The 144,179-nt window shown below is 39.2% G+C and overlaps 4 protein-coding genes and 3 pseudogenes across 4 annotated transcripts; 5 read left to right on the top strand and 2 right to left on the bottom strand.

Annotated features, from left to right (window-relative positions):
- The first annotated feature begins 763 nt into the window (after positions 1 to 763).
- LOC137279263 (uncharacterized) lies at positions 764 to 20,022 on the top strand. The gene is made up of 7 exons (XM_067811773.1): positions 764 to 864; positions 15,168 to 15,249; positions 15,549 to 15,836; positions 16,337 to 16,642; positions 17,156 to 17,455; positions 18,131 to 18,157; positions 18,388 to 20,022. Exons 1-7 carry the CDS (start codon positions 829 to 831, stop codon positions 18,759 to 18,761), a joined length of 1,413 nt encoding a protein of 470 aa, XP_067667874.1. The 5' UTR covers positions 764 to 828; the 3' UTR covers positions 18,762 to 20,022.
- Positions 13,446 to 14,503, bottom strand: LOC137258251 (uncharacterized). The gene is made up of 2 exons (XM_067795858.1): positions 14,433 to 14,503; positions 13,446 to 14,256 (listed from the first exon to the last, which is right to left on the bottom strand). Exons 1-2 carry the CDS (start codon positions 14,501 to 14,503, stop codon positions 13,446 to 13,448), a joined length of 882 nt encoding a protein of 293 aa, XP_067651959.1.
- Positions 20,023 to 34,807: 14,785 nt separating the features above from the next.
- On the top strand, positions 34,808 to 39,174 carry LOC137272912 (uncharacterized; annotated as a pseudogene).
- Positions 39,175 to 44,558: 5,384 nt separating this feature from the next.
- Positions 44,559 to 49,697, top strand: LOC137272932 (uncharacterized; annotated as a pseudogene).
- Positions 49,698 to 59,230: 9,533 nt separating this feature from the next.
- LOC137272940 (uncharacterized) lies at positions 59,231 to 62,553 on the top strand (annotated as a pseudogene).
- Positions 62,554 to 80,494: 17,941 nt separating this feature from the next.
- Positions 80,495 to 82,572, bottom strand: LOC137279274 (homeobox protein BarH-like 1). Its single transcript, XM_067811784.1, has 2 exons — positions 82,288 to 82,572; positions 80,495 to 80,701 (listed from the first exon to the last, which is right to left on the bottom strand). Exons 1-2 carry the CDS (start codon positions 82,570 to 82,572, stop codon positions 80,495 to 80,497), a joined length of 492 nt encoding a protein of 163 aa, XP_067667885.1.
- A 52,597-nt stretch (positions 82,573 to 135,169) lies between these two features.
- On the top strand, positions 135,170 to 142,503 carry LOC137272951 (uncharacterized). The gene is made up of 3 exons (XM_067805380.1): positions 135,170 to 135,464; positions 138,753 to 138,887; positions 142,244 to 142,503. The coding sequence occupies exons 1-3, from the start codon at positions 135,170 to 135,172 to the stop codon at positions 142,501 to 142,503; spliced, it is 690 nt and encodes a 229-aa protein (XP_067661481.1).
- Positions 142,504 to 144,179: the final 1,676 nt, after the last annotated feature.

The following is a 144,179-nucleotide window of genomic DNA, read 5'->3' on the forward strand; positions in this document are numbered from 1 at the left end:
GCGAGTAAGCACACTTACGCTATACCAATAGCAACCCAATGTCTACCTTCCTTCATTATTGAGTCAACGTGCAGGAGAGGTTCCTGCTGGATGTAAGCCTAGTAGGAACTTGTTCCCATCAGCCAATACTGGTTGTAGAAGGCAACTGTAATTAGGCGTAAAGCTAGGAGAGTTGGCGATTGCTTGATCATAATATCAACCTCTAGTTAATATACATTTATACATAAATGTATGTAAAGATCCACCATTGTATGTAGAAACAAAATGTACATCTATCTGTGATGTTTTATGGCCGATCGTGAATTTTGATGGTGGACTTACCTAAGCATTGATGGTCTAACCTTATGACACCTACATTCACGTGAGCCCTGGATAAAGTCATATCGATCTAATGTTTACAGCTGCCTTTCCTTGGCCAATGTTTCATAATAAATATAGAGTGTCCTGTAATAAATATAAACATGTCATGTTTCAATTATTACATCGTGTATTCACTGAACACTGTAAACATTATTTCACTTGGTCTGCATCTCATCAACCGGCCCTAGCTGTATTAAACGTACATGTTTGTCTCTCTTTGAAAATGTACATACCAGCTCGTATTCAAATTCGAAAGTTTCCTCAAGATACTGACTCACGTGAATAAACCTGGATAGGTTTGTCGCTATGATGATTGTCCAAATATACAAATATAGAGTAACATAAATAACAGTTGGTGGTTTTCGCTACTTTTTCCTCAACGAAAGTTTCCGCGTTGTGGGTCAATAGTTTCAGCGGAGTGTACTGGTGAAAGGCCACACTGGACGGGCGGGTTGGTAACATACCACAATGACCAAACTCACCAAGATGACCAGCACCATTCAGGTAGGCTGGTATACATTCTGTTTCCCTCTTTACAAACGTGTGCGATTATGAAGGTCAGCGAGATTCGGTCTCGAGTGAGTGAGTTTACTTTTACGCCGCACACAGCAACATTCCAGCTATAAGGCGGCGGTCTGTAAATAATCGAGTCTGGAACACACTATACAGAGGTCAACAACACCAGCATCGATCTTCGCATTGGGAACCGATGACATGTGTCCACCAAGTCAGCGAACCTGACCACCCGATCCCGTATTGCATCCTCTTACAGTGAAGGCCTGTTCTACCCCGGATCTCCAAGGGGGTCGATTCGGTCTCGAAAATGCCTACATGCGGGTAGCTTCTTCGAGTGATTGATTTATTTTCGAATTCACCGCAAAAAGACTTGGGCTTTGGCCAATCATCTTAACATAATCCACCGGTATCTGAAGTTCAGCGACTAATGCCGATCTCAACCGGCTGTCCCATTACACTGTTCAATTATTTTGTCTGATAAATAATATAGAATATATCAATATTTTTGGCGCTAATGTATTAAATACACATTTTATTCTTAAATATCCATATCCCTAAATACATATTTAATACTTATGAATATAAATATATTAAATGATGTAGCAAAGATCATCAAAAGTTTTATGAAGGAAGCTGTTTGCTGCTAATATATTCAACGTATTATCTATGGATTAAAAGTGGTCATAATGAAACGGAATTCTGTGTTATGATTCGTCAAATATTTGACGATGTTAACATCATGAATGTGGAAAATGTCAGCTTGATAAGACGTTTCACTTAAATGTTCACTTCGTCCGGATGGAGTTCATTTTAATGGAGAAAATGTACATGTTTGTATCTGTATTTTGGCCCCTGAATGGAGTGTGAGTGAGTGAATGTGAGTGAGTGAGACTGGTTTTACGCCGCACTCAGCAATTTTCCAGCTACATGGTCGTTGGAGTGAACAGACTTCACATATTGTACCCATGTGTTGATTCGATGTAGAGTCTTCGCTGTTGAAGCTGCTGGCTCAACGGAACCCTCTTGAATGGTTGTCACTTAATTTCCTGAATCTGAGTTCCTACTGTGTTTGCTGTTTTCCTCAATAAAAACGCAATAAATTGTGAACAGGAAGAAATTAAAGTTTCCTTTTGCACGCACATCCCATGCACCATTACCAATAACAGTCGGGGGGAGGTTCAATGCTTTTGCGATAGTTGACAACTTTAAATTTGGTGTTTATGTCATGCCTAGATTTACTGAGGCTCAGCGCAACAATGCGATTGGTCATGTGGAGGCTGCGGAGTCTGCGACTGCAAAGCGACTAAATGTGTCTCAGTTTACCACAGCAAGGCTTTGGCGTCGCTAAAGGTCGACCATGTGTGGCCACGCCCGCTCACGACAGGTTTATTCGGCTTCGATATTTGCGGAACAGGTACACCACGTCATCCTCCACAACATCGGTAGTGCCAGGACTCAGAACATTTTCTGATCAGACTCTGAGGAAACGCTTACGTGAGGCTGGTATTCGTTCCGGGAAACCTTTGCGAGGACCTATGGTGTCGCCAACATCTCCCATTGCCATTACAACGGTGGAGAACTGTTATCGTCAGTGATGCGTCACGTTACATACTGCGACATCCCGACGGAAGAGCACGTGTATATCGACGTCGTAACGAACGCTAAATTGTGTACAGGAAGTGGACAGATTTGGCGATGGGAGTGTCATGCTTAGGGCTAGCATCTCAAACAGTGGCAGGACAGATTTCATTCAGGTCCAGGGCAATTTGTCAGCTCGATGTTACCGTGATGAAATTATCAGGCCTCATGTCATAAACAGCCAGAACGTCAATTTTCAGCATGATAACGCTCGGACATAATGAATATCCGGGGATTTCCTTGCATCAGAACAACGTTCAGGTTCTTGATTGGCCCTCACGATCACCGGATCTTAACCCTATTGAACATTTGTGGGACGAATTGGTGACCATCAGTCATAAATGTTATCTGATCTGTTTGTGGCCTTGAGGGAAGAGTAGCAACTCATTCCCAGGCACTTCATCCGGAATCTGGTCCAGTCTATGGAACGCCGATGACAAGCAACCATTGATGCCAATCGTGGTCACACAAGATACTGACTGCTCTGCGACCTATGACCTTGGAACACTTGTCACTTGTGACATTGGACCGTTAAAGTTCTTTCAGGTTTTCTTCATGACTGTCCTGTATTACTAAACCTTAAGTGTATAAATTGATAACGGTTTTCAGCTATGCGTTTCTTTTTTGAGTAGTATTTTACACAAGTAGACACGTTATCAGTGGATGGTATGTTGTGCCGATATGTTTTGGGCCAGATGTCACAAAGACACGATACAATAAACATGTTCCTGTACAAAATGCTTCGGTCTCTTATCAACGATGAAGCGGACAATAAACTTTTCATAAAAGGGCAAAGGTCCGTGTGCTGTAAACATTGGTTTGTTGGTTGTTGTTGAAAGTCGCACTCAGCACTATGTCAGCTGCATTGCGGCGCTCTGCAAATAATCGACTCTGTAGCAGATATTCCAGTGATCAACTGCATGAGCATTACTCGAACTAAATTTCTTTATCTTTAGCCTGGTTCATATGGAAGACAGCTGTCCTTTGCTGCTTGTGGCATCTGGGCACTGGCAGTTGTGAATCAGCTCCAAAGGGCTTGGAGCACAGCATATCGGTTATTTGTCTGTGTCTTCCAGAGCGAGGTCTGCGCTGTACTCTACCAGTTGCCCGGATCCTGTTCCTCAGTCTGTGAATGACAGAGGAACACACCTGACGACGGCGAGCAACTCTTCGTTTGGAGTCACCATCTTGTAACCATGCAATGGTCCTGCTTCTGTGGTGGGTGCTTTACGGTCTGTGCTGTGGCATGGCGAAGAAGTTGTGAGGCCACAACACTGTCTGTAGCTTCCTTGAAAGGACACATTGCCACATGCTGCATAAAATGTCTTCGACGTGTACTAGGCTGCTGTGTTTGAGCGTCTGAATCAATCATGATGGTGTTTCAGCATCCTTGTTTTTCGCCGGTTTTGGCAATGTTTCACAACGCACCACCCACTACACGACACCTTACCAACTAAACCACGTTCGATTCATTGTACCACGCTCTAACCGCTATACCACTCTCTGTCCATTTTACCATCCAGTATCTGTTATATCACACCTTATCCGGTAAAGCAAGCAGTGTTCAAAATATCAAGCTATATCCGCTATATCCCGCACTATTAATTATACCACACCCTATCTACTAAACGACTTCCTATCAGATATGATTTGCTCTACTCGCTGGTCAGTGTCCATTGTACCACGCTCTATCCTCCATTTCACATTCTATCCACTATCCACACTCTATCCATTATTCCATGTTCCATCCATTCTGCCACTTAAGTACAGTCACTACTATTCCATACGCTATGCGCTATATCAGACTCTATTAATGATATTATGCTATATCCAACATATAACACTGTTCCACTATCCCACGCTCTATTCAATATATCCCTATCTATCCCTTCTATCCAGTATGTCACACTGTCGCTCTCTACCATATACGCACTATTCACTAGTCTACACTGTATCGCGTGTATCATGCTTTATTTGCTATTCCACACTCTATCCATTATACCATGTTCTAGTCACTATTCCACCCTCTGCCAGGTATAATCTGCCCTATTCAATAATTTGCAGTCTATCCAGTGTGCCATAATCTTTCTATCCACTATTCCACCCAGTATTGCTCCTGTTCCACCATATCACGCTGTATTCCACATTCTATAGACTATTATACTACGTTCTATCCACTATATTTCTCTATCCGTCATATCAGGCTCTATACAGGAAATCACGCACTGTCTATAATATCTCGCCGTGTTCACGTTACCATGATGTATCCACGATAACACTCTTTATTTCCGTACTTTCCGACCAAGCTGGAGAGAGACTGCAGAAAGTAGCACATATGTAGCAAAAAGACACAAAAAGACCTTTGGGAACAGTTGCCTTAAAACATGTTTAACAATACTTTCATTAGCTGTTTTCACATCTCCGTATTCTCATTGTTGTGCGTACCCGTGAAGGTCTGGGGTGGAATAGGCCTTCACCAACCCATGCTTCCTATAAAAGTCGACTGCTTGTAGGAGGCGACCAACATGATCGGGTGGACAGGCTCGCTCATCTGGTTGACGCATGTCGTCAGTTCCCAACTGCGCAGGTCGATGCTCATGCTGCTGATAACTCGATTATTTACAGACCACATAGCTGGAATGTTGCTGAGTGCCGCGTAAGACTAAACTCACTCACTAACTGTGATTCACTTCCTTATACAAAGTTCAAAATCACTATCTCTGGTGTGAATATGTCCTGTAGATTTCTTCCAAGGTCTCGGATTATAATTATACCTGAATACTACATTAGTTACTCGTTTTTCATTTTCCAAGACTGATACTCAGCATACCAGGACACTTATATACACAGGTGGAGATATCACATCTCCAAACATGAATTTCTCCATCAACTTGGCGGAACCAACTGCAAACCTCATGAAAATGAATTGCACGAGGATCATGCAAATATTGTTCACATGAACAGCTGCGTTTTGGTGTACAGTTTAGTTAAGAAAGAACTCGCCAGGTTTCACTGAGTTTCATAATTTATTGAACTCATGACAATAACCTTTACAACGTTCCGATATTTTTACAATAGATCAGGTCACGTGTAAACAATAACTGTATAAACAGTATAGAATGTTTTACCAAATCTAGTTCAGAACAGTTGACTGAAGTAAGCGGCTACAGTGGGTCTAAACATTTGATGGGTAGTGCAAAAATAGGTCGTCTTTAGCACAGGAACAATGGAAACGCAGTTCTTTTTTAAAAGATGAAATAATTGTTCTAACACAGCACTGAGATAAATGTGATAATCTCTTTCAATCCAGTGACTACACCGTGGGGGATGGACAACCACAGATTTGACTGTACGCATTTATATTCTGTGGTGGATTCACAACTTGAGTGTTCATCTTCGTCCTTTGGATCATGGTATTGTAAACAGTATGCTAATCGTCACAAATGGCAAATAGCACTTGGCTTGCAGTCAGACACGATTTTCGAAAACCAAGAATTTTACGCCTCGTGGTCACTGAATGGCAAATTGCCTGTCAGATAGCACGGTTTTCAGCAAGGGAAATAATGAAATAAATCCCCCTAAAAATAAACAAACAAAAAAAACAACAACAACACAGTCACAGAGTACACGCACTGTAGTCCAAGGATGATGATACACGGCCAGAAGACTGCCAAACATCTTTAGGATGAGTAGACGAGTTTTCACGTCCTTGGTCTGACGCCATATCTCATCCATTGAATTCAGAAGCTTCGACCGGAAAAAATGTCGTCTGCAAGGTTTGTGAAGACACCTGGATGTCACGTCCTTGGTACAGATGTGCAGCTGTGAAACTTTTACTGTCCTTAAATACACATGCTCATGTGTTTTAGGTTGTCGTGTTTCATGCCTACCAAATAATATTACAGGAAGAGACCTATAATGTTAGCACTAAATTGTTCAACCTGTTCATAAGACCCTTCATTGATGGCCTAAAGGTTGAACTGTTCATAACACCGAAATAGTCATGTTTGCACTATTTATTATATGAATCGGTATTGAATTGATAATGGATTAATTTAACTTCCCGATACGTTTTACTACCTGGGAAAATATTCGTGGTCCCTGGTTTGCTGTACATGGTACCATGGTGACCATAATATCTCTGAATTCCAAAGGCTGAAGCTGAACCTTTTTCCGCCTATTGTATAGCCAGTCAGAGCAATTTTATTTTGGAAGGAAGAATCCTCAATAGATGGACACAAATCCTCAAACATATGCACTCACTCGAGCTTCCTACTGATACAGTATAAGACTTATTGCCCCTTACGACTGGTCTGAAATCTATAACTCAAACTTCGAGGCGACATTTGCCATATATGGGATGTAAACGATTGCTTCGCACATCGAAAACTGTAGCACACGGAATTGTCGGTGTTTGCCGTACTGACCTCAATCACAAATATAGTTATTGGATACTCATAAAGAGCATTCCAAGGGACATCACTCTGTGCAGTTAGCTTCAAATAAGGTTCAAGGTCGGTAGAGGGCAAGAGAGTCGATTAAATGCAACATAGCGTTAATTCATTCGAACATTTTACTTTCATCTTGTAATCGAATGCGTGTTTGTTTTTTACAATTAATGATATGGTAATTTTGCTAGGGGCTGCTCGGTATTGGCCCCGTCCGTAAGTCACATCCACTAATACCGTTGCAAGCACCGAGTTTCACAGTTACAGCAGATGGGTAAGATTTCGTACCGCTGTCGACAATATTCGGGAAAGAGCGTGAAGGATACGGTACTAAATGCTATCTGCTGCACTAGCCTTCCGACTGTCATGTCACGATATGGAGTGAGTGAGTTCAGAATTAGAGTCACATGGGCAACATTACAGCCACATCGTGACTATAACACTATGGACTGTAATAGTCAATACAGTTATTTCGTAAAATCTGTCAACAAAAGACAGTAAAACAACTAGGGGCACTACCGACAAACATTTAAAAGTAGCTTGTAAGCATCAAAACACAGTTTGTACAATATAGAGAATACCACATAAAAACTGGCCTTTTGGTCATCAGCAACAGAAGGTTGCTCACCATAGTTGGGACCGTAGCTAGATTTACATAAATTCTTCAGATGTTGGGGATTTTTGTACAATTTACCCATAGGGCAAAAGAATATTGTTATATGCCGGCAGCGCTATTGGTATTTGACTGAAACGGTGTCGCTATGTGCCTGCAACACTACTGCTTTATGCCTGAAACGCCATTGCTATGTGTCTGAAACAGTGTCTATGTGTGTCTGAAACAACGTCGCTGAAACAACTGCGGTATCTTTATTGTGAACCTCTTGCAGTTTGACTAAGTCACTGTCGCTGACTAAAACACGATATTGTGGCTGAAACAATATTCTGGGGCTCGTTGCTCTATGGTTGAAACAATGTTACATTTTGTATGAGACAATGTAACTGGATGGCTGAGACCGAAACATGATCGTGTCGTAACTGAAACAAGCGAGGCATAATGCTGTATGGTTGAAATACAGTAACTGTTGCCTTTAGGTTCAGACAATGTAGTGAGATGGCTGAGGCACTGTCATTATTTAGAGAATAACCCACGAGGTGCGAGTGATTACGGGAAATATGCCCCGAGTGAAGTTATTGTTTACTGTCCCGAACTTTAACGAATGGATTTGATCAAGCATACTCGTGTCAGAAGGTGGGTGGCTATTGTTGGATACAAGAAATCAGAAACCTGTCAATATTTTAATGTAAACTTATCAAGTAGTGGCAATTTGCAAGAGAGTAATATAACGCAGGAATAGGTCTTCAGCACTCACCCTTGCCACAAAAGGCGACTTTGCTTGTCGTAAGAGACGACTAACGGAAACCACCCGTTTATGACTCTCTCGGGAAAGGGAGGACTAGCTCGATATCGTTTCCGGCAGAAAAATTATTCGTCAAGATCTTGCGACTTCCATTTCACCATATTCAGTTTTTATCACTTACACGTGTGAGTAATTTAGTGGTGGTACTATTCTGCTTACACGCCCAATAATATAGTGGTTGTACGTTGTACGTCCACCTTCACCAGGCCATCGACCGTGATTGAAGGTATTACAAAACATGTTGATAAGTAAACAACACCATATTATTTCAAGAACAATTTCTCTAAAAAAGAACAAAAGACTAATTCATTCAAATGTGGAGTAAGGCCACGGTTTTATTCATGAAATACAAGGTAGCGAGAGTGTCGCGCAACACCTACAGCCTAGGCTAGGCCTAAACTATGTACAGACTACCGGCCTCACAGCATAGGGCAGAATGTACTGAGAGGATGAAGCTCCAATAGCCCCATCACTCCCTTGACACGCAGCAATAATGAAAACAACCTCCCAGGGTAAACCAAAAGAGTGCACAATGCATGTTAACATTATGCTAAACTGACCTGCAAGGGTATTAACAGTACTCCAATAGTACAAACGGTACTCCAATAGTACAAAACGGTACCCCAATGGTACAAACGGTACTCCAATAGTACAACAAACGGTACCCCAATGGTACATTTCCAATGCACGGTCAGCGAATTACTATGCCCAGACTGCAAGTATTACGCCGCGACGCGCATGCTGATCACAAACCTTCTGTCATGATCTTCACCGTGACTGGCTGCTACTACAGCTGAAGCATCTCAGGCCACAATATACATGTTGATCGCCAGCCCGTCCTCATGGATTCACTGACGCATGCTCCTGGCCAAGTGCAATCTGCCATGTAAACTAAGAGCCAGCAACTTGTCAAAGCATAAAGGAATTCATACACAACACATTCAAAACCTTATAACTCTAAAAAGGGGGGGGGGGGGGGGGGTATAGGGTGGGAATTAAATTGTGTGTTGCCTGAATGGACATTCAAACCATATGCATTTATCGCCCTTTCTTGAAAGGTAACAAGGGCTTGGATAACTGTGAGCCATTTTAGCCCAACACACAGAGTTACGTCCCATTGCAATAGTCGTTAATCCATACATTGGTATATACAAGGAAAATTTAAGTTCATATAATCGAACCTTACACCTGAAATTACTGAAATAAAATATTTTATCCTGTAGAGATAAAAGCAATTATTTCAAGAACAATTTCTCTAACAAAGAACAAAAGACTAATTCATTCAAATGTGGAGTAAGGCCACGGTTTTATTCATGAAATACAAGGTAGCGAGAGTGTCGCGCAACACCTACAGCCTGGGCTAGGCCTAAACTATGTACAGACTACCGGCCTTACAGCATAGGGCAGAATGTACTGAGAGGATGAAGCCCCAATGGCCCCATCACTCCCTTGACACGCAGCAATAATGAAAACAACCTCCCAGGGTAAACCAAAAGAGGCCTAATTAAAGTGCACAATGCATGTTAACATTATGCTAAACTGACCTGCAAGGGTATTAACAGTACTCCATTAGTACAAAACGGTACTTCAATAGTACAAACGGTACTCCAATAGTACAAAACGGTACCCCAATGGTACAAACGGTACTCCAATAGTACAACAAACGGTACCCCAATGGTACATTTCCAATGCACGGTCAGCGAATTACTATGCCCAGACTGCAAGTATTACGCCACGGACTGTGTCTCTAACACAGCTCCCCCAATACTTGCATGTGTACTTGTAGTTCATGAACATATGTAGTAATTCAGATAAGGGTTAGCACTTAAATAATAGAGCTATGTCCCCGTAAAATAGTTAAAAACCAAAAACAATTATGTCTGGGGAAATATCCTGTATGTGTTGCAACTTGCAACTAAAATAAACCCCAAACCCAAAATACCATTTGGGAATAACTGAAACTTGAGTAACAACCTGGTTAGATACATCTAACTCTCATCATAAAAACACTGTATTTGCTCCTGTCTTAGGAACGTCTCCAGACTCTCCTGCAGTGCATTCACAAATATAGCATTGCCCACATCTGACAAATGCACCCCATCTTTGTACAAACCGGTGTCACTTGAGGTAATTGCATGCTTAACTGTCCTGCCCCCAAAGCTCAATGCTGCTTTAATACCTGCACGATTCAGACGCCTCCTTGCATTTTCCATAGCTCTGTGACTTTCTGCACCATGCCAATAAAGTCTAGGGAAAATCTGGGACCAAATAAGAACAGTGTGTTGCAACAGATTTGCAATTTCAGCAATGTCTGATTGTACACTATTTAAAAGAGATTTGATTGGCTGCCTTCCAAGATCATTAGATCCCAGATGTATCAAGATGACACTTGGTGGTGGTCTCCTGTTCAATTCTGTCAACAAGACTGGTTTCAGCTCAGCCCATTTCATCCCCCTTTTACCAAGCCATACAACACTGAGCCCTACCATGTCCAGCCCCAGCTGATTACCTATCTTCAACCTTGAACTGTGTCTCTGAGCCCAATAAATGAAGGATGACCCAATGATCCAAACATCTGAAAGAAACTTTTCTCAGTTCAATTGTAAACAAGATAAATTTACTTAAATGTCTCATGTTATAGGTCGTGGAAAAGGTAATACAGTATTATGCAGAATTGAAATGTGAATCCTATCTATCTAACATAAGACACATAAGCACTGGAATGCCATCTCCCCCATTTCCTAATACTATCAAATGGTACCCCCATTTCTGCTGCTGTCGATGCTGCCCCTATTCTGAATGAGTGAGACGTGTAAAGAGCTTGATTCAGCCCAAGGAATGTGACACATCTGGAGACCATAGCTGAAAATTGATACCTTGTTAATGGTTGAGAATTGTAATGTTGAAATAAATAAGGGCCAACCCCAGGCCTGATTCTGAGGTAATTCTTCATGCAAGTAACTGGGCACATATTACTTCCCTGTACTTGCTTGATCCTCAAAGTAACACTTTTTCCCCTTTGATCAGTCTTTGAATATCGTAGCCTTATCAACAAGGTCGATTTATCCACTTGTACATCATTCAATCCTAGCGGTCCATCTGCATGAAGGGTATCTGTGAAAACTAACTCACCAACCCGAATTAGCCCCAAAAATGCCAAGGCATAACACGCTTTAAACAGTGTAGCTTCATACGTTGAAACACATACAACTTGCAATGCTTTCGGTAATTGGACCAAGATATTGTAGGTAATTGGGGCTCTCGTGTCAATCTTTTTGTTTAAGCGTCTACTTCCTTCCAACATCTTTTGGACAAAGAAATTGTTTGTGACATCAGGTAAACCTCTTAACTTGTGTTGGTAACTTAGAGCTGATACATGAAGGTTCAGGGTGCTTGGAGAATATTGCTTGAGCGACAATGAGGATAAGTATAATACAAGGGTATTCAGCTGTACTGGAAATCCTGCATTAATACCATGAAACTGGCAAAACTTTACAAATGAGTTATGTGCAGCTGCATAAGCTTTCTTTGTGCTTGCTGATAATGAGGCACTAACTAAACGTTGGGCTTCTACTGCACAAGCTTCCAAATTCTGTCTGGTATTGTTGTCGCTTTCTCGTCTGCATTCGGCACCAACTTTCGGAACCTGGTCAACTGAAAACGAGAAAGTGAGTCTGCTATTCCATTGCGTCTACCTTCAATGTACTGAGCTCGTACTGTAATGTTCCACTCCAGACATCGGAGCACAAGGTGACGTACAAGGGTCATAACTCTTTCACACTTTGACGTCATAGAGTTTATGATCTGCACCACTGCCTGGTTATCTGATAGAAACAGCACTTTCCTATTACTGAGGCGCTGACCCCATACCTCAATGGCAACAACAATTGGGAAATATTCAAGAAGAGTGATATTTTTGGTCAAATCGCTGTCAATCCATTCATCTGACCAGGCCTCGCTGGCCCAACTCCCTTGAAAGTATACACCGAAGCCTCGGCCTCTCCCCCTAGCACTATCTGTGAACAGCTGCAAAGTGTCACTTGACTCCCACCATTTTGAACGCAAAATTGTGTTACCATTAAATTCTGTAAGAAAAGACTGCCATGTCAACAGATCTTCTTTTATGCCTCTGGTAACCCTTATTCTGTGGTGCTTTTTTCTACCCTTCATGGAATTTATCAGTCTCCGGAGAAATGCTCTCCCTGATGCCACCGCCTTGCACAGGAAGTTTAGTGAACCAACCAGAGATTGCATCTCAAATAATCTCACTTTTGATGAATTCAAAACTGCATCAATCTTTTCTCTAGCTTTGTTTAATTTCTCTGCTGGAACCCTAATTGACTTTGCCATACTGTCAAGCTCCAGACCAAGAAAGACTAATGACGTTGTTGGATAAACCGTCTTCTCAGTCGCAATGGGTACACCTAGCTCCTCACATACATCACAAAATGCCTCTAATGATCTCTGACAACCATCTGAAACTGCAGGACCACTGAACAGAAAATCGTCCAGGTAGTGCATTGTATCTCCTGATTGCTCCCTATCCTTCACCATCCATTCAATAAAAGTCGAAAACTTTTCAAAAAGGTGACAGCTAAAACTACAGCCCATTGGGAGGCACTTGTCATAGTAGTACTTATTCTCCAGCACAAAGCCAAGTAAGTCAAAATCTTTTGGAGATACTACCATTCATCGAAAAGCACTCTTGATATCAGCTTTGGCTAACAATGTCCCTTTTCCAAATTTCTGAATAACTGAAACCGCATTGTCAAAGCATGCATAATGCACTGGTGACTGCTCAATAAAGTCATTAACACTTTCACCTTGGGGATAAGATAAATGGTGAATTACCCTGAAATCACCAGGAGTTGATTTTGGTACTAAACCTATCGGAGATACCCTAAAATTAGCTAATGGAGGAGAGGTGAAAGGACCAGCTATTTTCCCTAAATCAACTTCTTTTCTAATCTTTTCCTTTGCAATACTTATATTCTCCCTGACAGATCTTAAGTTTCGCGCTGTGAAACTCCTTCTTGGACCGCTGTAGTTTAACCGAAATCATTCTCTAAACCCTGTTACCAGCTCCTGGGCGACTTCCTGGTTGGGATAACTTTTCGCCATTTCCGCCAAAACCACTTGCTTGATTGGAGTCCATCCCAGGGTTAATTGATCTTGAGATTTGGTTTCCTCGACAATTCTGGGCTGGATGGTTGTCGTTCCCACATCTTGAACATGCATGCTTGAATCTGCATTGTCTACGAAAACAGGAAGCATAATTGAAGGAGTTGCATGTGACCTGCCTTTTATTACCTGGTCGCTGAAACTGTCTACTCAATCCTCTGTTTTGTGTGGTAGAACTCGGGTTTTGCTGCGCTAAGGGATCTTGCACATACAGTATCCATAGTTCTACATTGACGGTGCCCCATGGACTGCCTGGACACCTAGCTTGCCGTAACCTAACTTGCTCATCATATAATCTCCATCCATATCCGGGATGTCGAGTTGGTGCCATTCTAATGGTGTTCATGTACTTAAGCATGCCTTGAGTCGCCTCCGGGTGTGCGAGAATGTAAATGCTCATGTAAACAGTAAATGCTGTTGTCCACTCAAAAATGTTCTGCACCCTTTTACCTGTTGACTTTGGTTTGAGCTCGAGTTGACCTCCCATGATCACAAACACTGCTGACGTACATGCATAATCCTCCAGTTCCCTGTCTGATTTCAACAACAGAGATAGATTGACGTACTCACCTTTCCATATTTTCTCCTTGAGCGCGATTGGGAGATTCACACCTAGATCATCAACCCCACACTGAGTCAACCCGGGTACATCACCGCCAGAAGCTGACAAAATCTGAGGTGGCCATGTTTGCGTACTTAACGGGGAATTTGCTGTAAAGACAGGCTGTGAGGGTTTCGGAACAGGAATATCTGTCTGCTGTAAAGAATGCGAATTAGCATCAACTATGTGTGGATCAAATGATATGTCAATATACTCACCGCCTGTGGGCAATGCCCTACCGTGACTCCCGTTCGGTTCTGCTGGCCTCACCTCGTCCGGAACCACGCGGTCTCGGCTCGCGTCTTGTGTGTTGCCTGAATGGCGCACTCAAAAGAGGACATTCAAACCATATGCATTTATCCCCCTTTCTTGAAAGGGAACAAGGGCTTGGATAACTGTGAGCCATTTTAGCCCGACACACAGAGTTACATCCCATTGCAATAGTCGTTAATCCATGCATTGGTATATAAAAGGAAAATTTAAGTTCATATAATCGAACCTTACACCTGAAATTACTGAAATAAAATATTTTATCCTGTAGGGATAAAAGCAATTGTTAATGAAGTATGAAATAAATAAGCATCAAAATCGAAATCCTGTAGGTTATTTTGTTCTACGTAAAATCTCGAATCAGAGAGATTCCATCGCGGTCAATTCATAAAGCATCGATGAAATATCATGCATGAACGTAGTGGTGTAGAAAGTAGTTCCGGCATCCCGTGAAAATATACATTGTCAATATTACGATCGACCAATTAACGTATGGGTAAATATTGACTGAAATGGACATCTTGTAGCGGAAAGCTCAAACACTTTCTCTAGATGGGGCAGATAGTGTCGCTGTATGCCCACTGTCTCTATATAGCTGAAACACTGTCATTATATAACTGAAGCATATGTGCCTTTTGTTTGAACAGTGTCTTTGTGTAGATAAAGCAATGACAATATTTCTGCATATACCAAGTTACTCCCTCGCCCTCTATCAATGTCTGTATATTGTTCCAGGTGATCTTGAACCAGAAAATGGCGTCTTTGCAGATGGTATTGATTTACAGCATCATACTGTGGTCAGCAAAGTTTGTGACGGGTAAGAGTTGACGGTGTTACACGGAATTATAGCAACAACATGGCTGCTTGCGCCCTGTATACACTTGCTCCTCTAGTCTAAACGGTAAACAAATACGAGTATGCGTTTCATTGAGTGTGCGAAGGAACACTCCATGATATCTTAGTGATGAGTTAGTGAGTATGACATTTTCAAGGATGATACTGTTTTCAGCTGCCTGTCGACAATGCCTTAAAAATTCATTCGATGACTTTCTTGCGACTGTCTGTTACATCAGAAGAATGACAATGATTACTGACACTTGGCTACTTCTGTTGTAGTGTCGACAGATACCCCATGCCCGGCAGTTGCTCAACTTTGGGGCTCCTACAACATCTCTGCAAAGATTGTGTACGATAAGTTCGCTTGGGTACGCCCCACTGATTCTCAAAATATCGTTACGTGTAGTCCCACTTGCAGCGGCACGACAACCTATACTGCAACTGAGAAGAACACCCAGAACATAACCACCCTTACAATAGGAAATGTTCTGTCCAGAGATGCTGGAACATGGGTCATTTCCGATACAGGTACCCTCAATGTGACTGCATGTCATTTAACCGTCGCAGGTATGTATGCATGAATACATTTTGCACTAACAGGGTATGAAAACGACATGATATCTCAATATTATATCAATCGATATTCAGACCGACATCCTCGCGTGATTTTTGAAATGCTTATTCTTCAACACTCATTAATAAGGAAATTCAGTAATGAAGGTTTATTAGTGTGTTAAGTGATTTTGGTTGTATACACGTGGAAGACTGCTGTTTCGAGGGAAGTAATCACCAAACGATCTACATTCCGCCATGTTGGGAAGCTGGTAACAGACGTTACCTGCATCACCTTAGGTACAGTGAATGGCGAAAACGATGCATTCTGATTGCATCTGAGCACTCTATTCTGTTTTTCAAAACATATGAACCTCTTTGGAATGTCTCAACCCACCTAAGGTAGTCTATCTTGCCTTAACTTCATGTGACTATAGAATAACGACTAATACCTAAGGCTAAAGGAGAACTAATTATGCTGACAGAACTTTTAAGTTTCTTTTCTTTGTCAACAGGTCTTCCGAACTGTACCATCAACAGTTCTATGTTCCCCGATTCCCTTGAACCCAATTCAGAGCTGACACTGGTCGCCGGCATTCGGGGTTACTACTGCTCTAAACAGGCCAGGTTTGAACTTACTACTGGCCGTGAAGCACCAGATGTATTGTTGAAGAACAACACAGTTACTGATGTCACTGACATCGTCCTCAACACCACCTTCAACGTAACACTGAAACGACTTGGAGACGTTAAACTGGATTTTACTTGTTACAACGAAACATATCGTCTTTCTTGTCAAGGAGCGGTGAAACTTCTCAAAAGTAAGTAGGCGTATATAATGTGTAAATGTTTGAAAATATACTCAAATATGAAAAACAACCTAACTGATGTCGAAGTGTTTACACCACCATAAATCGTCAAAACAGCCTACATCCTTAATATATTAGACAAGCCCACGATGAAGACTTTACTAAATACGTACTATATACGTCCATATGTTAACACCAAAGCAAGTTCCCTTGGTAGAAAATCCCTTTCTCCCCCGGATAACGTTTACGGAAGTAATCATACATAAGTCCATCAACAATACTAAACTGATACAAAGCAGGTACATGCTACTCATGTTACAACACTTTATACATGCTTCCATGAGTTACCCGTTGTATATCTATATATATGTGTGTCAAAAGTATCATTAAATAATGTTACCATGGGGGTAGATGATGGATGGAATATGAAATAAAACTCTAACCTTTTATCTTAATACCGACTTAAATTGTCCCTGCTTGTTAAATATATGGAAAACATGTTAGGTGGTATCTAATCATCCACAGGTCCTCCTGAATGTGACACAAGCAGCTCCAGGAATGGATCCCTGTTTCCCGGTACAAGTCTGACTCTCACTGTCAACATCACCAACTACTACTGCACCGAGGAGGCTGCGTTCGACCTCATCACCGGAAACGTCGAGCAGGAGCTGGTACCGGGGCACCGCGTTGTCGGCATTAATAGCACCGTCGTCGAGAAGACCTTCAACGTCACGCGTCAACAAGACGGTGACATTAAACTCAACTTTACATGTGACGGCACGCATCGTGAACTACACTGCAGTGGCGATAAGAAGATAACTGTAGGTTAGTATGGCACACAAGGGCGGTTGTAGGAGTCTCCCTGTCAGTAACTAATGAAACGTATATGATACATCAAAAGAACATATCATTAGTTAAAGAACTGGGCTCGAGATGGTCTCCGACATAAGCCAAGCTAAACCATGACGTTGTAGGCTACCGGATCACTTGATGACCCGCTGGAATGGATGTTTTGCTGATCACAGTTCATGATGTCAATCACCAGTTTGTCCAATCAGCATGATCAGATTGAAAGGATAGCTAAAATAAAAGAAAGTGCAATTATTTTTTTGATTTTGACACAACAAACCCCTGCCATATTCCATGCATGGAACTTGATCCCATACTCCAACCCTGAAATCCCTATGGTGCACGGGTATGTTTACAACATGTTTTTGAGCCAAGCATAATCGCATTTTTCAGGGATTCAAACTGGAAATGCCACCCTTGCGTTTGGAAATATATGGGATATATTTCATTCATATAAATAACAAACAACCACACGTACAGTAACAGTCTTGACAGTTTCTTTGTCTTGCCGTGAGACAACCTGTGTTAACACCACAACTTGTGCATTAGCAGTTGTTCATGGAATAAATACATTGTAATGATCTAAACAAGTGATTTTTTGGATATGCAGAAGAAGGAGAATTTGACATTGTGTTTTGTTAATGCTTTCAGCATCTCCAACTACATCGACGTCAACAGGTGCGTGTATTTCATCGGCGTATCATCGTGTTTGCACTGCAGTTGTAAGATCTATTTATTTGCAGTTAAACGTATAACTGAAATATGTTTGTGAAAGCATACTCTGTGACCTCTTTCTTACAGCTGGTGTCGTTCAACATTAAACGTACCTCAGTTTGTTGAAATTGATTCAGGTCCTTAGAGCATTTGATGGTTGTGAGTCTAATCCTTGCCCCTTTTACTTCTTCCAGGGAGCCACACTGGATACACTTCCATCACCACCTCCACTTCCATTATCACGTCCACCAATACACCTCCAAAACCTGCATCCGTACCTGTCTACCTCATCATAGGTATAGTGGTTGCGTTGCTCGTTCTGCTCATCATCATCTTTGTCCTGGTTGTCTGTCGCAACAGAATCATACGTGTTGCTCGGAAGTACAGCATTACAAGGAAAAGGCCCAAGGTTCGGAACTTGAGGGAAAATGATAAGCCCAACAAGGGGAAACGCATGTCCCAGATCAACCCTGAGAAGAAGGCGGATTTTGTGCAAAATGTTCTTGGATCTACCGCTGATCCTGCTTCAGAAGAAAAAGGAGCATCAGCTACAGAGATGGCAATATAGGCGACGGATCTAATGCAGAGGATGCTCAATGGATATTTTGGGTTGTAAAAGAATATGCCTGTTTTGAACAGCTCATTATCAGTGAAAGTCCATGAATGTGTTTCTAAAAAATATCGGCCATTTTTAATTTGAATTTGACTTTTGTAAAACAGTAATTGAAAGAGGCACATGGTAAATTTTACAGAATGAGTGAAACTATTGGCTACCTCTGGAGCAATGAAACAGCATATAGTTAGTGTGTATCGTTTCTCAATATTTTGAAGACGTGTTCTGAGAGTATACTTTGGACACATGCTTGTCAAGAAACAGGCCTGCATTGGCGTAAACCATTATCTGTAAACAAATCCTCCGCTTGGCACTTAATTCATTTGTAATGACGCACATAGCTTTCACCCTAATAACATTGATTCCCAGAAAGTATGCATAGTGAAAAGTGTAACTGAAAGCCATTAGCAATATTATTTTAGTGTGTGCATATATGAAATATAGTAATCCAGCCCCATCAACACGTGCAATTTGCAGTACTTGTTAGAACATCCATCTCCTTCATTTTCACGCCATTTATGGTTCCTTTAAAAAGATACTTTAACGTTATATTGTAGTATGTCCCATCACCGCGTTATAATCAGTGCTATGTACAGTATAATCATGGTTATTGTGTTCATTGTTGCTTGTTTTATCAGTGAATTTATGGTATGTTCTTTTTTTGTAATCAAAGTGCAGTTGCATGTGTGTGTGTGTGTGTGTGTGTTTAAGCATTAACTTCAATTGTGTCTGGTTATTCGTGAAACGAAAATGGTATAGTGGTATGATTTTACTTTTTCATGGGATTTTATGATTAGAAACGCGCCATCACATTGTTCTTCGAATCTAACCTCAAGCATGTCTCCTTATACATCGACTTAAAGTCAGTATGTACTGAATAAACTACTATTTAATGGGTTTATAATATCGACGCACCGTGTGAACTTCGCAGATGTATATACACAATGCAGTTTTACTAGTTTACATAAGCTTAGACTTCATAGCAAGAAGCACATGACCTCAAATGATTTTTACTCTGTGTGAATTTTGATTACGCCCATCCACCCAGCTTAACCCCTCATCCACCCAGCTTAACCCCTCATGGGAGTAATGGTAAATAATGTGTGACAAAACTAATCGTAGCTTTTGTCATTAATCACCAACCATGCATGTATACTGAGGACAAATGTTTTATGTTGTTTTCGGTTCACTGTAAATAAATCGTGCTCATAACGCACCTTTCTTGCTTTTGAAATATGAAATTAGTTTGTGGAGAGGCCTATATATATGACACAGGAATTACTTTTGCATCTTGCAGGAAATGTTAGCCTATTAAACGTGTACTAAAGAAATATCTACGACAGTTAATTATTGAATAAACACACTGAAGAACACGTTATCATTACTCAGCGGTTGGCGGTGAAAGTGTGTTTTCTCTGTGTGTGCCAGTACACAGGGAGTAGCGGGGTAATTGGATATCTAGACCTGAATTTGAAGTCACATCTGCAATAATTCAGGCATATGGTGACTAAAAGCAAGTTATAATTTCATGATTATTAAAGGCAGAATATAAGCACCTGTCACGGAAGGACAGCGAAACAATTAGTTTATCGCAGATATAAATTTAAAACTAGAAAATGAATTCAAATCTTTTAACTAAACAAACACTAAAGTTTGATTTAGTGCTACTACATCGCTGGTCAATATAAACACAACCTTCTTCTTCTTCTTCTTCTTCTTCTTCTTCTCCTCCTTCTTCTTCTGTATCATGAACTAATCTTACCTGTAAAATAACAATGAATCTAACTGGTTTGTTCATTGTGACTATCGAAACAACCAACCAATCCATCTTTAAACGTTATGGTGATCGAAGCTAAAAGGAAAAAATTAATAAAAAACAATCAACTTGTAAAAGCTTATCCACAATGAAGTTAATCGCTATTATTTAGGATGTTTGTGTCAGAAAAATCATCGATATTAGCATCCCCTTTTATGCAACTATGTTGGCCGTTTTCTCCAGACACAGCGGCCGTTTTCTCTGATTTCGGAGGCCGTTCTCTCCTGCGCGATGCCCGTTTTCTCGATTTTGTTTTGGTCCGTTTTCGCTGGGGTCCGTTTTCTCCGTGTCCTGTATGGCGCCTTATCGGCGAAAATTCTTAAGCGCGTCGTTAAACCCTATTTCACCGCCCCTCAACTCACCATAAATCAATTTACACATATATGAGAATCATCATCACTGCCATTGCTAACTTTCATGAGTGTGCAAGTGTCATCTCAGCTCATTTATCATGTATCATTTATCATTTATCTCAGTATATTTATCATGCTTTTTTCACACTGAGACATGGCATTCAGCTGCGGCAGGTACTGCGATATTTCATTATATTTTGTACACTGTATAAAAACATGGCTTTCGTCTTCAATCGCTCCAAGATTACAATTTATACAGATATACCTGGTTATACATTTCTCCCGAAAGGAACAATTTTAAAATTATGTACAGACATTCTAAATTTACAAACTACTCTCAGCAGAGACTTATCATTCAGCTGCAAAATATAACATTCAGGCTCCAGAATTGCTTTCAGCTTAGAGTAGTGTGTTAAATAATTGCTAGCTACAAATAGAATCATGCCAAGTTTGTTTGTACATATCAGTCAATTAATTTTTCTCTAAACTGCCATATAAATATACCTGCATCACCAACAGTTTGTGTTATCCACACAAATGAAAAACCTGTTCTAAACAATATAGTTCTAATGTTGGACACCCAGTTACATTTTCCATTTTCATCTAATTTTTTTAGTAGTACAAAACATTGATATGGATACCGATTTACTTTCATTTGCAACAACTTAATCCAATACTTAATACATCCTACCTGAGTTAGTATGAACATATCACATTTACCAGTCTCACCAAGAATGCCTTGTTACGAGTAGATGCAAACTTTCCCACCCTTAAGTATCGTTTAAAATAAGTAGTTTGCTCTTGCTCTATTACAAGATGGCACTTACTGCCCCTAATTTAACCTGTGTATAATAAAACAGGAGCAATTTTCTCATCAAATATTTCACAGGCTGTTGTGAATGAGATATATCTGTTCTTACCAAATAAATGAAATACAAACACCATTGCTTTAGATGCCCGTGCAAGCGTTTGCCCAAGACAGCCTTGAGGAGAATATCAACCCTAAGTACTTATAACATGTAACACTTTTTAGCTGTTTATCCCCCAAAGTACCATTTCTCGTTTCTCCGTAATGTACCACCATTTCTAAATACTATTATATTTGTGTTTCTCTGTATTCACTTCTAGAATCCAGTTTTACAAAAATCATCTAATACATCCAAGTGTAAACCTTCTACTGTAAATGATAACATTGTAACATCATCTGCAAACAATAGCATCACTATGTCTTCAATATCTTGACTTATGAATATTCCACGATTGCATTTATTATACATATCAATTACAAGTTCATTTATAAAAAATGTGAAAAGCACAGGGCTTAAAACACAACCTTGGCAAACACCACATGAAGTTTCAAACTGTTTCGTGATGCCCTCTTCAGATTTTTTACAAGCTTTAATTGATGAATACATACTCTTCAATATGCCATGGCAACCTTTTGTAACTAACATATATAACAGTTTTTTCCTGTTTATGTATTTTTTTTCTAAAATCAACCAATGCCACGTAAAATCTGCCACCTTTTTTTGCAAAGATTTTTACTGCACAAAGACTGTAGTATATTAAAAATAAAATATTGTCTACCGTAGAGTAATCAGGAAGGAAACCTGCTAGAGACTCCGAAATCGAAATATTAACATCCAACCAAATTCTTATTTGTTGTTTCTAACACAGACGTAAACACTTTACCAATAACATTTAGCAACGAGATCCCTCTGTAACTATTTGGAATTGATCCGCTTCCAGATTTAAATATATGTAAATCATTCCAATATTCCACACTTCTGGAAAGTGACCTGTATCTAATATCTTATAAAACAGTAAGTGCAGGTATTTAGTAACAGTTTATAGTGTTGACTAACTTAAGAAATTTTATTGGAATACCATCTTCGCCCGGAGCCTTGTTTCGTTTCAGCATACCAGTACTATCTTTAATTTCTTTTTATCTGATTTGACCCGATAATAGTTCATCAGTAATGGCCAAGTTATCACAATGGTCATAGGAATGAGAATGTAAGAAATCAAATACAGTTTCATCAAAAACATTGTTCTCACTGCCTTGCTCAGGACAAAGTAATGATGTGAAGTACGATAACCAGATATCTGGAGAAATGCCACTTTGTATTCTCTTCCCACATATCAGGGTTTTCAAAGACTTTCAAGACGATTTACAGTCTCCATACCTTCCTGCAATGCATATACCATCCGCATTTTTCTTATCATAATAATTATTTCTAAGTAGACAACGCCTCTTAAATTCACGCTTTGCTGACAAGTATTTATTTAAATTTAACTGACACTTAAATTTACGGAAGATAGATAATGCTTTCTGCTTAGCATTTTTTAAATACGTCAGTCTTGATCAAACCGCGGCGGCTCTTCTCTTTGTTTATTTGGGCTGGTATTAAACAATGACCTAGTTGGAGAACAATGTATCAAAATATCACCCATTTTCTTAGAAGCCAGGTTTATATCGACATCTAGTAATGTAACAAAATCTTCAAATATACTTGACTCGCTGGTTTGCATGAGACAGTTATTATATTCTGTGACAAGGGCGTCAGGGAGTGTGTATCTCGGTACATGGGATAGAACAGGAGCATCTGTTCACGCAGAAACATCAGGATCTAGACCCGAAAATAGGCTGGCTAGGACGACAACAAGTGGCATATGGTCCGACTCAGTGCGCTCAGGTATTTGGAAATCTTGCAAGTAACCGAACATCTCAGTGGACAAAATACAATAGTCCACAACACTTGTACCCATGTTGGAAATGTATGTATATGAACGAGAAGCAGTTAGGTTACAACGTCCATTTGGAATGTGTATCCCACACAGTTCTCACAATTCGAGCAAGCATCTGCCATATGTATTTGTATTAGATGGTATATATTCATCTTCTGAGTTTCGAGGTTTGTCAAAATTGTCCGTGTTATATGTGTCACCAACTGGAAGGTATTCTCCGCTATCGTCAGTAATAAAGTCAGGATCTGATCCAGTTCTCGGATTTAGGCCACCGCATAAAACAAATTTACTGGAATCCCCGTAATTACGCTTAAAATGCAACTGTTACAGTTTGTTTTTCAGACGGTCAATATCATTGTCTTCAGATTTCTCATACTCAGGAGACTTTTCAGGATGAATGTGTGTGGACACAAGAAATATATTTTCATTAGTCTGGGAAAACCGGTTATTAACTACCTTCAGTATAATGATATTATCCCAGTGTGCATATACCCTTTCTAACGTATTTTCAATGCCTTTCGGACCATCACACATATGCCACCGGACGGTCTACCTCTAGCGTATTGTCGTTTTGCGTTACAGTAGTGAAGCGTAAACCCGATAAATGCTCCCTCCAGTGCAGTTGACCTTCCAGTGCATATGGTTTGATGAATACATTGAACAAAATGTTACAAAGTCAGGCCATTGTATTTTAGGCAACAAACCACACACACTCCAAGCATATATAGAAATGTTATCTGCATCATGAACACGTTTTGATTTTTGTGAGTTCACCACTGGGCCGCGGCCACTGTCCTATGTGGTAAGGGTGTGTACATCTTGGTCAGCGGGGGACCTTGCAGCTGCTGCATCACCATGCCCGCCCCTTGTCTGGTAGTTTTTTGTTGGGTTTCCAGATTCGGCGTTGACCTGTTTGACCTGTTGACTCGCTCTCATTCATCATAAATAAACACTTTCCCCTCAATTACAGGTTTGTCGTAGTTCATGAAAGAAATCTTGTTTTCTTCCCTTTCTTTCTTCATGAATGGGAAGAGACATGACCTTAATATAACCATCTCACTCTCTCAGTATAGTCGCCAGGGACTCGGTGCTCTCTATCCCCCTTTAAACAGTCCCTCGCAGATTTAAGAATGGTTGACTTCTCCTCATAGTTGGCAAATTTCACAGGCGATGAGCTCTTTCTGTTGGCATGTTCTCAGGCTGCGGTGTTTTAAGTTTGTCGTTAATAAAGGTCCTCACTCTGGATTAACTTTCATCCCAAGTTTTACCTTTTGAGTCAGACACCCCATGAAACAAAAGATTATTTTACCTGGACTGAGCCCCAGTTTTGTCCGTTTTAACTTCTAAGTACGAAATCCTTGTTTAAAGTTCACTATTTTCATCCTTCAGTGCTGATATTTTGTTTTCGTATTCGCTTGTAAACACATCGAGTTTATTGCTAAAGGAGGTAATTTGTTCCTGGATGGCTTTCAGCGTTGAGGCGCAAACGGATTTCAGTCGCTTTCAATTGTCAGACACTCTGCACTCACATTCTTAGTTGAAAGTCGTGTCTGTACCTTATCAGGCTGAGGGGTGTAACGAAGGGGTTAAGGAGGCCCTGGGTTCATTTCTATGTCGCCCAACACAATCAGCAGACAAAATGACAACAACACAATTCGCAGTCCAATCCCTATGCCGACGGTGAGCCGTATAACGGGGGCACACGCCTCCCTGTCCTGACTCGAGGACACAATGTTCCAAACTTCAGTCGAGACACCCATAGTTAAGCATAGGATGCACAAAACACTTATTACCAATCGTAACCGGTCTTATTGGCTCAAGAACTCACTTTAGAGAGGTTTGGGTCGTTTTTAGTCTGTTGATGTGAGTGACTTCAGCCCTTGACGACCACGAAGACGTATATTGACAAGTGTCTACATATTGGTGAGAGAACGTTTACAAACCAAGTAAATTTAGCAAGGAAAGAAATATATCGGTCAGTATTTTCACATATTTTTCGCTTATTTTATGTTACAGGCTGTGTCATGCAAACTCCTTTTGGTCATGATTCAAGTACATATTTAATTACTAGTAGAAAGTAGTTTTGATTTTCTAACTTGATGAAAACAAACCATAATCTCATTAATTCAAATGGACTTTAGTCCGCGACTTCACGATTTTTAAAAGTGACGGCGCCCTGTCGGAGAATGAATGGTATTTAAGTTTGTTTTCACCGACTAACAAAATCAAAATTACTTTCTACTGGTAGTAAAATATGTATTTTATTGATGGACAATAGGATTTTGCATGACATTGTTTGTAACATCACAATTTCACTCTTGAAAGCAAGGTGGAGGTCAATGTAATATTACTAGCAATATTAATGTCACTTTGACCCGCACCTAGCTCCCTGGAAGAAATCGTTACGTTACAAGTTGTGTCATGCAAAATTCTTTTGGCCACGATTCAAATACACATTTAACTACTAGTGAAAAGTAGTTTTGATTACCTATCTTGGTGAAAACAAACCATAATCTCTATAATTCTAACGGACTTTAGCCCGAGGACTTCACGATGTTCAAAAATGGCGGCGCTATTTAATGCTATTTAAGTTTGTTTTCACCGACTAACAAAATCAACATTACTTTTCACTGGTAGTAAAATGTGTATTTTTTTTATGGACATTAGGATTTTACAAGACATTGCTTATAACATAACAATTCCTCTCACTCTTGGAAGCGAGGAGGAGGTCGATATAATCTTACTTACGATAATATTGTCATTTCGACTATAACCTCGCTTCCGAGGATATTCATGCAAAATCCTTTTGGTCAGCAATGTGTAGTAAGCAGTCTTGAATTTATAAAGTTGATGAAACTTGAACTTCATCCCGGCGTGGGACGGGCGTTTTTATGCATGAACGTGTTGAAAGTGCGACACAAAGGAAGTGTTTCATACTTGCTGGATATCTCATGCTATGTAAACTATTCCAAACATATGGTTTACCAGGTAGGCACATGTGCCTAAAGTTTTGATGTAAATTCTATATGAACAAGGACGTACTTTTACAAGGCTTGCTGATTGTAATTGAATTTCATATTTTTACAGGTAAATCCAATATGATAGTGAGGTTCCCTAACAATTGTGGAGGAATATAATAAATAATCGTATTTTCTCAGTTTTGATAAATGATTTACTCTCGTTTCCATCAGTCTGGAGTGTATTGATATTAGTCATGTTCACGGTCAAACTGAAGCAGTGGCGCAGTGTTGTATACGTGTGCAGTGAAGCGTTTATGACGTGATATGTATTTTCAGCCCAAGGTCGATAGTGTCTAATTGTATTGATTGTTCAATCAAATTCGAGTATTGTACGTAGTCAAGCAGAATTATAGTTGATAAACGCACTATGCCACTGTGTCTTTCATTTGAAACCGAGCGCGTCTGATCCTGACCCACGTATTTTCTTTGAAACCCTTGTTGACAGTTACGCAACAGTTTGAAATAGTGGACGAGCTGGTGTTTAAGTTTTGCGATGGTTGAAAGGAGTGAATGAGTTTACGTTTAAGTCGCACTCAGCAATATTCCAGCTATATGCCGGCTTTCTGTAAATAATAATAAGCATGAACATCTATCTGGGCAATTGAGAACCGATGATATGTGTCAAAGTCAGCGAACCTGACCACTCGATCTCGTTATTTGCCTCTTACGACAAGCGTAGTCGCTTTTTATGGCAAGCACGGGTTGCTGAAGGCCTATTCTATCTCGGACCTTCACGGGTCTGGTTGAAGTGACAGTGGAGTAAATACTTGATCGGCTGTCGAATCTGCATCCGTCAGAATCGAAGAAGAGACACTTATCTAATTGACCTACGAATCAGTGTTGCATCTCTTGCAAATCTGTTAATTTTTTATGACCGGCGGATTTCTATCATGATTTCACGTACGTTCCTCTACCCGGTACACGACGAAAAGGTGACAGTGCTGGTCTAGCGCAACGATTTGTGTCAACGCGACCAGAATGTCGCCAAGCGTTGTCCCACGTGTAGCGGCACAACTAGGTATACTGCAACCCAGAAGAATACCCAGAACACATCCACCCTTATAAAAGGAAATGTTCACCCCAGAGATCTTAGAACATGAGCCATTTCAGATACAGGTTCTGCCAAAACGCCTGCGTGTCATTGAGTGGTCGCAGGTTTGTATGTATGAATACATATTGTGTATTTACAAGGGGTGAAAGCGACAATATCAACAGAAATGTCTTTTTTTTTGGATTTCACTGCATTATGTATCAAGTAGGTCTTGATTCTTTCAAAACAATTCAACTATCTTTCCATCCTTTGGAGATGTTTTGTTTTTCTTACTTGTGTTATATCAAATAGAACGGCTTTTCTCCCATGCAAATGTGTGTTTTTTAAAAAAAGGTTGTCTGGCATGTTGGTACACTGTAGTACTGTAAGATGTCTTGCCTGCAAGCCAGTTGGATCACAGCTGAGTTAGGCAACTACGAACGCAAATCAATACACAAAGCCTTTCAGAAAGTGACCAAATGTTACTGGTATATTTGGGATCATATTTGCTAAATAAGCAGACTTAAGGATTTAGTCTCGCCTGCGAGTAGATCTTCACATAACAGTTTTCAGTAATGGCCCATGCCACCAGTCAGATCCACTCAGCCACCACAACTTCTACAAACCAGATATACATGTAACTGAACATGAATGTTTTACATGTGAACATCAAATAGACAGTTGAAATTTTTACTTTTGTGTTAAATATGTTTAGCATCAGGTTTTCCGAAAAATTCTTTATACGTCACATGCAACGTAAAGCACAACTTTGCAGATTCTGGTACCTTTCGGTATGCACCTACCGAAACAAATCATCAAAAATGCCAATTCAACCTAGAAAGTTGAAAAAAAACGCGATGAAATAAAGGGCCCGTGAAATCGGAGTTCAAACGTTTCACTAAATTTAAAAAACTGGTTTTAACAGCTGTGCTGCTCTGCGTCCATAACGCATGCGCATGCCCAGAATATGAGGTCGTGAGCAGTAGTCTAATCTTGGTCGTGTACACGAACAAGTAAATAATCTACTCGTTACGTACAAAAACTTGTTGATTGTGGTAAGCACTTTCTATGGTTATGGGGCGGGAAAGCTACTTTCTTAATCATAAAGAGGAAAGTAGGGGTAGCTTTACCGGTCAAAGAGGAATGGGTGCATCACGGTATGTGATTACGGAGATGTAGCTTTACTGGGAATGAAGGCAATAAAACACTAAGTTACCGTATTCACCATATTTAATTTGTTCGGTTTTGCTTGCCATATACTACAAACAATGTAAATGAAATAAATGTATATACATTTAAAATGTAAGTTTACACTAAAAAGTTTCCTGTAAGCAGTTACTGCCATTTCATCATTGTAATCCTCACATCACTCCAGTTTTAACAGTTCAGATACAATCTACATATTCCATATCATCTATGTCCTGGCTCCGTAGATCTTGACTCAGGGATCTAAGACGACTGTCTATCTGCCGGTAGCGGCGTTTCCTCTGTGGAGCACTAGGGTAGGCTGTTAGTCGGGCACAGGACACTTCGCTCACTGACTGCACCCTTTGGAAAAGCCCAACGACTTAAAAAATATTGGGGTGACGCTTCCTGGCTTGCTGATTAAGTTTGTGATGTAACCCTTCTAGGTGGTTATTTGTCCTTGGTCCCTCGTTTCCGAAATGGTTCCACACCAATGGGGAAAACTGGTTACCCTCCACCCACGAAGCAGTCACATAATCCATGAATGATCGTACTTTGAGGTCATCGGGGCTGTCAGCAATACATTCTAACCAAATGTTATCTACTTTGTCAAGGGGAAGAGCAGCAGCTCGAGGTATTTCTTTTCTGCCTGACTTCTGCGACACATGACCTTGTATCCATAAAAAAAATTATGTTGTCCTCCACGCACAGTGTCAACGAACGTTACTATTACTTGTGCATTTGCCATGATGACTGAAGGTATAGCCCCATCAGATAAATATATATAATGAGAGATAGGAAATTGACAAACATGAGTAGATGTGAGTTGGAGGCGGATGTAGTTCTCATCAAAATTGTAAACATCACACACTTGGATGCTGTACTCTGTGATCCTAATAGGAAACAAACCGCATTATAAAAGAGAAAATCACAGCGGTCGTTTTTTCCATTAATCGATAATTGTCAGGGTTAACTGATCACAGTGTTTATTCAGTTAAGTACCTTTGGCGGTACAATCTTGCGTTGGAGAAAGTAGCTTTCACGGAACTACGCTAATTTAAAGTAGCACTCCCGGGCCGACACCGTCTCTGTCACAGAGAAAGCTCAGTGTCTGGTTTATTCACACCTATATGTCTGTCTGCCTGTCTGCTAAAGACAGCATGCAGTACACAGTTTCAATCATTGACCACATGCAATTTGAACATAACACCTATCAGACTATACGACATAAAGAAAATAAATTGATTTATGACTCGTGCACCCGAGTTCCGTCTCTGCCACATTATGTAATTAGGCAGGTGTGATACACATGACATGTTTTTATGTCTGTGTGTTGCAAACAAACTACATTCATATTTTTCGGATGACTGGATCTGTCGGAAACTGGTGCACACTCTTGTCAGTTTCAAGTCCTGCTTTGTACTTGGACGAATGACAGATTCCAGCCACGCAGTAGTTTACCATCTCTACTGAGATGAGTTTTGATTGGATCGAGCGCAAATTCAGAGAACATGTATTTTCAAAACCTAACATCTCTATATACATTCTTCATTGATAACAACTTCTTATAGTGTATATGATTTTGTTTGACAACAGTATATATGAATCCATACGGAAACGACGCATCAAGTACAATAAAAGAAGTTGTTATCCATAAAGATTCTTACTTTCTTGCGACTCGCCATACTTCTAAAATGCCCATCAAATAGATCATCTTTCTGTACACACAACGAACCCTCAGCGTATCAGCAAATGAATCAGCCAGTCGGAAGCCGTCGTTACATTTGAGTGCACACCCACCCGCTATGACTAGGTTCGGTCTCCCGAGGGCTTCGTTTCGTGGAAAGTAAGACCAAGTACAAAATATTGCACTTTTGAATCGCGAATGTGCGCTTATAATTTTGTTTATTTGTTTTTTTTAGAAGCAGCAATGTATATAAATGTCATGAATAAGTGATAAATGTGTTTTGATTATGTTTGATTTTTGGGTTGCATGTGACATTTTATCTGTCTGACATTAAAGCATATCAGACTAACTTCTTTGAGTAGCATTCAGAAGTTGCTGTGATAAACAACTAGGCGAGTTTTCCAACAAGTGAGGAGAGATCTGTGGATTGACGTTTCTATCTAGTTGCTTGGCTGGATAGCGGTGTTGGTTGCTGCACCGAAACTTCGCTTTTGTGGCAAATAACGAAGTAGATGCTAAAAAGTTTCATTTTATTTAGTGTCACTTGTGAAAACTGTGTATTCTCTGTATTCTCTTCTCTGTCTTCGTAATCAAATGAACCTCTCGTGAATGTCTGGACTGTAACAGTATTGATATGTACTGGTTTGATTTATTGCTAAAAACGACATGGTATCACTACTTACCTACACTACTGCCTAAATGTTCATTTCCTTTGAACGCGTTGAGAACGCAAGTGACACGCATGCGACACGGATATGCAACGGGTGGGCATCGCGTCTGAGGCCCGTACCTCAGGTCTGACGCGTACGCGCGTACCATGGTGTAACACGGGACCAAGTTTCAATTGAATTTGTGATGAAAATTCTTCAGGTTTTGAATTTGGAAATTTTATAAATTAGCATTTAGTTTTTTTCTTCCTGCATTTTGGAACCTTTAGTCTTGCTATTTCCTCAGTATGTTGTTTTCTTAAGTTTGCACTAGCTGGCTATGTGGAGGCCAATTTAGATAAGATATATACTGAGTCAAGAGAGAAACTTCACAGGGCACTATAAAAGAACAAGAGAGGTTAAGATGGTTAAACTATTATTATTTAGTTGCTTAGATTTGTGTGATGTACTCGATACTCTGACAGTGCCACAATCAGTTCCATTAGGCTACATCGCCGTTCCAAAACATGTGTATACAGAATGTCAAGTCACAAGAATAAAATTTCCAATGGAGATTGTCAGCCCACAACCAATTTCGAATGGTCTGCGAGGGTAGTCGACCTCTAAACATCTCAGCCCTGGTTTGTGTAGCCTGCAGAAATCTGTCACGTAGGTGACGTAGGATGATTTGACGGTGTTTTGCTCGTGACGTCACACGTGGACGACCCGATCTTGTGCGATCAGAAGTGGTGCCAGATCGTTGTGAACGACCTCGCAAATCATACACAATACGGCGGCTGCATCCCATTGCTCTTGCGACGTCAATAACTGATCTTCCCGCTTGCAACATGCCAACGGCACATTCACGTTGCACATTTGACAACCGTGGCATTTGAAGTGTTGTTAGAACTGCGGTTTAAAAGTGTTTTTTCAATTCTTGAGGCCAATACAAACACGTGCAAATGAAGAAAACTTCGATGCGAAGATCACGTGATCGACTGCATGTGCAAAAGAAAGGGATCCCATTTCGGATGATAAGACGTATCATCAGAGAAAAAAAACATTCATTATTTTTGAAAATTACATTTTGTGACGTTTCTTTTTCGACTTATATGTATATAACTTATATGTTATTCAATGGGCTTAAGCGTGTTTGTAGTATTAGGGTAGGTTTGTGTTTGCGTCCCGCGATCACAGGAACACGATTCTGTGATGTTAGTCCTGTACACTTTTTCGTAGTTTTTAATCTGCTTTGGATGTTGAAAAGTATTTTCTGGAATTGTTTCCCGAAAATGTCCTGTTGACGGTATATTGTTTAAGTTTCGCTGTGCATCTCATAAACTGAAAGTCCAGTTAGATAGATTCAAATGCTATGATGACCCAAATGCACTGTTATATACAAAATATCTCCCTGGTTGTACTGAAGAGGAACGTCATTTTATATTCATTTATCCTTATTATAAGACAAGCAGGGAATTGCTTTTTTCCTAAATATCATTAATAGGATCGGTCCGCTTCCACACAATGTATAATTTATTAGCATCCACCGACACAAAACTTATTACATATCTGTCATTGCATTTGAAAAGAAACTTGCCAAATTGAAATTGTTATAATGAATGATACACCGGTATGTACATTGTATGCATTTGTTTATGTACTAGCAATATGAGTTACCCGAATATGATTATCGGAATCCGTTCGTTTAAAGAAATATATCAATTATTAGCATCTATTGACACAAAGCTTGTTTAACCTCTGTCGTATTTGAAAAGAAACGCGCCATTTTGAAATCGTTGTAAATGAATGATGCACAGGCATGTCCACTGTACGCAGTTGTTAATGTACAAGTGATATGGGTACCCGAATATTATGTGTCAAACGAAAACACGTGTCAAAAAATGTGCCACAAAACTCGGTAAAGGTCACATGCAAGCTCAAAAACGATTTTGCAGATTCCGATACCTTTCGGCATGCACTAAAACAAATCATCAAAAATGCCAATTCACCCTATAAAGTTGAAGAAAATGCGATGAAAAAACCGAAATTCGGAGTTCAATCGATTCACTTATGTTTCCCCCAGGGTTCGGGGGAAAATTGGTATCAACAGCGGCGCTGTGCTGCGCTGCGTGCATACGCATGTACAGTGGATAAGTGGATGAGTTCGTGGAGTTTAAAACAATATGTATGCCCGGGATATGAGCTGTAGTCTAGTTGTGAACAAAAACAAGTAAATAATTACTCGTTACCTAAAAAAACCCACATATTGATCGTGACAAGGAGTCTCTGTTAGAGAGAGGTGTTAACAGGTGTTTATTGACACCTGCACGTCTGCCTGCCTGTCTGCTAGTGACAATATGAAATGCCCAACTTCAATCATTGACCACGTGGAATTTGAAATTAACACCTATCGGACTTACAGGTCATAAACAGAGAGCCGGCTAAGTGTATCTGCAAATAAGCCAGTCAATGAAAACATTTCGTTACACTTGAGTGCACACCCAACGACTCTGACTGGGTTCGGTCTTCCGTGTCCTTCGTCTCGAGCGTAGTAGACCAAAGTACAAAATATTACACTTTTGATTTGCGATTGTACGCTTATAATGCTGTTTATTTGGTTTTTCTTCATAATCAGCAATGCATATTATATTTCATGAATAAGTGATAATTGTGTTTTGATTATGCTTGATTTTTTGCTTGTATGTCACCTTTATTATTTCTGTCTTTGTTTTTGAACAGAAACTTGCCAATTTGATGTGGTTGTCAATGAATGACATGCTGGTACGTGCATTGTGTGCTATTGTTTATGTACTAGTAATATGGTTTACGATGCCCCAAATAAAATAAACTTGTGATTTGTCACAGTTCAGTTTATGTTTCGTTGTGTGTGGCTTTGTCTGCTTGGAATTGTATTTTCTTTGGCCAGTTTGGAATTTGGTTTTTGGGTAATATTATTTCAATCTAAAATTATCTAAAAACGGATTCAAAAGCTTTGTTTCTCTGCACCTGTTCAGTGTTGACTCTCTCCCCTAAGGCATTCAAGTAAAGCTGTATTTTTTTGTTGTTGTTCTGTTTAAAATCTCGAATCAATGCGATTCCATTGCGGTCAGTTCATCAAAGCATCGATGAAATATCATGTATGAACGTAGTGGTGTAGAAAGTTGTTCATTCATCCAACGAAAATATACAATATTACGATAGACCAATCAACGTATGGGTTATAACTGACTGAAACTAACATTTTATGGCTGAAATAGTGTTGTAAAGCTCAGACACTTTCCCTAAATGGCTCAGAAACTGCCGCTGTATGGCTTTCATGAAACACAGGGACCTTTTGGGTGAAACAGTGTTGCTGTGTGGCTCAGACACTGTCTCTATATAGCTGAAACACTGAAGCATAGGTGCCTTTTGTTTGAACAGTGTCTCTATGTAGATAAAGCAATGACAATATCCCTGCATATACCACGTTACTCCCTCGCCTTCTATATGCCTGTATATTGTTCCAGGGGATCTTGAACCAGAAAATGGCGTCTTTGCAGATGGTATTGATTTACAGCATCATACTGTGGTCAGCAAAGTTTGTGATGGGTAAGAGTTGACAGCGCGATCCCCAGTTTTACACGGAATTACAGCAACAACATGGCTACTTGCACCCTGTATACACTTGCTCCTCTAGTCTAAACGGTAAACAAATATACGTTTCAATGAGTGTGCGAAGGAACACTCCATGATATCATAGTGATGAGTTAGTGAGTATGACATTTTCAAGGGTGATGCTGTTTTCAGTTGCCCGTCAACAATGCCTTAAAAATACATTCGATGACTTTCTTGCGACTGTCTGTTACATCAGAAGAATGACAATGATTACTGACACTTGGTTACTTCTGTTGTAGTGTCGACAGATACCCCATGCCCGGCAGTTGCTCAACTTGGGGGGTCCTACAGCATCTCTGCAAAGATTGTGTACAATAATTTCGTTTGGGTACGCCCCAAGGATTCTCAAAATGTCGTCACGTGTAGTCCCACTTGCAGCGGCACGACAACCTATAGTGCAACTCAGAAGAACACACAGAACATAACTACCCTCACAATAGGAAAGGTTCGGTCCAGAGATGCTGGAAAATGGGTCATGTCCGATACAGGTTCCGGCAATGTGACTGCATGTGATTTAACCGTCGCAGGTATGTATGCATGAATACATTTTGCACTAACAGGGTATGAAAACGACAATATCAACAGAATGATATCTCAATATTATATCAATCGATATTCAGACCGACATCCTCGCGTGATTTTTAAAATGCTTATTCTTCAATACTCATTAATGAAGGTTTATTAGTGTGTTAAATACTTTTGATTGTATACACGTGGAAGACTGCTGTTTCGAGGGAAGTAATCACCAAACGATCTACATTCCGCCATGTTGGGAAGCTGGTAACAGACGTTACCTGCATCACCTTAGGTACAGTGAATGGCGAAAACGATGCATTCTGATTACATCTGAGCACTCTATTCTGTTTTTCAAAACATATGAACCTCTTGGGAATGTCTCAACCCACCTAAGGTAGTCTATCTTGCCTTCATGTGGTTATAGAATAACGACTAATACCTAAGGCTAAAAGAGAACTAATTATGCTGACAGAACTTTTAAGTTTCTTTCCTTTGTCAACAGGTCTTCCGAATTGTACCATCAACAGTTCTATGTTCCCCGATTCCCTTGAACCCAATTCAGAGCTGGCACTGGTCGCCGGCATTCGGGGTTACTACTGCTCTAAACAGGCCGGGTTTGAACTTACTACTGGCCGTGAAGCACCAGATGTATTGTTGAAGAACAACACAGTTACTGATGTCACTGACATCGTCCTCAACACCACCTTCAACGTAACACTGAAACGACTTGGAGACGTTAAACTGGATTTTACTTGTTACAACGAAACATATCGTCTTTCTTGTCAAGGAGCGGTGAAACTTCTCAAAAGTAAGTACGCATATATAACGTGTAAATGTTTGAAAATATACTCAAATATGAAAAACAACCTAACTGATGTCGAAGTGTTTACACCACCATAAATCGTCAAAACAGTCAGCATCCTTAATATACTAGATAAGCCTACGATGAAGACTTTACTAAATACCTACTATATACGTCCATATGTTAACACCAAAGCAAGTACCCTTGGTAGAAAATCCCTTTCTCCCCCGGAGAACGTTTACGGAAGTAATCATAGATAGGTCCATCAACAATACAAAACTGATATAAAGCAGGTACATGCTACTCATGTTACAACACTTTTATACATGCTTCCATGGGTTACCCGTTGTATATTCATATATATGTGTGTCAAAATTAATATTAAATAATGTTAAGTGTAAAGGATGGGTGGAATATGAAATAAAACCCCAACCTTTTATCTTAATACCGACTTAAATTGTCCCTGCATGTTCAATATATGGAAAGCATGTTAGGTGGTGTCTACTCATCCACAGTTCCTCCTGAATGTGACATAAGCAGCTCCAGGAATGGAACCCTGTTTCCCGGTACAAGTCTGACAATCAACTTTCAACATCACCAACTACTACTGCACCGAGGAGGCTGCGTTCGACCTCATCACCGGAAACGTCGAGCAGGAGCTGGTACCGAGGCACCACGTTGTCGACATTAATAGCACCGTCGTCGAGAAGACCTTCAACGTCACACGTCAACAAGACGGTGATATTAAAGTCAACTTTACATGTGACGGCACGCATCGTGAGCTACAATGCAGTGGCGATAAGAAGATAACTGTAGGTAAGTATGGTACACAAAGGCGGTTGTAGGAGTCTCCCTGTCAGTAACAAATGAAACATATATGATACATCATAAAAACATATCATTAGTTAAAGAACTGGGCTCGAGATGGTCTCCGACAAAAGCCAAGCTAAACCATGACGTTGTAGGCTACCGGATCACTTGATGACCCGCTGGAATGGATGTTTTGCTGATCACAGTTCATGATGTCAGTCACCAGTTTGTCCAATCAGCATGATCAGACTGAAAGGATAGCTATAATAAAAGAAAGTGCTATCATTTTTATTTATTTTGACACAAAAAAAGTGTCATTTTCCATGCATGGAAATTGATTTCATAGTCCAACATGTTTTTGAGCCAAGCATAATCGCATTTTTCAGGGATTCAAAGTGCAAGTGCCACCCTTGCGTTTCGAAATATATGGGATGTATTTCATTGATATAAATAACAAACAACCACACGTACAGTAACACAATCTTGACAGTCTCTTGTCTTGCTGTGAGATAACCTGTGTTGACGCCATAGCTTGTGCATTAACAGTTGTTCATGTAATAAATACATTGTCATGATCTAACCAAATGATTTTTGGGATATGCAGTAGAAGGAGAATTTGACATTGTGTCTTGTTAATGGTTTCAGCATCTCCAACTACATCGACGTCAACAGGTGCGTGTATTTCTTCGGTGTATCATCGTGTTTGCACTGCAGTTGTAAGATCTGTTTATTTGCAGTTGAACGTGTAACTGAAAATATCTTTGTAAACGCATATTCTGTGACCTTTTTGTTACAGCTGGTCGTTCAACATTAAACATACCTCAGTTTGTTCAAATTGATTCAGGTCTTTAGAGCATTTGGTGGTTGTGAGACTAATCCTTGCCCCTTTTACTTCTTCCAGGGAGCGACTCTGCATACACTTCCATCACCACCTCCACTTCCATTATCACGTCCACCAATACACCTCCAAAACCTGCATCTGTACCTGTCTACCTCATCATGGGTATAGTGGTTGCGTTGCTCGTTCTGCTCATCATCATCTTTGTCCTGTTTGTCTGTTGCATCTGCACGTTTAAAGATATGGAATGCAGATATAGGTGTTATATATTCATTCACAGGTCCTCCTGAATGTGACATAAGTATCTCCAGGAATGGACCCTTGTTTCCCGGAACATGTCCGACTCTCACTGTCAGTATCACGAACTACTAATGTACCGACTTCATCACCGGAAAGTTGGAGCAGGAGCTGGTACCGGGGCACCACGTTGTCGACATTAATAGCACCGTCGTCGAGAAGACCTTCAACGTCACACGTGAAGAAGACAGTGATACTAAAATCAACTTTAAATGTGACGGCACGCATCGTGAACTACAATGCAGTGGCGATAAGAAGATAACTGTAGGTAAGTATGGTACACAAGGGCGGTTATAGGAGTCTCCCTGTCAGTAGCAAATGAAACATATATGATACATCATAAAAACATATCATTAGTTAAAGAACTGGGCTCGAGATGGTCTCCGACAAACGCCAAGCTAAACCATGACGTTGTAGGCCACCGGATCACTCGATGACTCGATGGAATGGATGTTATTGTTTCCAAGTTTTGCTTCTCAAAGTGCATGATATCAGTCAGTCTAATCGACAAAAGTGCAATCATTTTTTTTATTTTGCACAACGAACCTTTCCATGCATGGAAAGTGATTTCATACTCCCACCCTGAAATCCTTATGGTGCACGTGTATGTTTGCAACATGTTTTTGAGCCAAGCATAATCGCATTGTTCAGGGATTCAAAGTGCAAATGCCACCCTTGTGAGTAGAAAGATGTGGGATGTCTTTCATTTATAAAAGTAAAAAATGGATAGAAGAAGAAGTTGACATTGTGTCTTGTTAATGCTTTTAGTATATCCAACTACATCGGGTGCGTGTATTCCATCGGGGTGTCATCGAGTTTGCACTGCAGTTGTAAGATCTATTTTTTTCAGTTAAACGTGTAACTGCAAGATTTTTTGTATAGGCACATTCTGTGACCTCTTTGTTACAGCAGGACCTTCAACATTAAACATACCTCAGTTTGTTCAAATTGATTCAGGTGTTTAGAGCATTGATGGTTGTGAGTCTAATCCTTGCCCCTTTACTTCTTCCAGGGAGTAATACCTTCAACGCCTCCATATTCATTTTCATCACCAATACACCTCCAACGCCTGCATCTGTACCTGTCTACCTCATCATAAGTATAGTGGTTGCGTTGCTCGCTCTGTTCATCATCATCTTTGGCCTGTTTGTCTGGCGCTACATAAGATGCTCGGAAGTATAGCTTCACAAGGAAAAGACCCAATGTTCGGAGCTTGAGGGAAAATGATAGCCTAAATGCAACTGAAACGCATGTCCCAAATCAACCCCGACAAGAAGGCGGGTTTTGTGCAAACTGTTCTTCGATCTACCGCTGATCCTGCTTCAGAAGATAAAGGAGCATCAGCTAAAGAGATGGCAATATAGCCGAGGGATTTAATACTGACTATATTCTAAGGACATTTTGGGTTGTAAAAGAATTTGCCTGTTTTGAATAGCTCATTATCAGTGAAAGTCCATGAATATGTTCCAACAAATTTCAGCCGTTTTGAATTTGAAAATAATGATACTTCTGTAAAACAGTAATTGGAAGAGGCACATGGCAAATTTTACAGGAGTGAAACTATTGGCTGCCTCTGGAGCAATGAAATAACGAACTTAGTGTGTATCCTTTCTCAGTATTTTGAAGACGTGTTCTGAGAGTATAGGACTACATTGTCGTTAACCATTACCTGTAAACAAATTCCCCGTTTGACACATAAGATATTTGTAATGACGCAAAAAGCGTTCACCCTAATGATTTCCAGAAAATATGCAGGGTGAAAAGTGTAACTGAAAGTCATAAGTAATATTATTTTAGTGTTTAAATATTCTTATCGTTTTGCGTGTATGAAATATAGTAATCCAGCCACATCAACACGTGCAGTTTGCAGTACTTGTTAAAGCATCCATCTCATTCATTTTCAAGTCATTTAGCCATTCAAAAGATATTTTAACCTTATGTTGTAGTATGTCCCTGCAAAGTTTAAGTATCAATTTGTGTCTGGTTATTCGAGAAACGAAAATGGCATAGTGGTAAAAAATAGAAACAATAAAAAACAATCAATTTGTAAAAGCTTTTCCGCAATGAAGTTAATCACTATTATTTAGGATGCATATAAAATCATGTAATCCTTTGATGCAACTATGTTGGCCGTTTTCTCCAGACACAACGGCCGTTTTCTCTGATTTCGGAGGTCGTTCTCTGTTGTGCGATGGCCAGCCGTTTTCTCAATTTTATTTGGGTCCCTTTTCGCTGGGGTCAGTTTTCTCCGTATTCCGTATAGTGCCTTATCTTAAAATTAATTAAATCTTAAGTGCGTCGTTAAACCCAATTTCGCCGCACCTCAACTCACCATAAATCAATTTACACATGTATGAGAATCATCATTACTGCTCTTGCTAACTTTCTCGAGTATACAAGTGTCATCTCAGCTCCGTTTCGGGTATGTAACAAGATACATTTGAGGTGCAATACGGCCAAAGCAGTACGTAGTATAGGTTGTTATGTTCACAAAAAATAAATGTGAACAGCATCTCTGAATATATCATATAACATTTACTGATCCACGATAGCTGTCAATGCAATTAACGTCACTTTTACTACAATTTATGTTTATATTAATTTACAAGTCACGCCAAGTTTATTACAGTTTGCTTCAAGTATTACAATAGGCACTTCAGCGTGTCAAAACAGACCATCTTCAACCTATGGACCTGATACAACTATACTGGGAGTACTAGAGACAGACCCAAGTCGGTTGTATGCACTCAGTAAGTAAATCTAACATGTCAGCATATAAACAGCATGTCAAGTTCTATATAACCATATACAATATACCATTATGTAAGATAAATGTCACAAAATGAGCAATACAGTCGAACCCCATTGTCTCGAACTCGGTTGAGACGAATTCTCGGATGTGTCGAACTGACATCTCGGTCCCTGCCGATTTCCTTATATTTATCATTATTTTTACCCTGATGTGTCGAACTAGATGTGTCGAATTCCCGGTTGTGTCGAACTCATTTTAGGGTCCCCAAAGGCTCTAATAAGTACACATTTACCCTTTTGTCTCGAACTGTCAAAGCTGGTTGTTGCAACTGAAAACTTCAGTCGCGCAATCGGAAGTCATCCTCATAAACGTGCTACCTAAAGATCAAAAGTAACGATTAACGGACTCAACAATCAAGTGACATGTTTAACTACGCATCTATACACACATTGTTAGCACACTTACCAACTGAATTTTACTCAAACAATTAACCATAATTAAGTTGTTACCAGTGACACGTTGATCACGGACCGACAGGATATCTCTAAACAAACAATGGCGCATGTTGTTGTCATTTGACAGTCTATGTTAGCGGTCATGTGATTTCCTTGAAAATACAAAATGAGAAGTGAGGAAAACGGAGTTGGTTTAGTATTTAAGGTGTAGGATCAATATTTTTAACCAGTACGGTTAGTAACACGGCAGGGCAATTCAGCGAAGGACCCGATCAGCCCGGGGGGATAACTGGATCGCATGTTACACCTAAAAAGCGAAAATTATCTGTTAAGACAATAGAGACAAAATACGAGGCTGTCATAGATAAATTCCCCACATGTACACGTATGTACATTCCGATTCCGTTTGTATGAACTATACAACTTTTTATACTGACTGAAAATGAATTAGTGCTGTCAACTAAATGGGATCGCTTGTGAGTTTGTTAAATTATTCTTGTTCTTATCTTTTTGTATGCATATTTATTTGCCCTGACGAATAAAGTGATTGAATTGATTTACATTAGTATATGTTGTAATTTAAAGATCAATACTGCCGTAAACGTTAATTGCAAAGATATATTGTTCGTATGTGTATCCTACTGCAAAATAACGATGTGTTAAGCAACGTGGTCGTGTTGGTCTTTTCAATGCTGACGGATGTGTCGAACACTCGGATAAGTCGAACTTTCCCCTTGGACCCAACGAGTTCGACACAACGGGGTTTGACTGTACATTAAACTACAGCTCTGCTTTAGTTACCTATATTTTGCAATGGCGGTTGTTATTAGATAGACATTTACAGAAAGTTTGATCAAGCACAACGACAAATGTAATTACTAAACACATGCGACTAAATTCTACCACAGTCTCAATTCTCATATGTTCGCAAGTGCCCTCAACAAGACATACAACTTAAAACACATTGACTGATGTCACCTACAAATACGGAATGTTACCTACAAATCTACTGTTCATCGCGTTATATCATTCAAATCTTTACTTTTGTCACCAAGAACAAATTGTTTTCTGGTATTTCCATCAAAATGTGTTTATAATAGCATTGTATTCAAATCTGAACAACGAACTGCAGTGCATAACTGAATATAACATTTTTACTGAACGCTCAGGTATGTAGCGATATGAAATTCCAAGGAACCATTTCAATCTATGAAATCAGTTTTATGATCTTCAATAATTTTCATCAGGAAAATAATGTTATAGCAGCTTTTATTAACAACGAATCCATGTTATCTACAAATACCTTGATCCACAACCGCGGAAATCCCGACAAGGCATTATGTTATATCAGTTGTAGCCCCATGTCAATTCCACATACAGTCTAAAGTGTGTTTTTTTAACAATGGGAAGAACTAAAACGTCACCAAAATTAAAGTTTGTTAGTTGTATCAGGTGTCATATGCATCATATGTTATTGTAACATGGGCTTATTCATATACACATACAGACTTATTAATCACCAAGATGTTGTCTTGACCAGATATCACGTGTGGTCTTTCCGTCTGTGTATCTGAATGTGACCAGTCGTAGGTACATGTAGGTTACAATCCCTCGAAAGGAATTGGAATTTACCCACGAACACGGGTTATTTTGTCTGATACATTCGGAAACCAACACAGAAAATGTTCAGATGTGTCACACGTATATCTAGCGAGTGAGTGAGGTCACATCGACAATATTTCAACCATATCGCGACGAGAACATTTAACACTAAAAGGGAATATATGTACACTGTAAAAACCTGTCGACGACGGATAGTAAAAATACTAGAATATCACAGATATAAATAAAAAACCAGCATGAAAAACTAAAACATTGTAATTAAAGAAGGCAATACATTGTAAAACACGGGCTATAAATCGCCAACAACTGAAGATAGATCACCATAGTAGGGACCATAAGGAGCCACCTTTATCTAGTGGCTCTTTGCAGTTGGACGTAAGATATCATTCACTAATGTGTTCGTCTGTGTTCATTTGTGTCGGAAAACAAATCAAACTTTGATTTTCTAACATTTTTAGATATTATTACTGCTGTAATGCCATCATGGTATTTGAGTACTTTACATATTAACGCTGTGGAAAGAAAATTAATGCATATCATAACAATGTGTTAGATGTACACGAATTGGCACTGAAAACTGCATTCACAGGGAACGTATGAAAAAGTAAAACATGAAAACAAACTACCAAATTTGGCCAAGACAAAATCATTTCAGGGGATTCATTCACGAAATATTTGGCACTCAGATTAATACACTTCTGTTCATCAGTACTAGTATTTAACACATCAAATGTTTTTATTTAAACATTGATAACATTTAAGTCAACATGAATAAAAAAAGGCCCGTTTTTATCTCCCATAAGCCCTATTTTTAATCAATAATAGTCATGATATCTAAGTGACGGGCGGCCCGACATAAATGAAGATAGTGATGCTAAAATGTGATGTGTGCACTTGAAATCGATCATATTCTATGTGTAATTATTGCTGTTACAGAGAGCCTTCTCATTTTAACACGCAAGAACATTATTAAACTTACAATCAGTAGCCTGTGGTTTATTACGGAGGGTAACAACACAGCAAATGCCGCTTGCAATGTACACCTAAATGTACATGTCACGGGTACATCAATACCAATGTACCTTTTACAAACATACAACTGAATTAAGTTCCCCATGCCATTTGGCAATGATAAGTTTTCACCATGTAAACTGATGGACAAAAGAAACGCTGGCAACATTTTTTCTTATGAAATGAAAACGTAAGACAATATATGTAAGCAATTATGACTGTATATCAAAGAGATGGTAACTGACAACAGGTGTACACGCTCTAACAAAAATATGGTGGATATTTAAGAAATTATAATGAATTTTGTTCAAGCAGTTGGATTGTCCATAAGTCGATCACACCGAAATCACCCAAAATTAAGAAAATGTCATCAGTATGGAGTGTGTCCACCTCTAGCACGAATGCACGCCCTGACACGACGTCTAACAGATGTAACCAGTCTCCTGACAGTTGCTGGGGTGATTTGACGCCACTCCTCTTGCAGGGCTTGCGTTAACGTCTGTCGGTCATGAGGACGTCGTTGACGTTGCTTAAGACGGCTCCCGAGGTGATCCCACAGATGTTCTATCGGATTCAAGTCGGGGGATCTGGCTGGCTAAGGAAGGACCTGGATGTTATTAGCGTTCAGAAAGTCCCTTGTAACACGTGCACTGTTTTTCCATGGATCTCGTATCACGTAAGACCCGTGATGTTGTGGTTGTCAGTACCATGTTTGTTGTAAGGGCCGGTTACCTAGGTTGAGTGGTCAGGTTCGCTGACGCGGTTGACAAATATTATCTCAATGCATTTGGGTAGATTGTTGCTCATGCTGTTGGTCATAGGATTGTCTTGTATAGATTACAAACTCGTGTACGTTTTAACATCTGTTTTACTAATGCAGTTTCAATCAAGGGTTAGAATTAAGGTGTTAATGGATGTGTCGTCATCATCACCAAAAGGGTCGGGTTCGATTGCCAGGCCTGTGCAGTATGTACGGCCTCGTCGCAATAATTATGAAATACGCATGCACACGCGGAGACACGCATGCACGCTCACAGCTGCAATCTCATTGTACACACTTGTATTTAATTGTGGCATCAGTAACGTAGTGCTGTAAATACTGTGATCGTCACCTTTCTAGTTCATGAAACCATCGGTCATAGCCATAATGAGGCGATGCTTCAAAATGTACTTTCTTTGTGAATTGATGTAAAATTGATGTTTCACAAAACCAAAACAGCAATTAGATAGTCTAAAAAGAGGATACAATTTAAAACAGTATGTTATGAGTTTTCCACCCTGGGCTGCAATTGTGATTCGATCTGTAATAATATTTCCGGATGGGCATAAAATATTTCACCAGCAACAATAATCACTTGGCTACCCAATCGCACAATGGCTATAACCGTAATTTCATACACGGAAAACTTTCTATAATATGTGGCCGTCAGATCGTGATGGCCGATGAATACCAACAGAGTTACCTTAATTACCTTTACAAATTGTATTACTGCATAATCGATAAAATTGACACATTGCTCAAAACATTTCCTCGAAGTGTATAATTAGCAATATAATCACGAACTCGTGAACAGTAAAGGGATTGTTCACTTCCTGAGTAATACATGTGAAAAATATATCTTTACACATTAGCAAGGCTATACTTCCCTGAATGTTTAGCAAAGAGCAAGGATAAACTATTTACTCAAATTGTAAATCGTGTTTTGTAACAGTTTGACTGACTGACGCGCTGGATCTAATATCTACTTTTTCTTTCAACAGATCCTGCATGAGACAATGACGATTTTGGGACTGGTACTGACTTGCTACATCATGTGGCCAGCGCACATAGGGACGGGTATGATTTGACAGCATCATTTTCACTGCAACAGTAGTGGTTGTAGAAACAACAATATCAAAACAACACAGTCACAGAATCAATTGCAGTAGAATGATTATATGCATCAAGTAACTGCCTCCCTTTAAAATACCATATTCCATTGTGAATGAGTTGTTTTTAGTTGGTATATAACTGATTCGTCAAGAGATTGATTGGACAGGACACTGAAACACTGGAAATAGGTGCAGCAATCTGACAGGATCGTTTGTCTCGCTTCTTCCTCCACACATTTTCATGTGTCTTTCTAAGCGGTACACATCATGTAAATATAGTTCTGCATTAAAACCTAATCTGTATGCATCAAATCCAAAATAGCAGTCACTATCAAATGTGAAAGCTAGTAATGACAGAACGGAAGGGTATTTTGTGTCAGTCTCTTGTCATCGTGGTATCCGTCGTAGGTGATTTGATGGTGTCCGTGATCACAAGCTAGATTTCCTTATGACTACAGTTTTAATCTACTCTAATGGATTGTATTTTGAACTTTTTCGTTGTGTATACATAGATAAGATGAAATCTTATTGTAACATCATAGTAATAATAATTATTTCAATTAAGATGCAGTATCCACAAACACTTCGTGCCAAGGAACCGCTCTTCTTGGGGGAAAATACAACATCTCTGCCGAGATAATGTTCCCTCAGTTCGTGTGGGTTCGTCCAGGCGATACGCAAAACGTCGTGACATGTAACCCAGACTGCAGTCCTGTATATCCTTATACTGCAACTCCGAGGAATGCCCTGAACATATCCACACTCATGATAGAGAGAGTTGACACCAAAGATGTTGGAACATGGACTGTTACTGACGCAGACGCAGACAAAATGCCTGTATGTCACTTACATGCTGCAGGTTGGTTTCCATAAAAACAATGTCATTTAAATGTTGCACATCGAAACTTTACGGCGAATTGGGACTTATTACTGCAATCGCTGACACTTGAAACAAGGTCGTACAATATCGAACAATACGGATAACAACTTTTCACTCCCGCTTGGTAAGGTTAAGCGGTACAAGAATCTGTATCAAAACGACGCATACACAAAATTTTAGAAGTGTTATTCATAAAGTTTGTTCAACTTTGTCTTTAGGTCATGTTGATTTCAGACGTATAATGGCTGATAATTTACGAAAGCTAAGTGGGAAGTAATATTGCCTCCTTATTTTTTCAACAGGTCTTCCAACTTGCACCATCAACAGCTCTCTGCCCCACGATTCCCTTGAACCCAATTCAGAGCTGACACTGGTCGCCGGCATTCGGGGTTACTACTGCTCTGAACAGGCCGGGTTTGAACTTACTACTGGCCGTGAAGCACTAGATGTATTGCTGAGGAACAACGCAGTTACTGATGTCACTGACATTGTCCTCAACACCACCTTCAACGTAACACTGAAACGACTTGGAGACGTTAAACTGGATTTTACTTGTTACAACGAAACGTATCGTCTTTTTTGTCAAGGAGCGGTGAAACTTCTCAAAAGTAAGTAGGCATATATAATGTGTAAATGTTTGAAAATATTCTCAAATATGAAAAACAACCTAACTGATTTCGAAGTGTTTACACCACCATAAATCGTCAAAACAGTCAGCATCCTTAATATATTAGATAAGCCTACGATGAAGACTTCACTAAATACGTATGTACGTTTATATGATAACACCAAATCAAGTAGCCTTGGTAAAAAATCCCTTTCTCCCCCGGAGAACGTTTACGGAAGTAATCATAGATAGGTCCATCAACAATACAAAACAGATACAAAGCAGGTACATGCTACTCATGTTACAACACTTTATACATGCTTCCATGGGTTACCCGTTGTATGTCCATATATATGTGTGTCAAAATTATTATTAAATAATGTTACCAGAGTGTAAAGGATGGATGGAATATGAAATAGAACCCCAACCTTTTATCTTAATACCGACTTAAATTATCCCTGCTTGTTAAATATATGGAAAGCATGTTAGGTGTTATGTTAGGTGTTATCTACTCATCCACAGGTCCTCCTGAATGTGACATAAGCAGCTCCAGGAATGGACCCTTGTTTCCCGGTACAAGTCTGACTCTCACTGTCAACATCACCAACTACTACTGCACCGAGGAGGCTGCATTCGACCTCATCACCGGAAACGTCGAGCAGGAGCTGGTACCGGGGCACCACGTTGTCGGCATTAATAGCACCGTCGTCGAGAAGACCTTCAACGTCACACGTCAACAAGACGGTGATATTAAAGTCAACTTCAAATGTGACGGCACGCATCGTGAACTACAATGCAGCGGCGATAAGAAGATAACTGTAGGTAAGTATGGTACACAAGGGCGGTTATAGGAGTCTCCCTGTCAGTAACAAATGAAACATATATGATACATCATAAAAACATATCATTAGTTAAAGAACTGGGCTCGAGATGGTCTCCGACAAACGCCAAGCTAAACCATGACGTTGTAGGCTACCGGATCACTTGTTGACCCGCTTGAATGGGTGTTTTGCTGTTCACAGTTCATGATGTCAATCACCAGTTTCTCCAATCAGCATGATCAGATTGAAACTTAAGGATGGCTAAAATAAAAGAATTGCAACTATTTTTTTCATTTTGACACAACAAACCCCTGCCATATTCCATGCATGTAACTTGTTCTCATACTCCAATCCTGAAATCCTTATGGTGCACGGGTATGTTTACAACATATTTTTGAGCCAAGCATAATCGCATTTTTCAGGGATTCAAACTGGAAATGACACACTTGCGTTTGGAAATATATGGGATATATTTTATTGATATAAACAACAAACAACCACACGTACAGTAACACGATCTTGACAGTTTCTTTGTCTTGCCGTGAGATAACCTGTGTTAACACCACAACTTGTGCATTGGCAGTTATTTTGACACAAAAAACGTGTCATTTTCCATGCATGGAAATTGATTTCATAGTCCAACATGTTTTTGAGCCAAGCATAATCGCATTTTTCAGGGATTCAAAGTGCAAGTGCCACCCTTGCGTTTCGAAATATATGGGATGTATTTCATTGATATAAATAACAAACAACCACACGTACAGTAACACAATCTTGACAGTTTCTTGTCTTGCTGTGAGATAACCTGTGTTGACGCCATAGCTTGTGCATTAACAGTTGTTCATGTAATAAATGCATTTTAATGATCTAAACAAATGATTTTTGGATATGCAGTAGAAGGAGAATTTGACATTGTGTCTTGGTAATGCTTTCAGCATCTCCAACTACATCGACGTCAACAGGTGCGTGTATTCCATCGGCGTATCATCGTGTTTGCACTGCAGTTGTAAGATCTGTTTATTTGCAGTTAAACGTGTAACTGAAAGTATGTTTGTAAACGCGTATTCTGTGACCTCTTTGTTACAGCTGGTGTCGTTCAACATTAAACATACCTCAGTTTGTTCAAATTGATTCAGGTCCTTAGAGCATTTGATGGTTGTGAGTCTAATCCTTGCCCCTTTTACTTCTTCCAGGGAGGGACACTGGATACACTTCCATCACCACATCCACGTCCATCGCCACCTCCACTTCCATCACCACCTCCACTTCCATTATCACGTCCACCAATACACCTCCAAAACCTGCATCCGTACCTGTCTACCTCATCATAGGTATAGTGGTTGCGTTGCTCGTTTTGCTCATCATCATCTTTGTCCTGGTTGTCTGCCGCAACAGAATCATACGTGTTGCTCGGAAGTACAGCGTTACAAGGAAAAGGCCCAAGGTTCGGAACTTGAAGGAAAATGATAAGCCCAACAAGGGGAAACGCATGTCCCAGATCAACCCTGAGAAGAAGGCGGATTTTGTGCAAAATGTTCTGGAATCTACCGCTGATCCTGCTTCAGAAGACAAAGGAGCATCAGCTAAAGAGATGGCAATATAGGCGACGGATCTAATGCAAAGGATGCTCAAAGGATATTTTGGGTTGTGAAAGAGTATGCCTGCTTTGAACAGCTCATTATCAGTGAAAGTCCATGAAAGTGTTTCTAAAAAATATTAGCCATTTTGAATGTGAATTTGACTTGGCTGCCTCTGGAGCAGTGAAATAACATACTTAGTGTGTATCGTTTCTCAATATTTTGAAGACGTGAGTATACTTTGGACACATGCTTGTCAAGAAACAGGCCTGCATTGGCGTAAACCATTATCTGTAAACAAATCCCCCGCTTGGCACTTAAGTCATTTGTAATGACGCAAATAGCTTTCACCCTAATAAAATTGATTCCCAGAAAATATGCAGGGTGCAAAGTGTAACTGAAAGCCATTAGCAATATTATATTAGTGTGTGCATTACATGAAATGTAGTAATCTAGCCCCATCAACACATGTAGTTTGCAGTACTTGTTAAAACATCCATCTCCTTCATTTTCACGTCATTTATGGTTCCTCTGAAAAGATATTTTAACGTTATATTGTAGTATGTCCCATCACCGCGTTATAATCAGTGCTATGTATAATCGTGGTTATTTTTTTCATTCTTGCTTGTTTTATCAGTCAATGTATGGTATATTCTTTTTTTTGTAATCAAAGTGCAGCTGCATGTGTGTGTATGAGTGTGAGTGTGAGTGTGAGTGTGAGTGTGTGTGTGTGTGTGTGTGTGTGTGTGTGTGTGTGTGTGTGTGTGTGTGTGTATAAGCATTAATTTGTGTCTGGTTATTCGTGAAACGAAAATGGTATAGTGGTATGATTTTACTTTTTCATGGGATTTTATTATTAGAAACGCGCCATTACATTGTTCTTCGTATCTAACCTCAAGCATGTCTCAGTTTATACAGATACGCCTGGTTATACATTTCTCCCGAAAGGAACAATTTTAAAATTATGTAGGGACATTCTAAATTTACAAACTACTCTCAGCAGAGACTTATCATTCAGCTGCAAAATATAACATTCAGGCTCCAGAACTGCTTTCAGCTTAGAGTAGTGTGTTAAATAATTGCGAGCTACAAATAGAATCATGCCAAGTTTGTTTGTACATATCAGTTAATTAATCTTTCTCTAAACTGCCATATAAATATACCTGCATCACCAACAGTTTGTGTTATCCACACAAATGAAAAACCTGTTCTAAACAATATAGTTCTAATGTTGGACACCCAATTACATTTTCCATTTTCATCTAATTTTTTTAGCAGTACATAACATTGATATGGATACTGATTTACTTTCATTTGCAACAACTTAATCCAATATTTAATACATCGTACTTGAGTTAGTATGAACATATCACATCTACCAGTCTCACCAAGAATGCCTTGTTAGATGCAAACTTTCCCACCCTTAAGTATCGTTTAAAATACGTAGTTTGCACTTGCTCTATTACAAGATGGTACTTACTGCCCCTAATTTAACTCCTGTATGATAAAACAGAAGCAGTTTTTCATCAAATATTTCACAGGCTGTTGTGAATGAGATATATCTGTTCTTACTAAATAAATTAAATACAGACACCATTACTTTAGATGCCTGTGCAAGCGTTTGACCAAGACAACCTTAAGGGGAATGCCAACCCTAAGTACTTATAATATGTAACAGTTTTTAGCTGTTTATCCCCCAAAGTACCCTTTCTCGTTTCTCCGTAATGTACCACCGTTTCTAAGTACTATAATATTTGTTTTTCTCTGTATTCACTTCTAGACTCCATTTTTACAAAAATCATCTAATACATTCAAGTGTTTTTGCAAACCTGCTACTGTAAATGAAAACATTGTAACATCATCTGCAAATAATACCATCACTATGTCTTCAATATCTTGACTTATGAATATTCCATGACTGCATTTATTATGCATATCAATTACAAGTTCATTTATAAAAAAATGTGAAAAGCACAAGGCTTGAAACACACTTTGGCAAACACCACATGAAGTTTCAAACTGTTGCGTGATGCCCTCTTCAGATTTTTTACAAGCTTTAATTGATGAATACATACTCTTCAATATGCCATGGCAACCTTTTGTAACTAACATATATAACAGTTTTTTTCTGTTAATGTAATCAAAGGCTTTTCTAAAATGAACGAATGCCACGTAAAGTCTGCCACCTTTTTTGCAAAGATTTCTGCTGCACAAAGACTGTAGTATATTAAAAATAAAATATTGTCTACCGTAGAGTAATCAGGACGGAAACCTGCTTGAGACTCCGAAATCAAATTATTAACATCCAGCCAAATTCGTATTCGTTGTTTCTAACACAGACGTAGACGTAAACACTTTACCAATGACATTTAGCAACGAGATCCCTCTGCAATTATTTGGAATTGATCCGCTTCCAGATTTAAATAGATTTAAGTAATTCCAATATTCCACACTTCTGGAAAGTGACCTGTATCTAATATCTTATTAAACAGAAAGTGCAGGTATTTAGTGACAGTTGTAGTGTTGGCTAACTTAAGAAATTCTGTTGGAATACCATCTTCGCCCGGAGCCTGGTTTCGTTTAAGCATACCAGTACTATTTTTTTATTTCTTTTTCTTTGATATGACCCGATAATAGTTCATCAGTCAGGGTCAAGTTATCACAATGGTCATAGGAAAGAGAACGTAAGAAATCAAATACAGTTTCATCAAAAACATTGTTCTCACCTCCTGACTGAGGACAAAGTAATGATGTGCAGTACGATAACCAGATATCTGGAGAAATGCCACTTTGTATTCTTTTACCACATATCAGGTTTTTCATAGACTTCCAAGACGATTTACAGTCTCCATACCTTGCTGCAGTGCATATACCATCCGCATTTTTCTTATCAAGATAATCATTTTTAAGTTGACAACGCCTCTTAAATTCACGCTTTGCTGACAAGTTTTTATTTAAATTTTACTGACACTTAAATTTACGGAAGATAGATCATGCTTTCTGCTTAGCATTTTTTTCAAAATACGACAGTCTTGATCAAACCGCGGCGGCTCTTCTCTTTGTTTATTTGGGCTGGTATTAAAAAATGACCTATTTGGGGAGCAATGTATCAAAATATCACCCATTTTCTTAGCAGCCAGGTTTATATCGACATCTAGCAATGTAACAAAATCTTCAAATATATTTGACTCGCTGGTTTGCATGAGACAGTTATTATATTCTGTGACAAGGGCGTCAGGAAGTCTGTATCTCGGTACATGGGATAGAACAGGAGGATCTGTTCACGCAGAAACATCAGGAGCTTGACCCGAAAATAGGCTGGCGACAAGTGGCATATGGTCCGACTCAGTGCACTCAGGTATTTGGAAATCTAGCAAGTAACCGAACGTCTCAGTGGACAAAATACAATAGTCCACAACACTTGTACCCATGTTGGAAATGTTTGTATATGAACGAGAAGCAGTTAGGTTACAACGTCCATTTGCAATGTGTATCCCTCACAGTTCACACAATTCGAGCAAGCATCTGCCATATGTATTAGATGGCGTATATTCATCTTCTGAGTTTCGAGGTTTTTCAAAATAGTCCGTGTTATATGTGTCACCAACTGGAAGGTATTCGCCACTATCGTCAGTATTAAAGTCAGGATCTGATCCAGTGCTCGCATTTAGGCCACTGCTTAAAACAAATTTACTGGAATCCCCGTAATTACGCTTAATATGCAACAGTTTGTTTTGCAGACGGTCAATATCATTGTCTTCAGATTTCTCATACTCAGGAGACTTTTCAGGATGAATGTATGTGGACACAAGAAATATATTTTCACTAGTCTGGGAAAACCGGTTATTAACTACCTTCAGTATAATGATATTATCCCAGTGTGCATATACCCTTTCTAACGTATTTTCAATGCCTTTCGGATCATCACACATATGCCACCGGACGGTCTACCTCTAGCGTATTGTCGTTTTGCGTTACAGTAGTGAAGCGCAAGCCCGGTAAATGCTCCCTCCAGTGCAGTTGACCTTCCAGTGCGTATGATTTGATGGAAACAGAAAATATCGTACATTTAACAAAATGTTACAAAGTCAGGCCATTGTATTTTAGGCAACAAACGACACACATTCCAAGCACATATAGAAATGTTATCTGCATCACGAACACGTTTTGATTTTTGTGAGTTCACAACTAGGCCGCGGCCACTGTCCTATGTGGTAAGGGTGTGTACATCTTGGTCAGCGGGGGACCTTGCAGCTGCTGCATCACCGTGCCCGCCCCTTGTCTGGTAGTTTTTTGTTGGGTTTCCAGATTCGGCGTTGACCTGTTTGACCTGTTGACTCGCTCTCATTCATCATAAATAAACACTTTCCCCTCAATTACAGGTTTGTCGTAGTTTATGAAAGAAATCTTGGTTTCTTCCCTGGCTTTCTTCATGAACGTGAAGAGACATGACCATAACCATCTCACTCTCTCAGTATAGTCGCCAGGGACTCGGTGCTCTCTATCCCCCTTTAAACAGTCCCTAGCAGATTTAAGAATGGTTGACTTCTCCTTATAGTTGGCACAGTGCACAGGCGATGAGCTCGTTCTGTTGGCATATCCTCAGCCTGCGTTATTTTAAGTTTGTCGTTAATAAAGGTCCTCACTCTGAATTCACTTTCATCCCAAGTTTTACCTTTTGAGTCAGACACTCCATGAAACAAAAGATTATTTTACCTGGACTGAGCCCCAATTTTGTCCGTTTTAACTTCTAAGTACGAAATCCTTCACTATTTTTATCTTTCAGTTCTGATATTTTGTTTTCGTATTCGCTTGTAAACACATCGAGTTTATTGCTAAAGGAGGTAATTTGTTCCTGGATGGCTTTCAGCGTTGAAGCGCAAACGGATCTGAGTCGCTTTCAATTGTCATGCACTCTGCACTCACATTCTTAGTTGAAAGTCGTGTCTGTACCTTATGAGACTGAGGGGGGTAACGAAGGGGTTAAGGAGGCCCTGGGTTCATTTCTATGTCGCCCAACACTATCAGCAGACAAAATGACAACAACACAATTCGCAGGCCAATCCCTATGCCGACGGTGAGGCGTATAACGGGGGCACACGCCTCCCTGTCCTGGCTCGAGGACAAAATGTTCCAAATTTCAGTCGAGACACCCATAGTTAAGCATAGGATGCACAGAACACTTACTACCAATCGTAACCGGTCTTATTGGCTCAAGAACTCACTTAAGAGAGGTTTGGGTCGTTTTTAGTCACTGTTGATGTGAGTGACTTCAGCCCTTGACTACCATGAAGACTTATATTGACAAGTGTCTACATATTGGTGGGTGAACGTTTACAAACCAAGTAAATTTACCAAGTGAAGAAATTTATCGCGCAGTATTTTCACGTATTTTTCGCTTATTTTATGTTACAGGCTGTGTCATGCAAACTCCTTTTGGTCACGATTGAAGTACATATTTAATTACTAGTAGAAAGTAGTTTTGATTTTCTAACTTGATGAAAACAAACCATAATCTCATTAATTCAAATGGACTGTAGTCCGCGACTTCACGATATTTAAAAGTGACGGCGCCCTGTCGGAGAATGAATAGTATTAAAGTTTGTTTTTACCGACTAACAAAATCAAAATTGCTTTCTACTGGTAGTAAAATATGTATTGTATTGATGGACAATAGCATTTTGCATGACATTGTTTGTAACATCACAATTTCACTCTTGAAAGCAAGGTGGAGGTCAATGTAATATTACTAGCAATATTAATGTCACTTTGACCCGCACCTTGCTCCCTGGAAGAAGTTATGTTACAAGTTGTGTCATGCAAAATTCTTTTGGCCACGATTCAAATACATATTTAACTACTGGTGAAAAGTAGTTTTGATTATCTAACTTGGTGAAAACAAACCATAATCTCTATAATTCTAACGGACTTTAGCCCGAGGACTTCACGATGTTCAAAAATGGCGGCGCCCTGTCTGAGGATAAATGCTATTTAAGTTTGTTTTCACCGACTAACAAAATCAACATTACTTTTCACTGGTAGTAAAATATGTATTTTATTGATCGACATTAGGATTTTACAAGACATTGCTTATAACATAACAATTCCTCTCACCCTTGGAAGCGAGGAGGAGGTCGATATAATCTTACTTACGATAATATTGTCATTTCGACTACAACCTCTCTTCCGAGGATATTCATGCAAAATCCTTTTGGTCAGCAATGTGTAGTAAGCAGTCTTGAATTTATAACGTTGATGAAACTTGAACTCCATTTTCCATCCTGGAAGCGTGGTAGGGGCGAACCATCCGATTTAGTATATTACAGGCTTCCACAACGTTCTCTTCGCACACACAAACAACCATGTTGAGCACAAACTACGGGGTCAGGTGGGAACCTGTGGACAGTGACACCATCACCCGACCCCAAGACGGCAACACAACATTTCGACATGTCTTTGGTGACGTCTAGAAATCAGCAAAATGCCGAGCTTCCTACATGTGTTCTATACAGCCAACTGAAAAGGGTTCCTTCTATGACGTCACTGCAGGGTTCTGGCGACAGTTACGTAACCTGTCCGTGGTTTCGTTTGCGGGCTAGAGAGAAGCAGACGGCTTTTCAGCAACTTTTAAGCGCTTAGTATTACTTAACCACATTTTTTGGGGGGAACAAATGGTGTTCCGTTTATGGCTAACCTGAAGTCTTTCATATGTAGTGGTAAACAGTACCAAAAAAATGAGTTTATTCGTTCTTTAGTTACCCATATTTTGCAACGGCAGTTGTTATTACACAGATATTTACAGAAAGTTTCAACAATCAAATCAGTTGTGGTTTAGCATTTTATAAATTAGCATTCCATATTTTTCTTCCTGCATTTTGTTACTTTTAGTTTTGCTATTTCCTCATGTTGTTTTTTTAAAGTTTGCACTAACTGCTTATTTCAGGGCAATTTTGATAAGATATATACTGAGTCAAAAAATAAATTTCACATTCTTTCTATAGGACACTATGAAAGAACAAGAGATGGTAAGATGGCTAAACTGTTATCATTTCACTGCTGAGATCTGTGTGATTTCCTCGATACAATGATAGTGCCACAAACAGTTCCATTAGGCTACACCGCCGTTCCAAAACATGGGTATACAGAATGTCAAGTCACAAGAATAAAACTTCGAATGGAGATTCGATTTCGAAAGGTCTGTGAGGACAGTCGACCTCTAAACATCTCAGCCCTGGTTCGTGTAGACGGCAGAAAAAATCTGTCACTTAAGTGAAGTAGGATGATTTGACGGTCTTCTGCTCGTGACGTCACACGTGGTCGACCCGACCTTGGGCGATCAAAAGTGGTGTCAGTTTGTTGTAGACGACCTGGCAAGTCATACACAATACGGCGGCTGCATCCCATTGTTCTTGCGACGTCAATAACTGATCCCCCCGCTTGCAATATGCCAACGGCACGTTCACGTTGCACATTCATGGCATCAAAGTGCTGTTAAAACTGTGGTTTAAAAGTGTTTTTTTCCAATTCTTGAAGCCAATGCAAACACGTGCAAATGAAGAAAACTTCGATGCGAAGATCACGTGATCGACAGCACGTGCAAAACCTGATTTGGCACTAACGTCATTTGACCGACGAATGGATGGGGTTGAGTGGGTTTTGCTAACGGTTTTCTAGAGACGAAAGATAGGGATCCCATTTCAGATAATTAGATGTATCATCAGAGAAAAAATATTCATTATTTTTAAAAATTACATTTTGTGAAGTTTCTTTTTAGATTCAGTATATGTTATTCCGTGGGTTTAAACGTAGTTGTCGCCGCCATATAGCTGGAATATTGCTGAGTGCGGCGTAAAACTAAACTCACTCAGTCACTCGGTAAACGTACTTGTAGTATTAGGTTAGGTTTGTGTTAGTATCCAGCGATCACAGAAACATCAATCTGTAATGTTAGTACTGTACACATTATACTGCTTTTATATCTGTTTTGGATGTTGAAAAGTATTTTCTGGAATAGTTTCCCGAAAATTTCCTGTTTTAGGTATATTGTTTAAATTTCGCTGTGCGTCTCGTAAATTGAAAGTCCAGTTAGACAGATTCAAATGCTAGGATAACCCCAATGCACTGTTATGTACAAAATAAATTTATATCCTTAGTTGTAATGAAGACGAATATCATTTTATATTCATTTGTCCTTATTATAAAACAAGCACGGAAATACTTTTACCTATGTACATGTATCATTAAAAGCATCGGTTTAATTTATTAGCAACCACCGACACAAAACTTATTAAATATTTGTCGTTGCATTTGAAAAGAATCTTGCCAATTTGATATTGTCATAATGAATCATGTATGTGCATTGTATGCCTTTGTTTATGTACTAGCAATATGAGTTACCCAAATATTATTATCGGAATCCGTTCGTTTAAAAACTTATATCAGTTACTAGCATCTACTGACACAAAACTTGTCTTGTTTGAAAAGAAGCTCGCCATTTTCAAATCGTTGTAAATGAATGATACACCAATATGTCCACCGTGCGCAGTTGCTTATGGACCAGTAATATGGGTACCTGAATATTATCAGAACCCGACCGCTTACGCCTGTGTCGAAAATGTGCCTAAAACTTGGTAAAGGTCACATGCAACCCAAAACACGATTTTGCAGATTCTGATGCCTTTCGGTATGCACTTACTGCGAAATTCTGAGTTCAAACGATTCACTAATTACCCCTCCACCACACACACATCACCCCATCCCCCACGATCACCTAGGGATGTCGAGAAAGAGTTAGTTGTGAACACAAACAAGTGAATAATTACTCGTTGCCTAACAAAACGCATATTGATCGTGACAAGCAGCCTCTGTTAGAGAGAAATCTCGATGTTTTGTTTATTGACACCTGTATGTTTGCATGCCCGTCTATAAAATGCCCAACTTCAATCATTGACCCCGTTGAATTTGAAATTAACACCTATCGGACTTATACGCCATAAGCAGTGAGCCGGCTAAGTATATCTGCAAACGAGCCAGCCAATGAAAACATTTCGTTACACTTGAGTGCACATCCAACGACTCTGAGTTCGGTCTTTCGTGTCCTTCGTCTCGAGCGCAGTAGATCAAAGTATTGCACTTTTGATTTGCGATTGTAAAGTTCTTTATTTGATCTGTTTTCAAAATCAGCAAAGCATATTACATTTCATGAATAAGTGATAATTGTGTTTTGATTATGCGTGATTTTTTGCTTGCATGTGACCTCTAAGCACTGTCTGTATATGGCTGAAACACTGAAGCATAGGTGCCTTTTGTTTGAACAGTGTCTCTATGTAGATAAATTAATGACAATATCTCTGCATATACCACGTCACTCCCTCGCCCTCTATCAATGTCTGTATATTGTTCCAGGTGATCTTGAACCAGAAAATGGCGTCTTTGCGGATGGTATTGATTTACAGCATCATACTGTGGTCAGCAAAGTTTGTGATGGGTAAGAGTTGACAGCGCGATCTCCAGTGTTACACGGAATTACAGCAACAAAATGGCTATTTGCACCCTGTATACACTTGCTCCTCTAGTCGAAACGGTAGACAAATATACGTTTCATTGCGTGTGCGAAGGAACACTCCACGATAGCATAGTGATGAGTTTCAAGGATGATACTGTTTTCAGTTGCCCGTCGACGCTGCTTTAGAATACATTCGATGACTTTCTTGCGACTGTCTGTTACATCAGAAGAATGACAATGATCACTGACACTTGACTACTTCTGTTGTAGTGTCGACAGATGCCCCATGCCCGGCAGTTGCTCAACTTGGGGGATCCTACAGCATCTCTGCAAAGATTGTGTACAGTAATTTCGTTTGGGTACGCCCCACGGATTCCCAGAATATCGTCACGTGTAGTCCCACATGCGGCGGCACGACAACCTATAGTGCAACTCATAAGAACACCCAGAACATAACCACCATCACAATAGGAAAGGTTCGGTCCACAGATGCTGGAACATGGGTCATTTCCGATACAGGTTACGTCAGTGTGACTGCATGTCTTCTAACCGTCGCAGGTTTGTATGCATGAATACATTTAGCATTAACAGGGTGTGAAAGTGACAATGAAATGATATCACAATATTATATCAATCGACATTCAGACTTTGAGTTACCGACATTCTCGCGTGATTTTTAAAATGTTTGTTCTTCAATCCTCATTAATATGCAAACTCATTAATGAAGGTTTATTAGTGTGTCAAGTGATTTTGATTGTATACACGTGGAAGACTGCTGTTTCGAGGGAAGTAATGGCCAAACGATCTACCTTCCGCCATGTTGGGTACAGTGAACGGGGAAAACGGTGCATTTTCATTCCATCTGAGCACTCTATTCTGTTTTTCAAAACATATGAACCTCTTGGGAATGTCTCAACTCACCTAATGTAGTCTATCTTGCCTTAACTTCATGTGACAATAGAGTGATGACTAATAACTAAGGCTAAAGGAGAACTAATTATGCTGACAAAAACATTTAAGTTTCTTTCCTTTGTCAACAGGTCTTCCGAATTGTACCATCACCAGCTCTCTGCCCCACGATTCCCTTGAACCCAAATTCAGAGCTGACACTGGTCGCCGGCATTCGGGGTTACTACTGCTCTAAACAGGCCGGGTTTGAACTTACTACTGGCCGTGAAGCACCAGATGTATTGCTGAGGAACAACACAGTTACTGATGTCACTGACATTGTCCTCAACACCACCTTCAACGTAACACTGAAACGACTTGGAGACGTTAAACTGGATTTTACTTGTTGCAACGAAACGTATCGTCTTTCTTGTCAAGGAGCTGTGAAACGTCTCAAAACTAAGGATGCATATATAATGACATGTGTAAGTGTGGGAATGGATCCCTGTTTCCCGGTACAAGTCTGACTCTCACTGTCAACATCACCAACTACTACTGCACCGAGGAGGCTGCGTTTGACCTCATCACCGGATGTGTCCAGCAGAAGCTGATACAGGGGCACCACGTTGTCGACATTGACAGCATCGTCGTCAGCAAGACCTTTGAAGTCACCTCTGAGCAAGGCGGAGAGATTAATGTCAACTTCAAATGTGACGGAACAAACCGTAACCTAACCTGTGAAGGTGATACCATGATAGATACAGGTAAGTATACTCTCTTAGGGCACTTCTTGGAGGGTTTGAGGTTATGTCAGTGACAGATCTACACAAGGTAATTGGGATTGTGGTGTTTATATGGGATTGGGGTGGCGATTGTCAACTCTTAATGGGAAGTTAATGCACGATGCAAGCGACGGCCTGTCATATTCTTTGGCTTTGTGGACTGGTTGCCGACGTATCTTTATATCGCCGAGCGCTGGTCATACAGCTGGACTGTTGCTGAGTGCAGCATAAAGCAACAACTACAGTGCCGTGTGGTAACGGTGACACAGTTCAGGAATCCCCCGGCAAAACGTCCGACTTTGGAAGAGAGGATCCAATATTAACTCGCGCTTACATTCACATCTCGCCATAACGTTTACTATAAGTAGCGAATCAATCAAGTATATTCACATAGTAGACCTTTCATCTGTATCTCCTAAGTTCTTTGTGTTTCAGACAGTACACGTCATCAATTAAATCTTGTAAACCAGAAACATTTTGTTCAAGAAAATAAATACCTCTTCAGTGAATACTGTTCAGTGTATATCACCACTTTCAACATCTTTGTAACTAACCCCACATCTACTAAAAGCTTGCTAAGGTGTAAGTTTAGTTATAACCTGTGCACTTTTAATAATTCTTTGGAACCTGCGAAGATCTGAATTAGAAATAATCTTCTGCAACCTATGCTTCTCATATGACGGGATCTTGTGGACCCGGTTACACTGTTATCGTATCCCAGTTGAGTAGATCGATGCTCATACTTTTAATCACTGGCTTGACTGGTTCAGACACCTTTATTTACAGATCTCCCCCATATAGCTGGAATATGTTGCTGAGTGTGGCGTTCTGCATCAAAATAAGAATATAAAGAAACTGTTAATGAAAATCTATATGAAATATCTGTTACTGTAAATGTCATTATTTCGATAGAGGTCTACAGGATCCTGAAAGTAACAGTTTAGTTGAAACTGAATAGATAAATAAAGTTATTGTCGTTGACGACTTACTTCACTGATTTTTGTATTGTGATGAAAGTCAATAAGATACATGAAATATTATGATATGCATTGTAAAAATATCTATTTCCATTGTTAGAGACAATACACACACACACACACACACACACACACGAAGGGTTACGGCTGGCTGCTGACAATTTTGCAATGGTAACACTATGTCATTAACTACTCCCCAAAATTGGATTAGCGATGAAAAGTTAACATCATCTTGCCTTCGAAGTTTGACTGCTTTACATTTTACCCCCAGTGAAAGTTGCTGCGTCCACCACTATGCCAACACCTGCACCTGCAGCCGTACCTCTATACTTCATCATAGTGATCGTGGCTGTGTTGCTCGTGGCTCTCATCATCATCTTTGTCCTGATTGTCTGTCGTGACAGAATCGCACGGGTTGCTCGGAAGTACATCGTGACGAGGAAGAGACCACAAATTCGGAACTTCGGAGGGAAAATGATAAACCCAACAAAGGAAGGGGCATGTCCCAAATTAACCCCGATAAAAAGGCAGACTTTGAGAAATCCGTGCTTGGATGAAGCTCCGATTCTGAATCAGAAGGCAAGAGAGCATTAGTCAATGAGGTATCAGGCAACAGACATTAAGGAAATTTTTAAGGTATTTTGTTGCAAACAAAGCAAAAAGGACTTTTTCTGCTCTGTGAATTTTGGTATCCTGTCTGAATATTTCGTTTCAATGAAAGTCCATAAATACTTTTTTTGTTTCCTTAAAGTACACAGCTGAAAAATGTGAGACAGTGAAGAAGATAAATGTATTGAAACTAAAATATTATTTCCATATAAGTGTATGGAAGTTTCATTCGGCTATACGTAAAGCGTTTGTTGATAAGGAAAATGATTATGTTGAAAATGAAACTTGACATATGTCGTCATTATGTCCAACTCGGGTGATAAAAGCTACATATTCCAGACTCTTCGTTCAGGTGTTCCAATAATGAACAGCCCCAAAAAATAAAGCGAAAACACCAACAACTGAAGGACAGTGATGACGTCAGGTAAACGTGTGATCTAAGGGCACCCGACGTGAACACAGTCAAAGACTGGTCACCACAGCACCCAATGCTTTTTATCGTCATGTTTTCATTTTTGCATTATTCGTCCAATATTTGAGACCAGGTCATCATTGACCTTTCATATGTTTTATTGTTGATGTAGAAGATACAACGTCTTTAAGTCGACTATGTTGTGTGTAGCAGCCAGTGAAAACAAGTAACTTAAACTATGAACCCTCATTTGGGTCTTCTCATGTAGGACATCAGCCGTAGTAAGTGAGTGAGTTCAGTTTTACGCCGCACTTAGCAATATTCTAGTTGCATTGTAGCGGTCCGTAAATAATCGAGACTGGACCAAACAATGCCGTGATCGACATCATGAGCGTCGATCTACACAATTGGGATACGATGACATGTGTCAGTCAAGTCAGCGAGTCTAATCCGGATTTTTACATATTGTAACATCAGCCAAAGAATGCCGTACATATATTCCAGTACCCTATAAGAACACCCGATTTATTGATATCATTTCATTACAATACGCAGTTGTTTCTGCAGTCTGTATATACTGCTATCACAGTACATGACAATACATCGCTTTATTGTAGCAATACAACATACTATCATATTGGTTGCACAGATCCGGTTTCGTGTCATGGACCCCCACTTTGCGCGTGTCTCCCAGTATGTTCGTTGATTTTATGACTGATGTGCAGTCGATGTACTTGTGTAGTGGGAACGACGTCCAGTGTTTTCTTATGCTTATTCTGTAGCAGGAATCATGCACAGTACTGTTGTAGTTGATTTCTGATAAAAATGAACTTAATTTTGTCATGTTCATATTATACTAACTCTGTCTGTGGCTGGTTGATAATTATCACTTAAAATCTAAGATAATATCACACACACACACACACACACACACACACACACACACACACACATTGTAGGTTTTTATCCCCCCGGCATGTAATGTTGGTGAGGATATAGTCGACGCCTCGTCCGTCCGTAATCATTTGCTTTCCGGAGCATAACTCAGAAACCATTCAACATTTTTAGACCAAACTTCATAGATATAATAGCCTCAACCAATAGTTGTGCCTTTTGCTATTTACAGATTTTTAGCATTTTTAATTCTTGTTTTTCAGTGGAACAGTTTGGTGTTAGTCGGTGGATTCGTTTCCGGGGCCGAATTAAAAAAATCAACCTTAGTCTAAAAAATGATCCAACTGTCAGATGATTTGTCCTTTCAAACATGTGGGGGCCGGAATGATATGTCATCTTCTGACGACTCTTGTGATGTATTGTTTTCCCGGTTTCAATGGAAACGTTTCGGACTTTGTCTCAAAATGGAGGGATGGTCTTTGTTTCTGGAGCAGAACTCAAAACCAATATGTTTCTGCAAAAATTGGTAAATATACCAATCAGAAGCTAAAATGGTGCCTTTTCTTATATACAGGTTTTGTGATTTCTCGGTGTCCATGGAAACAGTTCGGACTTTGTCTCAAAAGTGAGAGGTGTGTTTTGTTTCCGGAGCACATCTCAAAAAGTTCCTAATATCTGTCAGCAAGACCTGGTACATATATGTGGCAGACCCCCGCGTGGTGCCTTTTGCTATTTACAGATTTATATGATTTATAATTTTGTGAGTTTCCGTGGTTTCTCAAAATGGAGGGGTGAGCTTCTTTTCTGGAATATATGGATATGTCATCTTCTGATCACTCGTGTCTACACATGGAATACTGTAACCAAATATTTTTTCCATATTTTGCATGTTCCTTTCTGTGTCATTACCGTTAATGCATCTTGTAGATACACTGTCTAATATAAAGGACAAATGTGCTGTTGCCATTTGCGTCTATTATCCCACGCTACGAAGTAGGAGGGGGTGTAGGTTGGAGCTCCGCACGAGATGATCGGGACAGCGTTTTCTCAGAAACAGTGGAATGATGTGTTTTCAGGACATGAATGCCTTGATGGAGTTGTAAAACGGAAACTGTATTACAACTTGTTACAGAGGTATGGCCTTTGTCATGTGTTTCTTGACTCAAAACCGTACACGTCATATTTTTACAAATTGTATATCTGTTTTCAGGACAAGACTGCCTTAGAAGAGTTAAAAATAGGAACATGATAGGAACAGAGTATCATGACTTCTTGTATCACCCTATACCGAACATCATATCTGTATGTTATGGATGTCATAGATTTATAGGACGTGGAAACGAACGTATTTGACGTGACAAATGATACTTTAGGTTTTACGTGAAGAATGGAATGTTGATATGTTTGTTACTCGAGACAACTTCCGTACGCTGTCATTTTCATAGACATCCCCGCGGTATTTAATGAATAGCACCTATTTTGATTTTATCAAAGACATGCATCCCTTTGGGATTAACCCTCCATGATAACAGAAATACTTTTATATAGGTCCATAATTGTAATTATTTAAGAGTAATGGATAGTTATTACTATCATTAAAACATTTTTCATATTCCGTTGATATTGATGTTTTGTACTTATATTTTTACATTTTATTGGTTCGTGTACCTATTTTACCTTTTCCAGTTTGTTTTTCTTTGAAGTTTTCGCACAGCCATGTATATATTTGTTGTGCAGTTTATCAGTAATGTTAAGAATCTACATTGCCTTATACACTTATAGTGTGTTCCGATCATCCACTGTGTGGAATTTTATGCTGGTTTGTCGTCATTAAAATACATCAAGGTTCCAGCCCCTCCTTTCTACTTGTTCGAGATTGTTTTCGACTCTTACATTGATGTCTTTTCATTTCAGGCTTATATACCCAGAGGTTTAAGGTAGCATAGTGTTTGCAAGTATGCTCACCCAAGGGCGGGTGCACAATCTTTAGAAGAGAACCGTCCTGGAACCGTCTATGTAACTCTCCAGACAGTTCGATTCCTCGCATTGTTACACTGTTTGTAGTACACTTTCCGTGCTCTGTGATTCTACTCGTCATACGTTAAATGTAGTAATCTGCTAACAAAGCTTTTTGAGAAACGTGAATTTATTGTATTGTACGTTTGACTATCTGTCACACAGCTTTAGTGTTTGTTTAACCATCTTATATTTACTACTTAATCCATCTCGTGAGATCGATACATGCGTCAATGACGCAGTGACTACAAAACAGGCGTCACTACATCCAGTCAAACAATACTGTTTCTCATAATAGATTTCAAAGGCACATTGACTCCACACATTGTTTCTGTTAATTATATATAGCTGTATGTTGACTAGCAACAAACACTGGTCTTTGTCGAAATCCAAACCATTAACGGCTACACAAATAAATGCACCCCTTTACTATTTAATGGTAGATAATAACAATATTTTCCTCATCACGAGTGATCATTATAATTACCTGCTTTGATATACCGACAGTGTTTACAGACCCGAAACCGTTCCTTCATAACTTTGTCCAGATTAAACATATTCAACAATAGTGAACTTTCGGTTTCATCATAGTAATTAAGTCAGTTGTGTTCATCACTGGTTTAATTTCTTGTCTCCAGTCTTGTTCTGTCTATGACGTAGACAGTGACTAGCTCTACTCTGTGGTGCCTTTCGGTTGTTGGATGTTATTGACATTGTCATTGGAGCAAATTTAAGTAGTATTGTTGAAAATATATTTTATTGTTTTTCTTGAATGAGTAGACTTGGGGGTGGGATGGAGATGGGGGTTGTCTTTGTTGTCTTTTAAGGTTTCAGTTATCGTTAGGGTTTATCAACGTTAAGTTGACCTTTGTGTGAAACGTTCGGTTACATCACAGTAACTATATAAACATATTTAAATAGTACATGTAACTTCTTTTGTCTGTGAAATACTGATAACTTAATGTTAGTTGAGTCATGAACAGGAAGAAAGCAAACACTTCACTACATTTGATAAACATAACGGTATCGACTTGGTCGACTGTATATGAAAACTCTTCATAATGTGAACCATCGGTTCACTTGACATTGTCAGTGGTCCGCCAATTTTCTTCTGACTGGTTAACCGACCGGCAAACACCGGTAACTAACACTACCCTGTGATATATACACCTGGACCTTAATTAAACACCCCCTGATATATTTCATGATAGTACAGCAACTGTTAACCAGTTAAATATGAATGATATCTCAGTATAACAACACATCTCGAGGAGTTACAGGGTTTCCGTTCATTTGCACTCGACACAACGCATCCCTTGTGCACAAGAAGCATACAACGTATACTTTCCAAACAATTCGGTTTCTCTGACATGGGTATTTATGGGTATAAAAACAGACAAATTTGTAACGGTCTCCATTAATGAATACCGAAATGGCGAGGAGGAAACTCTCTGAAGCACTATGGCGGCAAACTGTCGGCATGCATGCAACAGACATGTCCTTTAATGCTACTTAATTAAGTTCCAGGTGTATATTTGAAGCATGTTATTATGTTATTCGAGTTATTTCGTTAAAATATGTTGCTGTTCTTTTTCACGAAAAAAGACTGGGAGGATGGATTTATTGCATTATAATATTACAGCGGTTGTTACATATGCTCAAAGTTAAGTTGATGTAAGTACTGCAAGTATGGCTTTGTCGGCGATTCAGGAGGTATTGATTCATCAGGGATGCTTCGGTGTCAGAAACTCTACCCCAAGACTTTCCTACACAGGACGAACTCAGCTAACACTGAAACTGCTAGGACCCTGAAGCTCTGCCAAACATCCTGACCCTCTGCTAAAGTTCCTGGACACTACGCTAAAGCTCGTTGACGCTTCGCTGAGGACCCCTGATGCTCTGCTAGAGACCCTGATGCTCTGCTAGAGACCCTGATGCTCTGCTAGAGACCCTGATGCTTTGTTGAAGCCCCGAGACTCTCCACTTAAGACCACTGACGCTTCGCTACAGACCCCTAATGTTCTTGCCAAGGCGCCTGACACTCTGCTGAAGGATCGTATGCTCTGCGAAAGACCTTTGAAGCTTTGCTAAAGATCTCTGACGCTCTGCTGAAAACATGGCAAGTTTCTAGTCTGTTTTGATGATTACCTCATCCAGGTTTCTGTCCTCATGCCTACTCATGTCACAAGGCAGCCCACACCTTACTCTCTAATATGTTTCCCTGCTCATAACTGGATTAACGTATGAAAAAACTTACTTTTGATTGTTGTTTACCACCTCGCCTAGCAATATCGCAGTTACATGTAAATAGTAGGGTCTTGACCAGAGAATCCAGTGCTCAGCTACATGAGCTTCCAACTATCTCGATTGTGATACGTGTCTACCAAGTCAGCGAGCCTTCACATTCGATCACGTTAGTCGCCTCTGATGACAAGCAACCAATTCTAACCCGGATCTTCACCGATGTTCTCATAACGTCCCTATATTGGTAATTCCTGAAATGTGTTTCCTGTATATGTGTATCTTTGTTTGAATTGGTACCATTACTCTGTACGTCATAATACAAGCAGACACGCTTAACTTATTTAATTGAGTGTCACGTTGAATGTAAACAAGATAAAAAGTACATTTTCAGTATGTATGTGTGTGTGTGTGTGTGTGTGTGTGTGTGTGTGTGTGTGTATGTATGTATGCATGTGTGTATGTATGCATGTATATATGTATGTATCTATGTATGCCTAATTAGAAGTGCGATATTATCCTCAACTGGACATTATGAATATCTGGATACAGGCCGGGAAAGCCACATTTCCAAATCAAATAGCCAGCTGGACTATACGGGGAGCAAAGTGTAACCTTTGCCTACGAGCAACATCACACAAGTACTGAAACATGCTAACATATCACTCCTTTGTTCTGTTTGACAGCAAGCAATACACCAATGGAAACATATGGCCCAATACCTCTGCGTGAATACAATAAATCTGGTGAAACAATTTTGAGCAGGCACAAAATGTACCGTCACAAAACACAACATCTGCATTACACAGGTATCCTATGTTCTTGTCCGTTGTGAAAATAAGGACGTCGTCACTAACACGGTGCAGGAACTGGTCGCCACCTTCTGTTCTTGAATACTTCTCCTCCAACTTGATCTGGGGTCTGCTGGCAGGAAGGCGGGGCAAGGTCTTGTGTCTCTGGCGGTAGAGCATGGGGGAAGGAAAATCAGTTAGACTACTCTAAGTATTGCTAAACACTGCGCTTGTGAGTAGTAAAGATTAGTAGTTTCCTATGAACACAATATTGTATAATGTGGCTTACAATCATAAATAGGGACAGTCTTCTCCCGGTATTGCTAAATACAGCGCTTTTGAGTTGCAAAGATTATTCGTTTCTCCTACATAGGGACACGTATTTACCAGTTACGGTAATCCGTTAATTAATTAACCTGTTGGAAATGTGGCTTTCCCGACTACAGCCATGTAATTGGAAATGTGGCTTTCCCGGTAATAGTAATTTTTAAAATGTGTCTTTCCCGGCTTGACACCGAATATCTGGAGGAAAGCTGCAACCCTCACCAATTAATTACTATATAGTTTTAGGGAAAGGAAGTATTCACTTGACACGTCTATCGTAAATTAGTGAATGTCATATCATATATTCAAAAATGCTGTTAACATCTTCAGCGAACAGTTCAAGCTTCATGTATATTTATGTTATTACTTTGTCCAAATCGTAGCTCAGATATATATATTGGCGCGCGCGCACACACAGATACACACACACGCAAGCACGCACACACACACATAACATTAGGTAAATATATCTCTTATTTTCAACATTTTATTAACTGAAGTTCATACAATACATAAAACGATTATAAACTGTAAAGTATGACTGTATGTTATACAAATGCCTCTTGCAATTTACCCCTAGGAACGCATCCCACAGGCGCATCAATAACAGTGTCATTTCATACAAACATTGTAGGATAACACTATTTCCATAAATTTATTCACTTCTCAGTGAGAAGCTGGTATATTTTGCTTGAGAAGGTTGTTACGATCTACACGGAGTCGTCGCAACTATTGCAATAAAGAGGTTGAATATCAATAACAGTGCTCCTCTTTATGTCCATACAGTTGAGTATTGACTCAGGCTAAGTGAGAGTGAACCCACTCAAGGTGTATACAAATACAGACTGCAACATAGCATGGTCCTATTATAAGGCATGTTGACGTTCTCCGGCCTTAACCGACTACTTGCGTACAGTGTAGTTGTTGTGAACCAGTTCGGAGACACATTCGCCTGGGAAAATTTACTGTTCTCACTCAAACAAGGACAAACATATTTTCCGTTTTGTAGGTGCGTGCGTTACACACTTAATGATACGTGGTGCCAGGGAGACTCTAACCAGTTGTAGATTATCCCTGGCCCTATGTGTAGCTTTAATCGGTGTTTAAATCACATATCAGGGTATAAACTTGTAACTGTGTGTGTCAATTGTTTGTATATTTCACTGTGTCACCGTGCCCTTTACGGTTGTTAAAATTACACCTGTTGTATGGGTACTTTCAATGCACTGTCGAATACATGCTTGCGCCGTTGTATCAATAGGCGGGTGTTTTTGTCAGTACATGTACGTGTTTGTCAACAGACCAGCGAATATGATTTTACAATATCATCACACTCTTCGGTGTTTTTATCACGCCATGGTGAAAATGGATAGAACTCTCGTCACACTCCACGCATAAAACAGGTAAGCCTGTAGCATGTAAAGGTTAATACCTGCACAGAGACCTCTGGGGATATATTTGGATATCGAATTAATATTTACTTGAAATTTGGGATAAGTGTTGCAAATGTGATAAACCTAGCTGAAGTCATTGTTTGTGGTGCAATCAAGTTCACATGGATTTATAGTTCTACAGAAGCATATTTCAGTTGTCGTCGTTAGACTACCACGTCATTCACACATAAATGAACTGAAGCATATTTTTAATTTGAGAAAGGAGTATGTCACCCCATATTGTTCAGTCTGAACGCTATAAATATAATATTTATCATCATATAATAATCAGAAGCTTTGAGAAACGTGTTTCGAATATCAGTAAACATAAATAACAAACTAGCCCTTCAGTCCTATGCTACAATAATGACCTCGCAAATATCCAGTGTTTACTTCAGTTTAAAAAGCACATTTGTCACAGATGACCTACGTTTTACACAGTGTCCCGTTTTTCATGAACTTTTTAGATACAAATTTGATATGCTGCAAGGACGTCCGATTCCTTAACACTCGCACGACTTTGAAATGGAGAAGTGAGTCACATAAACGTTATTATCATAACAATACACGGCCTTTCAACAGCTACGTGCTCTCGGGTGGCCTTGAAAAAAAAACCAGAAATGTGCTCCGTTGCAATTCCATTTGTCCTATTTCAGATGTGGTTACAGTGGACATGATCACATGCTGGGAACTGGGATTATTTGTCATAGCCTGGACGACGTGTTTGACTGGTGGTACGTAGAGAATGAATGAAAGAATGCTTTGCTTCTAACAAGGAATTTGCAATTTTGTGGCGCTATATAAAATGGAGAAGAATAAGTACACAGAAAACTAGAAACCTGGGCCCACTTGCACAAAACGATCAATTATTGTAAATCCTTACGATCGCGATCTTAGGCTTCGGCTGCAATCGCCATCCACTTGCCCAAAGTGATTGTAGGCTAAGATCATTGTAAGTTACAATCAAAACTTACAGTTGGTCGGAACCAATTTTAAGGAACAAAGATCATTGTAGTCAGTAGCAAAATGGCGTCCAAGTTGGTGTCAATTTCACGCAAATAATTAGCTTTACGTTTGGGAATTGCTTTCATATTGCATAAAACTGTATGATTCGACACGGAGAATGCACCATCGATTTAACGTCAGAAATATCGTTATTTGCGGTAGTGAACAACATCATTATCGAGTCGATATCATAGAGTACAATTCTCACCCGATTCAGTGTTGGAAAAAGTATGAACACCATACCTTTTTAATAAACAAGGAAAGGATAGTAACGAAAGGTGTCTGCATGCGATTAGCAATGGCCATGACCTTTTCAATAACTCAAGGGCAGCTAATCTTAGTTTTTACGCAAGATGGGAGTGGTTTCCCTTTGCATATTATGCCGTTGCCGTAAAATCTGCCATGCCGAAATACAACGCATGTTCTGCTGTGACAGAACAGATCTCCACGTTTCTTTTCGGTTAATGATTTTGTCTTAGTTTATCATTTGAAATAATCTACAGTTGGATAACGTTCAAAATTATGTATTTTTCTACTTGTAAAAATAGAATCTGACGAGAGACAAGAGTTTTAATCTATGCATTTTAAATATAATACAAGTATTCTTCAAACGGGAAAAATACACTTGCTGGGGTATGTGAAATCTTCAACACACGTTTCTTAACAAAACGAAAAAATAATTATCAACATAATAGCATAAAGTAATTGATATCCTGTGGATGTGCATGTAAGAACACATAAAACACACACACGAAATAATAACGTTTTCATATTTCCCTGTCATGAATTTTCCACATCACTCCCACAGTCATGTCACACTTTCATATCTTTACAAATCTAATGCTTGTGGGATATATTTGGGATTTTACTCCAAATAACACTGACCAGATGCCAAACTATGTTCAACTGACAACCACTGACAAATCATGGTAGATTTAGGTGTTATATCATAAGGACATTTTATTTATTTATTTATTTATTTTATTTCATGATTATCAGGTCAATAATTCAAGACCCAATTTGTTAATGTATTTGTTTGTATTTCAATATTTGCATAAAACATGATATTTCTGTGGTTGCAGTATCACATGTATAGTTCATAAAAATCATTCCAGCCGTGTAAAAACTCAATGTTGGTAGTGATAATGACAGCGCCAGTTTATTTCCCTCCTCCTGGAACTGGTCAGAGACCCATAATTGTTCATTTGTGTTCCAAGGATGGTTTTGTGCCTGATAATACTCAAATTCCCTGTTAATACTCAGAGCAAAACAGAAGTCTGAAGAGTATCGCGAAAAAAAGGAACTCTTTTTCAAATGAAATCTTCAGAAAATGGCTGTAAGAGAAACTGATACCCAACTTTCCCTGAAATCGGTGATTGTTGCTGACAATGCACCATACTACAGTAAGATTATGGATAAATGCCTAACAACACCTATGTTATGCATTATGATATGCATAATTTGTGGTTGAGACTCTTTACTCGAATTTTATTGAGCGTTTTAGATAAACACACATGAAACCAATATCACCTATAAGACTGACAATAAATGATTAAAGGTGATGAGTGCGGAGTTCAAACCTTAATGTCATCTCAGAGTCAAAGTCATAATAAATCCAATTTAATTTCTTTTAAAAGTAGCAGTTAAGGTAAACTCTTACTTATTGCCTCATGTACCAGAGGCGCATCAAAACCATCCTGTCAATACATTGTAAAATGGGCCTGTGGCCTGATTTACTGAAATAAACTACTACCACTAGGTAAACTCTTGCGCAAATAAAGTTTTTATGTTCACAATGGAAGTAAATAGAGTTTTCTTCCACCAGGACAAACCCTTTCAAAGGTGAGACATTGCGTTTACGGAAAATATGTTAAAAGCAGAATTATTGTCACTTGCAAAACCAAAGAACGCATTACAGATACAGAATGTGAAAACACATCTAGTTGCTGAAGATGTGAAGCGTACTAACACTGATGCTGAGAAATTCTCAGCAAAGAGGCTTCTTGATATTGGTGTAAACGAGTGGACCGATTGCTGTGTCCATGTTAGAACAATGGAAAGCGGATGCTGGTACAGATATTGCTGTTGGAAAGGGTGATACTCGAACTCGTAGAGTGCGATTGCGAGAGTGAATCGGATTTTGTAAAAACAACCGACGTCTGTACGTTGTAAAGTAAACCAAACTTGATGTGGTATGACTGAATATACATCAATTAAAACATGAAATGATTGGGGTTTTTTCGGAATTATCTTTTTCCGAGACAAGTTCAAGTTAAGGAATGTATGTATGCTTGCTTCACACGAACGCAACGTTACTAACGTCCCATGCTCCCGCATTTAATGAAGTGAACTCGATCTGCTGTTTGTGCCATTTGACCTCCCGTGTCATGGATTTGTAGAGTATATAAAGTCAATCTGAACAAGCTGTACTTCTTTGAGTGACCATTAGAAGCTGCTGTGATGAACAGCGGGGAGTGTTTTATGGTTATACAACTTCTCTATTATCATAGACTTTTCGGTGTAGCTACTAACACCGTTATTATATATATTAGCAAGGAGTTTCTCTGTCCTTCAAAAAAAAATGATTATGCTTGATGTTTGGTAATCCTATAACAAACCATCTGAATATCATTATAGGACATTATCCACGATGTGAAGCATGCCCTGGAGGAATTGCTACATTGATGACAGGTTATGAAATTACTGGAAAAAGTAGCTCCGCTGGTTTAGTGTGGGTCCGACCAAGTGATACCCGGTGGGTCGTCACCTGCAACCCCAGCTGTAGCTCTGTGGCAGGATACAGCGCAACCAGGAACAGCACACATTCGACCCTAACCATAGCGTCTGTCCAGTCTAGGGATGAAGGTGTGTGGCTTCTCAACGATGCAAATGACGAGAGTGCCATTGGCGTGCCTGTTTGTGATCTCTCGGCAAGAGAAGGTTGGTACATACTTATTCAAATGAAGGACTACACACAATGTAACAGTTGCTAGTCTGTCTGTCATCTGTCGTCAAGAGAAGGTTGGTACAGCCTTGTTAACAGGAAGCATTGTACACAGTGTAACTAGTCAATTTGTCATCTCTCGTCAAGAGAAGGTTGATTCATCCATATTCGCAGGGAGTATTGCACACGGTGTAATTTGTCTGTATGTATGTCATCACCCGTCAAGAGAAGGTTGGTACAGCCTTGTTAGGAAATATTGTACACAGTGTAACGAGTCTTTCTGACATCTATCAGCAAGAGAAGGTTGGCCGGTATCAGCTATTCTACGCTTTACAACCCTGTGGGCCTCTACCCCCAACAGGGACCCTGTGCTATTCATAGTGCAAGCTAAATCGTTTTGCAATTGTGGTGGAGCTGAGAGTACATGGCAACTGTCTTGCCATGCTTGTTTTGTAAGGCCATTTTGAGCTGTAATCAACCCAAATTAGTCGGTGATAGTTGTTTCTATACCACCACAGGTATATGTATGGTACTTTGTGCAAATAGTCTGCATGTTTGTCAGCAAAATAAGGTTGATACATCCAGATTTACGGACAATGGATCGCTCACTATTTTACAGATGGTTGCATTTCAGTTTGCTTTCGAATTCACCGAAAATTCGGACGTGAGGAACTCGGCAAGAGCACCATCCATCGTATGACCTGCGCGTCACAGGACATGCTCCATATGAAATAAATGTTGCTCTATGAAAGAGGAATCAGTTGGGGGGAAAGTGGGAGATACAAATATGTATGTCCAACACTGTACAGAACCGTAAGACTTGTTTGGATTGTTTGTAAATGAACATGGGGACAAGGTGTATTTGCAGTTACCGTGAACAGTTTTCCGATTTCCAAATATCAACAGGGGATAACAGTCCGACGGACCTCACAGCAAAATAGAACAGCATAGAATATTAGGTGACATTCCTTCCTAGTAATTTCTATGTCACATTTTTGTTCTGTACTTCAGGGACAACCATCAGCTCAACAATCAACATCACAACCGAGACTACGCTGACCGCAGCACACATACCAGTGTGCCTTATCATGAACATGGTATTTGTGTGGCTTGTAATACCATTCTTAATCATCGTCATCTTCATTGTCTACGGATTCAGAAATACACAACCTCAGTGATATGAACCAGACAATACAGGGCAATCAGAACTGCCCGTGAATGGAACAGTACAGATGTGAAGAAATGGCAGACGACTCAAGAATACACACAGTCACTACTTTGTAGAGTTGGAAAAACAGTTGGTATCAGCGTGTTTCGAAAGTAAATCAAAGTCCATTTTCTTCTGTGGAGATGGAGGAACTGCTTTTGGAATTAATAAATTCTTCTGAAAAGTTACAGTTACACAGAAGGATTGCCATACGCTACTCGTGCGGATCTGAACGTGTAAAATGGAAACGTTTGTAGCTGAACCAGGATATAAATGTGTCTCATCAGTATTAAAACATGCTTCTTTGTCCCAAATAATACTCTTGTTGAATATCTCCATGAAGGTTGTACATTCACTCAACACAAAACTGATCATGCTCATCCACTAGTCCACGACCGGAATGTGGTATTACCAGAAAATGCCAACGATGAAATCGCTGAACGTACATGTAATCGTCCATGTCATCATCAGCACGTGGTTAATCTGAAGAGAGCAGCCAAGAAATTTGGAGATCGATCGAGAATCAGTCAAGTGTCAACAGGGAAAGTCAAGGGAACATTTCGATATTAGACGCCGTTTGAGATTTTTGTGTCACGACTCTGTATATGTGTATATATGTATATATAAATTAGGGAGAAAATCTCCCTGAAAATAAGAGAAAATCTCTCTGAAGATAAAATTGAAACATGTTGGAGAAAACGGCATTCAGTCTTTATTTAACAATCTGATACTTATGACTGAACACCTGTACTATTTTAGTCATTTTGAGCGTATACACACACACGTGCGCGCGCGTGCGCGTGTGTGTGTGTGCCTGTATTGAGTTTATGTGTACAGTAGTTAGCATCCATCTTCAAGTTCTCCATTTAACCTCAGACTGTAGGTTTCATCCTTGCTTTATCACGAAGGTGGCTTTGGTGAAACCCCGAGGTGCTCACTACTTACTCTCAAAATTAAATTCTTTTAAAGTTGTTGAATTTTAATAGTCCCATGAACCATGGTCCTGGCGTGGCGCATAAAACAATCTAGTTCAGAGGAGCTATAAATGATTTTGCAGGTTTTTTGACATCCAACGGGATATGATTAATCCACGATGCTTGCTGTTCTGAGATCTAGTGACCTACATCTTACACACACATTGATTTAAATATACTTTATTTTAAAATCTGAAAGGGACATGGCCCCGTTTCACAAAGTTCTCGTAAGCCTAAGACCTCGTAACCTTTCTCGTAGCATCGGTAGCTCCCGTGTTACAGTACAGGAGGTACAATGACTACGAGAAAACTTTCGGGATCTTAGGCTTAGGGGAGTTTTGTAAAACGGACCCCACGTTAATACTCGCTCCCTATTATTTACATAATTCTATGTTCCATGTACAAATCTGGTCATGTTCTTTTGCATGGTTACTAATGTTGGCGGAAAACGGAAGTGACGTTTATCAGACCAATTGTTAAATCGTTTAACTTAGCTGATCTAAGCCAAGCAAAGCCTAGCAAAGCCTAGTTTAGGCGAATATTATTTCATTTGTCCATATACGTTTGGAAAAATATATAGAATGACGGTGTATTCCAGTTGTTAAAGTTTCGCCCGACGCGGGTTCTGTTCGCTAGCAGGACAATTTGTGATGCCAATTTCTGGTGTCCGTGACATTGATAGATTGTTGCTGATAAAGAGTCTACACTGACTCACTCATTTGGTAAGGCGCTGAATATGAACCTGAACACCAAAACACAACATGGAATTAATGATGCTTCAATCTTTATATGGCTATTTCCAGGTAAATCTGTTTGTGTTCAGGAGTGAAACGATGAGTGATTACTAAAACAATAATGACTGATGTTGGTATAGAAGTCTTTTCAATCGTGTTTTCCAAAAAGTGATCGAGTTTTGTTTTACACCCTTACTCAAATGTCTCGTTCGGAAAAGAACGTACGAAGAAACAAATTTGTCGAAGAGTAAATGCCGAGCAAATTCTGTGGCGCAAACACTTGAGAGATTTTACGGCCTCTTCATCACGTTGTCAACATTTTCGTGCGTAACACCTCTTTTCCACTGACAATTCTGCTTGTACAAGAGAGAGTGCGTTCGGAGTGGTTCATGTCCCGACAACATGCCTTGCAATATTTTGGCTACGTTATAATTGTGTACCCGTGAATACCAGGGTTAGGATTCGTCCTCCGTAATCCATATTTGTCTTACGAGGAGGCTTACGGGATTGGGTGGCCTGGCTGTCTGGCTCGGTAGACACGTGTCATCGTATCCGAATTGCTTCGATCGATACTGATTCTGGTGATCACTGGATTGTCTGGTCCAGACTCGATTATTTACAGCTGTAATATTGCTTAGTGCGGCATTAAACAACAACCAAACGAAACATTTTGATATGGTGTATGATATATGACCGATGTTATCATTATTATGCTAATATTTGTGTAGCGCCTATACCAAGCATACCTCGTCAAAGGCGCTGTTTTTCCATCGATCAGTGAATGCCATTCTCAAACGACACTGTGTAATCGACCTCAACCCCCGGAGGATCACACACCTCTTGTATCCACAAGGCGCACCGAGTGAATGTAGCTTTCCCATCCTTACCAGCACCCATTCAGCGCTTGGGGGACTGGGACGCAAAGTCACATTACAAGTTCACTGTATGTTGCTGTACGCTTCGCTAGACGTTTGCATGTATTCATGTGGCCACCGTGTGGTCATATACCAACGGATCTGTGAATTCTCTGAAGTGCACATAGTTGTGTACTGTACACTGTATCTTCTGTCACAACATAAAGTTGACTCCAACGTTTGTACACCCAGGCGCAGGTGGACTCGAACCCGGCACCTCAAATTGCTGAATCACTACACTTACGCCCTAGACAGCACGCTAAAATAAAGTATGTTGTGTAATGCCACGCTCAGGAATATTCCTAGTATATTCAAATACCCTGAGGTACAATTAAGAACACAGCACATTCCATTATTGCCGGTAACAAGTTTATTCATAAGATACAAGAGCACTACAATGATTGAATTCTAATAGCACTTCATTTTACATCAATTACGACACTTGCAGTGTTACAGCATCATCGTGAAAACATCTTATACAAAAATAGGAGATTTGATACTGAAGCGGTTTGTTACTGTACTGATATATGTTAAACAGATAATGATATAGTTGGCTTCTGCTATTACAAAGTCAGATTGAGCCAAAACAGTGGCCGCATTCATTTGTGACCGTTCGTTTCATTCTGCGAAATTCCCATGTGCTGATGAACGGTTCACACGAAGATGATGTCATCGGCCCTGCAAGTAGACAGCGTACTGGCAAATAAGGATACGTTGAGCACTGACCTGACAGTTGACTCGTATTAACGTGTATGAGTGCCATCCACTGGGACATGCCATTGTTAGAGCAGAGGCCCTAACCAAATGGGTTTTTCGCATTGCCGTGTGCCGCCTACTTCTCATAAACGCGGTTTCTACCCCGGTCCAACTTATCCTTGTTTGTCAGTAGTATAGGATGACGCTGTTCCTTCTAGATCATTTCGTTACACAGGAAAATCAATTGATTTCGATTTTATCATCAGATCGTGATTTCATTTACGCATAGTGACCGTTGACAAGAATCATCATCATAATCCGGCAACCATGCCCCCGTATTAACACCAGTGCTCTTATTTATCTCTCAGTAAGCCTGTGTCGTGTAAAAGATATATTTCAGACAAATATAAATACATTTTAGGAGGACTTTATGGTTTTTGATTATGGCAAAGATATTTTTACCATGGCTGAAGTGGTGGGATAGCCAAGTGGTTAACGCGTTCGCCGAAGAAACGTGTTCGATTCCCCGTATGGTTACAATGTGTGAAGCCTATTACTGGTGTCCTGATTTCTGCCGTAATATTGCTGGGATATCGCTAAAACCGGCGTGAAGCTAAACTCACTCATGGTTGAGGTTCAGAAAGAATTCGACGTTCATTGCTCGTAGCGATTTCGTCCTCCGTCATTGGGACATGATGGGGTTACAGTACTGAGAAACTCAACACTAGATAACAAACAGTTAAAGTTTGTTTCGAATGGACGGCAAGCAATGTAAACAAAAAGGAGGGGTATACCTCTTGACAGTTCGTGGGTACAGAAACATCAGTTTTCGCTACTGCTCGTGGACCTTTTATCAACGTCTTTCAATGTCGCTGAAAACGGTCCAATCATTATTCTCATCATCGTCGTCGTTGACGTTGTCATCAACTTCATCATCATCATCATCATCATCCTAATCATCACCATCATCCTTGTCGTCGACGTCATCATCCTCATTGAATTACGTCTTACACTGTGTATACAATAAATATGGCAGCATGACACAAACAAAGCTATTTCCATTTCCGTGGTATCATCTTAGTCCACGTGGAGATGACACAATAGTGAGGAAGACATTGGGAACGGTCTCGCCCTGTCAAGCATACATTCTCACACACTGATGCATCAATGACTCACACCTTCAGTGTCCATCTTGACACAAATCAAACATTCATGAAAAGGTCATTTAGTTCCAGAAGATTGCCGACCTACATTGCATGTTGGTTACGGAAAGATGCGAGTGCCGCCGTATTCGTGGTGGCAATGCAACTGCATCATGCTCAGCTACGTTTGTGTGAGACACTACTGACATTCCGATGATGTCACAGATGATGAAGTCACACACTCCGTGACGTCGATATCGCAACAAGAGCTGTTGTCGGAGTCAGGAGACAGTTGCTCGTTGCTGATTGAGACAGTGTGTGCGGCTGCCTCATCCATCTCTGTAGATGTCTTCTTGGGACGTCCTTTAGGTTTAGTCGGCGGCTCGGCTCCTCCTTTCTGCAGGACCTGCATCACAGGAAATAGTTTGGAGGTTAAATTGTTTACAAATATTCATCAAAGTCTAGAATTTGATTCTTTAGTCGCTATTGGTAAAAAATCCCGCCAATCTCGGGTTATGAAACAATATTGATCATAAAGTGATGTAAAGGCATAAACGTTCTACCATTTCAATATTTCCACGAATTTCCACAGATTTGCATGTGGTTGTCGGTTGCATGTGATTAAATCATGTTAAATTAAATTAAATTAAATTAATTAAACAATAATTATTTGTTAAAATGTAGTCCGCGAGACGTGTTCACAAAAGACCATTTAGTATCATCAATACATCAGGTGTGCACTTAATTTTGTGCGTCAATCTATGTCGGTTTGGGGTCTCTCTTCCTTGAAATTTTACACTAAAGTGATTCTGCCCCTGCCTAGAAGTGACGCATGAAATGGCCGTCGTCTCAAAATCAAAACGTTAGAACGTCATACATGCTGTATACCGAGGCCGTCTAATTATCAGCATTCAGCATTAACATCTTTGTCAAAACCTGAACTGATCACGAGGGGGCCATGGACTCATGTACCCTCGTGGTTTGTTTATGTTCCATCGAGCCCGGAGGGCGAGGGGAACTCATGTACCCTCGAGGTTTGTTTATGTTCCATCGAGCCCGGAGGGCGAGGGGAACATAGACAAACCTCGAGGGTACATGAGCCCATGGCCCCCGAGGGACCAGTGAACAACGTATTTATCTTACCGAACACCCGATTTTTTCTTTTGAACTGTTTGAAGCGCGTCTCTCAAACGCGAGGCGAATCGCCATTTTGCATACGACACAAGGTAAACAGATTTAGAGCTACCTCCCTTCCATCGATTTACAATCGCAAAACATCGGTAATTTCCGTGCTTCAGGCGTGATTCAATGTTATTCGAGACATAGAAGTACTACCATGAAGCACCAGAAGAGTTCGGAATTCCCAGCGGTGTACACTGAAAATAATACATTGCCTGAAAGCGGGGTACTTTGAAAATAATAGAATAGCGCTTTGCCAATCAGAAAGCGACATTCATGTGTGAGGTAACATAAATATATATATGAAACATGAAACTTTCATATATAAGTTTTCTATGAGAGTTTTATATGAGCGGTTATGTTGATTGAGATACAACTTTCCCATCGTTTGGCTCAGAAAATGAAATATACCACCCATTTTTCACCACCATCCCTAATCACATCACATGGGGTGCACCTGCACAACGCAGTAACCCCATACAGGTCAAGTCATTCGTGAGGTAACGTTGAATGTCGATAGATCAGTCATATGCCAAGAGCGATGACTCCACAACAAAACTATGGTCATAAGGAAGTGCTAGTAGTGAATAAGACTCTCAAAACATTCATTGTTGTCATATCGACATTCAGTAACTCTGATTCATGTCCCATTGTAAATTAAAAATGAATATCCACAACGTTGTATTTTGGTTAGAAGCTCTCTTTACTGCGCATTTTTGAAGTGTGTATAAAAGCTGCGTTAAACGTATCATCTCGATCATTCATTGAATCACAATCATTCTCCCCAACAACACTAGCACCATCGTCACTCACCATTTTCTTCCACTTCATTCGCCTGTTCTGGTACCAGGTCTTCACCTGAATCTGAGTCAGACCCAAACTCTCAGCCAGCTCAATCCGGTCGGGTGTAGACAGGTACTTCTGTGTCTCGAACTTCTTCTCCAGACCCATCAGTTGCAGTTCGGTAAAGACCGTTCGACTTCGACGGCACTTCTTGGACTTGCCGAGGAGATCCGATCCTGAAGGTGATCTGGTCCGAATGTAAACCGGAAGTGGAATAGGAACGGAAAACTTTTCTCGTTCTAGGAGCTGATCCATAGGGCAGCATGCTGTTTGAAAGAGAATCAGATCATGACAAGAATGAACGAATGAATGATATTTTTATGCTTTCGTGTCACATGAGTCGTGTGTACTCAATGTGCGATTAATGGGTCATATAAACATCATGTCAAATAGGCAACTATTCATTCGTTTCTGTTTGGGACGCTGGGGCGGGATAGGAACATCTCTTCTTAAATCTAGTTGAACAATCACCCATCGGATGCTGATTCATAATCACATGTTTCATGATATTGCTGGACTGTATTTAGTTTTGGGATTATGTTAGTGTGTGTGTTTCTCTTTTTTTCTTGCAAATTTAGCAAAATATACAGGTGATATAAATAAATATTATTTAGCAGTTTGACGTTCCTTTCTTCATATCATTAAAAATATTATAGTCTCTCAGATGAATTGCTAATTACAGGAAATTACAAGTAAAAAGTATTAAATTTATTTTCCTACACCAACTCATAACGTAAATTTTGTGCATTGATATAAAGTAATACAAAACGTTGTTTAACAAAAAATCACAGGACTAGTCATGTTTTAATACCAATTTTACTTGTTACTCCTTTAGCAATTCATCGGTACGACTTTGGAGCACACTATATAACCTGTTATGCCTGTACATGTGGTTTAATCTGCAATACCGTCGGAGTTCTTTAGTGTAGAAAGCTTCCTCAATGTTTTGTGTTTGATATTCAGGGCCCACTCACCAATATAATGCTGAAACGGGCTTCTTACACAATGCACACGTCATAGCCTAATGCTTCAACTTGTAGTCTTTTACACTATGACTCCCTTATAGTGACCTCTGTTTTCAGCAGATTGTGTTTAACCAAACTCATGCTGTTTTATAGGTCTACACGTAAACTAGTCTCGATTAATCCGGACACTTGCTAACACGTACTTATTCATAGGGTGTCCGTCCGGATAGAAAAGGTCCCTCTGTAATTATTCTTGGATATGAATAAATTCGGTTAATTTATATTATTTACTTAGGTCAAAACAAATCACAACCGTCAGAGCTTTGGCAACGAGGCTCAATGTCTCCATCAGGTTTCTTTACGCAAGAGTCTACAATTTCATTGCAAGACGGGCAAGGAGTGATTTCTTTAATTACCGCTTTCACGCCTCGTCCGCATCATCAACGCTTTACGTTCCCCGTTGTATTACCACGTGTTAATCAAAACAGTCCCCCACCTCACAGATAACGTCAAGCCAGTCAAACTGCTGTTATTCCGCGGTGGTCGTGAAATTCGATTCCGAATTAATAATCTTTCATAAATAGCATGGCACTTGTCATTTGGCGAGATCGCGGGTGGGCTGGAAACCCCTCCTCACAAACCACTCGGTCCACTTGTCCGGCCCACGTGGAATTATAATTCGATAAATAATTTCCCGCTTAGCCTGAGCTAAATTCAGCTTGCTTGATTCCTCACCTGCTCACCAGATGGCGTTGGTGAGCTAATCCTCGAAATTCATACGCTTATTTTCAATAGGACCCTTCCTTCGCCGCCTGAGGCTCCAAACTGGCGTAAATGTCATTTGCAAAACTCGGATAATTTGTTTAAATGACGAAAATCGCGGTTTACTTGTAAGCATGTGTTAAACATACCCTATATAATCTTCCAGCGCCCTCCCGCGAGCGGCGAGATGTGAACGAGACTTTAATGAGGCGCCGTTTTACGCCATGTCCGGTGTGTCCCTCCGCTCGCTGTGTGAGTCCGTCAATGTGGTACTACTTACCGGCGTTTACCAGAAAGAATAGGAGTGATTTGACGTCTTAGAAGGTGGTGTTTACGAATTCAATATCTCTCCCATGAGAAGTGTTGGCATCGTGATTATTTCAACTAGATAGTCAATTTTCTAACCAATATGGAATAGGGGCTTTTTTTCAACATGTGGCCATCATTAAATGAAGTTCGTGACGAAGTTCCATAGCAAATCAGTGTCACGCACCTCGCACACTTAGTTTGCCCGGTTAACAAGTTACATTTTTAAACTACTTTAGAACATGCTTACCTAAATTAAACCCGCAGGCGTACGAATACACATTTGGAGGAAATCTTTTGTGAGCTATGAATGACAGTCAGATATGCTGTCAGAGCGCCGATAAAGACATTGCATTCATGGCATCCAAATATTTACCGTGAGGGATGTATTGCCTTCTGTACTCGACTGTTTAATTTTTATTGTTTAGTTTACATGCGTACGGATTTGCGTACAGATTTGGTAGCGTTATTATGTAAAACATAACTAACAAATATTTCTTGTAGAAAGTGTGATCACAAATGTGACACTTAAACTAGAGGAGATAGTCCTGCTGCTCCCTGGAGTAGTTGCCTGACTACTGGTGATTTCCAAACCATTTCATAATGCATTGCTTATACGCTCACATCGTTGTGATCATTACTTGTATTTAGGTACAACCCAGCGCCTACAGAATTTATATAGACAAAAACATTCATATATCTCTCCCGTGTGGCTTGTTGTAATTACTACATTATGAAACGTGACGATCTTTCTTATGATTTTAACTCACTCATTCCCAAATGTCTTTTCTGCTGCATGTAGCATACATTGATGACCTAGCACACAGAGCGCCAGAAAACAGTACTCACATTTTGTGATTACCGATGTTTAACTGAATACGTGTACACGTGTACTGATACAACAAAACACAGAAGATATTCAAAGAATTATAACAGTAATCGTCTGCTTATATGGCGATCGTATCCAGGCACAATTCCTGCTCACGGTGATACGTACTTTATTGTCCCCTGTCATAGGGCTCCATGCTACTATATCAGTTACTTTTCAAACTCCCTTGGGATCATACAGCTTTGCTGCCTGTTAAGCGAAATGAAATAATCACATTGCCACCACATCCTCACGGGTACCCATTTTGTAAGCTGGATCAACTGAGACAGTGTGGATCTGGGTATCTTGTCCAAGGATACTGTGCCCACCTCGTGACCCAAACCCAGGTGCCTCCACCAAGAATCGAACTCGGGCCTTCAACTTTATAGGCGGAGGCTTTAACCACTGCACTACTGCGCTCTAAAGATTAATACGCTCACCCTTTCAAACACCCATTTAAAGAAATCGCAGATCCGGCACTGGCTGACGACAAAACCGCTTGAAAAACGTACAAGAACTGGGTGTATCAGAAGCCTCTCTTCAAGCGTATGATTAAAGTTGCATCAACGAAGCTCCAGTATCCAAAACCTGTATCAACTTCACTTGTCATTGTGAAGGTACTGCCTTCTCCCAGTAGGTTCATGGTAATGACGTGTAAAGTACCTCTTATCGCCGTGTCTATTGCTTCAACACTCGCTTCAGTTTATTTGTGTGATGCGGCGTTATACACCAAAGAGTAGCGAACCCTCCTGTGCCTGGGGCCATGCACCTGTGAGGAGGTGTATAAAGAGCAGCGGGTATACTCTATACCGTTTTCTTGTTTCATGTCGAACGTGAATTTCAGAAGCCTTGAGTGGAATATTGATAATAAGCACAGAACGTTTCGACAATGCTGGAAGACGTGTGTGGATATTGGTAAAACAACTTCGGCAGGCATTTAAAAGTGTGAAGAGGTTGAAACTTTAGATCATACGGATACCAATTTCTTGCTTGTAACTACCTTTCAGAGACAAAATAAATCAGCAAATGGAGCAAGCAGTACTCCGGAGAATGTCATGCATTCTGATTGCTGATTGCATTTATCCTGCGCATTTTTTATTCGAATAACCCTTTTTGTACATGCGCATCTCCATTACATTACATTATTACTTCATTTTGCCTTCACTTTCACAGCCTTCTGACAAATTCCCTGTTTGTAAAATCTTGTTAGAAAGTTTTATATAAATATTTTAAAATATATCAGTGGTAGAAGAAATGTTCACCTTTAAATTATAATGAAGTCCGTGAGCTTTATTATTTTTCAGTTTTGCTAGAGAGGCAATAATTCCTTCCTTTGTTTTGGTATCACTAAGCAAGGCAATGTCATTAATAGCGAACTAGTTGTGGCCATGAAGTATTTGAGACAGATTTTAATCCCGTACGTTCTACACATTTACGGTAATCTGATGTTTTCTTTGTAACCTTCTCGTGGACACTTTTCCGGCAGCACCGACAGAATCTGGTTTGACGTTTTACGGGTATACTAAAAATTGAAATGTCGCTTTCCCGAGCCGACACCATTATTACCTCGGATAACCCAAGTTACCGTGAGGCGACAGACGTTAATTGTCCTATGACCTATCCCATCGGGTACCCATTTTTCTGCTATACGAACAGTTTAGTTATATTTAGCGCTTAATTGACAATCATTTCAGGTATATCGCAACGTCTAAGATTAATGGTGCTACAAAGCCTGAAGCGACGGAGTCGTTGTCGTATATCATATTGATGAAACCTGAGCTGGTACTGACACAGTGTCCGAAATGGCCACTGGCCCGCTGGTTAGAATTAAAATCCATTTGGGCTAATAAAGCTCCACAGTCACTAGCCCGATTGGCTAATGAACTTTCATGGGATCATTTCCTTAAATATATCACTATGTCCGACTTGTTTAGTGATAACACTAGTAAATAATGCACGGTTATAGCCTGATAACATTTTTTTATCATATCAGCAGCTTGATGATGAAACCCGTCTGTCCATGAAATTTCAGACTAGTGAATTATTTTGTGGGGTAGTAACATTCAGTCATATCTACATCGACTGGCTAACAAAATGTGCAAACCATTTCTCACTTTGTACTGACAAACCGTGAACCGTGACAAGTCAGAGACGGAATTCGAACATATGATCACTGCATGAACACTTATGACCTATAGGGCCCAATGGTAGATGTAAAGTGCGAATCACTAGTTATAGGCAGCTGTACGATCCGTTACTCGAAGTACCAGTGATTTGGCGTTTTGAGTCAGTATTTGTCTCTGCCTGTCACCCGTCTCACGTCGAACCTAATTTGCCATGCCTTCTATGTTCTTATAGATACGTTCTTATCTCAATTTTCCGCTGCCGGCGAATTTTACAACCCGCTGTGACGATAGAAAAGTTTCAACGCTTTCACTCTCATAAACGCCCCAGGTCACCTTGATCGTTTGCCAGCAAATTCTGAATTTTTCTTCACAAATGCTGTGAAAAGCAAAGAATCCCTTCACAAACGTCTTCACAGTTTCTCTGTACGTTTTACTTCAGTTTGCCACAGACACTGCAAGAAACGTGTATGGGTGACAAATTATTTCACTTTGCAATTGTAGTACTCGTCACCCTAATTCATGAAGATAGGGGAATAGGAGAGCATATGCTCAACAATTTCATTTTTTCTGATTTCTGAAACCAATCGCGTTGTTTTCAATGTGGATATTTCTTTTCTTAAAACTGCCATTTGTTTATATTTTCAAAACAAAATGTTTTGATAATAGTGTGCTAGAATGGCACCTGGTATTGAATGTTTGAATTCCTAATAATAAACTTTCATGGAAATCAGATTCATGTATGTAATCAATCAATTTACTCTCCTGTGTAACTGAGATGAGGCCAGAAAATTCAACTTTTTAATGTGTATTCTTATGTCTATGTATTTGGGAGTAATGCTACTGCCTGCTGTAAATTCAAGCAGTATACTTGTCAATAAGTTTACTGACTAATCTTAGACACTATTTCTTTCATTGACTAGGCAGTACCTTATTGACTCTGCAGTACCTTATTGACTCTGCAGTACCTTATTGACTAGGCAGTACCTTATTGACTCGGCAGTACCTCATTGACTAGGCAGTAGCGCTACTGACGGGCTTTCCTTAATGACTCTAGCATTTGCATTGTATTAGCTCTTGAATGCAAGACACATTTCCCTAGCTGGAAAATAAAGTCTAACTTATCTGATCTTATGTTGTTTCTAAGCAATGTCATGAAACACATGCACCTTACAGCGATGACACACGATTTTGAATTAATCCGTTTGGAGAAATCTCTTTTAGTATAGATAGAGAATCTCACACAAGTGCCTACTGATATGAAATATATCAACACGAGTTGATAAAGTAACACATATCCGAGGCTAAGCGAGGATATTTTTAGCTTTATCAACTCGTGTTGATGTAACTGATATCAGTAGAGACGAGGGTGAGATTCTATTTATCACCCAAAATCATTCTTCATTAGTTTTCAATGAAAAATGTATATCTCTGAACACAGCCCTGGCATTAGATTTGCAGTGCAACGGTGTCATAGCATTGTGACGTCATCAGTTCATGACGTCATAGCATTGTCAGGGCATTGTGCAAAATCTACTATCAAAGCGATATCTCCTAGGAGATATCGCCTGATCTTGCACAGGTGATATCCCCTATGGGACACAGTTTTGGATGATGAAAACCATGTGCTCTATAATAAGATTTAAGTTCTAACTTCTTACTACAGACATATTCTGATACACTGAATAAACTGAGCCTGGGCCAGTCAAACCAATGACAGATAGTATGAGCGTCGATCTACCGAGATGGAAGGCTGACACTCAATCAACAAAACAACTCACTGAGTCTGGCAACAAAGTCGACCATTACGACCAGCGTTCGAAATAGCTTCAGGCCCCCTGGCCAAATGCTAGCTGATTGTGAATCGGGCAACGTTTGACATCTTCATTTACCAAACATCACACAAATTCTGACCGATGCGCATTTAGATATCGATATTTTGCAGGGCCAGTGACTTTTCAATATTAATTCAGACACAGATTACAAGCACTAAAAGTGAACCTATACTCTATAAGTACAGAATATAAATTTATAAGCATTTTGTATAGTATAATGTCAATCCGTTGCAAGGAGTTCATAATAAATAAACCTTTTAATCCTCTCCATTTTACGAGAATTTCACGAGGTGTCCTTACACAAGACACATCAGAGCACTGTTTGAGACATATGATGTAAAAATTATAATTAACAAAATTATTGCGCACGAGGGTATTGAAAATAACCTTTCCACTTAAAATCAACAGTTTTAGTAACCATTGCAGAATACATATGATCGCATTTTTACGGTATAAGCAGTCGAATTCCGTCATCGAGTAAGAAATTAAAAATACTGATATATTAAATGATCTTAGATGCGCACACATCAAGGCTATATGCGTTTTAAAAATGGCATTTATTGGTAGTTACGGCAGTATAATAATTTGTCAGACAGCTGTTTTACCGCGTCTTAAAAGTAAACGTTTTGATTTAATGTCAATTGAGATATTATGAGAGCAGTTTGACCTGAATATATTACCTTTAGTTTAAATGACATTCACGTCTATTTCACATTTTATGCACATGCTGTGAGGCGTGGACATTCGATATGTAGTCTACCAACCGCAGGCAGATGCTTTATACTTCCGTCTGTAAACAGCGCTCCGGAAAGAACTCTTCTCGAAAGAAGGCGAAAATCGAACATCAAACATCTTGTCCTATTTTCGATCAGGTGGCCCACCGCTGTCTAAGCTCCGCTAACCGAGTGTTTAGATGTGCTGAGATCGGAAGGTCGGCGTTTTGGGGAAGAACTTATCATTTTCTCATTTTTTGCACGTGCATGGATCGAAAATTGTGCTGATAGTCTCCACATTTCCTCATGCCCGAGGCGCCAATTGTAGAAGTTGAAAGTGGGAAAGTTAAAAGAGAGGGTACAAAAAGATCAAAGCGTGATGTTGACGCGAAAACGAGGCCAGCCGGAAGTGTTATGTATTTGATATGGAGTTAGGATGGCGGTTATCACGCGCTTCGTGATGTTACAGGACAGCTTATGACGGATTATGCGCAATTCAAAAACAATTCAGAAGAAAAGTCAATTGGGAGGTCCGGAAATCCTAAATTTTGTGGTCTTTAATTTGACGGGTAATTTTGTGCATAGTGACTTATATAGAATATTCAAAGATTTCAAATTTTCAGAGTTTCGGATTATGATAACTTATAATAGATTCAATCAAACAAGAGCAGTACACACAGTGCAAGATACAATTTAGTACGTCATTGTACAAACTGACCCTATAGCTAGATGGGAAAGTCGGAAGGTTCTTCCCCTTCTCTCTCTCCCAAAGCAATATAGCAAAACAACAATAATAAAAACAACCCCAGCCACTCAAAATTAAAACCAAAAGGCACCACCTACAACATAACAAACAAAATAAAGAAAGATGAACTGTGCTCTATGGGGTTGTTATTGTGTTCCAGATACAAATTCTTAGTATGTGTGTGAGGAATATATTTTAAAATGATTGTTTTTTATTCAGTGTAATGCTGTTTTATATGTTAATTTTGCGCATGGTTACAATGAAGGTACTTTATGTCCTGTCAAGACAAAGTTCAAACCTACGCGTTTTGTTACAAGGCGTAGACTAAATTTTGGCTTAAAGCCTGTTTTATACCTATCAGTAACATGCATTCAACGTATAGCGGCCATAACGTTTACGTGTAGTACCGACATGACACATCCCATCAACATGTTTACACGGCCATGTTCCAATTGTATGTTATCATTGATATTATAAATATAACTGTATTAATGTGTGCTTTGCTAACGAGCACCCCTGGCTATTTATCAGTTCATGAACATTTAGATGCTCTACAAACCCGGAGTCCACGTCATTTAGTATGTTCATATAATATTAACACGTCTAGTCAACAAGTTTATAGTTGTAAATATTCTTTTTATATATGCTTAATATTAGATCCACATTTGGTTTCAACATATTTATTTTCTGAAACCTTGGTTGATAAACAAGCATTTTTATGCTTCGCATTTTACATCAGGCCACCGGCAGAGTGAGCAGGTGGGTGTACAGTGTTTAGAACCCACCACACACCATATACATTATGTTGTCATTGTAACTGCGCATTTGCTTTCTGAAGTACTTTGTTGGTATGTAGCGGGTCTCTACTTCAGCATTTAATGCTTAGAATATGTTGTAGACACGTTCATTTGGTATCGTCTAGTGGTAATTTTAACGACCGTATCTGAGTGTACATCATTCACATGTTATATGGCGTCTCATATACGACATACATTTACATATTAACGACCAGTATAGCATGGGACGTTATTGAGAGGCATTTAAAAGTTGGTGAATAATCAAGACGTCTTCTTTATTGCGCAACAGAACAGTTCAGGGCCACTCATATACTCGTATACAATTATGTGGACCCAAAATGTCGTCAAAATGTGTGAATATTACACTTCAGAGCAACAGCGTAGGTTATATATTCATTATTCTTTGTGTATGTTTGACGGGATAGTTGATATTTGTCGAATAGATCAAGTCGGAAACATCACATTCATCCAGGTCTCTTTTAGCCTTAATTCGGTGTTTCATGTGATTTTCTCCTAGATAGACCCGTCCCGAAAATCAGCTTTTTTCAACGAAATCATTTCTTCCAAGGGCCCTGTTCCTCAAAGCAATCTAACCGGCTAAGATGATTGTAACTCCCATACTTTAACATAGACTTACGATAGTCGTAGCGCTAAGATGATTGTAACTCCCTTACTTTAACATAGACTTACGATTGTCGTAGCGCTAAGATGATTGTAACTCCCTTACTTTAACATAGACTTACGATTGTCGTAGCGCTAAGATGATTGTAACTCCCTTACTTTAACATAGACTTACGATTGTCGTAGCGCTAAGATGATTGTAACTCCCTTACTTTAACATAGACTTACGATAGTCGTAGCGCTAAGATGATTGTAACTCCCTTACTTTAACATAGACTTACGATAGTCGTAGCGCTAAGATGATTGTAACTCCCTTACTTTAACATAGACTTACAACTGTCGTAGCGCTAAGATGATTGTAACTCCCTTACTTTAACATAGACTTACGATTGTCGCTGCGGTCGCTTTGAGGAACGGGGCCTTGGACTTGTTGGACTAGAAGCCGACACACCATTTTTCCATCTTCCATTAAATTGCTGTTTTACATATATAATGCAAATCAGTGTCTCTGTTTTCATCATGGTAATTAAATATATTTGTAAGTAATCATATCAAAGTTAGACGTCTTTGTCTATCGAGTCTCCTGGGCACCAGTGTGATATTTTCTAGTTCTAATTAGCTACAAACAATGTTTCGTAGAAATTATGAGTAATCATAATCTGGTCCAAACTTAGTGAACAAACTGGATTGGTGAAGTAGGTACCGAACTAACAATTGATGTTTCTGACAATGGAGGGTACGTGGGTAGAACATGGGCGAAGATCCGGGGTAGGGTAGGTTTTTAGCAAGCCATATGCATGCTTGCCACGAAAGTCAACTATGCTTGTCGTAAGAGGCGATTAAATGGGTCGGGTGGTCAGGCTTACTGACTTGGTTGACACACGTCATCGGTTCGCAACTGCACAGATCTATGCTCATGTTGTTGATCACTGGACTGTCTAGTACAGACTCGACTATTCCCAGACCGCTGTCACATAGATAGAATATTGCTGATTGCGACGTAAAAGCAAACTCACTCACTCCTCTTATGTTTTACCCAGGCGATTGTCGGAGATACAAACGAACACTGTATGCTCATACATGTATCGTATGGTATCGTATCCCTTTGCATTAGGGAGTTACATAACGACCAAACACCGATCTAGTCCAGGCATTATAACAGTGTGCGTGAACCGGAGAGAGATATGGATGAGAATACGAGAAATGACGGGTTTTGTAAGCCGCAATTAAAGAGTGGGTCGGATTACTTCTTAACTGCTCAGTTTGAAGTGGAAAGTCCACGAGTCGTGCCATGCTGAAATCGGTTAATGAATATTTCAGAATGGTGCATGCACTTCCATTTTTATATTTTCAAAACGTTCATTGACAGTTATTAAGAAACCCATGTCAAAGGTGCGCAAGATCCACGTGCATATCGTGACCATTTGTCAAGAGCGGTACTTGGTAAAATTAACAATATACATAGCAACAATGTGCAAACATTTCTGGTTTGTTGACTGGACGAATAGCATACCTCACTTACGTCATTTATGAATGAACGTCGCTGTGTACAAACCGCACGTGTAACAGACACATCATATGCAGGAAGCTGGTTGCGATTAGTTTCTCTTCGTCGAGCACAGGATTTAGCTGGTAATTGCTGAATTCCATTCTTGACACCTACAGAAACCTTCTCATTAAGGATGACAATGTGCCTGATTCTGAGCAGCACAGTAATTTCAAATATATCACTATACATATTCATCAGTATTTATACAGGCGTTACATACAGGCACTACAGATCACCTAAAAACGATTGAATCTAATAATGTTAAGCATCTATATTCAGTTCTCGAACCAAATCTCAAAACTTGTTGAGACCCAATGTCCACAAAGTGGGCACACGTTTCTCATTTGAGCTCGTTAGGCGGTCAAAGTTGTACGTTTATTATCCTTGTCCTGGCTGAATATATTTTGAAAACGCGTAAATGTTGACAAGCCACAATTACCAACATTTGCCGAGCGACAACGGCCTATTATTCTCGGTATATTTATCAACAAACTCACATCGCTTCTATTTTCACAATAATAGATAGTTAACTGAAAGGTCTCCGTGGCCATTGAACGAAATCTCGCAGTGAGCGAGAGGATGTGATAACTAGCTAACTTATTAAGTACTCACCAGGTGGCGCATTTCCCGGAAGTAAGTGTCACTATGACGATATATTTGTAAATATTTGTCTGTGACAGTTTTTAATTTTTGAGTGATCATTATTCCCGTCCCAAATTGATGCGCAAATGTTATTTTATTTGAAAACCAATTTCTTTGTGAAAAGGCGAAAGGTTAATTGATGATAATATTTCATGTAAAAAGTTTCCAGCTGCTGAAGTTTGCGTTTGCATTTTTTTGTAAACATCTTCATCTGTGGCCAGATGTAGCAGTAATTGTATTTGACGGCGCCGTTACGTTCGTCTAACATTCCTGCATTTAACCACAGATCTTTACCGAGACACCTTTTGATTTAATTTCTGAATTAATTCGAACCGTTAGTGGACGCATTCCTAGTGCATATTCAAACATACAGGGGCTCGTTTCCATCCAATTCAGGTGTCCTCTCACTTAGCCAGATTCCGTGAAAACAGGTCACATAGCCAGGGTGGTATTGGGTGAAAACACGTCACACTGGCCAGGGTGTAATTTGGCTGATTGAGACTTGTGTTTTGATAGGACTTGGTCCAAATGAGGCAAAGTCTGTATCTAGAATTGCAAACTGTTTAGTTAGTATTATTTGTGAAATCTGCATTAAGGTAAGATACATTCATATGATATTATTTAAATTTCTTACATTTTTCATATGTTTTCGTTTGCTTGTTTGTACATTTCATATTCAGTATTGGAAGGGATCGGGCACAAATTTTAGTTCTTTTGATAACATTTAGATCTTTTGATAATGTTCCGTTAACATAGATAAACTGTACTCAGGGCTCAGCATATATATAATGCTAGTTGAGATGTACTAAAATGACTAGCAATAAATGCTGACTGGAATTTACTACTGATTGTTTTAAGTATAAATTTGTGGTTAGACTCTCGTGAAGAAAGGGTGAACCTCCATTCATCTTTTTACATCAACTGTTCATATATCAGAAAGTACAACACGTGATATCGATCCTCGAAGTTTTCTATTTCGATCAGCTGCCGTGTCAAATAAGAAAAATAACAACTGAAAACAACTCATCAATTCTTAGTGATCTAGTCAAATAAGTACGGACTAAAGCTCCAATTTATTCCCTTTAAGCACTACTACTTTTGTTTATTTGAAAATCCATTAATTTTACACATTGCCAGAACTACCACCAGCTTGAGCACGTCTTACTTGGCGAGAGGGTTTGGATATTCCGAGGTTCGTAGTTATCGAAAGTGTATCACTGTAACGTTAAAATGAATTAGTACAAAATAATTCGCCTTCACGATACACATATGATAAGTTCGCCAATTGTTGTTGTGCTAGCACCCGCTCACGCTCATTAACCAGAGCCATCACAGGAACGCAACGCGCTCAGGGCTTTATTGCTAATCGCCAAAATGTACACATCGTGAAGAATAAAATTAAAATTGGCATCTGTAAACAAAGTTTGCCTCAGCTGAGCTTAAAGGGGGCATCCAGCCACGTGGAAGCAAATTAAAATGACAACTGGTTGGTGATTTGAGATGTACTCTTTAGGAAATATACTACGATAAGCGAAAAAACACAACACGGAATCAGTCGGAACGAAATCTGGCGCGAAGAAGGGTTAGGAGCGCGTGCAAGCTGATTAAATGAAGAGGTAGTTTTTCAACTGTTTGGAATCAAAACCGCTCGCAGTCTTTTTTGTTAAAGTCCAGTTTTTCCCAACCAAAAAGCAATTTGTTTTGAAAAGAAAATTATTCAGTAACATATTACTGGGGCAATTGAAATCAACCACGCTGCGTGTTTGTACAACGACTCTAACGGCGGGGTAAAGTTTCGTTCGTTTTTCTTTTCCTTTTCAACAATAGAAATGATTTTCCATCTCAGACAAGTTTTTCAGTTAAGTCGAGACACAGAATAGCCCTAATGTTCGGTTTTCTGGCTTCGCGCTGTAGCAATTTATATGCAAAATGCAATCAGTGCTTTCCAACTATTATCGCCGTTGTGCTTCAATGTTTACGAAAGAAACAAAAAACCGCAAAGTTTCAGAATTCAATACTTTTAACAAGCTAATCTTTGGGAATTAGCAAAAGACAAAGATTTTCTTAATTTTAACTGGATACTTTATACGCTAAGCTATATAATGAGGCACGCGTTGGTGATACTTCAAAAGAAGTGTTTCCAACTCAGTTTATGTGTGGCATTTTGGTTGCAGCAAACATATTGAAACAATTAAAGCCTCTAAACGAGTTATCCGACCACGAGGAGTTTCTGTTGAGATAATATTTCATATTAGGAAAAGTTTCTCTTATTTGTCAGCCGGTTCTGTCTTATTTTAACCACATTCGACAGAAAGCGCTTCAAAGCAGCGTTTTAAGATGGATACAGTTAAGAGATTTGAACCAACAAACCAACTGTTAAGCTGTTGCTCTTTAATCTGAAGTTCTTGTGTGGTCTTATGACATAGATAGAAATTACTAAAGCACATTTAACAATCCTGCAGATATATATACCCGTTGCTAACAGTATCCGCTTTGATACAACAGATTTGTGTAGTTTTAGTTGGAATACAGTTCATATATAATATGATATAATGTATATATATGTATATAAATACATCTATTTTCATGTGATCTCGAGACCAATTATATTTCGTCCACACATCTAAAACTGAAAAGAATTTGAACGGTTAAATCGAAAGCTATAGTGTCATCTACATAAAGTGCGTGAGGTGCTGCTTTGTATATATTGCAAGCATAGTTAGTTATAAGGCGACTATGCTTTTCGTAAGAGGCGAATAATAGGATCGGGTGGTCAGGCTCGCTGACTTGGCTGACTCATGTCAACGGTTCCCAGTTGCGCAGATCGATGCTCATGCTGTTGACCACTGGATTGTCTCGTCCAGAGTCGACTATTTACAGACCACGGCCATATAGCTGAAATATTGCCGAGTGCGGCGTAAAACTAAACTCACTCACTCAATAGTTAGTTGTAGCCATACCAGGGCTGAAGTCATGTCTTGTGAATGATTTTAGTTGTCGCGCATTCAGCAGTATTCTAGCTGTATATCGGTGTTCTGTAAATAATGAAGTCCAGACCATCCAGTGATCAACAACATGAGCATCGATGTACGCAGTTGGAATGTGATAACATGTGTCAGCGAGCCTCACCACCCGATCCCGTTAATTGTCTCTTATGACATGCGTGGGTTACTGAAGACCAGGTCTTACCTGGATCTTCATAACTATCAGACTTGTGACTCGGGTACTGTAAAATTATACCATAGCTGAACTTCATAAATTATTTGCTTTATAATTGGTTTATGCCCTTAATAATGTTTGATATAGGGGTGTGTAGACTGAACATGCTTTATCCAACCGTTAATGCGGGAAATACCAACTTCGAGATAGAGGTGCAATGACAATCAATATTGTCGACTACAGGTCTTAAAGTTTGGAACACTTGTAGTCAATACATCCACACACCTTGCTCACTATATGCAGAAATTACTTATTTACGTACCACGTCAACTGTCAATGACATCGAATATCAACACATAATATTTTCGCAAAATATGTGCAAATATCTATTTAGAATATCCACCTGTGAGGTCCTCATAATTGCATCTACCGAAAGAGAGTGCTCGGCTTTCGCGAGGGTGCACGTGCAGTTTGATCTGCATAATTGTTAAGATAGCATATGCACGGTAGAAAAATAAATAACAGTATGTGATGTTCATAACAGACTGTGTCGGTCAACAAGCGTTTTGTATTAACAAAGAAACCACACCACGCCGTGGCCGGAAATTGGGTGTAAATATGATATTATACACTGATAGGAAACATAGAATAAATAACGTCCGTTTCTGATTTCACTGAGAGAGCCATATTGGTTCAAGTGTATGTGAGTGAGTTGCGTTTTACGCCACCTTAGCAATATTCCAGCAATACCATGACGAGGAACATTAGAAATAGGCTTCGCAGTACCCATGTCGGAATCGAACGCGAGCCTACGTATAGTGGCAGGCGAACCATATAAGCACTACGCTACGACAACGCCCCTGTGTGAGGTCCGAATAGAGTTAGTAAAGGTAGAGTGATGTGCGATGAAATCCCTAACTCAAGCAAATCTTAGACTTTATCAACGTCGATGGAACGGATGTGGTGTGGTCAAACCTGTAAACTGTGGTGCGGTCAAACCTGTAAACTGTGGTGTGGTCAAATCTGTAAAGTGTGGTGTGGTCAAACCTGTAAACTAGGTGAAATTCGAACCCACAATCACTGGGCGTAGGTTTCCCAAGTTCTCTTAGTGCTAAGACAGTCATAAGTACCAAACATTATCGTACGCCTATCTTTGGGCTAAAATCAAGATCCAAGTCTCTGGCTTAGGTTGTACGGGGAACTCTATTTGAAGTCTATCAAGACGTCTTTCACGGCACAACAAAACACGCTCAAAATGTAAAGTACATGTTTGAGTGACATCTCATCTGATGAAATATACGTCACCTTTGAAAAGTAAACATAAATTTCCAAAAGTGTTCGTTTGAAACAAAGTTGTTTACATTAAATTATTATTTTATTTACGTGACTTTATTGCAGTCTGAACACTGTACGCCGTATGGAATATGTGATTAAAACGTGCACGTGCTACAACACATATTCTTTAACATTATGAGTCAGCGTTTGTTGTTGAACATCGCCGTACGTGACAGCGACATGCAGACGAGGAGTCTGGACCAGAAAGACAAGTGACTGATGTGTGGCATTACTCTGTCCCATTGCTGGGATGACCCTCGGACATTGCTGGGATCATTTTATGACATTGCCGGGACTGCTCTGGGACATTCCTGGGACCGTTCTGGGGCACTGCTAGGATCGCTCTGGGACCTCTCTGAGACATGCTGGGACCGCACTGGGACATTGCTAGGATCGCTTGATGGGTAGGGGTGGCTAAACAACAAGCAACTTGCCATTCCTAAGTGCATGGTATTGGTACCCATTTGTGTAAACTGTTATAGAACTGAAGAACGTAGAGCAGTCACAATTACGATAAAACTTTGGACAGTATCAGTATTATTCAGTATGTGTATATGAATCTGCTTTTACGTCTCTAGAGGCGACTACTGCAATCAGGGTCCTACTTACTGAATTAGTAGATGTGTATAGTCGTATTCCTTTTGCGTAGACCAATGTTCATTATTTCAATTACTGGATTGGCGTTCAAACATTTGATTATTTACCGACCATTGCCATGTAGCTGGGGCATTATATATATTTAAAGCGGAGTTTAACAACAAATGAAAAAATAATATTACAATCAAAACTTATGATGCCATGCGCGGGAAGTTTGTGAACACGGTGCAACATACAATACAGCTATAAATTTATCACCTTTAGTTCCAGGTGACTGTGAATAATAATCATGTCTAGATTTGCCGAAAATGTATACGATAGTAAAATTTAATGTAAATGTTCGACTTCATGGCGAGTACGTTGTCCACATGGCAACTGATTAAGTTCTGAAAGAAGTAATCTTATTGTTGACTGAGTAAAACTAGCCTGCATATTATCTTTGTCCTTGTTTTGCCTGATTGGTATCTGTGTTCCCTGCATGTTATATGTATTCCCTGCGCACTATCTGTGTTCACTGCATGATATCTGTGTTTAGTGCATGATATTTGTGTTCCATACATGCTAATTGTGTTCCATACATGCTACCTGTGTTCAATGCATGACATCTGAGTTCACTGTATGTAAGTTGTTGCCCCTGTTTGCTTATCTCTGTTCTCCGAATGCTATTTGTGTTCACTGCATGATATCATTGTGTAGCAAACCTATAGCAAGATAGGATAATGACACTGAGTCGTAGTTTGTATACGCAAGGTGCTAGGGAAAAGAAGGAGTCGACTCATGTTTGATGTGGCCATAAATGAAATTCAGGTAATCGTCGTCATTATTCTATAGCGATGTTCTTGATGAGGGTATTATATTTGTTTCTGGTCCTTAATTAACTATTTGTGTTTCGGCGAATGTTTTAAAAACAGTAAAGTTTTGTAAACTGCATACAGATGACAACTGGAATACCTCCAAAACCTACTTATATATTTTCTGATAAATACTGTTATGGCAAGTGCGGGTTGTTAATATTAAAATATAAACTGTAAAACAACATTGTCGTAATCAGATTACATTTTATGGTAGACAGACATCTACTAGTGTGCTCTATTTAATATCCCCTTTCTTCGCGCATATATGTTTCAGTACGATAAATATACATGCGTTATTGAATATTCCCTTCGTATCGCGGTTGTGCAGATCTATTATGGAGTTAATAAATCACTGATAACTATCATTTCACGTGGCACGGAAAACAAAATAATGTGTTACAGAAACATAAAAACTAGAACTAAAATCACACACTGTTACTGGAGATTGTCGACTTACATCATGCAGACATTTGGATGATACAGTAAAAAGAAGATTCAAATGTGTGTTGATCTTTAATTGCTACGGTCCAAATCAGTAGACATTCGGTTTCTGCAGTTCGGTTTGAATATATTACATACATCTTTCGTTTGAGATTAACTGTACGGTGCAATTTGCAAAATCATATATAAATAAGAGTTTACATCATCATCATCATCATCATCATCATCATCATCATCCACCTTTCGCATTTCCATTCATTCATTGTTTCACAATGGTAAAAAGTACGTGTTTGGATTCCTTTTTTGTCCCATCTGCTAACATATCTGATGCATACATGTGTCTTCTGTAACTTCTATGCTTTCTAAGAGTGTGTATGCGTTGTGTCTTCTATTTGTGAATGATGTGCCTTGTATGTGTGTGAAATAGGAGTACTACCGTGTACATATCTGTGATGTATTCCACATATAATACCTGTAATAACTACGAGACAGAAATGAATACAAGCTCATAATATTGGTAATCAGATTCAGTAGCTTGGAGGAAACATGTTTTCGTATCCTATATTATTAACGAATGCCCATTACGCCAATCACTGGATTGACAGGTCCGTAATATGTTAATTACAGACAGTTGTCATATAACTGGAATATTTACGATGGTTAACAGAAAACCAACAAACGGATTTTCATAAGCAATGCAAGTATCATATACACATGTCAAAACGTGTTCACATATTTTTTAATAATAACCCTATCCCCCTCCATGGCAGCATTTGAGTTTTGGAATTACGTGACGGAATGTTTGCGGTTTCCGTTAAAGTGATATTAGTTCAAGAGCACATTGCTTCAGTTTTCAGTGAAGTGTAATCCGTTCCATCCCCAGTATATTAAGTCTCTTAAATTCGTCATATTTAAGGAGTATGTTTGAACAATTGAACTTTCACACCTACTGTTTTAACCGATTTAATACTGACTTATTGAGAATATATTACACGCTGAATGCGACTTTTGTATTGTAAATGTTCATAGAAACTCACCCATTTCCGTTTGATAGGAAAGTCAATTATTACATTTAAAATGCGCGTATTTATTGTCGACACGTCAGTCAAATCAAGAGATGTGATTTCGAATAGCACGAATAATGTTAACATCAATTAAAGACAGGAGTCTCAAAATTTCACAGAGGAACACTACAAAGTGACTGAAACCAGAATATAAACTAAACAGACATTGATACTACAGCTTTTGACTGGTACGCAAAGATACAATTTTCATCCATGTCGTCAATTATGAAAACGATTTATGCATTTCTCTGACTTATAAAATGATTTATTGGAGACTATCGTTCCACTATTTGTCTCGAACAAGAAACTGAAAGGATATTTCTTCATGTTGGCTGTGTTCTTCTGTTTCTAACCCTGGAAATTGATCATATTTTATTCTGTCATTTGCTGATGCCCAGCCTGAGAACAGAACAATTGTTGAAGTTTGTTGGATTACAGCCCATTGCCTTATCGCATACAGAATCATAGGAGACTGAACAAAAATCGCGATTTTCATCCTGTCCAAACAAACACACACCATGGGCGTATTCAAAGGGATTTATCAATTTATCCCTTCTGAAATAGTCTAAGTCCAGGAAAATATATGATGTCTTCAACATTGTTGATTGTGTACACTTACCTCTGGTGAGACAATAGGCTGTCTGTGGTGACACATGTCCCAGCGGGCTGTAGCAGGAGAGTGCGGGGTGGGTGGGGTATGGTATACACGGCAGAGGTAGTCGAGTGGACGTCGAGGACGTCGCAGGCATGCTTCCATTCTGTCGGGGCTCGATACCCAAAATGTCTCTGATGAGAAAGGACGGCTTCTTCGTCATCATATTCATCATGAAGACTTCGTGGATAAGTTTGCTTCAGTATGGGGGAGGAATCATCTCCAAGTCTAAAGACTTGACAAGGCAAAATGTTTCACACCACAAAGTCTCTGATTCAATAAGTTTAGGAAGAGTTTCGTTCAAACAAAAGCAGATAGCACCGGGTGGCTTCTTGTTGAATACTGCAGCTTTCTATTAAGTTTCACGCGGAAATTAAGTATCCAAAAGCCCAGCTGGGCTTTGATATTTTATAAAAAATACATGTTTCCAGATAAAACTAAACGTCTGAATGTATTTACATTTCAGAAATAATTTTCATCGTTGTGTCCAAATACTTCGCACCTAAGAATTTGTGAAATCCGTATTTGTGAAAATAAATCCAGTTCCCCTTAATTTGTGCTCATGGTGGAACCATTTCTGTCATATTCCTGTTCGACTATATATTCACACAAACATGTCCAGTGAGAACAGTTTTCCTCCGCTACGTTTGTGCTATTGCAAAATTTAAAGCATGTAAAACTCCAACGTTGACAGGTTAACTCACACGTGCATCTAGATTACTGTCTTCAATAGAAACGGATAACATTCGCGAACGTTTAAACAATACCTCCTCTCATCCTTGCCCGCTTTGAATGTTCATCGATGTAGGTAAACTTAATCTCACACAACTGGGACTATTTCAGTCTATGACAATTTCATTAACGACATATCTAATACGCGGGTGGAAAGATCATAGAGATTTGACAGCAATTGAAGTCATTACTGTCAATCAAACTCATAGCCAATCAGCTCTGAGACCTCCACTTCGCCTCAAACCTTTCGACCAATGAGCCCGCTCGTTGTAAGTGGCACCAGTTCCACGTCTTTCTCATGAAGAAGAGATTGTGTTTCGGGCCTCCCGCGGGTTCCGAGGTTTGGATTCTGTTTTTGAAGTAAATTACCGGATTTCACTAGGAATTTTGATGCGGTTGTTGTGTGCCACTAACTTTTCAATTTGCTCTTTTGGCGTTAGGTTTAAGATATTGAGATGATAGTTAACTTCTTTAATCAAGCGATTTACTCTTGTCAGTCGAATTACGGCGACTATCAGATGAATATATCTAATTAGGTTAAATTGCATTTTTCTTCATGAAATCATCTTGAATACACTGGAAAAAGTTTAGTTTGTTCGCCGGTTGAACTTATATTTGTTTTTTTTAATGAATAAAAAGTGACAAATATCAGAATCTGTCTCAGAACACAAAATGCAATTGTGTGTCGACATGATATGTTTTGCAAATATTAACTGTATTTATTGATAACACGCATAAAACAATCCTTATTTTAATGCGGAAAAGCTGTGAAAAAGATTGGATTTCGTTCAGAATTAACAGGCAATTTGACACCTACAGCACAAGTAATAAGAGTACCAATTGTTTATTATATACGTATTGTAAAGGAGCATTCGGATCTATAAACAAGCCACGCTTAGCATGGATTGTTGCTATTACTGATTCCATCTAAAATCATATTGTAAGTCACAATAATATAATAATGCATATCATCACATAAATGTACCACGTTATCACGCATTTCGGATAAGACACGCCTATGTAACATTTTATGCACTGATGCATATAGCTTAAATCAAATTTTTCATTCGCATTTTGAATCAAATGTAAATCTTCATTTCGCAAACCTACACCATGTTATGAATCTTTTGATAATTAAATTTTGCTGTTCTGGAAATAATGTTGAGTATGTGTAAGATCTCGACTCACGCTAAACCTCTCGCGTGTGTGGCTTACATTCCTGAAACCAAAACGGAACATGTGATACTGTGTAGAAGGGTCAGTTTTCCTGTTTTACAAGACAGAGATCAACTGACAGATTATTCGTCCTAGAATTTCAATATAATTATATTTGTGTAACTTATGAGTTCATTTTTGTAAACATGCTGATCGACATTGAAGATGGTTGAAAAGAACTCATCGGCTATATTCAGTCTAAAGGAATGCAAAACACTACGAGTTTTTAAGTCTGTGCTAAATGTAATTTAAGATCAGTTTTCAACAATGATTTTGTGTAAATAATTCACTACTTGTGAGCAAAAAATAACCTGTCTATCATATAGAATCGAGTCTACTTTTTCAGATTAAGTAATGCAAGTCTGCAAAACGACACATCCCATCAGATTTCGTAAATAATACAAGGGTTTTTTTAAATATTGTTCCTGATATTTCATTATTTAAATGTCATTATTAATTTCAGGAATATGTGGCTTAATTCCAGTAATAAGTCTTGAATGACTTTAGGGAATAATGTTTTAAACAGTAACTATTTATCTAGCTTTGCTCTTAGATAGAGAGTCGACCACATGCATATCACAATTTCACATGAAACAAACTATATACAAATTATTTCCGGATCATAACAAATTTTCAAAATTTAGAAAATTAACAGATTACTTCAAATCCTCCAGCGAAATATAATCCTGTTTCTAACAAATTTACAGCAATGATCTCCTCTCTGACCTCGTGGGTTAAAACAGATAAACACCAGCTAATCTACAAACGCTTAACCAATTTACACTCGCTCGGAAATCACCGGTTCTCGGGAATTAAACATGGCAAATAAAATTGACATTTGGCTCTCCGTGAAGATCGGTCTGACACGCCAGGGCCGATGGTAGCTCAACCAGCCCTATAATTAACTACTTATATCACGGATCGGATTCCAGATACGAAACGTGAAAGGCAAATTCGTCGTCACTCAAGCTAAATGCTATGTAATTAACGGCTAATGGCAGGGGGCTAATTGTAGAAATTAAGCGTGAAGGGCCTGCTGACTAAATGTTTCCACGTTTCAGGGGAATTTCGGGAGGTTTCCAATATCAGAGCTCGGAAAAGGAAAAGTGATATCATTTCAAACGAACGATGAAATATTGAAGCATTCTGACCGACGAAAAATATAAGAACATGTATTTATGACTTCGTAAAGTGAAAGGATTTTCGGTTTTGTTGCTGCTTGTGTCTTTTGTTGTTGTTTTTTTTCTTTCTGTTTTTAAAAATACAAACCCAGATACTTTGATCACTCAAGGACATATACTCATATATGCGTGAAGTGAAACATATTACGAAACAGTTTGTACATATAAACAACGAGGAATAATAATTATGAGTTAATGTGATAATTTTTATCAGTAAGCATAATAATTATTATCTCGTTACATTTTCAGGAGCAAGAAACGGTTACGTAACAAAGCTAGATTAAAAATATCACTAGAAATCGAAACAGAAGTCACAGTTCGGTTCTAATTTACAAAGACTCTGTATACCATCAGCTACATGCAACATTCAGTTTCAATGAGGCAACCGGGCGCATACCACGTGCTGAGCGCTTTAGATCGTGCTGTTTGTTTTCACATACGCAACACGTGAAACATACATGATAACAGGGTACATACAGACAGAATATGCAAATATATATACATACTGATGTACAACAGATTATCATAAATCTCAAGGAGCTCGAGAAAAAACATGACGTTCATCTTATTTGGGAAAATGGGTCAATAATAAATCGAGAATATTGAGAGTATCATAATAATCCACACCTCAAACATCTTCCTGACACCATTGCATTTTAGGTTTTAGAAAACATATTTTTATAATGTCGATAAACATTCAGAACCTATGACATGTGGAGTATTATATTCAACCATGATTAAACTGTTGATTTCAAGCAAGAGTTCGCTGTCATATGCAATAATGAAACGGGGTGGCTAACTGTTAATGTATGCAAAGATATGAAACTGTATGGCAAAAGAAAGAAAACACTTTCATGGTTTGAAACAACACATATCTAAACGTAAGACTGGAACATTTGAAAATGGGTTTGAAACAACACATATCTAAACGTAAGACTGGAACATTTGAAAATGGGTTTGAAACAACACATATCTAAACGTAAGACTGGAACATTTGAAAATGGGTTTGAAACAGCATACATCTAAACGTAAGACTGGAACATTTGAAAATAGGTTTGAAACAACACATATCTAAACGTAAGACTGGAACATTTGAAAATGGGTTTGAAACAGCATACATCTAAACGTAAGACTGGAACATTTGAAAATGGGTTTGAAACAACACATATCTAAACGTAAGACTGGAACATTTGAAAATGGGTTTGAAACAGCATACATCTAAACGTAAGACTGGAACATTTGAAAATAGGTTTGAAACAACACATATCTAAACGTAAGACTGGAACATTTGAAAATGGGTTTGAAACAACACATATCTAAACGTAAGACTGGAACATTTGAAAATGGGTTTGAAACAACACATATCTAAACGTAAGACTGGAACATTTGAAAATGGGTTTGAAACAACATATATCTAAACGTAAGACTGGAACATTTGAAAATAGGTTTGAAACAACATATTATTAAACGTTAGTTATCTAAAAGCAAGGCTGAAACACTTGAAAATTCATGATCAGGTTCTACACACAACTGTGATAACCAAATCAAACACATCGCCATTGAAATCCATCTCGTGTATGCTTCACTGTTAATCACCACCAATCACTTCACTTTCCTTTATTCACAACGTTATGGGTGGTCTTTGTTTTTAAGCACGAAACTAACAATTTTTCATTATGTATGTAAGTGAGGGGATACTTATTTTTCAGCATTTTATCCTAATCTTTGCATGTACAGATCCCTTAAGAGATCTAAAGACGAATCGAACCATGTTATTAATTGAGAAGACTGAAATAGTGAGGGTATTCCCACAACCTGCGAGTCAGCATCTGTATAGGATATTTCACCTTCAAGATTCAAAGAGAAGATGGAAATTAAGTCAAGGTACTTGTTACATGCATATATAATTGAATTTCTTCGTAATAACACGCTCAAAGCCTCGACCCTTTAAACCACTCTGCCCTGCCTGATTCGATTACAGCGCGATTCTCGATCCAGATTTGGAAACGGCTTCCGCAATGAAGTAGGAATAACGTCACAGATGTCGGACTGATCTTTGGTTGGCGAACTTAATTCAAAGGGAGGCGACTCCTGTTGGATAGGAATATCGCACAATAAACACTGGCATCCTTTCGGCCATTGTGCGAGAGAAAATATTAAACAGCAGAAAGTCATTAAGATCGGGAAAACTTGGAGTCAGGCAGAGTTTTGATCAAAAACGTTAATTATTTATTTTTATGACCAGAATTCCATGGCTTTTGGAAATAGCCTGAAGTATGGTGAGATAAATGTTTATATTTGAGATTTAATTAGTTTGTTCTGGGTTTAATAGGTACAACAAGTCGTGATCGGTCATTCCAGCGCACCGGACATGACTTTGGCCGCGGGTCAATTCTGGCACGTGTAAACTGCGGTGGAAGCAGATTTTCTGTTTAAATGTCTGAAATAAGAAGTCTTAACTTTCCTAATCTGCCCACCCCGAGGCTAAATGCACCCGAGTATTTATCAAAAATGTTTTGATTTCGTGAAATTATCCGACGAACATACACGCTTTTTGCAAGTGCGTAGACATTGATGGATGGGGTGCACAACATGTCAGCTCTTGTTTTTCGCCGGGCTTGTAAGCGAAAGGTGCCTCAATCCCCACTTGGTGTAAAAACCCTCAAGCTAACGTTACTTGCAGGCTCTTTCAGTGTTGTCACAACCCCTACTGTACAGTACGCAACCCTGTGCACTTTAAGAACCCACTCACCCCATGGATATGTGACCAGTTACACCTAGATGCGGGTATAGTAACGTGCAGTATCACTGGACAAAACACTGCCACCATGTGTCCCAGTCCACCCAGCTGCAAATGGGTACCTTGTGAGCATGAGGCTGTGTGATGCGCCTAGCAGCGAGCGTGAGTTGCATATTCCCCAGGGAGTTGAGCTGGTTAAGGATGGCCAGAAAAACGTTATTTGTTGATCAAGGGAACACGCATGCGCCTTGAGCATGTACTGTGACGATATCGTGCCATATCATACGTATCTTATTGTCAAGTGTATCTCAAGTGGTAGCAATTTAAACAAGGCCCGATGATAAAATGTTGCTGATATGGTCATACATTGACACTCGTTGCTATGACATTCAGTTTTAATGAAGAAAATCATGTCAGCCAGTGAAAATAAGAAAATAAGAGCAACAAATTAAAAATATCAGTTTTTCCTCGTTTAGTGACGTGGACAGTTCCTTGTAATTTAGTTATTTAACATGCATTCATTCCCACATTGGTGTTACAAGGGATAGAGATACATTCATTAGACTTACCGAAACGGACAAGATGAAGTTTCTCGGTATGAATATTTCTTGGGCTACATATGGGCCTAGGAATCACAAAGGTATACGTTCACAAGAAGAAGCAACCTAATAAAACCCAGAGTAACATTGTATCTAAGTTACATTTTGAAAGGCACGAACATTGGATCGACCTCAGCCCACTTAAGAGGAGTAGGGCGCAACTCGTTTAAGTGGCGCGACATCTGTCCACGTCTCCATGTCAGTGTAACATCGTGCATCTTAAGAGCTGCGTTTTCATCGTTCATTGAACTCATGACAATAAATAAAATAAACTGCGCAACACACACAAAGACACATTGACAACCCAGGTAGCCGTGACAGCTCACCACCAGCTCATCAACAACTCCACACCCCACACCCCACACCCCACGCTCCACACTCCACACCCCACGCTCCACACCCCACGCTCCACGCTCCACACCCCCAACACAGTAGCCTTCTGCATTACGCACATGATTAGAGAAGATGAGTCACACTGGAACACCCGGACACACTATTAATCTACCCAGAGAACAGGAGGTACCAAATCAAGGGCATCGAGAACAATATAGACCCTAACGACAATGTACTTGAGATGCAAGCTATATATTTGAGCCTCGAGATCCACATGCTTAGAATGCTTTTCCACATTGTTGTCATTAGCAATTAAAAATTCATTAACCACTATAAATTCATTAGACTTATCGAACCGGACGAAGGAAATTTCCCTCCACATTCACCAGTTGCTGATACGGTCACTTGAAGTTGTAATTCTTGTTAAATTGTTGTTAAAACAAACGACATCGGTAACACATTAAGCCACGTGTTTGGTTGTAATTACACACGCATATACATTTATTCGCAGGTATTAAAGCTACGTATATAGGTATAATGTGCCACCAAAATAACAGAACCCAACTATTGTAAAATTACTTAAGCAGAAATTACTCTTGGACAGTTTTAAAAACCCTACGAGAACAGTGTGCGTAATACCAACACATACCTTTCATGTTGCTAATATCGTAAATAGTTTACATTGTACTAATCGCATTCCGATATCACCTATACATATATCTAACTCGTGACCATATCTGAAACGCCGTTAATGTTTACGAAATAAAGCAAATTTGTTGATTTTGTACATTTCACATTCACGTCGTGATATTGATGGATCATTGCTAAAATCAGCATAAAACCAAACCCAGTCAGACCCAAAGAGCATCCTGTTCAATGGATGATTTGTCAGTAGACTGTATAACTGTGTGGAATAACAGTCCCTCCAACATGTTATTTCATCTAAAAATGTTTATACACAAAATACAAAATAAATCGAAATGAACAGAAGAATATGTAGTTTTACTTGGCTGTTTAATATATTCTAATGAACGAATTTTAGGAACCTTTTTCAAAGTCCATCTGGCCTTGCCAAAATCCTTTTAGGTATGAGTTGAACCCGTTACAAGAAATAATCATGTCATTTTTTGTTATTTTAAACACAATTGTTATTTTTTAGTTTCATTATTACAATTTTACTCTCATCGAGCCACTCCAAATGCCATTCAAAGACGTGATCATGTCATATCCAGGATGGTGAAGGTGTGAAAATATTCTCCAAAACTCCGAAATGAATTTAACCCACATTAGTTTGTTCACTTGGGTAGGCGAGACACTCTAAAACCATTTAGCCAGTAGGCAGGAATAAGGTATTTGTGTAATATCCAAGCAGGTAAAGCTTGAAATTGTTTTGAATCAGTACTGGACATACACGTCAAGCCATAATGTCCATCCTCACTTTGATTCGGTTTTTAGTTCAAGCACCGACAGGTACTAAGTGGACAGAACACCCTTTTGGATTTGTAAAACTTCGAATAAAAAATCAGTATATTATTCGTTCTATAACCTGTTGTCTAGAAGAAGACACAAAATATCTAGGCGAGTAGTCGTAAGAGCCGAGGTGATTAAACATTCATGTTGATTTTAACCATCCACCTTGCTAACTTAAACAAAAAATCAACCTTTAAAAGGACGTTTTAACCACACCAAAGGCTTTAGTCAATACGTTCCTTGTAACAACCGTCACGAGAGGATTTGTTAAATTTGGTCATCAGCTCTTCTTGTTGCAAAAAAGCAACTAACAGGATTGGTCAGGCTCCCTGACTTGGTTAACACATATAATCGTATCATGCTGATGATCACTAGAGTGTTTACCCAGACTAGATTACTTACAGACGGCCTCCGTATATAAGTATAAGACAAACTATTATGGATGTCATTTTCTTCCTCTGGTGAATGAGCAAGGAACAAGAAAAAGCCCAGAAATGTTTATCTTTGTCATTTGTCCTAAACGTGAATAACAGCTTCTGTATGCCTCTCCAGAACCGCTTCCATACAGCCGGAATATTTGTGTGCAGCGTTAAATACAATCAGAAAAAAAGCAAATCTAGCCGATCCTAACGCATTTAAGGGACGCGACTCTGCAGAGCGAATTCCACAAAGGAAGTTATAGACATGCATGTTGTACCGATAGTCACTGAAGTGGACACCTTCATCATCATTCAACGTGTACATATTACTTCATCTCCTTTATCTAAGGTAATGCAGTTCCAACCATAAGACGCTACTATAATATAGTAATTAATATAATTAATAGCTTTGTAGCACCTAAAGGATTTTCTCCAGTCGCTTCAATAACTGAATCATCCATTCGAAAACGGAAGACAAGCATCAAAGTAATTGCCAACGTTAACAAAAACATTGGTGGAAGGTTGCACTGCTGCTTGTCAAATAGTGATGGTAGTTTTATTATTAATTAGCACGGTTCGTTTAAGGGCGTTAATTGTCCTTTCAACCTCATCGTCTTCGTTAATGAGCAGGAAGGACTTATGGAAGAGTGTGCCACTGCACATGTTTACAAATACTGAGATCGGTTGAGTTTCTCTTTAAGTCGGTTATCATGGGACAAACAAATAATAAACACCTACAACATACTGTGCTGCTATGTGTTTGTGTTTGTGTTTGTGTTTGTTGTTTAACGCCGTGCTTATCAACATGACGTTGCTCTGTAAATTATTCTGTGGTAGTGTTATTGATTATTATTAAACTAGACTCTTGTATAGCCCCGCTTATTGAATGTCCATCACAAAGGGACATCACATTTTCATTCTCAACTCCCTGGGGTCATACAACTCTTGCAGCCTACTAGGCGCACCAGGTTAATGTGGCTTTCCCATCCTTACGAGGTACCCATTCACAACTGGGTGGACTGGGACACTTTTTCACAGTACTTTGTCTGTGTTTACTGCACTTTGCTGTACCCACAACTAGGTGTTTGTACGTATTCGTGTGGCCACCATCTGGTCAAGTACCTTCGGATTCGTGGGGTCTGTCAAGTGCACAGAGTTGTGTACTGTACACTAGGGTTTGTGACAGCACTGAAACAGTCTGCACACAAAGTTGTCCTCAAGGTTTTTCACACCCGGTCCCCGGTGGGCGCGATCCTCGCACCTCCAAGCTCGCTGGATTACTAGCCTGGCGCCTTAGATACCTCGCCCACCACAAACCCCCACGTCTCCCAATTATTAATCTTATAACACTGTTTTAGATGTAATAAATGTTACTGTTACTGCAGCTGTGTACTATATTTAAACATAGTACTGGAATGTACACTATAAAACGTACTGGAACACCCTAACATGTCACAGCCACATTTATACTGAAAGATGATGAGGTCATTTATCCTCTTAGATGAATGCAACTTCAAGCTGCATTTTGAGCGACATGTTAGAACTTGCAGTGACATAACTGATTTAATATTCGTTGAATTTGAGTGAAATGAAACATTGTCAAAAAAAAAAAAAAAAAACGGCGTAAAATAAGGGTGCTGAAACGCACTAGCACCTTGATTCAAACGCCCAAACACTACAGTCTAAACCATGTTGTTTGTAGCATATTACAACCCTATCCGCTATATTCAGAGGTGGCTTATCTCATGTTTTTCCCCGCAGAGGTAAACTGGTGTTTCATTTGCGTTTTCTGTTTAACGACGTGCTCAGGAACATGATAGCGTTCTTTCTTGCTATATATAATCACTGCATTTGTACTTTACTGTATTTAACTTCTACAATGTCTGTGTGATATCTAGTTTGTGATTTGCATCTATTCATAAACTTCACACCGCACTTCTCACTTTTTCATGTCTGGTCAACTACTGTCATCGATTCTTGGGAATGGCAGTGTAATATATGACAGATAGTCAGAAACTGAACATGATAAACATATCCAAACACTTGAGATGCAATGGCATGCATCAGTATATTACAATAGTATAACAGAGTATTATCTTCCCTTCAGAATCTTTTTAGGTTGCCCAAACGTTTTTATGAACGTTCTGCGTCCTCAGCTGCAGGTCGACGGATACCCTTTCTGAATTTTTGCCTGTTTGATTGTCCATATTGTACGACTGTCTGGATATAATCAAGTCAGGACCAAACAATCCAGTGATTGGGATACGGGGACATTAAAACACGTCAGAGAACCTGAAATCTCGCTGGTCGGTTCTCACGTCAAGCATGAGTTGCAACAGAGCCTTGCGGCATCCGTTAAAGTTACACGCGCTACTACACAGGTCGCTGCTTGCTGTATCTCTACATAATAGTGTATTCCTCTGATACGATAACGTGGATTCCCAATTCGATTACCATAGTATTAAAAAAGCTATCACCATGAATTTAGGCAACACACGTATAACAGGACCATCTCTTCCTATGTCAAAACTTCTACCCCGCGTACATTTCATGTGCTCAGTTGGTAGGGCACAGCTACCAAATGTTTTCCTAATGACTTCGACTGTAACGTTGTTCCTTCTATAAATCAACTAAAACATCAGCATCTATTACATGTACGTGTGCCAGCAAAAAGGATAACACTTACAGCAGGAACCCCAGGAGTTGAAGAACCCCAGTTCCTGGCCAAATTTCAACCGTCACATCTGTTATATTTGTGATTACACTTCCTAGTACAGTCGGTTTCGTCGGGTTGAATCCCAGTCGAGATTCGAACCTCAGAGTCAGGCACAAAATCTATAGCACACATAGTTAGCTGTGTAACCTGCTCAGCCACCGCTGCCACAACCAACCCAAAGTACCAGAATCTATACTTTACTGAAAAAGTGTCATCACAAATATATAAATAATGTGTAACATACGTTATATTTGACAATTTTCTAATTGGCACTGTGTATTCAAACAAGTCAACAGCATGAAAATACTTGTCACATTCAGCACGAGGAATCGTGTTAAAATAGGTAGCACTACATATAAAAATGAACCGTTTTATTAACTGGATAGATTTACATTTAGAAAACACAAATATCACACACACAATAATCCAATCACAGTTGCCAGACAATTCTCCGCACTGCCACCGAAAGGCAACTGTTTGTTAAAATCATGATTGTTTGGAATAGTAAAACCAAAGACGTTTATGCGTCACTGAGTAAAATCTTAGTTTGCACACAGTAGAATACGACTATAACGAACTTCTCTAACTGAAGCCTCCGTTGAAGCAAAGTCATGACGTCAATCGCCTCATTTCACCCGGGCTGACTCTAGTTTTAGGTTTCGACAGGCAGTTAGCTCCCCGCAACTCTGCGACTTACACCGCCCCGGGAGTTAACTTTCCACAGGTGTCGGGGAGCTCAAGATATCCGCCATATTGCACATCCGCAATCTTGTTTTCGGGATCGGTTTGTTTCGCTGCCTTGCTCGTTGAACGCTGTCACCACATGTTGGTATGATTATATAGCAAAGTACCGTTAGGTCTGACCAATGCCAAGTGCTGTCAAAATGGTGAAGCTAATCTTCCTTATGAATCCATCTGTGTGTCAGATTGTGCTAATGCCACGGCCATCATGTCTCTCGGACGAGTGACGTGTCATTCGCTGGAAGCAAGCAAATATTCATTGAGGCCGAGGTTATGGATCGCCACTCGTATAATTATCAAATATTATTGTTGTTTTCTGCCACACTAAGCAACTGTCAAGTTGGAGACCAACACCTAAGTCGGAAGCTGATTTTTTTGTTTTTGTATCAGAAATAACCTTCAAAATCAGGTGTAAACACTGGATCCCTGAACTACAGGAAATTGGCTTTGGTGGTCTGACACAATGAACACGTGGTTAGAGGAATGAGTGAGTGTGTGACTTTAGTTTTACGCCGCTTTACACCACAAATCGAGCCTTAGGGTTGACAAGCGACGCTCTGCCTACTAGGCTACCCCACCGCCACGTTAGTGGAATGAACAACAATCAACGATTATGTAATAATTTTACCTGGTTGGTCAGTGGGATTCTCCTTGACTAACTGAAAACAAAATAATTCTATATACCTGTAACTAAAGTGATTTTCATTGAGGCGTCCATTTAACATTACCAGCTATTTCACGGCGTGTATGGCAGTCGTGACAGGAAATTCTCATCATGTGACGTATCCTAGAAGTCTGAAATTTTGGGAAAAGCAAAACTGGTTTTGATTTTAGGTCACGCATCAATTGAAGATAAACAACGAAAAGCGTAGGTGACCAGCAAAATCTGGGTACCAGGAGGGATTAGTCATGTGACTTGCAACCTTCAAGCGCCTAACAAATTATGTGATCCAGGGTAATAATAATTAGATTGCATGATAGTGTTCTGTATATATGCTTATTGATTGAGTGATTGAGTGATATTCAGCTGACGTCACTGACAGCAGTATTTCAGTTATACCGCGGAGTGTCGGATTATCCACAGTACCTCTACGTTTCCAAGTACCATACATCTGCTCGAAAATTTCACCAAGGTGATAAATATCTGATCCCACATCAAATAGTGTTCTCTCACACATTATATAACAAGATACAAATATATACCGTCATCTAGAGCATTGTCGATTTGCATTGTCCCCACGTTTCACCACACCGATCTGTCACCATATACCAGCAATTGTTGTACTTCACACTCTGGTTCATCATATTTTAAGTAGTCATCATGGTAATTTGAAAGCACGTCGTTTGGGTGATATACTTCAACTTGCCGTATTTACTGGAGATCCTATTTCTCAATTGGCCAAATCGGAAGGGTCAGAAATAAACGAAATATTATACGTACGCTTCCCGTATTTGCGTCATGTACCTCACCAGACTGTTTGGAATTCAGGTCGAGCGGCGAAATTTGTGCCGTGTACTAACACGTGTCTCGGTTCTGAAAATAATCGAGTGTAGTCCGGACAATTCGACGACTGACGTCTACTCAACTGAAATACAATGACATGGACCAACCAAACCAACCGGTCGCTTTGATTCCAATCCGGATCCAAGACGCATCACATGATATATTATGGAACACGCTATTAATCTACGAATTTTCATGTCAGTGATTTCATCATGTGTGAGTGAGTTAAAATTCAAGGTCACATCGGATATGTTTCGGCCATATCGTGACTGAAACAAGTTCTAAGTACATGATAAATATAGATCTGAATTATTAACACTCGTCAAAGAGGACAGTAAGGACCACTTAAACATCACAGATATGAATATAAAAATAGTTTCAAACTCTAATACTTACAATATAACATAAAAGCAGGCTATAGATCGCCAACACCTGAAGGTCCATGGGGGTCCATGGGGGTTTACAATGCTCTTGCTACCTGCAGGGACCCTAGCTGGATTTTCACCATCTCTGCAGTCGCTGGCGATTGTAATACATTTTAGTCAAATATTAAAGTAACACATACTCTACGATTAATAGCCGGCACTATGAAGAAAACTTTGAATGAAATCGGGGGTACAGTCATTTGATATCTCGCCCATTGAGCACGTATGGGACGAAATGAAACGTCAGCTACCCCGGCTTCCCCAAGCACCGTCAACGCTTATGGAACTCCAAAGACAGCTTATCCGAATATGGAACAACATCCAACAACACTTCCATGCTAACCTGTTCGCTTCCATGAGGCGTAAATACACAGCAGTAATCGATGCAGACGGAGGTCATACCAGATATTGAGTGTGTGACTTTTGTGTTTGACCCCTAGTATCTTTGGCTGAGAATGATAAGAAGATAGCGCCCTATATCGCCTAAGATGACCATATTTGAAGCAAACTTCCCAACCCGTCAAAAGCTTTTAACATATGATGAATGGACTTTCTCTATTGCCACACAATATTGTGTGCCCCATATCTCTGACCCGTATAACAAGATCGGCGCAATTTTACCATAAGAATTAGAACATGCTGTAGGAAATGGAACAGTTACAATTTTTTTTAAAAAAGTGTATAAACTGGAATAAGAGCTTCAGACGCTTGACACGGTTTTTGCTTACAGGATACTGACCATGATAATCTAGAAGAAATGAGCAATCCTGAATACTTATGATATGTCTTAATTTCTAAGGGAACACCGTCGTATATCCAGTGTTCATGCTGAGCAGTTTCACCAGTATTTCTAAATACGACATTTGTTTTTGTAAGTTGACTTCCAAACCCCATTTCGTACAAAAAGAAGAAAGTACATTTAATTGTTTCTGCAACAGTATATGAAAACATGACAACATCATCAGCAAAAAGGAGTAACATTAAATCAACAATACCTTGTGTCATAACATACACCATAACACTACTACTTCTGTTATGAGTTCATTAATGAAAAAGATAAATAGGGCTGGGCTTAAAATGCAACCTTGTCTCACGCCACAGGACGTGGAAAACCCCTTTGCTCTACCAGATGAAGTTTTAATACAAGCTTTTACAGAAGAATACATATTACGAATAACATTAAACAAGTTTCCATGACAACCTTTATTACGCAGTACATGTAACATTTTATCTCTATCAACGTAAGCTGTTTAAACATCAATATAAAAGCACAATAGAATCTACCTTTTGGCTTACGTAAATATTTTGTACACAATGCTTGCATCATGAATGGTAGATTATCAACTGTCGGGTAATTTTGGCGGAAACCAGCTTGACATTCTGATAAAAGATCATTCATATCTAACCAAATTCTAAGACGCTTTTCTATAACAATAGTGAACAATTTACCTGTGACATTTAGAATAGTAATACCTCTATGACTGTTGGGATCGGAACGTTTACCCCACTTAAACAAAGGCAAACCCATACCTATATTCCATGATTCTGGAAAATCGCCAGTATTTAGGACTCTATTAAAAGGAAGTTTCAAATAAGGTACAACAAAATTTCCCGACATCTTAAATTCTGTGGGTAATCCATCCTCACCTGCAGATTTGCAACTTTTTAAACGTATCAAAACATCTACTATTTCCCCATCGGTTATTTCTCCTGACAGAAGATCATCGGTGAAAGGCAAATCATTATAATCTTCCCTGTCTGTATAGGCCGGTGACCCCACTGGGTTAATGTAAACAAACACAATGAAGACTTGGAATGGGGACAATTTGCTTCTTATTCTGAAAAAGAGAGCGTTATTTGTGTGGCTGTAAATTCTCTCAAAATATGATGCAATATCTCTTTCTTTTAATACCAACTGCTAATCCACCAGAAAATCTTTCCCTTGTTTTATATCTTCTAGGTTTAATTGTGAAAATATCATATTCACTGACAATGTCATTTAGAACATCAGGTGCATTTGGACACATTGTCTCAATGTTGAACAAAAAGTGTTGATTGTTTTACAGAACGATATAAAATCAAAATACTCAACTTTAGATATAAGACCATTTATATTCCAAGAGTATATGGACGTTATGACGTCATTGTCACTCGGTGTGTTGTCGCTGGTAATAATGTCACAAACTGTTACGGTTAAGAATTTACCGTGACAAACGATGTAAAGAATTCACCCTGTGAACCAGCAGAACAGAACAAAGACAAGTCGTAAAAATACAAAGTCACAAGTCAATATAAAAATGTTGATTACAAATACAATTCAAGAGGGACAAAATCTAAGTCAGTGGGTCACAAAATGCAATATAGCAAACTCACCAAAGTCTCAGTACGTATGGTAATCAACTATGCAGAATGTAAACACAACGATGGTCTGACAGCAGATAATGTAGGTCAGGCGTGAACGGGTTTTGATGATCAATTGTTGGCTGTAACTCCAGTAAATATGAATGAGTGTGTGTCGCCCCCCGCACGGCAACCAGCCTTTATACAGATATACATATTAAATCATTTTACGAAGGTTCGGACACAAACGAACATCGTCAACACTGTAGAATGCCCTGGAATAAGTCTCTCGGAAGTAAACACATCGAAAACTAGGAGCAGATAAATTCCGGAAAACCAGAATCCTAAAAGTGATTGACCGTCTATTAAAACGAAATGTGACCCATCATAATTAATATTTAAAACACTAAACATCATGAGCCAATAATAATTATTACTGAATTAGTAACAAAATATACACTCGTAACACTAACAGACATATCTCGGTCACCATTACTCAGAGTGGTTGACGAAGGTGGTGTATTAAGTGTAAGGTCAGGAGAGAAGTTGGTCGAATCAAGAGAAACGTTTGTTTTTTCCAATACTGGTGACGATGTGACGTCAGAAAGTTCGACCGCATTGTTTATATTTTCAAAACGGTCACCAATTCAACCAAAACAAATCAATTTCTTTTAAAAAGCCAATTATTAAATGAGAACTAATGCTGGTAAAAAGATCCTTCATTGTTTTAACTGTAAAATACTTATCCCTTGTGATGGAGAATTCAACACAGTCAAGCAAGACATGCTTGACCGTGACTCTCTTAGCACAAGGGATACAAAACGGTGGATCCTCAAGTTTCAATAGGTATGCATGTGTATACCTTGTATGACCAATAGGACATCGTCGTAGTATGACCTCTTCAAATCTGGACTGACAACCCAAGTGGGTATAACCAGTGTAAGGTTTTATCTCATGTAATTTATTGATACTCACTTGGCTCCTACTTTTTCTGCGTCAGATCACGGATATAAAATCTAATAGCAGTTTTATAATCTGAGTATGGATTAAGAAGTGGAGTCACAGATTTGTTGAGTGCTGCCTTGGCAGCCAGTGTATTCCCTGCAAAGCCAACGTGGCTGGGTAACCAACAAAAGACAATGTCGTATTGGCCAGTAGCAAGATCATTATACATTTCAATAATTTCAATTAAAAGTGGATGTTTACAAGGCAAATTCTTAATAGCCTGAAGGCAAGAAAGAGAGTCGGAACAGATTATATACTGTGTATGTTTAGGGTGTCTTTGAATATATCTAAGAGCTGATAATATGGCGTTTGCTTCTGCAATAAAAATAGAGCTGTTATCTGGAAGTCTAGAAGAGATTGTTCTCGATCCAATGACAGTGGCACAAGCTACTGCACCACCGTCCTTGGAATCATCTGTAAATAAGGGTGTGTAATTGCTATATCTAGTTTTTAATTGATGATATTCTTGTTTATATTGTAATTCATTAGTTTCTGATTTTTTAAATGAAGTTAATGTTAGGTCGACTTGTGGCCTAACCAACTGCCGAGGACGAGAAGAAAGAAGACGAGAGGGAGCTATGTACATGTAGTCCACCTCAATGCCGACCAAAGAAAGAAAGGGTTTAATTCTGTGCCATAGAGGCGGAACGAGAGAAGACTTCTTCTTGTACAAGTCGTCATAAAGTGGATTGAACACACAGTTATATGCAGGGTTAGATTCATTAGAGTATAAGTTAGTAATGTATTGTAAGGATAATTTTATTCGATGTTGTGTAAGAGATGGTTCATCGGCCTCAATGTAAAGACTGTCAATAGGTGAAGCTCTATAAGACCCAAGACAAAGTCTTAAGCCTTGATGGTGGACAGAATTAAGAAGTTTATGGTTGCTTTTGCAGGCTCCACTATATACGATGGAGCCATAATCGAGTTTTGAACGGACCAGTGACACACTTTGAGTTGAAAACAACTTGCAACAAATCTAGTGCCTTCAGGCATTTAGCTTTAAGGGATTTAATATGGGATAAGAAGGTTAAATGAGTATCGAAAATTAAACCCAAGAACTTGGCCTCCTTGACAACTTTGATGGGAGTGCCATTTAAAGATAGTTCAGGGTCCTTATGCGGCTTATATTTTCTTCAAAAATGTACACAATTTGTTTTAGATTTAGAAAATGTAAAACCGTTTTCAAGACACCATTTATTTATTTTATTCAAACACAACTGTAATGGCCGTTCGATATTACGCATATTTTTACCACGACAGGAAATATTAAAATCGTCCACAAATAATGATTCATCACTTGAATCATTTAAAAAACTTGGATAAACTGTTGATCTTAAAACTAAATATAGTGACAAACAAAATACTGCCCCGAGGTACACCCTGATCCTGATTATAATGATCAGAAATATTTGAACCTACTCGTACTTGACATTGCCTGTCTTTTAAAAACTCTGATATATAAAGAGGCAAACGGCCTCTCAATCCAAAATCACGTAAATCCCTCAAAATACCATGCTTCCGGGTCGTGTCATAAGCTTTCTCGAGATCAAAGGAAATCGATACTGCATGTTGTTTATTGACCATAGCATTTTTCACGAAGGATTCTAAACGTACCAAATGGTCAATGGTACTTCGATTTTTCCTGAAACCACATTGAATATTTGTGATCAGGTTATTCGTTTCAAGATACCAAGTTAGTCTATTATTCACCATACGCTCCATGGTTTTACAGACACAACTAGTTAGAGATATCGGTCTATAATTCGATGGATCTGTATGATCCCTGTCAGGTTTGGGGATTGGGACTGCAATGGCATTTCTTCGCCATGAAGGAGGAAATTTTCCAGACGTCCATATTTTATCAAATATGTCTAAAACTGTGACCAGGCATGGCTCAGGTAAGTGTTTCAGTAACTGGTAATGTATATTAGCATCACCCGTTGCAGTGTCATGAGCTTGCTCCAGAGCAATATGTAGCTCATGTAATGAAAAGACTTCATTATAATCTTCACCGTTATTTGATTGAAAATTAAGTTTTTTCTGTTCCTCTTGTTTTTCATATCTCTGAAACTCAGGGACATAATTTTCTGATGAAGAATTTTTGGCAAGAGTTTCGCTAATTTTATTTGCAATTTTACATCAATCCGTAATTAAATTCTCACCATCTTCAAGATGGTGAAAGCCGATTTCACACTTTGGACTTAGGCTTCCGTGAATTAATTTTGGAAATATAGTTCCTCCAGGATTGCTGTTTGTTTTGCTTGAAGGTACGACGTGCCTCCTCATTTTGTATTTTTTTAAATTTATTTAAGTTATGGACAATGGCGTTATGAAAATATTTCTCTGCCTTTTTCCTTGCTTTCCTAGCATATTTACAGTGTGCATTAAACCATGGTTTCCGTACATGTGGAGCTGTAGAGGACTTTGGTATACACTCTTCAGCAATTATATCTAAGGCGTCAGAAAACACCTGAATAGGATCAGTAATATCCAAGAAACATTCGGGTCTTACTCTAGATGTGCATAAGGTTTGATACAAGAACCAATCTGCTTTGGAAAAATTCCATCGTGTGTGAGAAGGAGAATCAGTTAGAAAGGTTTCTGATAGTATCGTTGGAAAGCGATCACTTCCACAAAGGTCATTGTGGACTGACCATTCAAATTCATTAAGTACACTTGAGTCTGCAAGGGACAAATCTAGAGAAGAGTAGGTGCCGGTTGCAGGATGCAAGTAAGTACTTGAGTCATCATTGCATATACACAGATCATTACTGGAAATAAAATCTTCCAGTGTTTTACCTTTGGTGTCAGTATTTGTATTGATCGCCTGAACAGTTGGTGCATTTCTTAAAAGTACTTGTACAATCTTCAGACAGACAATGTGCAAGTATTTACACCATGGCCATACTTCTGACATTTAAAGCATCTCAGCGGAGTGGTGGGAATGTTGGTATCAACAGTGATATTACAGTAACCTGCCTTCAAGAACTTGGGAGCAGTTGGTGACGAAAAGGAAAACAGGTACGTATTTTTTGGAATTGTTTCATTGTTTTTACGTGTTGATTAACCGTTTTACATAGATTACACCTGGGTCTAGTTCTGACATGTCAGAAAACAGCCGATCACGGCCTCTGATGATACCGTTGCCTGTGTTTAACGTCTTGTAAGCAGAAACAGTAACCGGAATGCCAACAAACGATTCTATATTACTCATCAAATTGACTGATTGCTGCCGTTTCCCGCACTCAACCTGCAGTGCACCTGAACCGAACCGTTTAATGTTCTTAACTTCCTCGGCAATACCTTGAATACCTTTAGCAACTGCGAACGGGTTCAATTTCAATGGTGTTTTGTCAACAGTTTCAACCACAAGAAAGCGTGGCCAAAAGTCAATTCATCTGGACGGTCGAAGGTCGTCATCATCAACATCATTTTCAAGAGGACGTTTGGTTTTTTTTTTGTGTGGGAATTTCATAAGCTTTTTTTTAGGTTGAGATTTCATCATCCGAGCTCCCCACCCACCACGGAGTATCACAAGGACAATGCTAAAAGCAAGCGGACCTCCAACTTTCAGCACCAAGGATACCCGGATGATATACTCCAGCCAGAAGAATTAAAAGATTAATGATTCCACCAGATTTGCCCTGAGCCACCGCCTTCTGGCATAGGACTCTAGGCAAAAACAAACTGAATTTCTGAGATAAAAAAAATCGCCAAGTCTTTAAACATGTTATAATTTTCAAATTTTCTTACAGTAGTACATAAATGTAGCACAGGGCTTGGCGTGACCAGCCGATTGGTTGAACCGAGCCCATTCAACCACCCGTCTAGGTGATATCAGGACCAAAGTGGTTGTATTGAGCAACAGGAACACGGTTGCAGGCCCCTATTACCCTCAACCACCAGCTGCAGGCTCCCTTCCTCCATCGACACAGGGCCGCAACCCACGGCGAACTGGTTGGTGGACCAAATATACCCCCGGATCCACACGGGGGATAGGCGAGCACTTAGCGTTACCCAGCATCCACCACGAGGAGGTGGCTCGACACGGGTGCCCACGTGAGTTCAGATCCCAGTCCCATATGGCATGTTTGGGACATCATGAGACGCGTAGTTCGCCTGAGAAATCCTCCAGTACAAAACCTAATGTACTGGATGTATTTATAACATATGTCATATTTGAGATTACGCTTTCTTCGTAAAATGCAAATTCTTGTACTTTTTGTGTTGAGTCCCATCCGGTATTCGAACCCACACTTGGAAAATACTCTGGCAAAGTTGATGTTCAGAGCTTTCGAACGATACCCACCATTAAACGAATCGGCTCACATGTTATTTGTCCGGAGCTTCGAAAAAGGAGGTATTTGCCCCTGTTGTATCCCGTTACCGAGCAGAGAGCCATTGATATTTGGGAAAAGACGACCATAGATATTATTTGAGAAATCTTTTTATAATAATTTTACAATTACGTGAAACTGAAAATATGAAAGGGAGAAGTGAAATCTAGAGGGATCGCATATAATGATATGTTACAAATGAATGTTCCTACTCCAATATAATCGCCCACGTCTTGAAAGTGCTTGTGCAGACAACAAAACAATAGCAATCGGGCCCACTATTAACAGTACGTGTGTATCGCTTGCGTGGCATTACAAAACGGGAAGCAATCACAGTATGTGAACTGGCAAAGTGATCAAAGTCTTACAACTCGCAAAATTTTATAGACGCATTTATGGTATTGACTGTTCAATCGCAAAAGTTTATAGACGCATTTGTGGTATTGGCTGTTTAATCGCAAATTTTATTGTCGCATTTATGGTATTGACTATTCAATCGCAAAATTTTATCATCGCATTTATGGTATTGATTATTCAATCGCAAAATTTTATCATCGCATTTATGGTATTGACTGTTCAATCGCAAAATTGTATCGTCGCATTTATGGTATTGACTGTTCAGTCGCAAAATTTTATCGTCGCATTTATGGTATTGACTTTTCAATCGCAAAAGTTTATAGACGCATTTGTGGTATTGGCTGTTTAATCGCAAAATTTTATTGTCGCATTTATGGTATTGACTATTCAATCGCAAAATTTTATCATCGCATTTATGGTATTGGCTGTTCAATCGCAAAATTCTATCGTCACATTTATGGTATTGATTGTTCAATCGCAAAATTTTATCGTTGCATTTTGGTATTGACTGTTCAGTCGCAAACTTTTATCGTCGCATTTATGGTATTGGCTGTTCAATTGCAAAATTTTATCGACGTAAAAACTTCCTGGTTTACAGTACTTAGTAAGCATAATTATGTATATGAAATTTAATAATATTGTATTATCACTATATACTGCTATTTTCATCACATGTCGCATGTGAGCGAGCGAGTTAGAATTTGACGCCATATCGACAATATTAAGCTATATCGTGACAAGAACATATTTGATATTGAAATGGAAGATGTGTGTATTGTAATATATATTAAATGTAATATAAGAAAAAAAAAACGGTAGTCAAAGGACAGTAAAACAAACAGGACATTGGCGATGGTAGGACACATTAAACCAAACATTAAAAGAACAAAATACTTCGTTTTAGAAAGCTGGTAAGTTTAAATCCATCTTTGAAAGTTTTGCGACTTACGTATACTCTCACGAGGATAATAATGTTACGATACTTTAACCCATATGTCGTAAGTTCATGTGTTCTGTAAATCTTTCACAGTATGTTGCTAATGTAATGACGTTAGGACGTTAGGACGTTATGTATACATACCTTGTGAAATATGGGCTGGAAGGCTTACAGTTCCAAAAACACATTCATATTTTTCAGATTAAGAGAGAAATGCAGCAGCGGGGTTCGGGTGACGCTGGCACAGCCAGGCTGGTGTTATTATTGATGTTATTTTCGAATTATAGAGATAAAACACTCTGGATCGTCCTGGTGTGTATACTTTGCGCGTAACACTACAAACCCTCTCAAGTAAGTTCTGTTAATTTTTAATTTTGTTAAGGACATTCAAATTACAAATATTCATCGAGATCATTTTACATTTCATACTTGTGAACATTCATATTTAGCGACACGTGGAAAATAAAACTTGATTTATATTTAATGTCTATATTGGCATTAAGCCACGTAACACAAATGTTGAATGTGTAATTTGAGCTGTTTATGTTCTAGTGAACTGCTGATGGGCAAAATGTTTATATCGAGTTCTAAATGTGTAACCTTACTTCCTAGCCATAACAATAGAGAAAGGGTATTAGCTGATTTGACTGAATAATTGAGTAAATAACACAACATGATTGAAGACATTTGATTTTAAGAGGTTAAAATTAGGAGAACAAATTAACTAACAATTTAAACACAGAGAGCTGATGAAGCTAAAATATGTTAAAATTATGTTCAATAAACTACACAGGATCTCTTGTTCCATTACCAATTCATGTCCACAGAACTAAGGCTGTTACTGTTCGGCAATGACACCACAGGCGCAATTTACGTTGTCTTTGGTCTCAACGTATAGATCAGTCATGATCAAGGATGCTCATCCATAGGGAATGTAGGAACAGCACTGGCATAATTACACTCACTCACCCACTCTTCCCGAACTTAAGCTCCATGGCAACTACTGTGTTCACTATTTACTTACAATAATATAAGATATACCCCGAAGAACAATTGCAGAAGATTAAAAATGGCTCCAACAAGTAAAACCAAAAGCAAGATTGGGTATGTCGGGAGAAAACGTCAGTGCCAGACTAGTGATCCAGCAAAGCCAAGAACCGGGACCGAGCCCACCTTTGATCGGGTGTAAAACCTTGGAGTCGACGTTGTACTCAGACACTCTCAGATTTGTCACAACATCTAGTGTACAGTATAAAACCATGTGCACCCACAATCCGTTGGTAAATGACCAGTGGTAGCCACATGAATACGTGCAAACACATGGGTACATCAACTTGCAGTTAAAACACAAGGGAATGTGCCCCAATCCACCCAGCTGTGAATGGGTACCTCGGAAGGATGGAAAAGCCACATTAATTCGGGTGCACTTAATAGTTGCACGAGTGTCATCATCCCCAGAGAGTTGAGAATGAATTTATACGTATAAAATCAGATTGGATATCCTGGATTAAATTATTTGATTCTAGATTCCAGATTAGGCTCCCAATGACAATTGGGTTTATCGTTTTACCTAGTTAGTGTTTTCGGCAGACAGTTTGAAAGGTTTGTATGCTCCTTTTCTGGTTTGAGGACAGCGATTTTTATACCTTTGACCTATGAAAACCATAAGGCAATACGAACCTATAAATAACGTAAAAATCAATCATGGAGGAACTATTTTCTGCAAAATAAAATAAAGAAATGCAAAGTGTTGTCAGGTTTGTACTCTGTGCATTATATAAATAATCAACAAAGTAAATTACGAAATCCAGTTTTAAACAGATTCAGTGAATGATAGTTTGGTTAGGTCCCATGAATCCTTTACCGAAGAACTGGGCACAATACGAGTTACAAAAGCAGCCCTACACCTAAAGGAAAGTACGATGCCAGTTTCTTGACCTCCAGTGTGGTGGTCTGATTTGGTGGTCAGTGGTCTACAGCCTAGCCCTAATTAATCGTCTTTTGTAGAGAGACTGTTTCTATTTTTCAATTTTTTTCTCATTGGTACTTTAACTCACTCACTTAAAGACCTCGACTTTTGACACTATGGAATGTCACACCAACAACGCTACATGACAATCCATAGCAATTATCGAACCCTACTCCTCATTTTAAAGGGTCTCTGGTCTGAGTGTCAACAAGGAATTTCCCTTGTTACATCTCGAAGTGGCAACTGAGCATGTGTCCGTATTGGTGTGTTCTTGTCGTGATTTTCCCTGCACATAAAGTTAATAAGGTTTGGTGCTAAAGTTTCGGGAAAAGAATATCATATATATGTATGTACTGTCGACTGGGTATGGTTTTACGCCGCGTTTAACACTATATCAAAGATATATTTAGTGAACGTTGTCATCATCACCAGCTTCAATATCATGGGTATGCACAAGTTCGACATGTGTCCTTTTACGTGGATGGCTTTAACTCCACCGATGGTGCCTTTGTGTTTAGGAAGCGTAAACCACACAAAAAGTTAAATTAAATTCGTCAAAAAGAATTCCTGGGTCTGGTTTCCGATCAACATTCACGCTTTATGCCTCATATCAAATACGTCAAGAAGGAACATCTGAATACTCTTGACTTATTAAAAGCTGCAACCAGTTCGAAACGTTTACGGGAGCCTGTCCAATATGCTTCACTTGAATCGTGCACTAATCCGGTCTAAATTTGATTATGCCACATCATTTATGGTGGAGCCTGCAAAAGCAGCCTTAAATGCTATTCTCGGCACGAGAAAGTTATCACAAGTTCCAACATGTGACTATAAGGAATATACAAAGTCTGATTAATAAATGTCACAGGCTAAAGAGAAACATCCCCAGGGTCATTTAAACCCATATCTTTTAAAAATTACTTAAATCATATTACTATGAACTGCAGCAAAAATGTAGTAAACATCAAAATATTCTTGACGTATCAAAACTGTATCCACACAGTGTAAACGACTGTTTCATGGATGCCTGACTTAAGCAAGGAATGCACAGATCAAAGGCTTTCCCTTTCAGTTTGTAATCCGGACACTTTCGCGCGCAAGAGCACAGTTGTGATGGGACGTTTTTTCCAGGAATCGATATGGAATCGTCCAACTGAAGAACAGGATGTGCAATGATTTAAACACAACATTTGCAAAATACAAGAACATTATTTTGGATGCTCAAACAACTTGTTTGTGTCTCTTACATATGGATACAATGCTCTCAGTTACCTTGTGTAGAACCCCTAAACAATTTTATACAATTACATGTAACCGAAAACTCACGTCACCCCTGGAGTACATTACTATAGACTCGCCCATGACCTACAAGTAGGACGACTGTAAAGTGTTGTCGCTTCGACCTTTCAAACTTACTCACGGAAGTAATTATTAATCACCACGCTGCTGTTGCCAGTTTGGAATAGACCAGACATGCATGTTTTAATATTGGACACGTTTATAGTAGATGTGGATGGTGCAACAACTGACGATGCAGCGGGGACCAAAGGCATCAGGTTAGGGATAGGCCGAGTGTTTTCATTGCCGGTGTGAAGGATGGCTGAGTAATGGCGTTTCTGTGCTGCCGATGAATCGGTGTTGTAGGATGATAAACTTTGATGGTTTTTGTGACCTGTTATTTTGACAATTTCTCTAGCCTCAACACCTGCATGTGACAAGAGTGTTACAGTGGTGGACCGAACACAATGGTTTGTGTACTGCTTACTAAGACCACAATTAACAGAGATTTGGTTCATGTCAATGTATTTTAAGTATATTGCTGTTATAGTAATAAATTTCATTTTCATTTTAATTCATACTGTTTTTTGCTTTGTTTTGGAGCGGCAACCGTATGCAGTACAGTCTTGTACGACTGTGCTGTAGAGCGGTATCGGGTATTACCGAACAAGCGGCCGTCACTGAACAGAATTCCATCCCCGCATATATAGATATTGTGAGGTTCGTTTTGTGTATTTGTTTGTGTTACGAGTGATGAAACATCGGGGGAATTACTAACTTAGGCGTGATGTGGCTGTAGCAGTTCTGTAATACCCGGCACAGCGTTAATTCAGTGACACTCAGTGTATGCCGAAAGATGTACCTGTATTCTCTTGTTGAAGAATTTCATTTGTACCGCTTGATTCCAGTAGGTCGTCATCGAACCATTGCGGTTTTAAATCAAATTCCTTCTCTGGATATCTCATAGAAGGTAACAAGGTGAAAATCGTCTATTCAAACGACATGTTTGTTTACAAACAAAAAGGTCAGCGAGTGCAATGTATTCATACGCAGGTGAAGCGGTCCTTTGATTTAGGTTTAAGCAGTCACGTGCAGCAGTCAACCAATCAGAATCGAGTATCTCACAATGTCGTGCTAGAATTATGCGTTATCGATAGTATAATCTGTATGTGTATTTAAAGATATCCTTAGTTTGTATGGATTCATTTTGATGTCCAAACTATTACAACTTTGACACCGAACAGGTACACGTTTCAACAACAGATAACACGGAAAAAACAGTGTGTGAAGAACACTGGATAATGGAGCCTATAATCTGCTAGAAACCTGGAAAAAGCACGTGGGGACGAGCTTCCTAGATACCTACATGTATTCTCCCTCTCAGATTACAAACTGGGAGAAAGGCATTGGCAAATCTCTGTGAATCTTGAATCATCGTGATATCATAAATCATATTCAAAGCACCATTAAACATGCAGATGACATGCCTCAGGAATCCGACTGGTGACTTGCCTTATCTTCTACAATACATGTACCTCCTTTGCCAAAGTATGTCAAGATCAAGATTGTTTATTGTACATAAGACCCATGGCCCGTATACATAGCATTATACTGACAGGCAAATAAAGGACATTGCAAACTGCAGAAAGCATGACATTATGGAATTAGTTGACATGAGAAATGAGACCCTTCCAAAGCGACAGAAAATGTGTTAAAAACAATGCTAAAAGAGATTCGTCTTTCATGACAGAATTCTGTTAAGTGATTGCCTTGTAGCGTGACCCAGATGTTACTGTGGAATGTACGCCTTTCTTAAATCATCATAAGCGTCGTATATAAATAACAGATGATAATCGATGATATCCGCCATATGGACAGGGCAAAACCTAGATATTTGCCCAGTGACTTGTTACAGCCAGTAGTGATCATTATATCTGCCAAGCCAAGTCTAAACCTTACAATTGTATTTCTAAGTTTCTTGCTTGTAATGTTTGTACGATATGTCTTAGGTTCGATCATTGTTTTAAAGGATCTATATACATCAAATCTAGAACTTGAATTAAAGGTATTATTCATCTGATTCAGGCGACACACATTTAGGGCTCTTTGACGGAATTCGTTCATAAACAACCGCTTGATACCAACACCTTGGAAAATCAACAAATGCCCAAATCCATACCAGAATAACAGATATCTCATGTTTGGTGCCCATGTTACATAATCAATATTATCTACATTAAGCAGCATGTTTGAAGACTTTCTGGGTATACGCAGTTCATGCGTTTTCAGTATTTTGAACCAGTATTTTATGGAACGAAAGTGAGATTTTATATAATGTGGGTATCTTCCACATTCTCCACATACTATATAGTTTGGTGTTGTAATATTAACATTAAGGAACTTCTTACATGAAAGTAGGTGTAAGTTTTGTCAATCGGTTCGAAATTCTGGAAACTCAGTATTTCTGGCCCATACAAAGCATTGGTTTTATCTGTGCATCGAAAAGTTATACACCAGAGTCATTTGTTTGCTTTCGCTGATAAGACAACAACAGTTTTTAATGTAAAATTAAACGTATTCCAAGATATTTGTATTCAGGAACTATTTGCACTGAAATGCTCTTATAAGACCTTTTTCGCCATTACCGATATGCCCGCTCCTCCTAAACACAGCAATATTTGACTTGTCAAGATTTACATCTAATTCAAATTCTATTCAGCATGTCTCCAAAATGTTTAATTGGTTCTGTAAACCCAGTCGCATTTAAATATCCAACACATCATGATATAGTTGTACACGATGTTTGCCTTTATGAAATATTGCATTTTCTAATTCGCTAATGAAGAAGGAGAAAAGAATAGGACCTAACAAACATCCTTGCTTCACACCCTGTAGGCACGAATATAGTCAGCGAATCCCCCATCGCTACGCACACAGGCCTTTACGCTAGCCTAAATACCTTGTAACATAGATAACATTTTCCCATCTGCTCCCATACGCCTTAAACAAGACCACAATTTCTGTCCATTTACAGAGTCAAACGCTTTCCTAAAGGCAATAAATGCTACATACACTTTATGTTTTCTTGTGCAATTGCACACATTTTTAAAATATTGTAGATCAGATGTGGAATAACATGTTCTGAAGCCAGCTTGTGTTTCAGGAATTTTATCTCTAATATTCGCCCACATGTTTAATGTTTTGTTGAGAATAAATGTGAACAATTTACCAATACTACTCGTTCGAGATATGCCCCTTTAATTGTCAGGAGTTTTGATGTCACCCTTCTTATGAAGAGGTACTATGATAGACTGCACACAGGTTCTCAGTAACAGAGTTACAACATTTATGCAAAAATGACAGTAAAATGTCTTTGGAAGCATGTAGCATCTCCACTAACATCTTCTCCAGTCCAGGTAATTTGTAAAATTTCCTATGGCAATAAAAGCAGAACCAATAATATCGTCAGCCTGTGCATCATCCTCGTGTGTACAAAGATCATTGTCACTTGCAGTTTCAGCATTCATATCGCCACAAAGAAAAATTGCACAATTCTTAAAGAAAGAGATATACTGGAATTCCTATTTGTGAAGTGCACAGGCGAAGTTAACTGTGTGATAATAACTTGAACCCGTGGTAGGGATATGTACACATACAAGTATAATATCCTTGGTAAAGCCAAAGACATTTTTGCAAATTTTTATACAAATAAAGTTGCCCACATCTGTTACGATTTTCTGAAAATGTTCACTACATTTCTTCTTTATACATACGCATGCATCACCGAATATTTTGCTAATTTAACAGCAGGTGCAAAAACCCATATCGAAGTTCGTAAACTGTCGTGCTGTCTGCGTTCGTCGGATTTTAGTGGATTCCTTGGGTTGGTTTTGAGTTGTACGACGTGTATCAGGCTCGGTAGCTAGTTTTTCATACTTGAAGTATCACCTGAGACCCGTACCTTCACGATTCTTGATCTACTGTCTTTGTTGGGCTGTTAGATCACTAGAGATTCCATGTCCTCCATTCGTTAATGACATTCTTGCTTTGAGGGCCTCAGTTTTTCGCCCGTGTGCTTGAACTTGGCATTCAGTGAGCGAGGTCGCTCGGACCTGGACGTCCACTTCAGTTCATTCAAGCTGACCACAATCTGTCTGCACATAGCATATTCCTCATCACTGCATTCGCGTATACTATAACTGATCACGTTGTCACGTCGGCTAAATGTTCATCATCAAAATCTGAAGTCTTCGTTTGCATGACACCAACTTTCTCGGAGAGTGCATCACTGTCGTCGTACTTAATGTTGCAACTATGTTTAACGTCAGCTATTTCCTTCTGTATGCCGCTTATCGTCGTTTCCATCTGGTCACACTTAGACGTTAACGTTTGCACGTCGCTTCTAAGGGAAGTAATCTGGCTTGTCAGGTGTCTTTAGACATCACGTATTTCCTTAAGGACAGTTAAACTTTCTTTTACTTCCACCAGTATTCAGGCCCCCCTAAGTAATTGAAGGAATTACAGCAAATTTGAAGGAATTGCTTCTCAAATGTAAACAAACGCAGCCCACTCGCGAAACAATTGCAGCGATATCGGTAGTTTAGCGGTAATAACAGAAACACATCGGCCCTATCGGAAGCAATGTCGGTAATACTGGAAACACGATCGGCCATCTTCGGAGATTTTTCGGTCGCGAGCGGAAACTCACGCAGCAAAACATGGCGTCGTTGGAAGAAGCACCCGTCTCGGTGAGTTTTGTTATTAGTTCCAACTATTACATTTTTATACTTATCCATCTTTGACCACCCGTGTTGAATGCGTTTAGGTATGAAGTGTTGTCGGGGCAATAGCTCATGTTTTTAGGAAAAGATTGTCACTGCAGAAGAAGTCGTGCCGATGATTACGAACATCATGAACGTGCGCCATGAAGAAGTTTATGAGCCATACTTTTCCTTGCCATGAAGTGCAACTGACAAATTTAAACACATTTTACAAAAGAAATAATGTTATATCTAGCGCACGTTCGTAATCATCGGCACGACTTCGATGTTCAGATGTAAACAGTCTTCATGGGCATGACTTGTGACACTCTGCTAGGTAGGGTGACTATCTTTTCCTAAAAACATATTAAGCTATTGCCCCGACAACACCTCATACCTACGCATTCAACACGGGTGGCCAAAGATGGATAAGTATAAAAATGTAATAGTAGGAACTAAAAACAAAACTCACCGAGACGGGTGCTTCTTCCAACGACGCCATGTTTTGCTGCGTGAGTTTCCGCTCGCGACCGAAAAATCTCCGAAGATGGCCGATCGTGTTTCCAGTATTACCGACATTGCTTCCGATAGGGCCGATGTGTTTCTGTTATTACCGCTAAACTACAGATATTGCTGCAATTGTTTCGCGAGTGGGCTGCGTTTGTTTACATTTGAGAAGCGATTCCTTCAAATTTGCTGTAATTCCTTCAATTAATTAGGGGGGGCCTGAGTATTACTGGGCCTGGATTTGGCTCGTTGTCTCTTGAGCACAAAAGTTTTCGAGTTATCGCAGCTGTAATGGATGCAGGTAAGCCGTATTGGAGAGACCGGTATGCTGCACGAGAAACTCGTGCGGAAAATGGGCAGAGCCACATCCAAAGCTGTGACGTCCGTGACATTATTATGATTGGAAAATAATGCATCCTAATCTATAATGTTCGGGTTGTTCAGCACATTAATCACAAGTTGGGACAGCAACACATGGATAAATAATAGGAGTAAGCATTCAAATACTCGGAGATGAACCTCCGCGCCGGGGACGAACCGTGAGTACTCACTGTTGTTGTTCAATTCGACTTCACGCGTACCCGGAGGTTTCCTGAAATCGAAGCCCTGTACTGCTACAGAGGTATCATGATGACGCTAAAATATTGATTAACACGTCGGTGGCTCCTTATTGCTTTATTATACGTGGCGGTGCCTCACTAGGCGCATGAAAAGTGTAGGAGCTCACAGCCGTGCGTCTATCTTTCAAAGCATATCCAAGCTCATTAACCACCTCATTAATAGGGTGAAACATGGAAGCGGTTCACTTAATACGTAGAGATGCCAATACTAATAACTGACTGTATCTTGTTTTTTCAAAGTTCATCAAATCTTATTAAACATCAAAGTAGACAACCCACTGGCATTGTCACGGATGACTATTAAGTCAAAACCGGATACCCCTAGAAACCTGTATACCCCTGCACAAACATTAACTAACGCGGGGAATGAATTTCCGGTGTTTAAAGTTCACCAGATGCCATAACGTAGCCGGGTATTCTTTATACAAATCATGCGACTTATACCCTTTGCCTGGAGAGAGACAAATGAGATAAAGCCAGGGGTCAAGTTTTGATAGCATCTTCTGAAATAAAATGCATTCATGTGAAATGTAAAGTTAGCAACAGAACAGTGACGTCCAAGTATCAATCGATAAAAATGAGTCGGCGGTGTCTCAACACACGTCACTTCTGTTCACGCACACAGAACTACTGAAGATGAGAGGAGCTTTCCTACTTCTTGTTTTGCCAACTCTTGCTGAAGCTGTAGATTCTTTCTATGCAAAGAAAGTTGAAGCATTTGATGACAAGACAATTTCTCGGTCGGTATTGTGGTCTCTTAATAATGTGACTAAATTTCGGTGTGTTTCTGAGTGTCTAAAAGAAGCACACTGCTTCAGTTTCCTCATCAGTTCGTCGGCGCTAGCTTGTGTAGCTCTACGCGAACGGTTTGAGGGATCAAGCGTTGCGTCTGTCGAGGCCATTGGTTATCAACTGTTTCAAACCAACAGGCGTAAGTAATGAAACGATTCAAATATATTTGGGTGCGTGAGTCAGTTAATATTTATCTTGACATCGCCAATCAAATATATTTGGACAATTCTACATAATCGTCGTTTTTAAGCAGATTCGTAAAACCATTCTGCAAGCGTCACCTTGATATTTTTGGGTAAACAGAACGAGGTAAGAAAATGTCAGTTAGCACTGTAGATGAATTTCCTTGGTCTGAACAAAAGAAAGCTGGTGGATCCCACTCTGGTAGTTGCCCATGGGCTACTTTGAATATATTCTACACAGTTATTTTTTTCGGAAACACCTATATGATATGCTAGAAATCTTCTTATGATCTATGTTATTTTATTACTATGTTTACAGTTGCGAGTGGGCTTCAGCATGCGAGGTGGTTTGGTTTTACAGACCATTTATCACAATGTCAATACAAACTGAATCAGTCGTTGAACGGGTCGGTCAGAGCTTGTACAACAGGTCGATTCAAGTACTTAACATAGCAGTACATCGTAATATGATTCTGTTGCAATGGACGTGAAGTTTGGCATGTTTCCAGACAGTTTACGATACTAGTTACTAAGATACTAGTTTTAGAATGGATGAGGATCACATCAATCATGTCGTTATTTTTATGGCGTACTCCAAGAAGAAGATTTTGTCTTGTGAAACTCAGTTGTAATTCAGTTTCTAACTGAGGCAGCCTTGCGGCTTCAGTCATACAAGGATGATGTTGCAACAATCATAAAATCAAAACGGTTGGTGTTTTCTTTGTTGTACAGCGATTCGTCGCTTTATTGTTCATAGGCATGTCTATCAACTTCCACAAACATGATCATGTGAGAGGATACTCCAAATGATAATTCAAAGAATATACCTGCTTGAGAGAATATTTATGGCGTAAATTTGTCCTGCTGCATCATTTCCTGAAAATGTATTTTCGTCTGTATAATTCATGCCATTTACAGATGATATCCTAATAAGGCACATGCAACTTCGTTTCCTTCTCATGCTCGTCCTACAAAAAAAAACATATTGCAACGTGTTTATATAACTCACAATCTATAATGTGTTGGATTTTTACCTAATACATATTCATCATATTAATTTGCTACAACTGAGGATTCAACGTGTGTGGTATCGCCAGTTTCATAATTAATGGACTACCGATCCATATGCAGGATTCAGCTGACATTCATGCTCTTCCATATTTGATCCATACGGCAGTCGTTCAACCCATGCACATCATCGTACAGCCAGAAAACTCCATACTCTTATTTTCACGTAGGAAGATATGAGAATCACTACGTTCATACCTGTTGCGGTGTATTGATCTTTTTTGTGACTGCCACGTGGTCCACAAACCCTTTTCTAAGTAACAAGGAGGAGAGTTCTATGGATATAGAACATCTTTTATATTAATATGAGCGACATTTCAATGAAGTGATGTACAATATATATTATTATGGATTCATCGTGTTGAGAATGTTGATTGGTCATATCACTGGTTTGGCATGACTTTAAATTTTAACATCAGAAATGCAATTATAATAGACTGGTACCGGGCACTCGTTGTATTGATAAACAAACTCGCGTTTGTTAGCCAGGAGCTTCTGAAGTACACAAGGCACACTTCCTCACGTCCTTCCAACCTCAAAACAAAATCTTCCGTTTCCGAAGCGATTGGATTTCCATAAGCTTCTACATCAATTGGGAAAAAAAAGATCGTTACATATAGAACATACTCGGTATTTATGTGAGATATGTATCTCTTGGCGTTATTATCACGCGAACCTTTTGGACCTCACTCATATTTATTACACTTTAGGACTTTAGTTTTCTTCATTTTGATTGGCTATTTGAAGGAATAAGCACATATTTGTAAAATTAATGTTTCCTGATGACATGCCAATTGTTTGTTAAAGACGCTCATTAAACATCCGATATCATTTGGAATCTTGCCCACTGTGACGCAGTTTAACACGCAATGCCAAACATATATTTAAATACATGTAAATAGCTTATCAACTGTTCGTAACAATGTGCCCAAACCATAAGCTTAAAGAACGAATAAACTCATTTTGGTACTCTTTTTACCACTGCATATGAAAGACTTCTGGTTAGTCATTAACGGCACACCATTCTTTTTTTTAAAACAAACCAAGACCTTATAAGTTGCTAAACAGCCCTCTGCTTCCCGCCCGCCAACTAAACCACAGGCAGGTTACGTTACCCTGTCGCCAGAGCCCTGCAGTGACGTCATAGAAGGAACGATTTTCAGTTAGTTGTACAGAAAATGTGTAGGAAGCTCGTGATTTTGCTGACTTCACCGAAGACATGCCGAATTGTTGTGTTGCTGTCAATTGTTCCTTGGGGTCGGGTGATGGTGTCACTATCCACAGATTTCCAACGGACCCCGTAGTTTGTTCTTAAATTAGTTGTTTGTGTGTGCGAAGCGAGCGTCGTGGAAGCCTGTGATATATACTTAATCGGATAGTTCTCCCCCTACCACGCTTCCAGGATAGAAAATGGAGTTCAAGTTTCAACGAGTTTATAAAATCAAGACTGCTTACTACACATTGCTGACCAAAAGGGTTTTACATGAATATATTCCTTTCTTCCTCGGAAGCGAGATTGTGGTCGAAGTGACAATATTATCGTAAGTAATATTATATCGACCCCCGTTTCGCTTCCAAGAGTGAGTGAAATGTTATGTTGTAAGCAGACACAAGAAATGCCAAAATGAGGACCTTTGTCGGACAATCTAAATTGCGTTACCATTAATTATACTTGTTATAAATTCATTAACTGATCATCAAGTGAATGATGACAAATTGGTTTATACCACGGATTACAACCTGGCGACACCAAGTGATTTTGACAGAATCGTCTGTGAAAACAAGAGTTGTAACTCGGAAACTAGGCAAAGCAGGAGACAAAACTAAATGATAGTAGATTGTGAGGACATATAGCTTTCATTGTTCACAACAGCTGTCATGCTTTCATGTTTGTACAAACCTGTAAACGAAATAGTTTACCCCCTGAAATGTAGATGAATTCTGCATAGACCCTCATATCTATACCTACTATTACGTCACGGAGATTGGTTGAAATTTCGTTTGCGGTTGAGAAATGTGCACTGTTGTCAAATAGGTCGATTTAAGGTAAATAACGATCGAAATGAGCAAATCATTTATAACGATGTCAATGAGTGTTTTATGCATTTGCACCCCCTAGAGTATATATGTGATCTGTAAGACCTTCTGTGTGTGAACATTTTCTTCTTCAGTTTCAGCTTTGGCCAAGATAGGGTCAGACTGTAAGCTGGACGTGGACTGTTCGTCTCTCAGTAATTCCCACTGTAACCAGGGTGTCTGTAGGTGTGACGTGGGTTACGGGATCTACAGAGGCGTCTGTCGCATCCTTACAGGTACATTAAATGAACATGATACTAGTATGTGTAGGTTTATTGTTCCTTTGTTAATATGTCAGTGCGTCTATAGACGGATGTGTCAGTGTGTGAATGTGTGCGCTGGCGAATGTGTACGTTTAACGGTTTTGAGCAATGAGCTACTGAGGTCCACTAGGCACACATTCTCACCTCTTCTAACCTCAAAACGAAATTGCCTTTTCCGAAGCCTCTGAAATTCCCTCAGCTTGTACATCAATTTCGGTACCTAAGAAGCAAATCTATGTCTTGGTGTTATTATCACATAAACCTTTTAAATCTCACATATCACACTTGTTACCCTTTTGATGAGTGAAAATACATTTTGATTAAAGATTTAATTTCCTTCGAAAATTATTTTAAAAATTTTTTGTATGCAACAGAAATCGAAGGTGGACGCTTTGCATCCTACAACGCTTCAGAACAAAGGAAGCAACGGAAGAAAACGACTCCGAGGAACAGAAAACGACACATGAAAGGTAAATATTTCTTAAACTGTTATTTGCCAGGTATGGATGAATAGTCGGACCATCACATCCCATTTTACGAAGCAAATTAATGATAATATTTATATGCTTCCCCCCAGACAAACCTACCCCTCTCAATAGGATATTCTGGGATTTGTGTATGTACAGGATGCCACCAACACGGCAGCCAATTTCCAGAACTCTGCTAGCATTGAATAGTTCGAGATAAGATTGTTGACACTGAATACAGACTTTCCCATGGCTACATTTGATATTTTAGGGGATTTTAATGCTCGTATTTGTAAGGAGAAATGCCGAAGATTTTAACTATCTTCTGTTAAAGAGATACAATACGACAGCGACACATTTCATATATTCAGAAGTTGTAAAGATGGTTTTCAACACTCTGGGGACCCAGCTGTTACGCATGTGCAGAAACGTGAGAAAACATGTTCTTAATAGGAGATCGGGTTGGGACCGTAAAGGGGAGTTTATGTTCATAGGTTGTCAAGGGAATAGCGTAGTGGATTACTGCATAGTGTCAACCCATATCTGTGATATATTTAAGAACTTCAAAATCCTAACAAAAGTTGACTCTGATCATCTCCCAATAACAGTTGGCATAACATCACGTGACCAGCCAGTACAACTGACCCAATATTTATTCTCACCTCTATAATACATAAATATATCAGAAAGAAACGCGGTAAACTTTATTTGTATTTTTTCGATTTCAAGAAAGCCTTCAACACAGTGAATAGAGACAAACGTCTTTCAGTTCTCCTAAATAATGGCCTAAATGGCAAAATGGACACTCTCTTTCGTAGTATGTATGCAAATGTTTGAATCTACTGTTGGGTGTAATAAGCAAACAATGTCCAACATATTACATTCTACAACAGGAGTGTGGCAAGGTTGCATCTTATCACCTATTTTATTTATTCTATATATCGAGGAACTTGCTTAAGGTATCGTGAACAGTGACCTCAGTGATGTGTTTATTGACGAAACTGTTAACGCACTTTCCAGTCTTCTGTTTGCTGACGGGGACAGTGTCATGAATTTACAAAAGAAAATTCTAGAAACGTATTGCAAGAAATAGGGACTCTCTTCATATACCGACAAAACCAAGGTCTTAGTGTTTAGAAAAGGTAGAACAGTATCAAAACATGAAAAGTGACACATTGTTAATGAGAAACTTGAAACTGTCAATTACTATAAATATCTGGGAGTAACTTTGTTGTGTAGAAACGTGTTTTCTAAAGCTTGTGACGTCTTATCACAGCAAGACGAAAGGGCACTGTATCCAATCAAGAATTTCTTCTGTACCTATAAATCAGTACTTCCAAACAATGCTTTCAAAATATTTGCTGGAAAAACCCAACATATCCTATTGTATGGGACAGGAATCTGGGGGATATCGCAATTGCCATGTGTCAACATTGTCTCAATAAGCCAGAAAACGAATATCATGTATTACTAGAATGCCCATTGTATAACGATGTAGGAAAAACATATGTACCATGTTGTTATTACACCAACCCAATTCCTCAGTTTATAGCTCTTTTGAATTCAAAATCAGCTTATAGTATGTTTAGCTGTATATTGTACAAAAATAATGCAATCACGAACAGTTAATGTATAAGTCAATGTCTAGGCACTCCAGACTCTATACTACTATGAAAGGTCGATGTACTATAGGCATCATGGCCATCATGTTTAGTGAAATCATAGTGGTTGGATGATTTTCTGACCGCTGACGTTTACAGCCTTGCCTGCAGTGACGCAATTGAACACGTGATCACAAACATTAGCCTAAAGAAATAGCTTCTCAGCTGTTCGTAGCAATGTGCCAAAACCATGAGCTTGAAACTTTGTGTGTGAGAACAATTTGCTCTTAAATTTCAGCTTTGACCAAGGTAGGGTCAGACTGTAAGCTGGACGTGGACTGTTCGTCTCTCAGTAATTCCCATTGTAACCAGGGTGCCTGCAGGTGTGACGTGGGTTACGGGATCTACAGAGGTTTCTGTCGCATCCTTACAGGTACATTAAATGAACACGATATGTGTAGATTTAATGTTCCCTCGTTAATATCTAAATTCGTTTTACAGGTGGATGTGTACGTGAGTGAATGTGGTTGTTGGTGAATGTCAACAGAAAACAGGTTTGTGACTTATGTCATTAATCCAAAAGAAATAATATACATATTGAAACAAGTATGTCTTCGATGGAAGAACCTAAAGAGGTGGACGTCATATATCACTCGTTGGTGGAGACGGAAGCGTGGTTTATGAAAGGATTGCGTTTCAGCACTGTCTCCATGGATCTATAATTGGGTCACCATTTGTTATTTATGCCATTTCATACTTGTCTTTCAGTTAGTTATGAAGTGTGTGAAATTAGTCTCTGATACTAATAAATACAACAGGATGAAGTCACCGTCGGACTATACGCAAAGAAAGTGAATGCGTAAGTGACTGGCAAAAGTAAAATCTGGCAAAAACAAGTATTATATAACCACCAAGCCGAATGGTTTATACACAGCTAGCTGCCAGTTACATTCGTTATGATAGCAAGCTGGTGGTACAGTCATCAGTACCTCTGATGATTGGTCTTTATTTGAAACTAAATTACGTCACACATGTGGGACAGTGTTTTGCTTAATACGATGTATAGAGTGATGCACATACTGATAAGTACTCCCTGTACGGTGTGTAAGAACACTGAACATATTTGGACCATAGGAGTGTTACCCGTCTACGGAAGTGTTGTACATTGCACTCTTGTTTTGCTACACCCTTGTACGTAATATTAAGCTGGGAAACACACAATTTCTTCGTCGTGTTTTTCTTCTCATAAATTATTTTTCAGAATGTTCCACCTTTAGCAACAAGTTCACCTCGTACAATTCATCGCTTATCTTCGGCTATGACATCCTAAGCCGAATGGAGTCACCTAACGAATCCTGCCCTGCGTTGTGCATCAAACAAACCAGGTGTCAGTCGGTGGACCTCGACTTCTTCCTGGGAATCTGTTACCTGAATTCAGTCACATGGTTTGCATCGATCCCATCTGCACATATTACCGAAACCGTAACATTTGTCTTCTTTCAACGGGAGTGTCTTTGGTGACGTATACAAATTCACTGCTTTTTTTACAAAGTTGTTTGAAAATCCTGATGAGGGTGAAGCAAAACAGTTCTTTTTTTCAGTTTCTCCTGTTTGAGAATGTACTCTATGCAAACTGTAGCTGCAACATAAATCCCGAAAAGAATATTTGATGATTGGGTTTGTTGTATACAGTGAACAAAGCAAATAATCGACAATAAGCCATTACAACTTAGCTCCAAGGGAATATGATACACCTTCAAGCACAGGCTCAACATTTGCAAGTACCTTGGGATTGAAGCCATGACAATAATTGTTTCGTTTAACAAATTAGTGTCAGATGAGGCTATTGTATTTACTTTTTCCTTTTCCATGATTCCAGGAACATCCAATATTATCTTTGCCTTCAGCCATGTTTTTTTTTTATGAAACGGTGTTTGTTTTCAGTTGTTTCCACAATTCAATTTAATTCCTTTCGGTGCCCCCTCTTCTCTGTCTTTTGAAGGATTTGCATCGTGCAATAATTGTTTTAGTCTTTCCAAGCGACATGCTTCGCTATGTGACGACATTTCATGATATGGTATACACTGTATCTGTCTGTCTGCAGAAACGTTATCTTTTAATTTGAGTGATACATAATTTAATGAAACATAATATCTGTATATTCAAACACATATAGACAATTCACATAAATGCTGTAGTCATCTAGTTGTTTCCCAAACGTGTCATAGAAACAATAAAAATCTATATTAAACGTTTAAGGATATGTTTGCTTTTCTCTTTCCATGTTAAGTGATTCTTTAGAATTACCTTAGAAACATTGCAAATATGCAAATACAGAATGTAACCACAGATTATGTACTTTTTGTAAAAGCAAAGATGTTCCTGTTATCGAATGTGAATTGTATAATTAATACACCTAGCATTGTGGTTCTTATTATTCACTACAAATGCGCTTCTTATTATTGTCAGTTTCAAAAGTCAACCATAGTCGATTCTGCCAAGCTCATAAACACTGCTTTATTCTGTGACAATTATGTAGTGCAAATTAGTACAGTAAATCAAATGTAGCAGGTTCAAGCTGAAACCATTCAAAAACAGAGGCTTATTTGGATGATTTCCTGTATAAAATAATTCCTTTTTATCACCTTACTAACTTACTTATTATTACGTGTCCTTCAAGATGCGGTAAAAACATGCACGTGTCACATCATAATGCTGGTAGCTATCAATATTTATAATATAATATTTCGTAAGTACATATATCACGCATGCATTTGCAAATAAATATTACTTAAAAATTTTGTGACAGAATCAATGCACCCCAAACAAGCAAACCGTACATTATCATCTTTATCTCCTCCAGCGATGCACACATTCGTCTATCGCGCGACACTGTACGCTTTTCTTGCCTTATACACGCCACCTGCAGTTACCACCCCTGTACAAAACTAAGCCATTCCACTGCCTACTGGTAAAAGTGACTGTCATTACAACAAGGTTCGGCTGACAGGATCACCAATTACCCACATTTTACATTTAGAGAATTATTGAATAATTATGAATACATGTACACCGTGAAGCTGTGACGTTACTATTCTGTTCACACACTATAGTAAGTTTATACCAACATGAATGTGGGTATGAAGATTTTATGGATATCAACTTCTTTATTATGAGAACACAACGTTTTGGAGTTA

The sequence above is a fragment of the Haliotis asinina genome, chromosome 1, assembly GCF_037392515.1.
Source record: "Haliotis asinina isolate JCU_RB_2024 chromosome 1, JCU_Hal_asi_v2, whole genome shotgun sequence".
NCBI lineage: Eukaryota > Metazoa > Mollusca > Gastropoda > Lepetellida > Haliotidae > Haliotis > Haliotis asinina.

Coding starts and splice junctions, on each gene's coding strand:
- LOC137279263 (XM_067811773.1), top strand. CDS start 829: ATGACCAAACTCACCAAGATGACCAGCACCATTCAG. Junction 15,250..15,548: donor GTCAGCAAAGTTTGTGACGG/GTAAGAGTTGAC, acceptor CTTCTGTTGTAG/TGTCGACAGATACCCCATGC. Junction 15,837..16,336: donor ATGTCATTTAACCGTCGCAG/GTATGTATGCAT, acceptor CTTTGTCAACAG/GTCTTCCGAACTGTACCATC.
- LOC137258251 (XM_067795858.1), bottom strand. CDS start 14,503: ATGTCCTCTTTTGAGTGCGCCATTCAGGCAACACACAAGACGCGAGCC. Junction 14,257..14,432: donor ACCGCGTGGTTCCGGACGAG/GTGAGGCCAGCA, acceptor TTCCCCGTTAAG/TACGCAAACATGGCCACCTC.
- LOC137272951 (XM_067805380.1), top strand. CDS start 135,170: ATGAGAGGAGCTTTCCTACTTCTTGTTTTGCCAACTCTTGCTGAAGCT. Junction 135,465..138,752: donor ACTGTTTCAAACCAACAGGC/GTAAGTAATGAA, acceptor CTTCAGTTTCAG/CTTTGGCCAAGATAGGGTCA. Junction 138,888..142,243: donor CGTCTGTCGCATCCTTACAG/GTACATTAAATG, acceptor ATTATTTTTCAG/AATGTTCCACCTTTAGCAAC.
- LOC137279274 (XM_067811784.1), bottom strand. CDS start 82,572: ATGGATCAGCTCCTAGAACGAGAAAAGTTTTCCGTTCCTATTCCACTT. Junction 80,702..82,287: donor GAATGAAGTGGAAGAAAATG/GTGAGTGACGAT, acceptor CCTGTGATGCAG/GTCCTGCAGAAAGGAGGAGC.